This window comes from Ipomoea nil, unplaced genomic scaffold, assembly GCF_001879475.1.
Source record: "Ipomoea nil cultivar Tokyo-kokei standard unplaced genomic scaffold, Asagao_1.1 scaffold2036, whole genome shotgun sequence".
Classification (NCBI taxonomy): domain Eukaryota; kingdom Viridiplantae; phylum Streptophyta; class Magnoliopsida; order Solanales; family Convolvulaceae; genus Ipomoea; species Ipomoea nil.
The window spans coordinates 6,105,889-6,218,019 of NW_017618464.1; the positions used below are offsets into that span (position 1 = coordinate 6,105,889).

At 35.7% G+C, this 112,131-nt stretch overlaps 17 protein-coding genes, 1 long non-coding RNA gene and 1 other non-coding gene across 26 annotated transcripts; 7 read left to right on the forward strand and 12 right to left on the reverse strand.

Annotated features, from left to right (window-relative positions):
* Positions 1 to 1,878: 1,878 nt before the first annotated feature.
* On the forward strand, positions 1,879 to 5,975 carry LOC109147923. The gene is made up of 4 exons (XM_019295594.1): positions 1,879 to 2,569; positions 3,769 to 3,918; positions 4,021 to 4,674; positions 4,780 to 5,975. Exons 1-4 carry the CDS (start codon positions 2,204 to 2,206, stop codon positions 5,800 to 5,802), a joined length of 2,193 nt encoding a protein of 730 aa, XP_019151139.1. The 5' UTR covers positions 1,879 to 2,203; the 3' UTR covers positions 5,803 to 5,975.
* An 88-nt stretch (positions 5,976 to 6,063) lies between these two features.
* Positions 6,064 to 7,155, forward strand: LOC109147937 (mavicyanin-like). Its single transcript, XM_019295612.1, has 2 exons — positions 6,064 to 6,615; positions 6,824 to 7,155. Exons 1-2 carry the CDS (start codon positions 6,438 to 6,440, stop codon positions 7,081 to 7,083), a joined length of 438 nt encoding a protein of 145 aa, XP_019151157.1. The 5' UTR covers positions 6,064 to 6,437; the 3' UTR covers positions 7,084 to 7,155.
* A 365-nt stretch (positions 7,156 to 7,520) lies between these two features.
* On the forward strand, positions 7,521 to 10,032 carry LOC109147932 (probable inositol oxygenase). The gene is made up of 11 exons (XM_019295606.1): positions 7,521 to 7,655; positions 8,029 to 8,095; positions 8,205 to 8,286; positions 8,384 to 8,588; positions 8,695 to 8,754; positions 8,840 to 8,895; positions 9,000 to 9,122; positions 9,213 to 9,282; positions 9,388 to 9,466; positions 9,564 to 9,645; positions 9,753 to 10,032. The coding sequence occupies exons 1-11, from the start codon at positions 7,625 to 7,627 to the stop codon at positions 9,777 to 9,779; spliced, it is 882 nt and encodes a 293-aa protein (XP_019151151.1). The 5' UTR covers positions 7,521 to 7,624; the 3' UTR covers positions 9,780 to 10,032.
* Positions 10,033 to 10,064: 32 nt separating this feature from the next.
* Positions 10,065 to 11,811, reverse strand: LOC109147936 (putative RING-H2 finger protein ATL71). Of its 2 annotated transcripts, none has more exons than XM_019295609.1 (2): positions 11,128 to 11,811; positions 10,065 to 10,160 (listed from the first exon to the last, which is right to left on the reverse strand). In XM_019295609.1, the coding sequence occupies exons 1-2, from the start codon at positions 11,619 to 11,621 to the stop codon at positions 10,145 to 10,147; spliced, it is 510 nt and encodes a 169-aa protein (XP_019151154.1). In that variant the 5' UTR covers positions 11,622 to 11,811; the 3' UTR covers positions 10,065 to 10,144. The 2 variants fall into 2 exon arrangements, with proteins under 2 accessions (XP_019151154.1, XP_019151156.1); XM_019295611.1 differs by having other exon boundaries at positions 10,071 to 10,267.
* A 1,229-nt stretch (positions 11,812 to 13,040) lies between these two features.
* Positions 13,041 to 16,270, reverse strand: LOC109147926 (dnaJ protein homolog). 2 transcript variants are annotated; one of them, XM_019295597.1, is made up of 7 exons: positions 16,161 to 16,270; positions 15,866 to 16,058; positions 14,804 to 14,969; positions 14,541 to 14,682; positions 14,180 to 14,456; positions 13,897 to 14,095; positions 13,041 to 13,680 (listed from the first exon to the last, which is right to left on the reverse strand). In XM_019295597.1, exons 2-7 carry the CDS (start codon positions 16,013 to 16,015, stop codon positions 13,358 to 13,360), a joined length of 1,257 nt encoding a protein of 418 aa, XP_019151142.1. In that variant the 5' UTR covers positions 16,016 to 16,058; positions 16,161 to 16,270; the 3' UTR covers positions 13,041 to 13,357. The 2 variants fall into 2 exon arrangements, with proteins under 2 accessions (XP_019151142.1, XP_019151143.1); XM_019295598.1 differs by having other exon boundaries at positions 15,866 to 16,064; positions 16,161 to 16,261.
* Positions 16,271 to 22,739: 6,469 nt separating this feature from the next.
* LOC109147928 lies at positions 22,740 to 25,286 on the forward strand. 3 transcript variants are annotated; one of them, XM_019295602.1, is made up of 2 exons: positions 22,740 to 24,204; positions 24,933 to 25,286. In XM_019295602.1, the coding sequence occupies exon 1, from the start codon at positions 23,121 to 23,123 to the stop codon at positions 24,192 to 24,194; it is 1,074 nt and encodes a 357-aa protein (XP_019151147.1). In that variant the 5' UTR covers positions 22,740 to 23,120; the 3' UTR covers positions 24,195 to 24,204; positions 24,933 to 25,286. The 3 variants fall into 3 exon arrangements, with proteins under 3 accessions (XP_019151147.1, XP_019151145.1, XP_019151146.1); XM_019295600.1 differs by having other exon boundaries at positions 22,740 to 24,206; positions 24,890 to 25,281; XM_019295601.1 differs by having other exon boundaries at positions 24,893 to 25,281.
* Positions 25,287 to 25,564: 278 nt separating this feature from the next.
* Positions 25,565 to 29,594, reverse strand: LOC109147935 (charged multivesicular body protein 5). Its single transcript, XM_019295608.1, has 7 exons — positions 29,276 to 29,594; positions 28,462 to 28,613; positions 27,491 to 27,584; positions 26,539 to 26,610; positions 26,321 to 26,432; positions 25,917 to 26,053; positions 25,565 to 25,797 (listed from the first exon to the last, which is right to left on the reverse strand). The coding sequence occupies exons 1-7, from the start codon at positions 29,342 to 29,344 to the stop codon at positions 25,744 to 25,746; spliced, it is 690 nt and encodes a 229-aa protein (XP_019151153.1). The 5' UTR covers positions 29,345 to 29,594; the 3' UTR covers positions 25,565 to 25,743.
* A 652-nt stretch (positions 29,595 to 30,246) lies between these two features.
* Positions 30,247 to 32,361, reverse strand: LOC109147927 (apoptosis-inducing factor 2-like). The gene is made up of 4 exons (XM_019295599.1): positions 32,033 to 32,361; positions 31,639 to 31,895; positions 30,715 to 31,160; positions 30,247 to 30,643 (listed from the first exon to the last, which is right to left on the reverse strand). The coding sequence occupies exons 1-4, from the start codon at positions 32,143 to 32,145 to the stop codon at positions 30,374 to 30,376; spliced, it is 1,086 nt and encodes a 361-aa protein (XP_019151144.1). The 5' UTR covers positions 32,146 to 32,361; the 3' UTR covers positions 30,247 to 30,373.
* A 3,881-nt stretch (positions 32,362 to 36,242) lies between these two features.
* LOC109147930 (uricase) lies at positions 36,243 to 40,345 on the forward strand. Its single transcript, XM_019295604.1, has 8 exons — positions 36,243 to 36,529; positions 37,336 to 37,428; positions 37,729 to 37,804; positions 38,723 to 38,832; positions 39,020 to 39,111; positions 39,281 to 39,454; positions 39,595 to 39,688; positions 40,054 to 40,345. Exons 1-8 carry the CDS (start codon positions 36,335 to 36,337, stop codon positions 40,135 to 40,137), a joined length of 918 nt encoding a protein of 305 aa, XP_019151149.1. The 5' UTR covers positions 36,243 to 36,334; the 3' UTR covers positions 40,138 to 40,345.
* A 1,692-nt stretch (positions 40,346 to 42,037) lies between these two features.
* On the forward strand, positions 42,038 to 49,067 carry LOC109147924. 2 transcript variants are annotated; one of them, XM_019295595.1, is made up of 3 exons: positions 42,038 to 43,589; positions 44,614 to 44,621; positions 49,054 to 49,067. In XM_019295595.1, the coding sequence occupies exons 1-3, from the start codon at positions 42,089 to 42,091 to the stop codon at positions 49,057 to 49,059; spliced, it is 1,515 nt and encodes a 504-aa protein (XP_019151140.1). In that variant the 5' UTR covers positions 42,038 to 42,088; the 3' UTR covers positions 49,060 to 49,067. The 2 variants fall into 2 exon arrangements, with proteins under 2 accessions (XP_019151140.1, XP_019151141.1); XM_019295596.1 differs by lacking the exons at positions 44,614 to 44,621; positions 49,054 to 49,067 and having other exon boundaries at positions 42,038 to 44,185.
* LOC109147855 lies at positions 43,442 to 45,017 on the reverse strand. Its single transcript, XM_019295512.1, has 4 exons — positions 44,846 to 45,017; positions 44,684 to 44,730; positions 44,459 to 44,595; positions 43,442 to 43,580 (listed from the first exon to the last, which is right to left on the reverse strand). Exons 1-4 carry the CDS (start codon positions 45,015 to 45,017, stop codon positions 43,442 to 43,444), a joined length of 495 nt encoding a protein of 164 aa, XP_019151057.1.
* On the forward strand, positions 49,056 to 50,269 carry LOC109147929. The gene is made up of 2 exons (XM_019295603.1): positions 49,056 to 50,135; positions 50,256 to 50,269. Exon 1 carries the CDS (start codon positions 49,074 to 49,076, stop codon positions 50,010 to 50,012), a length of 939 nt encoding a protein of 312 aa, XP_019151148.1. The 5' UTR covers positions 49,056 to 49,073; the 3' UTR covers positions 50,013 to 50,135; positions 50,256 to 50,269.
* A 1,094-nt stretch (positions 50,270 to 51,363) lies between these two features.
* Positions 51,364 to 53,967, reverse strand: LOC109147933 (probable inositol oxygenase). The gene is made up of 13 exons (XM_019295607.1): positions 53,921 to 53,967; positions 53,786 to 53,806; positions 53,468 to 53,534; positions 53,265 to 53,346; positions 52,963 to 53,167; positions 52,812 to 52,871; positions 52,680 to 52,732; positions 52,464 to 52,586; positions 51,937 to 52,006; positions 51,782 to 51,860; positions 51,601 to 51,682; positions 51,496 to 51,518; positions 51,364 to 51,403 (listed from the first exon to the last, which is right to left on the reverse strand). The coding sequence occupies exons 1-13, from the start codon at positions 53,949 to 53,951 to the stop codon at positions 51,391 to 51,393; spliced, it is 909 nt and encodes a 302-aa protein (XP_019151152.1). The 5' UTR covers positions 53,952 to 53,967; the 3' UTR covers positions 51,364 to 51,390.
* Positions 53,968 to 55,694: 1,727 nt separating this feature from the next.
* Positions 55,695 to 56,126, reverse strand: LOC109147938. The gene is made up of 3 exons (XR_002048734.1): positions 56,041 to 56,126; positions 55,862 to 55,943; positions 55,695 to 55,754 (listed from the first exon to the last, which is right to left on the reverse strand). It is a non-coding gene; the product is annotated as an uncharacterized LOC109147938 (long non-coding RNA).
* A 714-nt stretch (positions 56,127 to 56,840) lies between these two features.
* On the reverse strand, positions 56,841 to 59,280 carry LOC109147931 (probable inositol oxygenase). The gene is made up of 12 exons (XM_019295605.1): positions 59,221 to 59,280; positions 58,889 to 58,924; positions 58,744 to 58,810; positions 58,549 to 58,630; positions 58,254 to 58,458; positions 58,111 to 58,170; positions 57,955 to 58,007; positions 57,739 to 57,861; positions 57,522 to 57,591; positions 57,364 to 57,442; positions 57,192 to 57,273; positions 56,841 to 57,087 (listed from the first exon to the last, which is right to left on the reverse strand). The coding sequence occupies exons 1-12, from the start codon at positions 59,252 to 59,254 to the stop codon at positions 57,061 to 57,063; spliced, it is 918 nt and encodes a 305-aa protein (XP_019151150.1). The 5' UTR covers positions 59,255 to 59,280; the 3' UTR covers positions 56,841 to 57,060.
* An 18,707-nt stretch (positions 59,281 to 77,987) lies between these two features.
* LOC109148128 (protein SMAX1-LIKE 3-like) lies at positions 77,988 to 81,462 on the reverse strand. Of its 2 annotated transcripts, none has more exons than XM_019295917.1 (3): positions 80,076 to 81,462; positions 79,665 to 79,929; positions 77,988 to 79,435 (listed from the first exon to the last, which is right to left on the reverse strand). In XM_019295917.1, exons 1-3 carry the CDS (start codon positions 81,269 to 81,271, stop codon positions 78,287 to 78,289), a joined length of 2,610 nt encoding a protein of 869 aa, XP_019151462.1. In that variant the 5' UTR covers positions 81,272 to 81,462; the 3' UTR covers positions 77,988 to 78,286. The 2 variants fall into 2 exon arrangements, with proteins under 2 accessions (XP_019151462.1, XP_019151461.1); XM_019295916.1 differs by having other exon boundaries at positions 77,988 to 79,438.
* A 1,285-nt stretch (positions 81,463 to 82,747) lies between these two features.
* Positions 82,748 to 88,946, reverse strand: LOC109148127 (pentatricopeptide repeat-containing protein At5g04810, chloroplastic). The gene is made up of 10 exons (XM_019295915.1): positions 88,002 to 88,946; positions 87,577 to 87,704; positions 87,108 to 87,248; positions 86,726 to 86,812; positions 86,381 to 86,534; positions 85,930 to 85,989; positions 85,332 to 85,760; positions 84,420 to 84,715; positions 84,017 to 84,146; positions 82,748 to 83,510 (listed from the first exon to the last, which is right to left on the reverse strand). The coding sequence occupies exons 1-10, from the start codon at positions 88,890 to 88,892 to the stop codon at positions 83,010 to 83,012; spliced, it is 2,817 nt and encodes a 938-aa protein (XP_019151460.1). The 5' UTR covers positions 88,893 to 88,946; the 3' UTR covers positions 82,748 to 83,009.
* Positions 88,947 to 95,382: 6,436 nt separating this feature from the next.
* LOC109147909 lies at positions 95,383 to 96,718 on the reverse strand. 2 transcript variants are annotated; one of them, XM_019295566.1, is made up of 2 exons: positions 96,324 to 96,718; positions 95,383 to 95,599 (listed from the first exon to the last, which is right to left on the reverse strand). In XM_019295566.1, exon 1 carries the CDS (start codon positions 96,712 to 96,714, stop codon positions 96,325 to 96,327), a length of 390 nt encoding a protein of 129 aa, XP_019151111.1. In that variant the 5' UTR covers positions 96,715 to 96,718; the 3' UTR covers positions 95,383 to 95,599; position 96,324. The 2 variants fall into 2 exon arrangements, with proteins under 2 accessions (XP_019151111.1, XP_019151112.1); XM_019295567.1 differs by having other exon boundaries at positions 95,383 to 95,625; positions 96,317 to 96,718.
* A 3,782-nt stretch (positions 96,719 to 100,500) lies between these two features.
* Positions 100,501 to 100,572, reverse strand: TRNAM-CAU. Its single transcript has one exon. It is a non-coding gene; the product is annotated as a tRNA-Met (tRNA).
* Positions 100,573 to 112,131: the final 11,559 nt, after the last annotated feature.

Genomic DNA, 112,131 nt, shown 5'->3' on the forward strand with positions numbered 1-112,131 from the left:
CTAAAATATATATATATATATATATATATATCTGTATATGTATATGTATATGTATATCCACACAAAGCAAAAAATAACCAACAACAAGAGGATATACCAAATTTTGTTTTTAAAAATTATACAATTTAACTTAATTTTATATAATTAATTTATGATGGATCAGCACGTGTGTAATTTGCTTACGGGCTCGTTACAAGATTTATCGTAGGTTGCATCATTAACGAATGTCGAAAGCTCCAACAACACTACGAAAGTGTCTATTAAGTTCATTTCAAGATCAGTGAATAAAGTCGCTCATGTTCTGACAAGGACAACTCGTTTGAACTCTGATTTTTTAATTTGGCTTGATTCCATTCCATTATGTATTGAACATTTGTTTTAATGATAAAAGTCCTTTAGTTTTCAATATATATATATATATATATATATATGATGGGTCAACTAATTTTATTTAAATAAAAATGGTGCATATATTCACAATATTATATTTTATAAAAGAGTAATTACCCAAAATAGTCACTCGACTATAGCTAAATTCACAAATTGGTCCTCGACTTTCAATTTCAACCAATTAAGTCCTTAACTTTGTAATTTTAACACAATTTGGTCCTCTGTCTATTTGACCGTTTGTTGACTGTGATTTGAGGATATATATGTAATTTCATGGTCAATCGTCCGTTTTTTAAGGTTCTAGTTGCATTTTCAGACCGCACTGTTACATTTAAATCCACCGCCGAAAGCAATCTACCAAATCCGGTCACCTTACTTCATCCTCCCTTTGGATTCAATGTAGTCGATTTCGTACCAGAGCGAAGAAAACGACGTGTTTCCGAACCAGTGCAACGTCATCCTGGAGGCCTCCACGTGCTCCGACGAGAACTGAAGGTTCTTCTGGAGATCGTCGATCACGGTTAACAAACGGTCAAATAGATAGAGGACCAAATCATGTCAAAATTACAAAGTTAAAGACATAATTGGTTGAAATTGAAAGTCGATGACCAATTTGTGAATTTAGCTATAGTCAAGGGACCATTTTAGGTATTTACTCTTTATAAAATTGTATATAAAGAATTAGCATAGATAACATTTCTCATTGCACAATGTTACATTTGAGCCCTCCTATATTTGTTTTGCTCAAATCATTTTTAACATTTTATTTTTTGTATTTCTTTTACATACTGAACTAATATTCGCATTTTCAAAAAAAAAAAAAAAGAACTAATATTCGCAGACCTATTAAAATATTTTTTATATTTTATTATTTTATGAAATCTATTAATACGTAGAAAGAAAAAAAAAGTTCACCAATCTACAAAAAAGTTGTAAAATTTTATTTTTTCAAATAATATTGTCTTGCTTGAGAATAAAGATTAGAAAATAACTTTAAATAATTAAAAAATTATTTAACCACAAATTTCTTCGATCAACCCGTTAAAATTATACACCGAAACGATTAGGACTCTCTTAGTTCTAGACCTATTATAACTCTTCTACTTATGTATATTTGTATTGTATCTTTTAATATTGTCTAATTATTTTCGTATTGAGTGCATAAGTATGACTATTTATTAAGTGAAACGCCCATTATCTCATCCATACTTTAGGGATGATTTTAGATGATAAATTTAACAATTTTTTCCCCTTACAATTTACCTCCCATAAAAGGCGATTTCTTTACTTCAGGGATGATTTTAGATGATAAATTTAACAATTTTTTTTCCTTACAATTACCTCCCATAAAAAGCGAATCTTTAAAGAAATTGACCAAAAAAGGATTGTAAAAGAAAGAGGAGAGAGGATAGAGAGAGAAATAGTAGGCCCGGAAAACCAGGAGTGACAAACATCTTCCTAGTAGAAATAGAGACGTTAAGGTGTTTAGACACTGCCGGCTCTATCTCTCCAAACTCCCTTTCTGGTTTTCTTCCCTCTGTTTCTCCATTCTCTCTTCTCTTTTGTTCCAAAAGCTCGGATTTTTTTTATACCCAGCACCTAATTCCTTCGAAAGCTCTCGTTTCTGTTCTTTGTTTATCTCATTTTATACATATATGTTTAGGTAGAGGGTGAAAGAGGGAGGGAGAGAGGGAGCCTTACTCATATGCACCTGCAATTCATTCAGAAAAGCTGACCCTTTTAACCCTTTTTACTGTATTGTTAGTTTGGTTTGGTTGAAGTTTTTTTTTTTTATTGAACTTGTTAGAACAAGATGGTGGTGAAGATGATGAAGTGGAGGCCGTGGCCTCCGTTATCCTCCAAGAAATTCGAGGCCAAGATTGTTGTTGGCTGCCTAAAGGGTCTGAGCATATCATCTGAAGAAGTGGAGAGCCTTGGGGATTTTCAAGATTTTGAAAGGTTGGTTGTTGAGATCAGGTGGAAGGGGTCAGCAAAGGTGAATCCTTTGGCCTTGAACTCTCTGAGGAGGAGAGTGAGGAGGAATTTCACAAAGGAGGGTTCTTTGATCAAGGAGGATGGGGTTGTTCAGTGGGAAGAGGAGTTTAAGTGTGAATGCAACTTCTCTGCTTACAAAGATGATGATTTTCTTCCTTGGGAGGTTGCCTTTTCTCTATTCAATGTGAGTTTCTAATTCAACTGCCTTTCATCTCTTTTTTACACACAAAAGATGTTTCATCTTTTGTTTGTTCAGCTTTATGGTCTTGCTTTGTTGTTTCTGCTGTTGCATTGTTTTTTATTGCTGTGAAACATGGGAAGATTTTGCCTTTTTGGCTTTCTATCTGATATAACTGAACTAAAATCTGTTAAATTTTTATATGAAATGAACAACAATCTTCAGTAATCCTTACATATTTAGCAATTAAAAGTGGAAAGGGCTTCATAAGTGTTATTTTGCGATTCAGAAAGTACAAATATTCCTGGAAATTTGTGAGTGAGCACAGAACTCCCTTGGATTTTGGCTTTTTCATCTCTGTACCCCAATGTCTTTTTCTGGGAAAATTAGCAGACAAGAAAATATTCAGCTTTCCCAAAGTCAATCCAATGGGTATATTGTCAATTTGTCATAAAGACCTTGAGGATAATAATCCAAGAGCTAGCACTAAACTATTTAACCTGATCTTGATTATCAAGAATGATGGTGAATTTTTGTTACCACAGACCAAAAGATTCACAGTGGCTCTACATGTAGTGATAAAGCAGTTACCATTATAACCCTTTTTGGCTTTTTTACCCAGCATGCCTTTTCTAGTGATTCTGGTGCATATCTTACTTGTAGTTTGATTGTGCTTTAGCATTGGGCAGTACTGTTATTCCCACGTTCTGCTAGTCAAAAGAATTTTAGCTTTCTGGTATGAAATGATTATATTTATGCGATTGGACCCACCTCAGGAGCTTGTGGTCATCAGTAATGGTGATGTAATATTGATAGAGATGACACCTATTCTATCAATTTCATTTGCTCTAACCTCAATAATCGCGGTTCATAGTTTGGAAAATTCCTTCAATGGAATATTCCTCTATATCTCCACTTTATTGGAGCATTTATCTTGTATCTTTTGTTACTTTTTAAGCGAAATAATAAGGGTTGAGGTGATGGCAGCAAGCATATTCTGCAGATACTGGTATCAAATATGGTCTAATTGTGTTCCCGAATTCTGATCCAAAATGAAGAAGAATTAATCCTTTTGTAATTTTTAATTACCTACCATTTAACATATGTAATCTGATTTCTGAAGTTTTTACTTTTATACTTCCATTATTAATTCGGATTAGTGAATAATTATGAGGTAACACTCTTTCACTGTTTATATATCGTAGGGCTTAAGCAAGGGACCGACAAACAAGGTGCCTACTATTGCCACCGGAACATTAAACCTTTCGGACTTTGCTTCAGTATCTAAAGAAAAAGACGTTGAAATCAACATTCCGCTTGATTGGTTCAGCAGTGCAGTCGGTCCTTTACTTTGCGTAAGCACAATAAACACTATCTGTTCTATGTTGGTTATGTTTTCTGTTTAATGTTTATATTGTATATGGTTTATGAATAACGTTGTTTCATACATGCTGCAGTTGTCTCTTAACCTTGTGGAACTGGGAAATGATCGTGAAGGTTTAGAAACGGGTCAGAAGTTTGATATATCACGTCCAATGTATCCTACGTGTGGAGAATTTTTGTCAAAAGACAGAAATGATGGTTCTCCATTGAGAGCGAGTCTTGGTAAAGTTGGGATTTTCAAGGCATTATCTGTTCGAGGGCGCAAGAAGGCGTATCGGGAGGATGAGGGGAGCGATGGAAAGTGCTCGGTTCGAAGTTGTGATACCGAGTACAATTACCCTGTAGACACGGACTCGCTAAGTGACTCGGAAGACGGGGAATCGGAGGAAGGAAAGGAGGGTAGCGTTATGAGGAAGACGGTGAGTTATGAGACGCTGGCTTTTGCGAATCATGCGAGTAGTGAAAATGGGGATTGGATTTACTATAGCCATCGGAAATCGGATGCAGGGTGTGTTTATCTCGAGGATAGAACTGGGTTGGTGGTTGATCAATCTATCCAGCAGAGCTCAAAACGCAAAATTCTTCCCTGGGGGAAGAGGAAGTTGAACTTAAGATCTCCTAAACGCAAAGGAGAACCGTTATTGAAGAAACACTATGGAGAGGAAGGCGGTGATGATATTGATTTTGATCGACGACAGCTTAGTTCCTCTGATGATTCCTCTCATGGGGTATGTTCCTTTATATTGGTTTAACGAACTTCTTGGTAGTTGAGAACATAAATGGCTAGTATAATGTGTCAAACGTTAACGATGTTTTTATTGTTTTTGTTACAGTGGAGAACTGAAGATGGTACGACCATAAGTCGGTCTTCTGTCTCTGAATTCGGGGATGACAACTTTGCTGTGGGTAGCTGGGAGGCTAAAGAGATCATAAGCCGCGATGGACAAATGAAGCTGAGGGCCGAGGTTTTCTTTGCGTCTATTGACCAACGTAGTGAGCGGGCAGCGGGAGAAAGTGCGTGTACATCTCTAGTTGTCGCGATTGCTGATTGGTTTCACTCCAATCGTGACGAGATGCCCATCAAATCCCAACTCGACAGCCTGATTCACGAGGGCTCTCTGGAGTGGAGGAAGCTCTGCGAAAACGAGAGCTATAGGGAACGTTTTCCCGACAAGCATTTCGATCTCGAGACAGTCCTCGAGGCCAAAGTCAGCCCGCTTTCAGTAGCCCCACAAAAGTCCTTCATCGGGTTCTTCCATCCGGAAGGAATCGAAGACGACGGGTTTGATTTCCTCAAAGGGGCTATGTCTTTCGACAACATTTGGGACGAGATCTCTAAACCCACCACTCGTGATGCTTCGATCTACATTGTAAGCTGGAACGACCACTTCTTTGTGCTGAAAGTCGAGCAAGATGCATACTACATCATCGACACATTGGGCGAGAGGCTCTACGAGGGCTGCAACCAAGCCTTTATCCTCAGGTTCGACAGAGACACTACAATTTCACTGGTGGCTAACGAGACTCAACCCCCGACAGAAGACTCATCTGCTAGTGCTAAAACTGAGGATAATATCGTCAACGCCCCCAAGACAAACAACGAAGAATCGACTATGGGGGGCGAGCCTGACAATAACGAGCAAGAATCAATGGTATGCAGAGGCAAAGACTCGTGCAAAGAGTACATTAAAAGTTTCTTGGCAGCAATCCCTATTCGAGAATTACAAGTTGATCTTAAGAAGGGTTTGAGGCCATCGATGCCCCTTCATCAGCGGCTTCAAATCGAATTCCATTATACGAATTACAAACTACTTTCACTCTGTGATGGAGGAGTAGAACCAAGTTCTGATCTCTAGGGAACATTATTGCAGAATTAGGATTAGTACATGAGAGTATATGAGTACATTACTAACCCCCTATCCCCTTTTTCATTCTATTTTTAGTGTTTTTACATATATGATCTTAGACTGGATAAGCCCACTTGTGAGATATAACCTTTTTCTCTAAAGGGCATCTCTTTCTTTCTCCATAGAACATACATAAGAAGCTTCCTTGTTTGGTTGACAATTTTTCCTGTTTGAGATTAAATTTTGGTAAGAGTAAAATCTGGTTTGGCTTTCCATTCTAGTTCTTGTAACTGTACAAACGTTACAACTTCCATATTTCCACTTCCCAAGTGTGGATAAACAGTTACATCCATCCATCCCTTCATTTTCTTTCTCATAAAAGACGAAATTTCCTCGCCCTAGGACTCCCACACCCCGACCTAACAGGATAGTGGATGTGTAAATCACGGTTACTCAACAGCCCAGTGCCCATAAGGGGCCCACCGCGTTCGGTGTAACTCCCACTTCCGTGCGGTTGCCACAATTTACTATCCAGAAACCAACTTAGTTGCCTGTTGCGGGCTCCATTTCTTGATTTTGTGGTTAACCCTACAAATTGCCCACAAAACCCACTTTCAAAATCTACGGATGAGAGCAAAGCAAGAATGGGAATGCAAAGGTGCAAATTTGTGGTTGTAGTTGTAGTGGTGATTGCTTTGAAGTATCAATCATTTGCAGTGCAACACATGGTGGGAGATGACTCTCATTGGACAATTCCACCCAACAATGACTTCTATAGTAATTGGTCATCTTCCCAACTTTTCCAACCTGGAGACACTCTTTGTATATTCTCTCCCTCTCTCTCTCTCTCTCTCAAATTTAAGTGAATTTGTCATTTTCATGATTTATAAGTCCATGACTGAAACTGTTCTTTCTCAACAATAAATTTATATTCGAATCCCATCACTCCATCCTAATCTTTATAGAAACTGAGTATATTTTGGAACGCGTGAAAGGAAATAAGATTTGGTTTTGTTTGTATGGGTTGCAGTGTTTGAGTTTGATGAAGTGTTTTACAATGTGATGCAAGTATCAAAAAGAGAGTATGATGACTGCACAGCCAATCAGCCCTACCAAGCTTTCAAAGATGATGGTCCAGTGACCATTAACCTCAGAGAACCAGGAATCTTTTACTACATTTGCAGTGTCTTGAACTATTGTTCACTAGGCCAGAAACTTAATGTTACTGTCCAGCTGCCCAAGTCTTCGCCGTCGTCACCGGTGCCAGAGACTTCTCCGGCCCGTAGTTAATGCTATGAACTGGTCAAACCTCGTTCACCAACCTATGTCACAATGACAATGAATAAACTCTATTTATATATAATTTCGAAGTTTAGCATTTAGAATCTCCCACTTGTCTAATACTATTTGATTAATCTAGCTTTATAAGTCCATGGATTCTTTCATTTTTCTCTTAAATTTTCAAAGAATTTACTGATGATATGGAAATTTTCAAAGAAAATGAATGGAATAAATAAATAATAGATATTTGATGCATTAAAAAAAATATTGGAAAAATCTTAAAATCTTGATTATAATACTGCCAAGTGCCAAAAGCACCCATAATTAAGCTACTGTTATGGGTTGCTCAATATTCACCTCACATCATTAATAGACATAACATCATTATATTTCATATAAAACCCAACCATCTCAATCTTTGTCTGCACAACATCAAGTCATCTACAATCATTTTTTCCCAAAATAAAGGTTGAATCCCCAAGGGCCCAACCCCAAGGGCGCCATAATCATCATATTAATTAGCAAAGGGTCTTTAATTTGTGCTGCCAAGATGACAATGCCCGTTCAGCAACCTCAGCCTGGTATCTATTTCATTTTCCCAGATTCTTTTAGAAAAATAATTTCTTTTGGCGAATGGATGTGAATACCAACTTTAATTTCCATTGTTCTTTGTTTTAGTTTGAAGGGAATTCAGGAGAAAGGTATAGTGTCTGATTGTAGTGTATGTTTCATATGTTCATGAGTAATTTTGTAAATTTACATGTTTATGTGTTACCATTATCATCACGAAAATATTGTCTTCTTTACTTTATGCATGTCATTGTTATCGTTTATTGTGATCATTAATCTCAACATTGCACCAACGGTTTACTACACCATGCATGCATGCATATATTAGTTTATATATGGTGCAATAATTATTTAGAAACTAAGTGATTTTGGGTGGATTTGCAGTGGCAAAGAAGGTGGAAGATGGTGGCTTCATTGCGCCTGAAAGCAATGCTTTTGGGAACACGTTCAGGTCAGCTATCTTTGGATTGAGATTTCTGAATTCCAAGATGAAATTACCAATATAATGTATGGAATCGAATTGAAGGTTGTTTTATGTTCACTGGATTATTTGCATGCAGGGATTATAGTGCAGACACTGAAAGAAAGGAGAGCGTTAAGGAGGTCTATCGGCAGATGCACATTAACCAAACCTATGATTATGTAAGTAAGATGTTTTTAGTAACATATGCAATCTGGATAAGTTGAAAGAAAATGAGTTTTAATGATTGATTATATGATGAAAATTAATTAAATGTAGGTGAAAGAAATGAGGGAGAAGTATAGGAAGCTGGATCGGGTGGAGATGAGCATATGGGAATGCTGTGAGCTTCTGAATGAGGTTGTGGATGAGAGTGATCCAGATCTTGATGAGCCCCAGATCGAGCATTTGTTGCAAACTGCTGAAGCCATCAGGAAAGACTATCCTAATGAGGATTGGCTCCACTTGACTGCACTTATCCATGGTTTGTTTTCAATTCATAATTTAAACTAATTAATGTGAAGGCTAAAAATCTAAAATATAATGCAGTCTAGCTAGATTTTTAAAAATGTGGTTTTTGATGTGTTTAGATCTTGGGAAAGTTCTGCTGCTACCAAAATTTGGAGGGCTTCCTCAGTGGTCTGTTGTTGGTGAGCTATCTCATCTCATCTCTCAACACAAAAAGTTGGAAGTTTTTATGATTTTCTAATCTAGCTTCAAACATTATATTTTTAGGTGACACATTCCCTCTTGGCTGTGCATTTGATGAGTCCATTATTGTTCATTCAGAGGTTTGTTATTAATGTAACCCGACTTTTCTCGATCTAGCTTTGATTACAGTACGTCCTGAAACTAAACTAAAGTGTTCATGCATATATATAATTTGATATTGCAGTTCTTCAAGGAGAATCCTGATTATAATAACCCTCTTTACAACACCAAGAATGGGGTGTATTCTGAGGGATGTGGGCTGAATAATGTGTTGATGTCTTGGGGACATGATGACTATATGTACTTGGTAAACTCAACTCTTTTTTCCTCATTTTAATTTCCAGAACGGCACGTGCACATATGTTTATGTAATGGATTTGAGTTTTACTTATTGTAGATGGCTAAGGAAAACAAGACCACCCTACCAAATGCTGGGCTGTTTATCATTAGATATCATTCTTTTTATCGTAAGTATTTAATTTTCTCCCGGCCGGTCCCATTCGATCTGTAACATGCATGGTGTTTTGTATTTGTGAGTAGTAATATATATAATGGTGTTTTGTTATATGAAGCTCTGCACAAGTGTGGAGCATACACCCACTTGATGAATGATGAGGACCGTGAGAATCTCAAATGGGTCAACATTTTCAAGTAATTAATTAAATGCTTTCGATTTGCATTATTATATTTTCTTTTTCTTTTTGCCTAGCTGCCTTTAATTAAATGGATTGTTGTTTTGTGTGTGTAGCGAGTATGATCTGTACAGCAAGAGCAAAGAGAGGATTGATGTGGAGAAGGTGAAGCCATACTATGAGTCTCTCATTAAGAAGGTGAATTTTGGAATTGAAACGACATTTTTACTATACTTTCACAATTAATTGCCACTTCACTCTTGAATTGTTTTTACTGAATTGTAAAATTTGTGATTATATTGCAGTACTTCCCAGAGAAGCTCAAGTGGTGAAATTTTGGAGAGTTTGGAAGTTACTGGTAGTTCTGCTTCAACTGGCTTATATATATGCTTGAAAACTCATGGCTTTTTTTAAAAAAAAAAAAAAATTAAAAAAAAATGTGTTCTGTTAATTGTAATTTGGTGTAGTAAAGAATGGAAGTTAAATGTAATTGTTAGATGATTAGAAGCAAAAGCCAATAAAGCCATCCACTTGTCTGTTTTGCCAGCTCAATATAATGCATTCAACATTATCTGAATAATTTAGCCTCATTTTTTTAAGGATAATAATTTAGCCTCATAAGTCTACCATTTCTTGCAAATTTGTCTTCAGGATTTCATTTTCTTCACATGTATATTTCTTCTGGTTGGTAGGCAATTCAAATCACCTCCACCCTGATTGAAGAAAAATGATTGTATGTCCAAATTAAACATACTATGTCAATATTTGATATCACTTCTCCATCATTTTTCTTCTTCCTTGATTACATCAATCAACCGACCTTATCATAAGATATATTGTTACGTTATAGTAAACACGGTATTTTTTATTCTTCAATTTGAATATATATATAGTGACCTTAGCTTAATTAATCCCTTGAATAATATTGATGCCTTTGTTTTTTTTGTTTGACCCTAAAGTGATACTTTTAGCACTCTAAGTTGTATATCACACACAATTAGAGTGAAAAATATCATTAATGCTGGGTAAACCAGGATGTTACCTGTAAAAATTTAAGTTGTAAATTTATTAGTGTACTTCTTTAATAAATATGGACCAAAAACACCACTTTTGTTTTATTTTAGAGATCAAAAGTTCAGTCTTTTTTTTTTTGAAATACTCGTGATTCTTTACAAGGTAGTATCTGTTCTATACTTTTTCAAACATTTTCAACACAGATAATCAATCTATTATACCTTATAATTGAGTAACCAAAATTTTTATTTTTTTCCAAACATTATATGAGTTGATATATCATCATTAAATAATTAGGAGCTGAGGGACAAAGCTAGGATATGATTGTTCCTCGAAGAAACTAATCATTAATATGTTGATTGAATTAGCTGTGTTCTGGCAAAGAATTAATCATCATGCATGACTACTTATCCATGTAGCATCATCATTTTCTGGATGCATTATATTCACAATAATAAACTATCCACATGGTGACAACTGAAGGATTAAACTAATCCAATCTTGAGTATACACACACAATTCCAAAGAAAAAAATATATATATATTTTCTTGAATCCTAATCTACCCACCTACCTACTTGATCATCACCATCAGGAAAGCTAAGCTACTGATAATCACAAACTTACCTTAAACAAATAAAAGAAAAATAGAAACGTCTAATCTTACCTTAGGAGAGGAGAGGGGAGGGGAGAGTTTCGACAAATGGGGCAAGTAGGGCGAAGCCTGAGCCAAGGATCAACGCATTTGGAATGGAAAAGATGGCCACAGTCAGGTAAAAGCCTGAGAATATCAGCATCCTTATAATCTGCTAAGCAGATAGAACACCCTGAAGAAGAAGAAATGGCGGAATCCCCTTCATGCTGTTTCGCCTGCGAATAAACAAGCTTCGGGTAGCTCTCCAGCGTAGCTTCGTCAAGGCCGAGCCGCCGCCTGCTCATCCGCTCATCATCGTCATCCTCCGCTGCCGTGACGGCGCGTCTACTACGCGAGGCGTTTCCCGGGCGAGCTTTAACGCAAACGTAGGAGAAGTAAGTGACGAGTACGAGGATTAAAAGGATTCCTACGGAGAACCCAATGCTGTACCCAAAACCACCGGAACTCCGCTGCTCTCCTAAATCATCCCCGGAATCACCGCCGACCATTGTGTTGTTATCCATCATATATGTCTGTGTTTTGCAGTTTTCTGGGGAAAAAAACAGGGGATGAAGGTGGGGAAACGTGGAGAAAAGATGATGGGTTTTGGAGGTGTGGTGAAAGGGAAATGGATTATATTGAAGTTGATATAATAAAGTAGAAGGGTAGAAGATGATGGTATCAGGGTAGTCATTTAGCTAGGAAGGTAATGTATAGCCGTATAGGGGCCCTGTAGGAGCGTTATTATATATAATAATATTATTATAATTTATAAACAAATCAAAGTATAAAAGTAGAGACAGAAACCTCAAGCAACTCGATCATAAAGAACAAAGAATCTCTAAAGTTGAAACTTGCATTTGTCATTTTCCGAGCAGCTCAACTAGTCATAGAGGTGGAAGTTTAGAAGAATGACTAGAGCTTTAGCCTATGTGGTTCATTTTCAGTTGAGTTACCATAATTTACATCCTCTCAAATGCTATATCGGATCGAGGACCCTTAAAGTTGGGGTTCAGCCTTTTGGAAGAATGGAAGATGAGTAATTCTAGACCTAGTTAAGTTAGTGGAACATGATTTTCATACTTCAAATTAACATTTTCTTAGTTAAGCCCACATTTTCTGGATTAAGTCCGTGCAAAAATCACTGTGATGGGAACATAATTCTCATACTTAACCATCAGGGACTAGTAGTAATTCTTTTTCAACCCAAAAAAAGATGAGTGATTTACTTTAAAATATTTAGTTTAACATGCGCTCGTGGGGGGTATGCCAAGTGGAAACGCATACTCCAAAAGTAGGGAAGATAGAGCTAAACGGCAGAACAAACCAGTGGAGGTAAGATTTGGTGTTAATAGCTAATTAAGCATTTAACTCTGTTGACTTAAACCTAATAAAAATATAATGATGAAAAAACCAATCTAATCAGCACTCGCTCCTTAATTAGATCAGTCAGATGCCCTGTAGATCGGTCCAGTGCAAACGGGGCGCCTCCTATAGTGCTCCTTAATTAGATCGGCCCGATGTAAACAGGGCACCTCCTATAGTGCTCCTTAATTAGACCGGCCCAATGTAAACAGGGTGCCTCCTATAATTAAGATCTGCCCAATAAAAACGGGATGCCTCCTATAGTTAAGGCCTGCTCAGATCATCGTGATCTGACAAAAAAAATGATTTATCCAACCTATTTAAGTACAGCCAATTAGCCATGCTTATTATGTCAACAATTTTGCATCATTAATTTATATATAAATAAATAAAACAGCCTGTGGAAGGTACAAAGGGTCCTGCATTCGGATCTGTGAGACTGACTACCTGAGTTAATACCTTCATCAAAGATCCCAAGGATACATTGAAGATGAAACTTCTAATCCATAAATATTTGACAATTTTCACATTAATTATCTATTATCAATCATGCAAAATCAAAGGGTAAAATAATACTCCACATATGAACTGTCAACATTTCAACAAAATGTGGATAAATAAATAAGTAAATCTGCAGACAACATTGTTGAGGCACACATCAATGCAACTTTTAGGCACTCTTGAAAAAAAATTTTAAAGCAATAAATTTGGCTTCATTATCAGTTTGTGCTGCGGATGAAATTTGCCAAACCATGAAAACTATAAATCTAAATCCTATAGCACATGACAAATTTCTAGAGATCTCCATCAACTCAACTGATCCTATGTGAACCCCCCGAGCAAATGGTGGCACTAGAACACTTATGGACTACGTCTTTCCTATTAAAATATTACCAAATCATTGCTGTGCGCACTGCACCCTCTGCGCCCCACCAGGCATATCTTCGTCTTCATCGTATGCCTCCTGTGCTTGCTGCTGCTGCTTCCTGCGCATCTCTTCTTCAATGTTTACATCATGCAGAGTGGTCTCCTCACACTCATCCAATTCCATATCAGTAATTTGCTTTGAAGGCCTTGGGGGCAGCACAGCCTCAAGAGCTTTGCATTGGTCAGGGGACATTGATTCAGGGAAATCAACAGTGAAGTGGATATAAAGCTTCCCTCTCATAAACGGCTTCTGGTACATCGGCATGCCTTCGTCATTTATTGCCTTAAATTGATCTGCAACATAGATATCAGCACCATCAAAAGACAGTTACAGGAACATAAACTCTAAGAAGGATAAGCAACACAATATAGAGCCCATTGAAATCATACTAAAAAAAATACAACACAGGAAGGCGAAAATCCAGTGGCAACATTTCTTGTTATATAAAGTCGACTTCTTCATAAAACACAGCAATCAGAAACCATTCCTTGCTAGGTAGGAGGACTTACCGGGCTTAACAACCTCTCCAGGTTGTGACTTAATGAGGAGCTGCCTATTATCTAGGTGTGTTAAGATATATTGGAAACCACAAAGGGCCTCAGTTAGGGTCAATGTGTGCTCAAAAAAGAGGTCATCTCCCTTTCGCTTGAACTTTAGGTGCTCCTTCTGTTGCAAGATAAACACTATGTCTCCAGTGATAGTATCAGGCTGAACAAAAAATCCTTTCAGATATCAGTGACAAGTTCTATATTGCAAAAAATAATGAAAATAAAATTATGCAAATGTACTTACAGTTTCATCAGCCTCTCCAGGGAATGTAATCTTTTGACCATTCTGCATTCCCTTCTCCACATGAACTTCCAAAACCTTCTTCTCCTGCACAACCTTCTCTCCCTTGCATTGAGGGCACCTGTCTTTGTCATTAATAGTCTCACCAGTACCCTTACACTCATTGCAAGGGTGCTGCATCTGCTGAATCATAGATGGGCCAAGGTGTCTGATAGAAACTTTCATCCCAGACCCTTGACAACCAGAACATTTCAGTGAAGCACCCGATTTAGACCCTTTCCTGAAAGGACAGAGCCGATCACTAGATAAGATAACTAAATAACATAAACACATATACCTAAACAAGATTGGATGAAACATTTACCCCTTGCACTTTGCACATAGAACATTGCGGGACAGAGAAAGCTTCTTTGATGTCCCATTGTAAAGGTCTTCCAAAGAAACTTTAAGAGGGTGAACAACATCCTCTCCCCTTCGTTGCCTACGGCCTCTGCTGCTCCCACCACCTGGAACCAAAAGAAGTTGGAGGAAATATACATTAGTTTATTCAGATACACTGAATATTGCAGAAAGTGCAAGTAGATCACAAGGCAGTATTAGTGAAATATATTAATATACAGGACATACCACCAAATGGACTGCCTCCGAAGAATGATTGGAAAATGTCAAATGGGTCATGCATACCACCTCCACTGCCCATTCCTTCCTTGAGGGCTTCTTCACCATACTGATCATAAATCTCACGCTTCTCAGGGTCACTCAGAACCTCATAAGCTTGAGCAAGCTCCTTGAACTGCAAGAAACAAGTATAACCACTCAATACTCCACCAATATAAGTTTATAACAATTTTCCATTCAAAATTTTCAGTTTCATTGAGAAGCAAATATAAAGGCTTCTGCCAAAATGATCACAATTTATGCCCACTCATACTCTTCAATAATGCATTTATATGACTAAATTACAGGTAATTGATATGATGATCAAGTAAGACTTACACAACTGACTGACTGAGCTTAAGAAATCATACAGAAGCAACAACATAAATTTTGTATTGGAAACAATAAATAGAGCTCACAACTAGACTGACATTAGGAGAAAGTTCAATTAGACATCAAAGAAGCTGCTTTTAATGAAACATTAGGAATGTGAATTTTAAATTGGTCAGCCACAAAAATGTGAACGTTCCTAACTCACAAAACAATTAAAGCTGTGTAGTCAAGCAGGTCACAATATTGGGGAAAAAAAATTAAACCTTTGTGCTTTCTATCTAGTGAGCTGAAACAAAATGGTGGATTCAGAGATGTAGGAATAGAAAGAAAATTGTAAAAAAAGTATCACCTTGATCTCCTATTTGTCTGCAAACTGACATTTGTTACTTGGTGAGTGGCACCAATATTTCCTGTTTAATGTCTTCCAAGAATTGACAAAATACATAATTTGTGGATATAGTTTCCTAATTTGGGTATGTTCGGGTCAAATTGTAACATTGGACTGCTCCTATTAAGTAGGATTAGCTTAAGGGGTCTACGGAGTAAAGGATAAAACCCAATAAAAACCCCAAAGCATGAAAGTGGATCCATACAAGACACGTAAGCTACAACAAAATTCCAGAACGAGCTGCTCTAGAAAACGAACATAAAAATGACTAATTAAAACAAAAGATTAAAAATCAAACAAAAAATTGATACCTTTTCTGGATCGCCACCCTTATCGGGGTGGTTCTTAATGGCGGCTTTACGGTAGGCCTTCTTGAGATCATCTTGGGAAGCATCCTTAGGAACTCCCAAGATCTCATAGTACTTGGTGCTATCGCTCTTCTTCGGTGCTCTCCCAAACATCTTCCTCTCCTTCTCAGATCGCTTTCACAAAATCAGATAAAATCTGCAACTATAATCAACCAATCAGTTCGATCTATAGCTAAATAATAAACATACGAGTAGAATCGCGCATAAAAATAGTGAGAGAGAAAGCTGAGAAGCTGACCGATGCGAATCGCAGAGGGAATAGGAGAGAGAGGCCTTCGGAGCTTTGCCCTTCAGTGTGAGAACGAAAGAGGGTTAGGGTTAGGACGAAGGCGTGGTTATATGGTGGATAAATCAACGGTCTAGATTGGATGACCACCGACCATATCACACGGCAACAAACGAAGAATCTAGAACCCCTTAAGCTCACGTTTGGTACTCTAATATGGGAGTACGTATGTCACTTGGATAATACTATTTGCCCCTTCTAATTTTTTTTTTTAATAATGTGACTTATATTTATCGCATATAATGAGTTGGTTAAACCAGACATTCTTAATTAAATATTAAATAATTTAATCAAATTGTGTCATATTATGAGAAAATATTTTTTAAGAGCAATACCTCCAATATTATATTCAAATCCTATGAATTCATAATATAAAACTATAAAAGTATTGAGTTATTACATAATTCAAACCAAATAATATGTGATAGAGAATATACCCTGAGTCTACTTACCCTCATGTATTGAGCACCAGACCGGAACTGACTCCCTGCATAGGGAGAGTTGTTTTATGACTAAGTTTGACCTAATCGAAGATACACCTGATCCGACCTGATTACAAAGCTTCTTCGTAGCTTAATGAGTCTATATGTTCGAAGACCCGACTGCTCAGTCGGGGCCCTGAGTTCATGAGATGAGTCTTTAAAGATGGATATAGATAATAGCATTTTGAACTGAGCCGTGTGACTAACTAACTATTGGTTAGTTAGATATTTCATTACATGTGGACGCCATTCCTTAGCCTCCGAGACCGACCGAGTGCATGGAAGATACGTGTCGTACATACCGACTTCCCGGCATGTCTCACCCAAACTCTTATAAATATCACGTTAAATGTTTGTAGGACTTTTCTAAATCTCTCTCTAGAATACTTGCATGTTCAGGAACCTCAAACCCTTGGTATAACTACCCGAGCTACTATACCATATATAACTAATATATAAATTTGTATTCCAATACGTATACCTGAGAATATTTACAGTATCAATATGATATAACAACATCATACTCAAATTACATGCGTAATGTTATATAACTTTAACTAAATACACTATACACATTGCTAAGCACCTTGTGCTCATATGGCACTCGGGTTGGACTCCCATATGGGAGGTTGTAAGTTCAAGCCTCAGTAGAAGAATACAACATTGTAATAGAGTTCGAGATTACCTACAAAATTAGAAGGTATCTCTTACCCTTCACATTAAAATTTGAAAAGAACGTGATTTCTTCACAATTATTGGGCTATATAACATTTTCATGCATATTTACTATTTGTTGTCATTTAATTCTAATTATTATATAAAATATATTTTATATTAGCATATTATATGTATCATATTTAATTATTTTTGTAAATATATATTTTATTTTATTTTTATTATGTCATAGCTTATAAATTAAAGTTATCAAGTTCAAATTCTTAGTTAATTATTTTAAAATTATGTACTTATATATGTTATCATTGTCTTATTTATTTAAATTTCAAAATTTATTAAAATAAATTAAAATATGTTAAGGGTATTAAAAAATAGTTATAACATAAAAAATAACTCCTAAACCAAATATTTTTATACTACATACCCTAATTTTAACTAAATATATAAATCTAATATTTATTAAAGTAATCTAACCTTTCGTAACGCAAATAAAACTACTAAGAGGCGTGCCTAAGTTGTTGCCTGGATAGTAGGGATGTAAACGAATCAAATAATTTGAATTCAATTTGTGATTCGAATTCGAATATCTCGATTCGAATTCGAATTGATAGTCGAATTCGAATCCGAATTCGAATACTTATACTGATTCGAATATTATTCGAATCCGAATACAAATATGAAAATATTCGATTCGAATAATATTCGAATATATTCGAATATATAATTTTATATAATATATAATATTTTATATATTTTATATTAGATTATTAGTACTAAAACTAAAGCAAAACCCTAGCTGTCTAACGCTTATCCCTCCAACTCCAAAAACCGTGGCTACGAGTCCCTACGACTCTCTTCGGCGGAACAACGGAGAAGAACGGAGAACGCCTGCAGTCCTGAACTCCAATCTCCAGATCTGTGAAGGTTCCGCGCCAGAGAAGCTCCAACGCCTCCACTCTTGATCTCTGTGACGGTTCCAGCAGCGATGGACGGCAAGGACACGGTTCCAGCAACGTAGGGCAACAAGGGCGGTGCTTCTCTGTTTCCTCCGGCGTAGGACGACAACTTATGACGACAGCACAACACTCTTCCTTTTGTTTTCTCCGGCAACTTCTCTGGTGCGAGGTGTCCACGGTGCTTCTTCTCCGGCGCAGTAACCAGTAAGTATAAATGTTAATTATTTGTTATTTTTTTATTTGTGTACATGTTATTTTTTTCAACCATTTTTTTGACAAAGAAAGTTAAACTGAACAGCTTGGTTCTGTGTCTCCGAACAACTTTGACAGTGAAAGTTATACAATATATGCACTTGTTTTTTGTTTAATGCTTACTTATCCAATACAGTAATATGAAGTTGTAAAGGAATCTCCTTTCTTACAAATGATTTGGGGGAGTATACAGTATATACACTTGTTTTTTGGGTTCTCAGTGCCACGTAGATTATTCCGTAGTATTAAGAGTAATATCCATATAATTAGGCCTATTCATTTAAATCCATGTTCCATTGGATTATGATGCATTTAGTAATTGTGAATTGAATTTGAAAATTATTTAATTTATATTATTGTAGTACTCAAAAAGTGATTATTGAATTTGTGGGCAGATTTATTTAGGCAGTAGATTATTCTTTGTGACTATGAAATCTTCAAATCTAAATGAGCCATCACAAGGAAATGAGCAAACACAAGCACAAAGAAATGAGCAAGCACAAGGAAATGAGCAAATTCAAGCACAAAGAAATGAGCAAGCACAAGGAAATGAGCAAAAGCAAACACAAGGACATGAAGTTAGAGAATATGAGGTGGATGAGGTAATTATCTAAATTTTCATAGTTTTTCTCAATATATGGTCTTAGAATAAGTAATTGAATAGCTATCATTTTTATTGCCCTTGTACTTGTAGTTGGAATTTGTTTCCTTGTCTAAACTTTAGTGAATGCTTCTAAACTTTTTCAGGAAATCAATTATGTTGATTTTAATGAAGTTAATGATGGAGGGGATAATGTACACGACTTGGATGTTAATGTGGGGGTTAATGATGATGGTGTACAAAATGAAAATATAGATGTTGGAGATGAAAAAGGTGATGATGAGAAAGAATGTGAAAAGAATGATGATCAAGACCAATTTCAAAGGAAGAAAAGAAAGAGGGTATCAAAAGCCTACGTTGATTTTAATGAAGTTACTGCAAAGGATGGAAGTATAAAGCTACAATGTATACATTGTAAAACACTCCTTTCTAAGTCAGCGTCTTCTACAACAACTCATCTTTGGAACCATTTGAATAGGTGTACACAAAAGAAGCTTCATTCAAAAAATCAAAAAACCTTGCAATTTCATAATGCAAAATCCAAGTTTGAGACACCTCTTTTGTCAGATGGTAAATATGATCATATGAAGCAAAGAGAAGTTATTGCTCATTGGATTCTGTTGAACGAGCAACCGTTAAATGTTGTGGAAAATTATGGATTTACTTTTATGTTCAAAGCTAATCTTCCACAATTTGAGAAACTCTCTCGTGCCATGGCAAGGAATGATGTTATTACTGTTTATGAAATAGAGAAGAAAAAGTTACAATTACTGTTAAGAACCATCAATAAGATATCATTGACCACTGATATTTGGAAGTCTAAGGTGCAAAAGATTTCATATATGTGTGTCACTGGACACTTTGTTGATTCAAATTGGCAACTTCAAAAGCGTGTACTTAGTTTCATGCCTATTCCTCCTCCACATACTGGTAATGTTGTTCACTTGTTTGTAAATATATCTATATATTAATTAATTAATTATTACTAATTATTTCTTGACTTTAATCATATTATTGTCATATTTCAGGTGTTGATATCATTGATGGGGTTATGAAGTCCACAAAAGATTGGGGGATAGAGCATAAAATCTTCACTATTTCCGTGGACAATGCTTCAAACAATGATGTTGCAATTAGAATTGCCAAACAAACTTTCTCCAGGAGTCATAAGCTACCTTTGGGTGGTAAGCTATTTCATGTGAGGTGCACTGCTCATATATTGAATCTTGTTGTTCAGGATGGTATTTCTATGATTAAAACCATTGTTGAAGATGTTAGGAATAGTGTGCGATTTATTAATCAGTCCGAGTCTAGGTTGTTGAAGTTCTCTGAAATTGTGCATCATTTGGGAATTTCAGTGAAAAAGTTAATTCTTGATTGTGTTACTCGTTGGAATTCTACATATGAAATGTTAGTTGTAGCCATTAAAGTTAAGGATGCATTTCCAATATTTGCACAAAGAGAGCCTTCATATAAATGTTATCCTAGCTTGGAAGATTGGACTAGAATACAGGATGTTCTTAGCATCTTAGAGCCGTTTTATGAAGCTACTCACGTGATCTCTGGAACTAACTACCCCACTTCTAATGTTTTTCTTGGTGTTGTTTGGAGGGTCAAGCATGTCTTAAATGAAAATGAGTTTCATCATGAAGAGCTGATTAGAAATATGATTGAAAAGATGAAGACAAAATTTGACAAATATTGGGGTGATTGATCTTTTGATGGCTATTGGAGCAATACTTGATCCTAGGTACAAAATGAGGTTGGTTAATTTTGCTTTCAACCAGATATATAATGCAAATGATGCACGTATAAATGTGACGAAGGTCAAGGATGCATTATATGACTTGTTCTATGAATATGTTCAAATTGATAACATGAAAATTCGAAAAGTTAGTTCTTCTGTGGCACATGTGGGGAGTTTGTCTGTTGCTTCTACATGCTCTACTTCTAAAGGAAAAGTAGTCCTTTCTGGTTTGTCTTTGTATGATAAATATTTGGACAGTGTTGAAGATAAAACTCCAAACAAATCAGAGTTAGACATTTACTTGGAGGAAGGGGTTTATAGGTGTCAAGATGGTGAAGTAACTTCTGGATTTGATGCTTTATCTTGGTGGAAATCTCATGAATTGAAGTTCAATATTTTGTTTAAATTAGCACGTGATGTTTTAGCTATTCCAGTTAGCACCGTGGCATCAGAAGCCACATTTAGTGCAGGTACCCGAGTTTTAGATCCTTATCGTGCTAAACTATCTTCTGATATGGTGCAAGTTTTGATTTGTGGAGCAGATTGGGTTCGTCAACTTCATGGGATCGATAAGCCTATTATGACATATGTAAGTTCTACTTTAATAATTTAGTATATTTTATTGATTGAATGATAATAATATTATCTTTATTTTCATTTTTTTTAGGAGGAAGAAGAACCAATTGATGTCATATTGCGAACATGATGATTTGATGATAGTTGAAGTGTAATTTGTTATTGTAGTACTTAATTTATGGATTTTATTGACCTTTTTTTTTTTGGATTCAAGTTAAGCTTAATGCAAACTTAAATTTTTATTTTAGTACTTAATTTATGAATTTGATGATTGATTTTTTGTTGTTATTTTCATGTGATTCTTGATTAGTATATTAATATTAAATTTTATGCTATTTAAATATCAATTTTTATTACATTTTATCTTAATTTATTTGAATAAGTTGTAAAAAATTAAATCTGACTTTTCGAATTCGAATATTCGAGTCGAATCGAATATATTCGAATAAACTGGCCGAATCGAATACGAATCAAATTTGAGATTCGAATATTAAACGAATACGAATACGAATATTCGAATATATAGTCGAATTCGAATCGAATAGTGAGATATTTGACTCGATTCGATTCGTTTACATCCCTAATAACGGTAGATATATTTTTGTTTAAAAAATTGTATATACAACTTTTATTACTGTGTTATAAAAATCGCGTTTAAGCATCGCTCAATCGTGGCGTTTTAGCATCTAGACACACGCCACATAGTCGGCTAGCAAACTAGGCACCTAACTCGATGCTGAATCAACTGAGTTAGTTACGGAGTATATTTTTAAAATTTATTTGTTTGTTTGTTTGCAATCCTAGAGACATGTGTCTTTTTGGTGTTCCATCTAGGCGCTAGGCATGAGACTTTGGCGCCTGACTAGCGCCTATCGTATTTTGTAATATTGCTCTTATGGCTTAATATAAATAAAATTAACAAAAAAAAAGAGACACAAATCATAAATAAATATAATATGTTTTGAAATTTATTATATTTTTAGATTAAATTTGGATATATATTTAAATTTAAAACGTTAAGATAATGTAAACAAAATTTATATTATTAGTTTATTACACACCATTAGTAACAAAGATGCTACACAATATTATCAAACTTTATTTTGGTCAAAATTCCCACGTAAGCATTTTGTAAGTATCGGAAATTCTAATGGCAAGTATTATATATTTATATGTCTGTATTATATGATGGGGATTTTAATGTATTATTTTTAAACCAAAGAAAAAGTCGAATTTTTAGAGCCTAAAATTAGAAGAAAAAGAAAAAGAAAAAAATCCTCCTATTGTATCGTCCCCATTCTCCACCACCATTGTAGCATAATAAGGCCTCCAATCCTCCTCCATTTCGCTCTGCAACTTTCATCGATCATCTTCTTCCCCCCACCCCCCACCCCCCCGCTCTCTAGCCTCTCTCTCCATATATATATATATATATAAAGCCTCCATCCTTTTCATTGTTCATCCCATCTTTATATAAACTGCACATATTCCACGAATTTAACGATTCTTGAAAGCCCTTTCCGTTGTATGTGCAGATGTTCATATAAAAATATTAGGTAGATTGTGTTAAAGATTCGATTTTTATTGGGAATTTGTGGAGTTTTCTTGGATTGATCTGGGAATATGTTTAATACGCCATTTGTACTCTCCTTTGTTCTTCTGTTATCTTGCCCGCTTCTCTTATTGTTTGTGCCGCGGTTTCTGCCGCCCAAACATGTCGAAATCTCTCTCCCCGACGAGCTTGATGACCTCGCGCTCTTCCGCCGCGCCAACCTCGCCGCCGCCCGCGGCGGCGGCGGTGGTGGCGGGGTTAGGGGGGTGGGCTCGGTGTCTCACCTTGGGACGATCAATTCGCGGCCGAAAATAGCGTTTTTGTTTTTGACGAATAGTGATCTCCATTTCGCGCCGCTGTGGGAGAAATTCTTCGCCGGGAACGAAGGGCTGTATAATATTTACGTACACGCGGATCCGTCCGTGGAGATCACGCCGCCTGGCGGGGTATTCCAGGGGCGGTTTATCGCGGCGAAGAGGACGGAGCGGTCGTCCCCGACGCTGATCTCCGCCGGGCGCCGCCTCCTCGCCGCCGCGCTCCTCGACGACTCCCTGAATTCCTATTTCGCCCTAATTTCCCAGCACTGCATCCCTCTGCACTCCTTCACCTTCGCGTACAACTCCCTCTTCGCTCCCCAACTCGCCGAGTCGACTCGGCTCCCGATGTTCCGGAGCTTCATCGAGATATTATCCGATGAGCCCCAATTGCTGGACCGCTACGTCGCCAGGGGGGAGGACGTTATGCTACCGGAAGTCCCATTCCAACGGTTCCGGGTCGGGTCGCAGTTCTTCGTCCTGGCCCGACGCCACGCCTTGATGGTGATCAGGGACCGGAGGCTATGGAGGAAGTTCAGATTGCCGTGTTTCGATAAGGACACGTGTTACCCGGAAGAGCACTATTTCCCGACGCTTTTGTCCATGGAGGATCCCGACGGCTGCACCCATTACGCTCTCACACGTGTCAACTGGACCGGGAGCGTCGGCGGCCACCCGCACACGTACCAACCGCCGGAAATCTCGCCGGAGCTCATTCTCACCCTCCGGCAGTCGAACTCCACTTACTCCTACCTCTTCGCCAGGAAATTCTCCCCCGACTGCCTGAAGCCGCTGCTAGAATTAGCGGACCGGGTGATCTTCAAGGACTAATGCCGGTCAGGTAAGCATTCCAACCACAGCTCCGTTCATTAAGCCATTGATCTCGACCACCGAGTCAACTCGGGCCGGCCGAAATATTTATTATTATTACCTATTTTTATGGCGACGTTTATGTCCGGTTTAACTGTTCCAAAACACATGAAATTATGGCTAAAAATGCGAGTAGTTGCATAATACTAGTTTTCCCAAAGAGACCAAGATTAATAATTCTAACTTAGTTTAAGATTTTTTTTTTTTTTTTTTTGTCACGTTTGGTCCCTCGACTATGATACCATTCCAAATTAGGTAATTAACTATCAAGATTAGGTTAGTTGACGAATTGAACAAGGGAACAAATGTGAAAGCAATTGAATAGTCATGCATTAAAATTGAAAATCTTAATAGTTAGAGACCTGAGGGATCAAAAGTTTTTTTTTTTTTAAAACTCTTATTTGAACTAAAACATTAAATTTATTATTGCCCACCATGTCTTAATTGAATTAGCTAGAGTGTTACACTTTGATAACACAATTTGATATTTGGTAACTGCTAATTAATGTATGTTGCATTAGTTTTGGGTATGTGCAGTTATAGTGCACGTGTTATTAATGCTGCTTAGTTGTCATGTTATAATGTGGAGTTATGTTTTCATGCTTCTGTTTTCGACGTCTAAGATCTGATCTATGTTGATGTTGATTTAAAATTTGCAGGAAGGCCTTATATTTCTTCTTTTCTGGGTACTCAAAGCAGGGTGAAGGTGCCAGCGCAGAGGCCTAATAAATTTTAAAAAGAAGGAATGGTGTATATACGGACGTACAGTGAAGGGAATGATGAGTTCATCTGTGTATTGTTTAAGCTTTTACTTCTTTTTCTTTTTTATAATTTTATTTAGGTGGGAATTTATGTGAGAAAAGGATGGAAGGTGTAATGGTGTGGGCTTTAGAGGGGAATCGGAAGGGGGGAGGGGAAAAGGAAGAAAGCAAAAAGTAGCAAAATGCTCGTTGCATTTCTTCCCCCCCCTTTTTTTTTTTTTTGGAAGTAAAGTTAAGTCTCTGTGCTAATATAATAAACACTAAATGAAAGGTCTCCCATTTGCTCTGCTGACGACTCATTTCAAAATTTTTTTGTTTTGTTTTTGTTTTATCATGTCGTCTTCTGTTAATATACAAGTACCTCGTCGCTATGTCCGCTGAAATTCGTGTTTCATGCTTTGGCCTCTTTTGCACTATGTGTTTGACTATGTTGCTGTTTTAGTTTGAACATTTATTAAAAAAAAAAACATACAAAAATGATCACACATGTTGAGCTTGGTTTAATCTTTGTCCCCCCAAATTATTAAAAAAAAATAAAATTGGGATGGGGTCTGCAGACAAGGTTATAGGTTGGATTAAATACAGTGCATATAGTTGTATATTAATAATCCATTATTACGACACATTAACACCCTGAACTGTAACAAATTCGGAGTATACTGCACAGTATGTTTATGTCAAGCATTTGCCAACCAATATTTGACATTAGGGAAAAATGAAGGAGTCAACTACTGTGGTGCATAGTGTAGCTAACCGCGAAGTGAGGCCCGGGGGACAGCAGGTAAGCCCAGTTCGTCTTCCGCCTGTCAAGGATCATTCACCAAACTTTATAGTTTCAGCACAACTTTTACTTTCCATAAGTATATATATCCAATTTAATAGTGTCTAGAAGCAGCTCCAGAATATCAGAATTCACAAGTACCTGATTTGCTACTGGGGCATGGCCAGTTGGTGCTGCTGGCAAGTTAAGCTCTGAGTAATCGGGCTCCTTGTCTGGTTGAAGGTATGAAGGGACACTGTCACCTTCACTTTCCATGTCCGCTTCCAAAGCATCAAGCTCTGCATGGTGGAGATGACAATAAAGTTTCTGAGATGATAACGGAAAACCATGTTCTAAACTGACTAAAAGGCTATTTTTCTGGATATAGCTCTGCTTTAAAAGGAAATTAAGAAACAGTAACCTCTGAGTCTATGTCATGTTTTACCAAGGGAGAAAAAAGATGTATAAAAAAATTAATTTTGCTATAAAACACAGTTGCTTAATATGGATATCTTTCTCCAAATTCAATATTAAATATCATATCTAAATTTGACATCTAAGCGTACCACCCATGAGTTCTTCTTCATCAATGTCCTCTGGAACACTGTAGCTTCTACCAAGGGTTTCTTGGATTTCATTGCTAACATCCATAAGGTCCATCATTTCATCTTGCAAGTTCTACATCAATTTCCCATTATGAGCTACTCAAATTGTTATGTAAGAACTAAGAATGCAAAAGAGTATGAAATATATAGAAGGATTAGAAGTAGATGTGAACACAAACATCAATGTCTTGAATCTTCACAGTCTTCATCATTCCTTTCAACTCTTTATTAGCCGATTTCAAAGCTGACATCTGGAGAAAAAGAAAGAGTGAGCACCAGAAAATTCAATTATAAACAAATTGAAGTATGAAACTAATGCCCAATTAAGCCTCAAGTACGGTCTACACTCTACAGATAAAATTGAGACTACTTGGGAATTTGCGATACTTAGGACACAAAATCAAGAGATCCCTTCCTCAAAACAAGTTGATTATTGTCCTACATCTAGGGAGGTAGGCAGCAGGTTCCAATCAGGTTGCAGAATAAACGTATCCTTACAAGATATGACCCATGAGCTGTGCCCCATGGGGGAACTATCAAGAAGAAGACATACTTCACTGTGAATTGACCTAGCCCAGAGAGCATGGCACAGTGACTTCTAGAGTTCTAGGTGACCATCAAAATTTTAACATCAAGTTTCATTAATTTAACAGGTACATCCAATGAGCTAAAATTTAATCCTATACTTGATAACTTGAATTAAGCATCTGCTAGACCTCTCTGAAACATAGGTAATCCATGCCCAGGTCCGACCTATTTCAATAAGGTGTATGGGACTTTATAGGTAGGTAGTTCAAGATTGGAAATTTTTGTCAAACTTTAGGTAGTTCAAGATTCAAAGCTTTTGTCAAACTAAAGTACAACATTCGTAAGAATTCAGAGCCTAAAACAATGTTACTCTCCATTGTCTTAAAACATGTTCCAACTGTGGGCAGTCAGGCTATACTTAAGTACTTAACACATGGTTGAAACCCTAAATGGTTCAAGTATGCATTCAGATATTTCAATTTCAAACACAATGGTTCTATTAGAGTATGTTAACACAAGTAGGTTTAGCAATTGATGAAACACAAGTAGACTAAGAAAACAGGTCAAGCCAGGAAAAAAGCATAGGAGGTCCATTAAACATACTGTTTGCTGAGCATCTTTGATCCCCTCAGAAGCAAATGCAACTTGGTCTAGGTTGAATGTCTGATTATAGAGCATATCACGCTGACCTTCATACCTGTTCAGAGTTACATGACAGTTCATATATGGATAAAAACAACAAATACATTTATGATGTGAGGGAATAGAAATCATATTAACATAAATAGAAACAACTGATAAAGCACAACTATGAGAATCCCACTTAAACATCAAACTAAACAGGTATAGAGAAATATTTTTACTCATTAAATTCAATGCCCTAGAATGTGCAATTCTTCTATGAATGCTAGTAGGAGGAATCAATAGAGAAATTACATAATAACCTACAAAATTTTAGTTTTTAGCCAATTGACTACATTCTGAAGCAAAATCTGTTCTGTTCTTATTCAACTACAGAATCTTTTTAAGATCTAAACTCAACTCTGTTTTACAAGATTCTTATAGGAATCCTTATCTGTTTCCATTCACAAACAGATTCAGGGATTGAACATTAAAGTGTAAGGTAAGATCAACATAGATAGTACTGTTATCAACATGTCCAGCTGCACCAAAAGAAGCTGAAGATAAACTGGAAACCACGTTTTTCTAAATTGTGATATTGTGATTCAACAAGTCAACTTAAGCTTTCATCACAATCTCATATTCTTTTCATTGTTTCAGACTTTCAGTACATGAACATCTTGCTGGAAGAGGTTTAAAAAAAAAAAAAACAAATCAAGAAGAAACAAATAAGCCCCTATTGTTTTTCAAAAAAAAAAAAAAAAAAAAAAAAAACCCCTATTGGTGTTTTTGCCTTTTGTTTATATTTTGCAATTATGAATCATGTAAGAGTCTAAATAATTGAAAGCTGAAATGTAAAGTAAAGGCATATGGCAAAACTAACAGGACAAATGTGCTTAACACACTTTAGTGAAGCAATTCATACTCCATAGACAAGTAACAATATAACTCACATTCTCTTTTGCTTGAGAACCCTCATGGCTCGAGCTTTGACGGCCTCTTGAGCTGGACCAGGCCTGGTCTTCTTTATCTGCTCTTTGTATCTTGCAAGTTCAACATCCAGCTTCTTGATTTTATCCTCCACGGTGTCACCTCTTTTATTAATCTGCAAGATTTGATATATATTTGATTAAAGTATCTTCTCAACCAACAACTAACAATAGCACTATCACCAAAACACAGAACCGCAGAGACAAAATACTAAAAAAATACAGCCTTCAATGCCACAGAGAGCCCAGTCAGAGTGTCAGACAACTATCACAGCTATGAACACAGCTAGACAACAATATACAACTTCCCAGCCAATCAACAGTTTCTATTCACCAACACAAGCAGACTCAAATTCAAGCAATAAATACTATTTTCACAGGCTCTCAACTTATAGCTTATAGCTTAAATAAGTTGCAGAAATCAGGACTAATACAAGATCACAAGTAGTAAGCTAGTATGAAGTGTTTAAGACTTATACCTTAACAACTAATTCAAAAGATACACCAAAGCTCTATCAACACAAGACCATTGAAAAACAGATTCCGGCTGGTTTATAGCACAAATTCCACACAAATACTCTAGCATAAAATATCTAGAAACACAAACGCAGCATATAATTTTTAATTTTTTTTTTTTTTAAATCAGCTTCTCTGTTTTGCTAATTGCTGTAAAATTTCTGAACTCCATAGATGTCGACCACATTATAAAACTTTTCAGCTGTGCTAGTTCTTAATAGGCAACAATTGAATCAGATCGCAAACAAGTTTGCCATAATACCCGATCGGAAGCGTCTTGAATAGAGGGAGGAGGCTCTTTGTCTTTCTTAACACCGAAGACTCTCTTCATTTTCCTGTTCTGCGACTTTTGTCGGGTTAGCGTGAGATTGAGGGTCGCGAATTCAAGCTAGAAGCCGGAGATCGAAATCGTGATGATATATGTGTACGGGAGAGAAAATGTCGAACCGGAAAGCGTTGGGAATGTAATGATATGACTTTGAGTCTTCAACCAAAGGGGAAGCTGTGGACGAAGTTTCTAAGCAACGAGAGCTGATTTTCGCGATGACGACGTTAAGAGTTGAATCGAGGAAGGGTTTCCTTGTTTGGCCCGTTTCGTTTGGGGATTTCGGATAAGCGGATCCTTCCCGGATTAGAAAAGTACCCAATTCTTGGTTACCGAGCCAACTCTTATTATTAAATTTGAGATTTGAGAAATAAAACTAATATAGATTATAAGTTATTCATAATTGAATGCTTCAAATTAAAAATGTTAATAAGTCGTTTAATAGTACCACGCTATGGTTGAAGTTGTCTGTAATGACATTTATATTCTGCATATATAGGGAGTATAATTTAGTAAAAGATTTTAGTTTGGGGGAAGAAGTAAGAAGTTTGTCAAAACATCATTAATTTTCATATTTTTTATTATCGCATTTTGACCATAGAGCATCTCCATCAATGCATCTTAGTATGATTTTTGAGAAAACAAGAATTATGTGAAGGAGAGAGAAGTTTTTGGGTCTTTGCAGGAAGAGGTTTTTGGACTGAATATGTAGGACCCGTGTGGAGAAATGACAGCAGTTTATTCGTACGTTCAACGCACCTTGCGCATGCACAACACGCGCTACTCGGCGCGTAAAAGTTTATATTAAGTATACCATCTTTAATACCAATTCCAAGTCGGGTGTTTTGGTCCTGATGTAAGAGGTATATACTTTTACTATTTTATATATAAATATATATATAATAATAAGATGGAAAAAGTAAATTGATATTTAAAATATAACACTAATATACAGCTTGCACTTAACCGAGTATAATTTGCAACATTGTACAGAGAACCAAGAAAGAATTCACAGTAATATGAGTGGCTTGTAAACTAAGAAGCATCTGGGTTTAGGCCAAGTTGCTTCCTGGTCCTGCCAACAAACAGATCACCAGATTTTATCAATCCAGGGAGGCGTCCAACGTAGCTCATAAACATAATTTGAGCCAAAGCTTCTCGTCTCCCCAAAGAAACAATAGCCAATCCTGTACTCGACGGCTTATATGCAGCCAATCTGTCATCGTTTCCTCCGGATATCAACAATTTCAAGTTCTTGGCAACCAAGAATGCATGCTTTTGAGCCAAAGATCCTTGTTTGGTTTCCTGGATGGATGTCATAATTACAGTGAGTATTGAATTATAGAGAGTACAGAAAGTGTTAATATTGAACTTACGTTAGTGTTAGCGATGTCTCCAACAGCGAAGACGTTGTTGTGACGCATGACCCTCAAATTTGAATCAACGAGCAATCTTCCATTGTCATCCAAGCTATCATTCAAGAAAGTCTCCTTTAGCCACGAAGAACCAACCGGCTTACCCATGCAGAGAAAATGGCAGTCAGCAGCTATGGTTTCCCCACCAGTTGTCACATATGCACCATCTATAGAAGATTCCAAGTCAACAGATTGCCCCAGGATGACTTCCACCTTCTTCGAGATTAGCCAGTTCAGTATCTTCGCGCTAGCCTTTTCTCTAAGGAAATCAACCAACCTTGTTCCCTCGTGTACAAGTGTCACCTTCTTGTCTGGAAAATCCACCGTGATTTCAGCAGCCAGTTCTACCCCTGTTGCTCCCCCTCCAATAATCAATACCGAATTAGCAGCTCTTATCCTGTCATGCTCTGAAAACCAGGAAAAAAAAATCATATTATCGAAACACTCAGTGCTTGTTCAGACCTATTACAAATTTTCTATGACCTAGAAAACATAAAACTGGCAGTGCACTTCATTTCTGTTCAATGAACTTGGAAAACAGATAATTGTTTCTATCAAATTTCCCACCTAAAAAATTGTAGATAGATCAGTAAAAACTCATACATGGAAGGAGTTGATGATACGAACCCAAGTCATAACTACAACCCAGACTCTAACACCACTCTAGCCTAGTTATATATTAGCCGGATTCCCATCAGTAGTAGCGGATGTGATCACTTTTAATGTTCATCCATATCTCAAACCCCTACTCATCAGCAGCTACGATTTCAAGTTCAAATTTAACAGTGAGTGCATACTCAAATTTTAAATTCTTCAATGCAATGAAAGCCAAGCATGAATGTTATTCTCAAGAAAAAAACAGTGTTATGCAATCTGAGTTATCACCTGCTTGGTAGTGGCAGATCTTGTCCTGCTTTGTGCAAGGATTATTGTATGTATGGCCTGTGGCAATAACGAGATAATCATATCCAATTAGGCGGGCTTGTGCTGTTAATACTTGAGAGCTCTTGATGTCAACAGCGGAAGACACAATAATGTTAGCTTTCGGAAGGTATTCGTAGTGGTTAATCAATGATCTTTTTGCAAATGCTGGTTCAACAATGGACCTTAAACTTGCCCAGGGAATCTCAAAATATTCCTTCCTGTCATGTTCCACAATCCGGATTAACCACGAGGAATGAACGCATAATCGAAGCAAAATGCTAAAACGATTTGAAATATTGCTTCAATTGATTCACATTTCCACGATGATCTGTGTGGATTGAATTATAAAACTTACGAATCAATGAGGAATACGTCGGCATGGTCCTGAAGGGAATAGGCAACGATAGAGCCGGCAACTCCTCCGCCAACCACCACCACACGTTGCCTCGCCGCCGTTGAGCTCGCCATGCCCGAAAACCGTACCAAAACCAAAATTCGTTTCAATACAAAACAGAAATGGAATAAATGTGTACAATTTTGCTAACACAGATCAAAATACAAATGCCTATTGATAGGAAACCTCCCTGGGCTCTTCTCTATGAGAGAAGAAACGCCAGGGAAAGGTATGAAGCTAATTCGAAAAACGAAGAACAATATCACGTTCGGATTCTGCTGTGTTTTCGTTTTTTTTTTTTACTCTTTTTTTTTTTTCTTTTTTCTCTTTTTGGTTATGGATTTATGAATTGTTAGGAAAATGAAAATGTTATATGGATAAACAAATTTTTATATTAAATTTAAAATTAATTTAATTTGATTAACTCGTAATTAATCAAATTTATTTATTTATTCAATAAATATTTTTTTTTGAGAGGTAAAAATTAATTCATCATATCAGCACTTAGAATGTTTACAAGAAATAAAGGAGGGTGGTCATTCCACTCCTCGCAATCTGGCACAGAAACGGCTTGCCTAGCTATCGCATGAGCAGCGCGATTCGCGGATCGCCTTGCAAAATAGAAAACCACATCATGAAATTGAGATGCGATTTCCTTTACATCAGAAATTATAGAACCAAAAGATGAGAAGAAAGGATCAGAATACAAAGCATAATAAGTTAGTTGAGAGTCAGTCTCAACATCCACAGTACCTATGTTCAGATCCTTAAGCCAACTCAAAGCTTCCCGGATGCTGAAAGCTTCAGCCTCTGCAACCCCAAATAATCCACACACACGAGTCCCTTTGGCTGCTATGAACTGTCCAGAATCGGCTCTTATAATCCAACCCATTCCCATGTAGCCTGAATGAGAGTCGAAAGCAATGTCAGTGTTTAGTTTAAAGCGTCCATGCATCGGCCGTCTCCAAGTTTCCATAGGGATACCAGACGGTTGTGTAGTAAAATCCAAACCATTCACAGACATCCAATTTTCCCAAAAAGATAGGCAGTAGCGTAACATTTGATACAAATTACTCTATCCATCTCCTTTTATGTGCTCAATTCCAATAACAATCATTGACTTAAATTATCAAAGTAAACCAAAATTATGTGATCTAATGGTACCTAGATTGAATTTTCATTTAAAAGATTGTAAGTTCAAGCTTCAGTGGAGACGTTATTGATTTTTTGTGTTACATTATTAATGTCTCGACTCTCGATACAATTTTGTTGGAGTAATTTATTAATGTCTCAACTCTCGATACAATTTTGTTGTTTATAACTTTTATTAATTTTTTAAAAATATTAAAATAATAAATTCTTAAAATTCTTAAAAGTTCATTACTATTAGGATGCTACTCTGTTAAAAATGGCTACAGGCTCATTATTAGGAACTACGAGAATAATAATGATGGTGCTTTTGATAAATAGCTTATCCTATGGAAGCTTAAAATCGACATTTCTATGGAGGACTATAAGTGATATCCTTTTCACTACCAACAGTTTGCTTATAAAGAGAGTAGATATTGATCCGATTTGTGTCATGTGTGGAATCATGCATGAGGACACTATGCACTCATTAGTATTGTGTGGCTAATGGGCTCAATCTAACATTCCACTCCCCAATATTGTGACAAATGTTTTCCATGAATGATTTAGTGCAATCTTGAATGTTTTAGACACTAATGGAATTATGTACGCACCTGCAATTTTATATCATATTTGGAGAGGGCGGAATGGAGTGGTTTGGGACGCCTATCTACCAGTGCCGAAGAAATTGATTGCCGCAGCGGCTGCCACCATGCAGGCATGGCGACGAGTACACCACGCGGCTGTCAGTCGTGCACCAGCCAGAGAAACCGCCGCTGCCAACGCTGCCAACACTGCCAAGCCGACGTTGCTTCCACCGCCACTGCCTACCGTTGCGACTCACACTGCTGCAACACGACCGAAAAGGTGTTATGTCGACGCCGAAGGTGGTTATGTTTCGGCCTACAGCGCTTCCCTCCCGAGTTGTTTCTCCCCACTTATGCCGAAGCATTCGCGTGCAAAGAGGCATTGTCATGGCTTATAGCTCGTGGAGAACAGTCTATAGAGCTATACACGGATTGTCATACACTTCAGTGCTACCTATCTTCGCCAGGAGTTCCGTCTCGATCGTATATTAGTTATGCTATTGATGGTTGCAAGGCTTGCATATCTACGTTTGATTTCTGCTCAATTAATTTTATTCCTAGATTACATAATTATTTAGCTCACACTTTAGCTTTTACAGCTTTTAGACATGGTACGGCTATGTATTGGGACGTTGTCCGGCCTGACTCTATTTCAGTTTATCTCTAAATAAAACCGCACTGGTTAACTTAAAAAAAAAAAGTTCATTACCTATTTTATTTTAATCCACAATGCAATGTTTCACCACTACTAGGTAAATTATGCTGTGGAAAAGTGTTCACCATGCGCATGGTGAACACAGGGGTAGATCCATAATTTCTATGCTGTAGATTCATAATTTTTGTTTTTCATTTGTTGTTAACGACGTTTCTCTCTTCGCAATCACATTATTTCGTCTTCGCAGTACAGATGTTATGAATCTACAGTACAGAAATTATGAATATACAGTATAGAAATTATGAATCTACAATACGATATAGAAATTATGAATCTACAATACGATATAGAAATTATGAATCTACAGTATAGATGTTATGAATCTACAATATATAAATTATGAATCTACAGCTTAGAAATTATAGATATATCCCGTGTTCACCATGCGCATGGTGAACACGGTTCCAAAATATAACTATTGACCACTTCTACTAGTAGGCCCCATCAATCTTAAAAATATACTATATCCATCTCATTTTGTTTGTCTAATTCGGTTAACGAGATTTGATTGAAGTTATTTTTAATTTACTTTTTCATAATATTACAGTATGTACTGACGTTATGTACTGACGCATAAGCTTCATTGGTCAGAATTGTACCATAGGATTTGGATAAGAAACATATACAGTATCTATATTGTCCATGCCTTTACTTTATCATTTGAGGAAGACTTTTGTTTATAAAAATATTACTTCTTAGTCATAAATTGTACTCACTCATTTAAAATTTTGATATTGATATTTCTAATGAAACTTATGGGATGAAGATAATTTATAATTCTTTGTTACATTAGGAATATATATTGAGAGTTCATGCAATAAAATTCTTTTTGTTAATTTTATTTTATTTTTAAACATGAGTGATTCTAGCTTTTTTGGATTAATTTTAAGCTCACAAAATCTCATCTTTAAAATTACTATAAAAATAAATCACGAGTAGCGCCCAAACACCCCCTTTAAACTTATGAATTAGCCTTCAAACATTACCGAATTAATTTTTTAATAAATGTTTTACATAATTTTCAAAAAGGCCAAAATTGTCATATGTTCATAACCATAGGAAACAAAATGCTATTTGAATTAATTTTTATTTAATGTTATACGTGTCAGGTGTCAGTGTTATTTTATATCAATTATTACTTATTAATTGAGTTGATACTCGTTATAAATTAGTTATGGAAAATTACATATTTACCTAATATAATAAAATATGGAAAAAAAATACTACTTGTACTCTTAATTCTATTTCAAACTTTTATTTCATCTTCCAAATTTTAAATGTAGACAATTTCTTATACCCATTAAATGAAAATGTCATATCTATATTTGTCAATGAAGTAGAATTTAAAAGTCCCGTAGCGCAAATTATTTTGTGGATAATATACACAATTTACCTTTTAAAAATAACACACAAGATTAATATATATGTAATTGATTATCTTATTTTGTATTTACAAGTTTATTTCAAATATTATAACTACACAATATTAACAGATTAAGATTTGATGACTTTACATTATTTTCACAAATTTGCTATATTTTAACTTAGAAACACATATATTATAACAGTTCATTTCAATACTAAAAATATACATTTTACACATTGTTTAGGACAAGATGGATCCTGATCTACCACTCACGTAGTATAACTCATAAAATATTTTTGATACGTTTTCAAAAAAAAAATATATTTTTGATACACATCATAAAGTGCATTTCCCAATTTAAAATGGCCCACAGGAAGCTGGAAACCACTAGTTACCGGAAAACGATCAAACTATACATAAAAAAAAAGTTCTATCTTGGTTGTAACATACACTAATTTGGGCTGAAAATGGAGGACGGATTTAAGCTGCAGCAGAGGCACGGGAAGGCCAGGGTGAGAGTTGGCCGGGTATGGAGAGACGGAGACGGTACGCATCACTTTTCCGAATGGAACGTCAGCATAAGCCTCCTCTCCGATTGCCTCCCCGCCTACGTCGCAGGCGACAACTCAGACATCGTCGCCACCGATACCATGAAGAACACCGTATGCCTCTATCTACAACTCTATCTTTCACTGAATCAATGCCGCTGTAGGTAGCGTATTTGCGAGTTTGCGAGTTTGCGATTGCGTGAGATATATTGTATTATTGTCAGGTTGTATGTATGAGATCTTAATTGTTTAAGACTGTTTTTGGCGAATTTTGTGCTCTGTTGTGGAATTTTGATTTGCTTTGTATGATTTTCAGTTACAAGATTGATTTGATCTATTCTGAATGAAATCATGCGTTCATAGATGTTTGAACGGTTTTGATTTTATTTAAGTCAGGAAGGTGCATCTGACTACGATCATCACGGATTCACCGCCATATCTTTTGAAAGTAGTTAGTCATTTATAATCACGATAAGTTCTGTGTCTTTTGATACCAGGTAGTATCTTCTGTTTCATAGACTTAGCTCAGATCAAGGGCGTATAATTATATAAGAAGCTTTGTTATATGCTTGCACCGACATATAATTTAGGAGAAAACTAGTTAATGAACTTGATATGAATTATCATCATGCAGTTTCTAATGTAATTTAGGAGATCCAGGAGAGTGTATATTTCTGGTTCATTGAGGTCCAGCAGATAAAATTTGGGGATTGCTCAATCTTTTTCTAAAAAATATTTATCTCCAACTGTAATTTTTTTTTTTTTTTTTTTTTTTTTTTTTTGCTTTCACTGTAGTTATCCCCATTATAACTGAAAGAAGAAAAATAAATTTTATAGCGTTCAACAATGCTTTCCAGGATCACAAGCCACCTTGTTCTGCTCTATACTCATCTAGTTATATCAATTGGGCCATTGAACAGGTATATGCTAAGGCCAAGGAATGTTCCCAGCGACTCCCAGTGGAGGAATTTGCTATTGAACTTGCCAAGCACTTCACTTCATATTATAAGCAGGTAATTTACACAATTTAAGCCCCTATTATTTATGCCAGTTTCTTACTAAGTTTGTTCTGTTTCTTCATACAGGAAACATATTAGTTTTACGTTAGTTTATGCCTTTATGGCATTAGAAAAGCAAGCCCATTTTTTGTGATTAAAATGTAGTTGATTGTACTTTTTCTAATTGTATGTAAAGCAGTAACGGTTGACTAAATTCAGGTCTTGTTAATGATAGGCTTTATTTTATTTTTCTGCAAAATTTATTCAACACTTTTGACCAATCATGGCTGTTACTTATATTTATTTTCCCCGTAGGTCACTGCTGCAATCATCAGGATAGTAGAAAAGCCATGGGAGCGTGTTAACATAAATGGTCGGCCACATGCACATGGTAAGCTGTTCATATATCTCAAGGACAAGAGTAAAAAGTGATGAAGTACACTTCTCTATTTAATTGTTATCTGAAGATTACCATTTGTTTCCATGCACTTCCCTAATTTTTCATCATCTCCTCGTGTAAATAAAGATATTGTGAGAAGTCATATTATAATCACATGGCATCGATAGGAGTACATGACAATGATTTTCTATTGCAGTAGGATTGCATTTTAAGAGATGATGGTACATCATGTGAAACTTCCTAACTAAAAAGATTTTAAACACTTATCTCATTGCAAGAATTTTGCCTTTGCTGACTTGGTGCAATTAACATTCACAACTGGTTTCATCTTTTCAGTTAGGCAGCAAGCGTTTGAGGTTGAGTCCAAGGGATGGGGTTTTGGACTCAATTGGGCTAGACTTAAAATTTTCAAGTGCTAGTGAAGCTAAAACCCAGAAATAATAAACTCGACATAATTTATGATTGAGGTTGCATTCAACTGAGAGGAAATATTTTTGTCTAAAATCTTTTAGTGCTAGTTCAAATATGTGGTGCTTGCAGTCACAGAACGTTGTTGTCAGTTTATGAAATTTATAAGCTTCCCTGACCCTGGATGTTGTAAAGAGTGTCACTAGATTGGGTCTGTATGTCTAAAATAAAAAAGGGCTGAAAGCTGTCACCATGGTTTTAATTTTTTTTTTTTTTCTATTTTCATTTTCATTATTATTATTAAATTAAAAGTCCCATCTTTCCATCTGTTTGGTAACTGACATACCTCTGACAGATTACTTGTAGCAGTTGGTTCAATTCAATTCTTGTTGAACATCCAATACAAAATATATTACAATGCTGTTGTGTAGTGGAGAAGGAATCATCTCTGTGTCCTTTGTGTGTATTTTTTCTCTGATGTTGTATTTTGTTATTGTAAAGGTTTTAAGCTTGGGTCTGAAAAGCATACTACTGAAGTCTTCCTGGAGAAATCAGGCGTGTTGCAGGTTACCTCTGGTATTGAGGGATTGGCAGTGCTGAAGACAACAAAGGTAACTAGTATCAGTTTTGAGTTTCTCTATAGGCTTTTTCATGTTTCCTCCCCTTTAAGATGTTTTGATATCAGATGAACTAATATTAAACCTCACTATCTCTCTTGCTCTCACTCAATGTTGTGTCCAAACTCCAGACTGCTGAACTGAAATGTGCTTTTACTTTTTGTTGGGTAAACCATTACAGTCAGGTTTTGAAGGGTTCATAAGGGACAAGTACACTATGTTGCCTGAAACACAGGAGAGGATGCTGGCAACAGAGATCACAGCATTATGGAGGTAAGTTGTTGGTAAGGATTTTGTGTCTATTATTCTAAATGTAATATAATATCCAAGTTTGTTCAATTCATTTCCTGTTTGTTAGATATGCAGTATCTATTTGCTGCGCATTTATTAAAGATTTTGGAAACTGAATCTTGTTATGACCAAACATATTGGTTAACAACAGGTATTCCTTCAAATCTCTCTCAAGTGTTCCTATGAAGAACCATTATTTCGCAGAGATGTATATGGATGTGAAAAAGGTTCTGCTGCATACTTTCTTTGGCTGTCCTAAAGAAGGTGTATACAGTCCATCTGTCCAAAGTACACTCTATGACATGGCAAAGGCGGCTCTTGGCAGGTTCTCTCTATATTTTCACTCTAGTTTCAAACAGTATAATGCAAATTGCTTACTACTGTACAAACCTACTCTTAAAGCCACATTAGAGTTTCATATTTCTAGGGTAAAGATATTTTACCTTTTGGTTGTCATGATTTCAGGTTTCCTGACTTAGTATCAATCCAATTAAAGATGCCAAATCTTCATTTTCTACCTGTGAACCTGTCAGGCAAAGACAATCCTGCCATTGTCAAGGTAGGGTTCTTTTTATTCTGCTGATTTTGAGTGATAAATAATAGTGGTATACCCCCTCCTCCCAGCCAAGGTATGCAATCAGTCCTCGGGTAAACTATTGCCAAATCACTTTTGCATGTATATAACATAATAATGGCCAGCCAAGCCTGGATAAGCTTTCGGTTTTACTATGATCATTAGTTGTTTCGATGGGTTCATATATTGTTGACTTGAACCTACTACTAGGCTACCCCACACATCTTAACTACATTAGATAATTTGTTCAGTTTTTTTTTTTTTAGTTTTGTATACATAAACTATTTACAAAGATGGAAAATTTTGCTCTTTTTTTCTGTACTGAAACATCATGTTGTTATACATTACAGTTTGGTGACGATGTGTATTTACCAACGGATGAACCACATGGGTCAATTGAGGCAACTCTGAGCCGCGTCCAGTCGAAGATTTGAATAGGTTATAATCAAAGGTGGCTGCAAGAGTCTGCTAATTTACTTTATAATTATAATACCCTTCCGTGTCCTCTGAAACAATTGCAAGCTGAAATCTGTGTTGACTTGTTTATGACATGATGCACTTGTTAATATGGTGAATAAAGCTGCTGTAATTTGTAGGGTTTTTTTCCCCCCATAATATGGAAGTTGCACTAGTGTTCAGATTGCTACTTCACTGCAAACACGTATATTCATTTTCTTCATTCAGAGTTTAAGAGTAGACTAATAGTTGATATTTGTTCTAAGAAAAATAATGAGCTTTGACATCTGAATGCCTTCGGAGAAGAATTGTTATAAAGAGACATAAACAAAACCAAGTAAAAACTCCATCATATGTTAATATATTAAATAATAATAATAATAATAATAATAATTACACGGTTGCACAGCATAACGCCTCTAGTTATACCTGAGAAGATTTTATAAAAGAGGAAATGAGGTAAAGAAAATGATTGGAACAATATTTTTTTTTTATTTAGTTACTATGGAGTAATTTTATTTATTTTCTACGGGTACGTAGCTTTTAGAATTCACCAATTTTAATTTCACAAGTATTAACAAAATGACAATTTTGATTTACATATTTAATTTTTATTTACTTTTTAGTACTAATTTTTATCCACAATTATTATTTTAGTACCACCATTCATTACGCCGATCACTCTTTCGTTTGAGATATGCTGAAATATAAAATTATTACGAGTATTTTTTTTTTTCAAATTAAGATCTCAATTTGAACATAAATAGAAGGATTTAAACATTACGATCGATTCAATTCGCAGTCATCTCCCTCAAATTATGGTAAGTCGCAGTCATCTCCCTCAAATTATGGTAAGATGAGGAGGAGAACTCCAAATTTAATTTAAATCTGTTTATTCACGCTAAATTGAGATCTTAAGTTGAAAGAGACGAAAATCCTTTTAAAAAATTTAGATTTTAACATGTATTAAAGAAGAGTTTTAAAAATTTTAAATTTTGACATGTATTAAATAGAGGAATGACCTGCTTAATAAACTTTCACACTAAAATAATAATTGTTATTAAAATTAAGGGAAAATGGCACTTTTTCCCCCTAAGTTATATACTTATAGCACTATTTCCCCCTCAATTATTTATGTAAGCCCATTAGCCCTTCAATTATTTTAAAAGTGGTGGTTTTTCCCCCTGATATATTAAATTGACATTTCTACCCTTAAAGTAAATATTTTATTTATTTTACTTCTCCAACAAATTATTGTGTATATGTAGCAACGACCACGGTTCGGTTCGAACTGAACCAGACACTATAGCAATCGAATTAAAAGTTTCCGGTTATGATTCAGATCTAGAATCCAATATTTAGATTTCAATTTATTAAATTTATGAACCAAAAAAACTGGATCATGAACCGTAAACCGGCGGTTCCGGATCCGGTTCGTGATTTTGAACCGTCTTTATTTTAAATTTTATTTTATTTTTTATTTTAAAATAGTCTAAATTCAACAATAATTGTATTTTATTTTTTCAGTTCGGAACATGAACCGGCCATTTCGATTTGTGATTTTAATAAACTCTAAATATCGCGTTTTGATTCTAAATTGTAATTGAAATATTTTGGTTTGGTTGCTATAATATCTGTTTGGTTTGAACCAAATTATAGTAATAATTTATTGGAGAAGAAAAATAAATGAAATATTTATTTTAAGGGTAAATATGTCCATTTAACATTTTAGGAAAAAAAGAGCCACTTAAATAATTCATGAGGAAAAAGTGCTATAAGTATATAACTCAGAGGGAAAAAGTGTCATTTTCCCTAAAATTAATAGGTGGATTGAAACTATCATCTTAGTAATACTCGTAGCACCAAAATTCATATTCGCTAGTTTAATTTCTATCGCGACTTTGAGAGTTAGAGCTGAGCAACTCTACGATGAATACACCAGAAAGCCAAGAGCTTCACCGACCGCCGCCGTCGCCACCATCACCACCGAAGCCTCTGACCTCGAAGCTCTTCAGTTTATTCTCAGTCCTGGTACTCTTGTCAGCAATTTCATACGCCATCATCACTCAAACAAACCACTACAAGATCTCCCTCTTAAGATCCATCCTCTCCCCCCACCCCAACATTTTACAACACCTCCTAAATTTTCTCAAAACAAGCCCCCCCACCATACGAACCCCAAACCAGACCCCTTCAAACACCGCGTCCACACCTTCTCACTGCGTGCTATGGATGGCTCCTTTCTTATCAGGAGGTGGGTACAGCTCAGAATCCTGGTCATACATCTTATCCTTACATGAATACCAGAAATCCCCACGATTTAGGCTCAGAATTGAGCAACACGGCGATCTTGAAAATATTGAATTCTGGGAAGGATTGTCAGTGGAGATGAGAAATTTAGCCATTCAGCTTCATCAGACTCAGTGTAGATTAGATGAGACTATTGTGATTTGTCATAGTGAGCCCGGGGCTTGGTACCCTCCTTTGTTTGAGACCCTTCCATGCCCTCCAATTGGCTATGAGTATTTCAAGGCTGTGATTGGGAGGACCATGTTTGAAACTGATAGGGTTACTGCTGATCATGTGGATAGGTGTAACAATATGGATTATGTTTGGGTTCCTACTGAGTTTCATGTGGAAACATTTATGCGAAGCGGGGTTGATCCTTTGAAGGTTGTTAAGGTTGTTCAGGCTGTGGATGTGGAGTTTTTTGATCCAGTCAAGTATGAGCCTTTGGATATTGGTGCAAGAGGGAGTTTAGTGTTGGGGAAATCGAATTCGGGGGAGAAAGAGTTTGTTTTCTTGAGTGTTTTCAAATGGGAGCATAGAAAGGGATGGGATGTATTGTTGAGGTCTTACTTGAGAGAGTTTGATAAAGATGATGGTGTTGCATTGTTTCTGTTGACTAATCCGTATCATACCGAGAAAGATTTTGGAAACAAGATTGTTGAGTATGTAGAAAGGTCTGATCTTAAAGAACCCCATTGTGGTTGGCCTCCAATTTATGTGATTGATGACCATATAGCTCAGGTTGATATACCAAGGCTTTACAAGGCGGCAAATGCATTTGTTTTGCCATCTCGAGGAGAAGGTTGGGGTAGGCCGATTGTCGAGGCAATGGCAATGTCACTGCCTGTGATTTCCACGAATTGGTCAGGGCCAACCGAGTACATGACAGATGCAAATAGCTACCCGTTATCCGTTGATACATTCAGCAAAGTTGCAGAAGGGCCATTCAAGGGGCACCTGTGGGCCGAGCCATCTGTTGATAAGCTGCAAATGCTAATGAGGCATGTAATGACCAATTACGAAGAGGCCAAAACCAAAGGAGAGCAAGCTCGTGTTGATATGACGAGCAAGTTCTCTCCTCAGCTTGTAGCACGGATTGTTGCTGACCATATACATGGCATCATTGATCTTGCTGATGAGGATATTAAATAAGTTTCGAAGAAAATTGAGTATTGGAGATGCCAATGTATTATGTTTACTGATCGAACCTAGCAGTACTATTTATACTCGCTGCAGATGAGTTTCTCTCGTAAGTGGATGAAATCATGAAAGAAGTGAATGGCTTCCCACTGATTGTGGATAAACTGACCAAACCCAACTAAAAGTTCAAAACTTTTGCTCAATCAGTGAGCACTTATGGGATGAATCTTCTGTTTATAGCTGGAAATAACGTAGAGAAATCAGGGAGAGGCAGAGACCATAGGAAGGAAGGTGCAATTGTGCAAAAGGGGGTGGTATAACTGCAAATTCTTTCATTATATCTGGCAGGTATTGTTAACATAGTAGTATATTCTAATTATTCTTGAGATCCCAAATCTCAGTTATCTTTTTCGCTAACAGAATAAGAAATCAATTTTGGATTCATAGTGACACTAAGTTTGGTTGGTCATTTACTGACATTGCTTCTCAATTCAGATTATGAATTCTCTTAGCTGCCAAAAGATATTATGTGGTTTACGATTAGGATTGCCTTTGTGTTATACTGTTTATGCAAATTGCAGAATCATTTTCTCTCCGTAATCATCTAGTTATCTTCTGTACCAAATGCCTGTGCTCCTGTTAAATGTGTGCAAGAATTGGTGTTCCTGTGTAGCTTGTAGTTCATCAATACCCAACCCGAAATTAAAGCAAATACACAGATTGAAATGAAGTAGCAGAATGAGGGAAAAACCGTGGGTGCCAATGTTCTTGATTGCTCTATCTCTGCATTTCAAATGCTTTAACTTTGCTTCGAAACACAAGATTTATCTGAACAGACATATTCCCTTACATCTAGTCATAGTAATTTACTTGTTTTTGTCAAGCCATTCAAGAATCTTCTGCTCTGATTCAGAAATTTGCTCTTTGTTTTCCAACTTTTGCCTCAGAGTCCCTTCTAACACACCAAAATAGTCTTTGTAGTTGCGCTTATAGTAGCTCTCCAGCCTCTGCATAAAACAAAAATCAGAAAAATGTCCCAAAAAGAAAGACAGAAAATAGTTTCTTGAAAGTGTAAATGAACCCAGAAATGCTGACCTCCTTGTCATTTTTCTCCTTGTTCTCTTCAGATTTCTTTAAAAACTCTGACAAAAAGCGTTTCCAATGTTTTAAAACGTGAGAAAACACGAACCCAAAGGCCAAAGCTAAGAAGTAACGGTGAAACACGAGAATATACACAGAGCAGATAGTTTAGTTTACTGTTAAGAAGCTCGGTTTTGGAGTCACTGATTTCGACAGCTGCTAATGTCGAAAAGAGAAGCTCTCTCCTGCCTTGCGCCTTCACTCTTCCTGTAATGTTTCGTCTTTCTCGGGTGTCTGCTCCCTTTACATATAGTGCTCCTGAAACATAGTTTATAGCAGATATCAGCATGATGAATCTGTCTTTCTTTATTTCTTTCTAAGTCATCAGGGGAGAGTAAATATGGAAAATCCCAATCCTCCTGAGACTCACAGGACTTTTCCCTTCCAAAATCCCCTCCACTTGAAGCTAAAATCTTATCCTTGCAATCTAAGATAACAGCTTGGACATACCAAAATGTTGTGGCCCACTGTGGGGACCATTGTAGTTGTGAAGAAGCAGTTAGTGAAGTTTGGGTTTTATAGGTAACTCAAAATGTTCTTACCCAACAAAGTTGTAAACTTGGAGTCCTTAACAATAATTCATGAGACATGATAATCATCTTTGTCTAATGTATGCATATATGTAGACTTTTGGTTTCAATTGTTTAGTTGTCCATAAATGACATGAAATGAACTTGACTGCCATATATAATTGTGTTTGTTGCCTTATCCATATCATACGAATAGTGATTTTGGAGGGGTAATCTTAGCCAAGTTGGTCTGACAATTGACTTGGTAATCGCAAGATTTCAAGTTCGACCTCCAGTCAGCTATGTGCAACTAGACTGGTTTACTTCCTTGTGTTCCTTTACTGGCTAGGATCACAACACGAACTTTGCACTTTTGGTTAGGGATTATGACACTTGTCATATAAAAACAATTCTACTAGTCACTAGCCATAGGAAATGCACAAAAAGCTAAGAAAAACATAATATGGTTTCAATGGTAAGCACAATAGTAAGCAAGGCAAATAACAATCAAATATAAATTAGGCAATACAAAATCCAAGTTTAATGTTAATTAACTAATTAAGAATTTGGACACGATATCACCTTGCCCTCATGATGTCAATATCAAACACAAGAAGCATCAAACACCTATTTCTCTTATTCTCATGGTGGGAAATGTTGATGATTAATTGATTATGCAACTAGTGACTGGAGTTATTGGTCCGACTCTCAAGGTGACCAATAACTCCTCAAAAATATGTCAATGAATATTGTGCACCAAACATTATATTAACAAAGAGAAAGACACAATTTCTTTATAATATCAAAAAATTCTAAGTTGGACAAAATTTTTATTGTATTTTATTTTATGCAATACTCGATCTGAATTGATTATCACACCCTAACCTTAGCTTTTATGTGAACTACTCATTATCCGTAAGCATAAATAACACAAAAGCACAAATATAAAATGTAAGTTGCATAAAGTCATCTCTATTAATGATTTTTGGTGAAATTTTTGAGACAATAGGTGACGTGGCAGTGTGAGGAGGGAGAGAGAGAAAGGATGCAATCATTATTGTGTGGACCATGGTCCACACAAGTTGTATGGACCATATTTTGTCTACTATAAAATAATGTACATTCAGTACAAAAATAATGTACATTCAATATAAAAATAATGTATATTGTATACAGGGGATATACATTATTTTTGTTCTGAGTGTACATTATATTGTATAATGTACATTCAGTACAAAAATAATGTACATTTAATATATTAAAAATGTACTTTTTGTTATGGTCCACATAACATTGTGTGGACCATGGTCCATACAATAATTTGCCGAAAGGATGGGGTCCTTGCAGGAGACCCAAGTTTTTTGTCTCCTGCAATGGGCCCACAGTATTATTAAAAGGAACAAAAGAAGTCAACTGGTGCGGGTTAGGTTAACGCGCACCAGCAGCGCCTAGTAAGCGCGTGTATTACTACATGGCTCTTAAAATTTTGTGCAAGAATAAAACTATTGAAGATGCCCGGGAGATAAAAGAAATAAGGATTAGGAATATAATTATTAAAAAAAAAAAAAAGACAAAATCTTGAATGTAACTGCAATTCTATATGAGTATCAATTGAGTTGTCCGCTGCGACAAACAGCTTAGATATCAAACTAGAGAAATTAAACAACAAATCACAGATTCATAAAGAAGTTCAAAATACTTAAAAGAAGAACAGATTGTCTGATGGGGGGTTCAAACCCATACATTATTAATTTATTCTTAGGGAAAATGGCATATTTAGTCCCTAAGTTATTATCATAGTGATGACTCAGTCCCTGAGTTATGACCGTATCCATTTTTAGTCCCTCAGTTATGAGTTAAGTGGCGTTTTTGATCCCTACCGTTAATGTTTTGTTGACAGTGTTAATTTAAGGGGTAAAAAAGTAAAATAATAATTAAATAACTTATTACCCATCTTTATTTATTAGAACCCATTCCCCATTTCCCCCCAAAATAAAACATACGGAGTATTTTCCAATTTGACAACATATAGTCAGCGCCCTTCCCCTTCCCCCAAATTTCGAAACCTAATTGCAATGTAAGAAAGAAGAATTCGAAGCTTAAGCAGGGGACGAAAGCGTACTTCGCAGGTTAGAAGGAGAACAAATCCTACACTACAATGACTTCTACAATTTTGTTGGGCACAAATCAACCACCCACTTGTAAGTGTTTTTGTGAAATCAGAGTTTAATAACTTTTGAGCTTTTGTGTTTTTTGATGTGCGAATATGCTGGGTCCATGTTTCAGTTTTTGTATTTATGTGAATGTGTGGTCCATGTGAGGAGGAATGACTATTATTTTACTACTAAAGTGGTTTTTGTCTGTAAAGCCATGTATGTATGTCTGCTAAAACTGTTTTTTTTTTTTTTATTGTTGTGCGAATGTGCTAGGGTCTATGTCTGAGTTAAATTAGCATACTTATTTGAACCCATCCACATAGCTCTTCTATACAATATAATTGCCATTAAAGATGGAGAAGTTAGCCTAATCTGTCAAACATAATAGATAGATTTCAAGATCTTTCCCAAATTCTGTCAATGTAGCATCCTTTCACTCTTTGTCTCATATATGGTTAAGATGTCTAGTTGGCTATGTTATCTAGCAAAATTTATGAGTTAAAGAATCTTAGCAGTTGGTATGAATCTCAAGTGACAAGGATGTGTACCCAAATCCTAAAATAACTCTACTGAACATGCAAAATGTTTGATGTTATTTTCTACCTAGGGATAAATTACAGCTTTAATTTGTATGTATCACTATTAGAATTGATTAAAAATGCAGATGAACTAGTGAAAGGGAGTGAAACTGAGATATCAGCTTCTGTGGGGAAAGAGTGTTCAGAGTCTATGGATGATGGTAGTGATGATGAGCAAAATCTTGATGTTGGCAATTCATCCACACCTAATATTCTTACTGTTGGATTAAATCAAAATCTTGATGTTGGCAATTCATCCACACCTAATATTCTTACTGTTGGATTAAATCAAATTGATCTAGAAGGGGAGAAAGATTGGGTGGAATCAGAAGATGAGCTTAGAAGCATTGGTTCAAGCTCAGATATTGAAGGTGAAAATAATTTGTTGGTTTATAGGGAAGGAGATGAGAAAAAGCATGATTTTAACTACAAAGTTGGCATGATTTTCAGTAGCAATTCTCAATTTAAATGGGTTGTAGAAGTGCATGAAGCAGTGAACAAAAAATCAGTTAAGTTCACCAAGAATGACAAGAGGAGAGTGCAAGCAAAATGTAGAGTAAACCATTGCAATTGGGTCATTTTTGCTTCAAGGAGTAACCCAAGTTGTCCATTTACCATAAAGTCATTTGGTAAACATACTTGTGGAGCACAACAAAAGAACAAAACTATAACTTCAAGGTTTTTGTCTAAGTATTATAAGGAGGAATTTAAAGATAATGAAAATTGGGGTAGGAAGGAATTCCAAAGGAAAGTGAAAAGGACATTTAGATGTAATGTGTCTAAGTATCAATCTTATAGAGCAAGGAGAAATGCCAAGGAATCATTAATTAGAACGCAAGCAGAACAGTTTAACATGTTATGGGATTATTGTGAAGAGCTTAGAAGAAGCAATCCGGGTTCAACTGTTAAGACGAAGTTAGACACAACTGATAGGGAAGGTAGTAGGTGCAGATTCCTCAGATTATATGTCTGTTTTACAGCATGTAAACAAGGGTTTTTGGCTGGATGTAGGCAATTGATAGGAATTGATGGTTGTCATTTGAAGGGGTTCCAAAAAGGAGGACAACTTCTAGCTGCAGTAGGAGTAGATGCTAACAATTGCATGTTTCCAATAGCATTTGCAGTTGTAGAAGGTGAAACAAAAGAGACATGGACATGGTTTCTTCAATTCCTTGCATCTGATTTGGAAATTCATAGTAACCCTTATGGCTGGACATTCATATCTGACAAGCAAAAAGGATTGGTTAAAGCTGTTGAAGAGGTATTACCTAATGTTGCACATAGGAATTGTGTAAGACATCTTCACCAGAATTTCACCAAAGATGGATTTGGGGGTCAGGTATTTAAGAGAGTATTCTGGGCAGCTTGCAAAGCCACTACAGAACCAGAATTTAAGCAGCACATTGAGGCAATGCAAGTGTTAAATCCAAAGGCAGCTGAGTGGGTTAGTGAAAGGTCTCCACACCATTTCTGTCGAGCTTTCTTTGACACATCTACTAAGTCCGACATGTTGTTGAACAATTTGTGTGAGTCCTTCAATTCTTCAATCTTGAATGCTAGAGACAAACACATTATAACCATGGTGGAGTGTTTAAGAATATATCTTATGAAAAGAATGCAACGTAATAGGGATAAGATGAGGAACAATCCTATGAAGATTTGTCCAAAGATTGTAAAAAGCATTGAACAAAACAAGGAGAAAATAGGTGGCTACATTTCTTATAAGTCAAATGACGAATGGTGGCAGGTTGAGGATGATGATTTGAAGTTGTTTTGGGTGCACTTAACCACTTGTTCTTGTTCATGTAGAAGATGGGACTTGACAGGCATTCCTTGTGTACATGCAATTTCTGCAATTTCAGAAAATGGTCAAGATCCTATAGAGTATACAAATTGGTTTTATTCAGTGGAGGCTTATTTGAAGAGTTATGAACCAGCTATTCTGCCCATCTCATCTTCAGATCAATGGATAAAAACAGGAGCACCACCACCCTTGCCTCCCAAATATAAGCCCCAGCCTGGAAGACCTAAAAAGTTATGAAGGAAAGATCCTATTGAGAAGGAACATGTGCCGACTAAACTTGGAAGGATAGGAGAAAAGAAAAAGTGTGGACTTTGTGGCCAACATGGACACAACAAGAGAAGATGCAAGGCATCCAAAGAGGTAATATAAGAATTCACTTTGTTTTTTTCAATATACTGCTAATATTTTTTTTCTAACAATTATTATGTATATTTGTTATAGAATACAACTATATCTACTGTTGAAGGGTTTAACCAGCAGCAGCAACAAGAACAGGTACATTTTTAATACATAATAAGTTTCAAATTGTTTAAGTCGTACACTCGTACTAATTCATCAACTGTGAAAACAGCCTGTAGATATGGACTCCAGTGTGCATCCCTTGAATGTACAAAAAAATATGAATGTGGATTCCGGTGTGCAACAACCGGTAGAAATGGTTAGTTGAGATATGAATAGTACATTAAATACATTAAATATGTCATCTAATATGTCTACTTGATTAAATAGGCTATAAGGACATCTCAAGCTGCCCCACTTGATACTCGGAGCACAGAAAAAGCAAGTACATCAACTACAAAGAAAAGTAGGAAACAACTCCACCCCAAGCAAAAACTGAGAAAGAAGTAGGATGAATTTGTCAGGAATCTGTGATGATCCTCGTTTTGTGGTGTTTTGTGTATCAAACTGAATGGTTGACAGTGATGAACTTCTTTTTGTGGTCTTTTGTATATCAAACTAGGGTGTTGTCATTGCTTTTGTTTGAAATGTCAGTATAACGTGTCAAATATAGTCTAGTGTAGGTATAACATGTGCTGACCATGTTTTGTTGGAAAGGTAAGTTGAACATGTAAAAGATTGATCATTGTAGCTATAACTTGTGCTAAACATCTATTAATATAAATATTTTTGGTATAAATTGGAATTGTCCTACTTCATTTCGCAGTATACATATGTATTATATGTACTGCTTTATCTTTATTCATTTCTACTTTCAATTGAGAGTATATTTTAATTCAACTCGAAAGAAAATTTAATTTAAATCAAACATAACTTGGGGAAAAAGAATTTCAGATTTCAAAATTTAGGGAAGAAGAACACCTTAGATTGTAGAAGAAAGAAGAAATGAATGAGGTTGTATGAGGGTTTGGATATAAGAAATGATTATAATTTGAAATTTCAATTTTACCCTTCAATTATTAATTTACTTGTAAGTTTTCAGTTAAGTGTTGACAGAATTTTAACACCGGGGACTAAACACGCCACTTCGCAAATAACTGAGGGACTAAACTCGGATACGTTCATATCTTAGGGACCAAATCGGAACTTGGTTAAAACTTAGGGACTAGAGGTGCAATTTTCTCTTATTATTATTCTGGAAGTATTAAACTCCCTTTCAATACACCAAATTACCATAACAAAACACACCAAAATGAAACACATAAAGTGGAAAAGCCAGTTGAAGCAGAGCTGATAACTTCCAATCTCTCAAGAATTTCACCACTTGAGCTTCTCTGGGAAGTACTGCCAATCAAACACTTTGCAATTCAGTAAACCAAAAGTGACAAGACAGTACGTGAAAAATCTGCTTGTGATACTAACTCACCTTCTTAATGAGAGATTCATAGTATGGCTTCACTTTCTCGACATCGATCCTCACTTTGCTCTTGCTGTAGAGATCATACTTGCTACACATAGAAACCAGAATTAGGTTAACAATCAAATTAAAGGAGAAAGAAAACCATGTATCAAGAAAAACGAAGAACATGCAGAGAGATCAAATTTACTTGAAAATCTTGAGCCATTTGAGATTCTCGCGGTCCTCATCATTCATCAAGTGTGTGTATGCTCCAGACTTGTGCAGAGCTTCATACCACAAAAACAACATTATTTACAAATACATACATCACATACAGAAATGGGGAGAATTGAAAGTACTTACGATAAAAGGAATGATATCGGACGATAAACAGCCCAGCATTTGGTAGAGTACTCTTGTTTTCCTTAGCCACCTACAAGTAAAAAACCAAATCCATTATATAAAAACTTAAAACATATCGGGACGTACAATCCCAACCAAGTTAGTCAAATTGTTGACTTGTTACTAGTTCAATTCAATTCCTAATCTAAACAGGGCAAAGGACTAGGTCTACCCAGTGCACACTGTTGTACATACTAGCTTGCCCTCTTGATTTGATCAGGTCAATTATGGCCGACTAAGTTGATTTACCACTCATTAATCCTTTACCGACTAGAGTCAAAGGACGGAGTTTACCTAGTACACAAGGTTGGATAACAACTTGCCTTCATCATTTAAGCCAGTTGGTTTACCTCTAAATGGTCCTTTGCTAGCAAGGGTTAAAAGATAGAGTTTACCTAGTGCGCAGTGCACAATTCACAACGTTGAATAGTGACTGTGAGTTTCACTCGTCACTCAAATAGAAAAAGGGAAAAAGTATTAATTTTTACCAAGTACATGTAGTCATCATGTCCCCAAGACATGAGCACATTCTCCAGCCCACACCCCCCAGAATAAACCCCATACTTGGTGTTGTAAGCAGGGTTGTTGTAATCAAGGTTCTCCTTGAAAAACTGCAGTGTCAAATTGTTTACAGACTTTAGTTTCATGACTGTAATCAAGCCATCCATATACTATAAAAGTTGGTTTAACAACAATTAACAAACCTCCGGATGAACATTGGACTCATCAAATGCACAACCAAGAGGAAATGTGTCACCTAAAAATGTTTGAAAAGATTAGAAAATTATAAAAACTTCAACTTTTTTGTTGCATTATATTGTTGACAGATAGCTCACCAACAACAGCCCACTGAGGAAGCCCTCCAAAGCTTGGCAGCAGCAGAACTTTCCCAAGATCTAACACATAAAAATGGCAATTTTAAAAGACTAGATCGAAATCCAGAATGCATATATTTAGCCTAGCTATACATTGGTTTAAATTACAAACCATGGATAAGGGCAGTCAAGTGCAGCCAATCCTCTTGAGGATAGTCTTTCCTGATGGCTTCAGCAGTCTGCAACAAATGCTCGATCTGGGGCTCATCAAGATCGGGATCACTGTCATCCACAACCGAGTTCAGAAGCTCACAACATTCCCATATGCTCATCTCCACCCGATCCAGCTTCCTATACTTCTCCCTCATTTCTTTCACCTACATTTAATTAATTTTCATCATATATATAATCATTAAAACTCATTTTCTTTCAACTTTCTTATCCAGACTGCATATGTTACTAAAAACATCTTACATAATCATAGGTTTGGTTAATGTGGCTCTGCCGATAGAGCTCCTTAACGATCTCCTTTCTTTCAGTGTCTGCACTATAATCCCTGCAAATAAATAAAGTTACCCTAATCAAAATGTGAACATAAAATAACCTTAAATTCCATATATACATGCATTTTAAATTTCTTGTTGGAATACTGAAATCTTAATCAAAGGATAACTGGCCTGAAAGTGTTGCCAAAAGCATTGCTTTCAGGCACAATGAAGCCACCATCTTCCACCTTCTTTGCCACTGCAAATCCACCCAAAATCAGTTAGTTTCAAAATAATTATTGCACCATATATATATAAACTAATATATGCATGCATGGTTGATGTTGAGATTAACGATAACAATGGCATGCATAAAGTAAAGAAGACAATATTTTTGTGATGATAATAACACGTCCTGGTTATAAGCATGATAAACCCTAAACATGTACCTATAAAACAACATACACAACAATTAAAATAAGAATGGCTGGTTACCATCAGACACTATACCTTTCTCCTGAATTCCCAGCTCTGAAAAACAAAAGCAAAAAACAATGGAAATTAAAGTTGGTATTCACATCCATTTGCCCAAAAGAATTTATTTTTCTAAAAATAATCTGGGAAAATGAACTTTGAAATAGATACCAGGCTGAGGTTGCTGAACGAGGATAGTCATCTTGGCAGCACGAACACCCTTTGCTAATACTATATGATGATTGGGTTTAATTTATATACAATAATTATGTTTATCCGAATGCATGTCCATTAATGACGTACGTGAAGTGAATATTGAGTAATCATAACAGTAGGTTAATTATGGATGGGATAATACATTAATTTGGATGACTCAGCTTTGAGCTGTTGGCAGTATTAGGATCAAGATTTTAAGATTTTTCCAATATTTTTGGAATGCATCAAATATCTCTCTTATTATTATTATTATTATTTTTGCATTCATTTTCTTTGAAAATTTCCATACCAGTAAATCTTATTTTTTTTTTTGGTGAGTAAAGAGGAACTTAGCGCTCCAGAGAATTAAGTGATCCTTCTAGTGGCCACGGAATGACTATCCCGCACCAAGAGATTATCTAAACCATTAGGCGGGTTGTCCCAAAGTGTAGTTCCCCAAGTATTATTCTGACCCAGGTTGGCCAGAAAATCTGCACACTGATTCCCTTCCCGTAAGACGTGGTTAAGGCGACACTCCTGGAACACCGTCATCAGATCTTTGCAATCTAAGATTAAGGTGTCGGCTTCCCGACTAGACCCCGAGCAGTTTCATGTGATGGCGAAATTTTTATATGTGCGCATTGGTGGAGTTATATTATATTCAATGGGTCGATTGACATTATTACTATTTTGTTACTTATTACCCATGTGTATATATTTTTTGAAAATTCTAAAATAAACCATATCAAAATATATATAAAATTAGGGTTATTGAGCCATTAAAAACAAATACTTACTTTTTATATAATATTTTTTCTCTATCTTCACAAATTTTAATTGTGATTTAAAAATTATGTATTGACATTATTGTTTATATATCTAATCTAATCTAAGAATCTAATAAGTGTGAATGAAGGTTGATACCCTTCATTTATGTCTGTTTTTCTGTTATCTTTTTTGATACATTAAGCTATAAATGTTGTACTATATAATTTTTTGGATAACAATGCCCCTACTGTTATAACTTCTGTTATCTATTTCCATTGTTGTTACCATGTACTTGCATTCACCATATATTTTCTTACATTCTTTAATTTTTTTTTGAAAAGGACATTCTTTAATTGTTTTAATTGTAATAATATATATATGTAGATATTATATTAGAATATGTAATAAGTAAATTATTAATCATATCATAATTATTAATATACTTTTTAATATATAATATGAATTCTCTACAACTATAAATTTTATGAATTTTTTATAAAAAATTATAAAATTTTATTTTAAAAAAAAATTATAACCATAATTTTAACATTGAATATTAATGTTGGGCACTTAGTTTTGTGCATTGCGCATAGAAAAGACTAGTATATATATATATATATATATATATACCATTTGCAGCCTTCAACATGTTCTTTTAGAGGATCAACGTGATATTCCTCTCTCTAACAAATTTTGTATGTGTCATAATTTTATTTTTTTTAATAGTTTCGAGTTTTCTATCATGATCCCTTTATTCTTTAAAAAAGAAAAAAAAAAATCCTCGAACTTTAAGGAATTGCAAATATTTTAATTTCATTCCACTTAGCACGTGCACAATAATCCATTTCAGCCCAAAATTACATTTCCAACTTCTTTTCAATATACCAAATTACAATTAACAGAATACATTTTTATTTTTATTTTTCAAGAAAAAGCCGTTCAACCAACGAGTTTTCAAGCAGATAAGCCAGTTGAAGAAGCAGAACTACCAGTAACTTCCAAACTCTCCAAAATTTCACCACTTGAGCTTCTCTGGGAAGTACTGCAATATAATCACAAATTTTACAATTCAGTAAAAACAATTCAAGAGTGAAGTGGCAATTAATTGTGAAAGTATAGTAAAAATGTCGTTTCAATTCCAAAATTCACCTTCTTAATGAGAGACTCATAGTATGGCTTCACCTTCTCCACATCAATCCTCTCTTTGCTCTTGCTGTACAGATCATACTCGCTACACACACAAAACAACAATCCATTTAATTAAAGGCAGCTAGGCAAAAAGAAAAAGAAAATATAATAATGCAAATCGAAAGCATTTAATTAATTACTTGAAAATGTTGACCCATTTGAGATTCTCACGGTCCTCATCATTCATCAAGTGGGTGTATGCTCCACACTTGTGCAGAGCTTCATATAACAAAACACCATTATATATATTACTACTCACAAATACAAAACACCATGCATGTTACAGATCGAATGGGACCGGCCGGGAGAAAATTAAATACTTACGATATCTAATAATAACCAGCCCAGCATTTGGTAGGGTGGTCTTGTGGGGCCCTTGGTTATTCAACCTTTTGGAACAATGATTGTTGATGTAGTGCAGAAAAAGATTGAAATGGTTGGGTTTTATATGCAATAATAATGTTTATCTCAATGCATGTCCATTAATGATGTGAGGTGGATCAAGATTTTAAGTTATTTTTTCCAATATTTTTGGAATGCATCAACATATTTTTTATTTATTTATTTTTTTTGAATTCACTTTCTTGAAAAATTTTCATATCATCAGTAAATTCTATCTTTTTTCAAAAGGTAAAATAATAAGTAGATTAAATAAAAAAACTCTATAATGGACACAACTCGAAGGACTGTCCCAAAACAAAGTGTCATCCTACAACATAACGCAACGTTACAAGAATATGCTAACATATGTTAGTATTATATTTGTTTAGAGAAGAACTACAGACAGAAGGATAGTTGGTACCCCTTTTCCTTCAATATGTTCCCTCTTTAACAAATTTTGTATGTGTCATAGTTCTTTTTTTTTTTTAATAGTTTCAAGTTATTCCCCTTCCGATTCCTTTATTATTTAAAAAAGAAAATAAAACTTCCAACTTCAGGAACTGCAAATATTTTAATTTCATTTAACTTAGCACAATAATAATCCATTTCAGCCCAAACTTACAATTTCCAACTCCCTTTCAATACACCAAATTACTATAACAGAACACATTTCACAAAAGAAGAAAGAAAAATAAAAAGCCATCCAACCAACGAGTTTTCAAGCAGATAATAAGACAGTTGAAACAGAACCACCAATAACTTCCAAACTCCCTAGAATTTCACCACTTGAGCTTCTCTGGGAAGTACTGCAATATAATCACAAATTTTGCAATTCAGTAAAAAGAAGTCAAGAGTGAAGTGGCAGTTGTGGAAGTACAGTAAAAATGTAGTTTCCAATAATAAAATTCACCTTCTTAATGAGAGACTCATAGTATGGCTTCACCTTCTCCACATCAATCCTCACTTTGCTCTTGCTGTAAAGATCATAATTGCTACACACACAAAACAACAATCCATTTAAGTTAACAATTAAAGGCAGGCAAAAAACACATCCAGAAAAAGAAAATGCAGAAAGCATTTACTTGAAAATCTTGACCCATTTGAGATTCTCGCGGTCCTCATCATTCATCAAGTAGGTGTATGCTCCAGACTTGTGCAGAGCTTCATACCCCAAAAAACAACATTACTTACAAATACACATATACATCACAGAAATGGGGAGAATTGAAAGTATACTTACGATAAAAGGAATGATATCGGATGATAAACAGCCCAGCATTTGGTAGAGTACTCTTGTTTTCCTTAGCCACCTACAAGTAAAAAGCCAATCCATTATATAAAAAACTATTAAAACGCATAGAGTTTACACAATTCACTACTGACTCTGGGTTTCACTCGGCACTCAAAAAAAAAAAAACTGTTCCCTTCAGAAAAAGGGAAAAAGTAATAAATTTTACCAAGTACATGTAGTCATCATGTCCCCAAGACATGAGCACATTCTCCAGCCCACACCCCTCAGAATAAACCCCATACTTGGTGTTGTAAGCAGGGTTATTGTAATCAGGGTTCTCCTTGAAAAACTGCAGAGTCAAATTGTTTACAGACATTAGTTTCATGACTGTAATCAAACAATCCATATACAATAAATGTTGGTAAAACAACAATTAACAAACCTCTGGATGAACATTGGACTCATCAAATGCACAACCAAGAGGAAATGTGTCACCTAATTTAATAAAAATGTTATTAGAAGATTAAATTAGAAAATCATAAAAACTTCAACTTTTGTGTTGCATTGTTGAATTGACAGATGAGATGAGATAGCTCACCAACAACAGCCCACTGAGGAAGCCCTCCAAAGCTTGGTAGCAGCAGAACTTTCCCAAGATCTAACACATAAAAATGGCATTTTTAAAAGACTAGAAATCCAGAATGCATATATTTAGCCTATACATTGGTTTAAATTACAAACCATGGATAAGGGCAGTCAAGTGCAGCCAATCCTCTTGAGGATAGTCTTTCCTGATGGCTTCAGCAGTCTGCAACAAATGCTCAATCTGGGGTTCATCGAGATCGGGATCGCTGTCATCCACAACCTCGTTCAGAAGCTCACAGCATTCCCATATGCTCATCTCCACTCGATCCAGCTTCCTATACTTCTCCCTCATTTCTTTCACCTACATTATATTTTCAACATATATCATTAAAAAAATTTCTTTGAAATTGCGTTCTTACCCAGATTGCATATGTTACTAAAAACATCTTACAAAATCATAGGTTTGGTTAATGTGGCTCTGCCGATAGAGCTCCTTAACGATCTCCTTTCTTTCAGTGTCTGCACTATAATCCCTGCAAATAACCCAGTGAAAATGTTAACATAAAACAACCTTCAATTCGATTCCATACATTATATTGGTAATTTCATCTTGGAATTCAGAAATCTCAATCCAAAGATAACTGACCTGAACGTGTTTCCAAAAGCATTGCTTTCAGGCACAATGAAGCCACCGTCTTCCACCTTCTTTGGCACTGCAAATCCACACAAAACAGTTAAAATAAAATCGCAGCATAAACTATTATATGTATGGCATAGTAAACTGTCGTTACCATCGGACACTATTCCTTTCTCCTGAATTCCCAAGTCTGAAAAGCAAAAAAAAACAAAAAAAAAAAAAAAAAAAAAAAAAAACGGAATTAGGGTTTGCCCGCATCACTGTTATCTACCATAATAATGAAGGTTTAAACTCCAATTCCCAAACCCCATTCCAATCCAGATTGACATTATGTCGAACAGATACTACTAATATGAAAGGTTCCAGATTCGAGTTTCATCCCATTGGCATTAAAGTTGGTATTCAAATCATCAACCAAAAAAAAAAAAAAAAAACAAATGGAAGTTAAACTAAAAAAGAATTCTGTGAAAAGGTGGGGAAAGATACCTGCAGGTAGGGTTTGCTCAACGAGGATCGTCATCTTGGCAGCACAAAAGCACAAAGACAAGCAACACGAAACTCGTTAAATTTGCTAATAGGATAAAGGGTTTGTAAAGGTAGGGTTTTATATGCAACTGGAGTTGTCCTTTTCCAATAAAGTTTCAAACTTTGGAGTCCTCAAATAAAATTCCTGCTGGGAAACTGAGTCATCGTTACATGAGATGGATATAATTATCTTTATCTGAATGCGTTTCAATAAATGTATGAAGTGAATATTGATCGACGTATAACAGTAGGTTTTTAGGGTAGGATAATAATGCATTAATTTGGATGACTCAGCTTGATCTGTGTGATCAAGATTTAACGGCGCGATTTTTCCAGCCCAAAATTTTTGGAAGAATATATATTTATTTATTATTACATATCAGTATATCCTAAACTTCCTTTTTATTATTCACTACTGTATTATTGACAATTAACAATTAACAATCATCATAATGGCAATATTCTAAATCCAGTATATAAAACTTTATTTGTGAGTGTGTTACTGTGGGTTATAATCTTGATTTTAGTTAGTTTTTTTCCTAAGAAAGTTTTACATTGTTTTAAAAATATTTTCAATTTTACCGTTGTGATAGAATAATGGGACAGGTACTCGACCTGAAATCACCCCAAGAAAAGGCCAACCCTCACGTAACGGAATCATTTACCCGAACACCGGCTTATTCAAGACAAGACATTATGATGAATAATGTTGACTCAGATCCTCATTACTATGGAACTCTAGAAGAACAACATTGGAAGTACTAGTATAAGTAGAAGACTATTTCTTTTCTAATATACTTGTAATCTTATTTACCGTCACTTTCAATCCCTAACTTTATGTCATTATAACACCACTAACTAATATTGCAAAAGCAAAATAAAAAATGTCAAAATAAAAAATGTCAAAATATGAAGTTGACATTATTATTATTATTATTATTATTATTATTATTATTATTCGGTAAATATTTATGTACCGATTTTGTGTCAATTGTTTAAGTAGGTCTATATATCATATGTTAATGTTAATTTCATTTAATTTGTTTTATTGTTAGCATGTATATGACATTTCCTTAATTATGTCAATGTTTGACAAAGGCCGGGGTGATGGAAAAATATTCCATATTATCATTATTTATGAAGAATGATATAGCCAAAGATGAAGGAGTTAACAAGAGAGTAGAGAGGTTTTTTGTTTGTTTGTTTTTTTTTTTTTTTTGTTTTTTTTTTTTGGTTTTAGTGCTACTGACTCTATTACATTGTAGAGAAGTTACTTGATCTTAATGTTAGATTGTTAGTAGAAGTTGTAACTGTAAAGAGGGACCTGGACCTTATATAAAGGTTAATGGATAAGACAAAAGGAACAAAAATATCACTGAATGCTGAGAATAATTTTCTTTTACGTATAATATATCTTTCCCCCCTTTCATTCCATGGCCACGTCAACTCTTATAAATGTATTACTATACGTGGATCTCGATGCTTGCGATTTTTATCGTAATATTTTTCACATTAAATATAATCTTTGTGTCGTGATTATTTATTAATTTCCTAAAAATACTTTATATTACTATTTTTATATATGGAGAAATCAATTTTCTCCATCACGGGCATTAAAAATACCGGTTGAGTTGTTATCCCTACATTTAATATTGAACATGAGATTTTGTGCATATATTGCATGACACTATAGAGGATTATTTGATGTTATTAATTGATTAATATTCCATAATATTTTGTAAAGTAATATTCTAACAATTTAGGAAAAAGTGTCAAATAGGCCCCCGATGTTATTAATTGATTAATATTCCATAATATTTTGTAAAGTAATATTCTAACAATTTAGGAAAAAAGTGTCAAATAGGCCCCCTAAGTTGACTAGATAGTGTAATTGGATCCCTTAACTAAAAAAAAAAGCTCCATTTAGATCCCCTAAACCTGTAAAATTGTTCAATTAAGTGCAAAGTGACTTGTTTAACATGTTAAATCTTCACATGCATGGTCGCCACATGTCTTTTTAAAATATTTGTTATTTTTGTTTTTTATAAATTATATTTATTTATTTATTAAAAATATATTATATATGAAAAAATAAAAAATAAAAAGTTGAAAACATAGCCACCGACGTTCTTCTCCATTGAGCAGCGAAGAATCTATGGTGGATGGGGTGGTTGGAACGAACTAGAACAGAAGATCCGGCGACTTCTTCTCTCGCCGGCGTTAATGGTCAACTCTGGAGGACAACGACGATAGATGGATCAAATCATCGGCGAGCTTCCTCCGGCGTAGATGACGACGGGTTCTCCGACCAGCAGCAGCAGCTCATACCGGCGACCTCCCTCCCTGGCAGTTGATCAGCAACGACGAGTCACCAACAGCAACAGATCGGCGGACTCCTCTCTTCGGGAGAAGGATGGATCGAATCCCCGGCGAGCTTCCTCTAGCGTAGATGGCAACTGCTTCTCCGACCAGCAGCAGCAGCTCCGATCGGCGACCTCCCTCCCCGGCAGCTGAGCAGCAATGGCGAGTCACCAGCAGTAACAGATCGGCGGACTCCTCTCTCGTTTGTTTGTCGATATGCATTACCTGTGTCTGTGTTTTTTATTTTTATTTTTCATTTTTTTATACTCCGTATATAATATATATTTTAATAAATAAATAAATAAAATTTTAAAAAAAAAAACAAAAACTAAAAAATAATTTAAAAAGACACGTGTCAACCATGAGAGACTTAACCTGTAAAATAAGTCGTTTTGGACTTAATTGAACAATTTTACAGGTTTAGAGAATCAGATTAGAGCTTTTTTTAGTTGAGGGACTCAATTGCACTATCCGACTTAGGGGGCCAATTTGACATTTTTTTCAAAAATTTATGAAACACGAAAGATGTTTTAATGGGCCGATGATTATATTTGGGTTTTAATTGATTCAAGATTGGGCTTAAGTGGACTTTTACTTAAAACATATAGTGGGCTTAAAATTGGGTTATTTGAATGTTGTTTGCTTACACTAAGATTGGGCTCCGATATGACCTGAGATAGGGTTTGGACCAGCAATTATAATGTGGACCGCGGTCCACAAAACTTTGTGAATCATGATCCAAAACGACAGACACTATAGTCTATTTAAATTGACACTGTCTCACATATTATTTTTATTATATTATCAAATGAAATTGCAATTGAATTGAAATGAAACTGTAATTGTGTTGAAATGAAACTGCAGTGTATACAAAATGAAACTGAATAACAATTTCATATATTTGAGTGTATATTATCCAGCGAAACTGTAGTTATATCAAAATGATACTATAATTGTGTTGAAATGAAACTGCAATGTATATTTGATGTCTAGGGCACAATGCATTGTGGACCGCTGTCCACTGTATAATTTGCTGGTTTGGACCCATCAATACTAATGAGAATGGTCCACTCTATTCGGTTGATAATGGGTTCGGGTAGCCCCATTTTACCCACATTAGAAAAACTGGCCTTCTCCAAATGCATGGAAAATGCCCAAATTTTTTAGGCCAAAATGTTGAATTCCAAAACAACTTCTGTAACGTTTTGACCAAAGTCAAAATGTCAAAATGAATGATCTACCATTTATCAAATAAGCCTATAATCACACTATAAATTAATTAAATTAAACTACATAAAATGATATACTTAATGAAGTAAATGAATAACACTACACGTCCCAAGTATGATCTTAGTCCTTAATAATTACAAAAATATAAATCAGTCTAAAATACTCGTAATAGACTCCACTCAAGAAGGATAATAATTTTCCCTCTACCTGCCTACTGGGCACATTAATCCATTTTAGGCCCAAAATTACTTTTACTCCTTTATTCACGCATCCCACATTAAAATAAAAAAATATCTGGTACCAATAACTAAGAATATATGATATTGTAGGATAATTACATTGGATATGACGCCCTATATACTATATTTTAGTTTCAAGAAGATTATGATTCATGTCGCTTAGCTCTATGCTCCCATGGCCTGCACATGTCAATGCCGCCTGCGTATTGCGCGAACCCCCCCCCCCACCCCACCCATCCACCCTACCAGTGGGGTGGTGGGGGCACAGAACAATGACAAAACAATCATTGGAAACAGTATCATGATGCCATGCACATACAAAATTTTATTCATCAAAAAATAAGAAAAGAAATTAAAAGAAAAAAACATTCTTGCTCACTTTTATGTTGGCACCTCTTTTTGACTGGGTCGTCTCCCTTAGCTGCACATTTTGAACAAAAAATTAAACCCTAAACATAAAACTGAAACAAAAACCAATATATATGACTATCTTTCTAGGTTGTATCTTTAGTGTCTGCCTTGCGGCCAACTTTATCCTCTTACTTTATGTTTGATGCAGACCGGACCTGGGTGGGTCGGGCCGTGAAGACGTGGTTATACAGTGAACTCAATCCTCGTCAAACATACCTCGAAGCTCGGCCACCAATCTCCCAATCTACACACAATTTAAGTCCTAGATTCAGCAGTGGATAGAGTGTTGATTATATATATTAAGGTTTTGGTTTTCTTGCCCAGAAAATGAAATTTTCTTGCTCCCAGGACCTCAAATAACTCTCGTCTGATAAGATAGCGGAGAGATAAGTTACTGTGACCTGAAGCCCTAAATTAGTGTCTGTGCCCACAAGAAACCCGGACCACCACATTGGGTGTTGTCCTTATATTGCGATTGTCAAGATTCGATCTTGTGTCTTTATCAGGCCACAATCTATGACCTACTGGAATCAACAATAAGGTTTTGGTTTTCTGACAGTACGCGCGCCTTAAACGGGTTTTCGATCTATCATAGTAGAATTGAAACTCACGCCTGTACTGTGTCTGTTTCATAAGTATCAATCAGGCTACCACGCGCCCTGGCAGAGTGGCAGTGGTTCACTTAAAAGGTTGATTATGTGTGTTTTTTGCTACTAAGTGGAATAGTGCGGTTTTTTGGTAATTAAAATGTTTTCATATCATATAATAGTTCTCTATTATTGTTGCTTTCTCCACCATAAGATTTAAACAGTACAAGTCTAGGGCATGTTCCGCATATATTAATGTATTAGTAGTTTCATATATATAAGGGTGAGTTTAACTCAATGATTCAATAGGCAGTATTTGAGAGAAAAAATCAATGTTCGAATCAAGTGGACATTTGACATGACTGCTGAGCCACTGAGTCACAATGATTTACATCCGGAGAAGCTAGTTAATATAACTACTTCATTCGTTTTCAGATAACAAATTATATCAATAATTTATAGGGAAAAGGGTCAAATAGGCCCTCAAACATTAGTTTAAAAGTCAATTAGGCCCCTAAACTTTTTAAATGTGCAATTACACCCATCAACAATTCATTTAAGTGCAATGAAGCCCAAAAACAAGTTAATGACCTGCTATCACAGGTCATTAGGGTTCAGGCCACCTTCCGGCGAATTTTCCGGCAAAAAAAAAAAAGTGACCTGCGAAATTTTCGACAAAAGAAGTGACCGGCGAAATTTTCGACAAATCTGGGTCGGTTGCTGGTCACATTTTTTTTGTCGGAAAATTCGCCGGAAAGTGGCCTGAACGCTAATGACCTGTGATAACAGGTCATTAATTTGTTTTTGGGCTTCATTGCACCTAAATGAATTGTTGATAGGTGTAATTACACCTTTAAAAAATTTAGGGGCCTAATTGACTTTTAAGCTAAAGTTCAAGGGCCTATTTGACCCTTTTCCCTAATTTATATATGGATTGGAGCTGAGTTTGGAATAGCATGAATATATATAAAAATAAAAATATATATCCAGTGGAGTAGAATATAATAAAGTGAGTACAGTCCAGGCTTGCAAGAAGTTGAATCTCATTGATTCATAATTTGAAACTGATTATTGAGGGATCCGAGGCATTCATCATGAGAAGAGAGAAAGTTAAAGCAACAAAGGTGAAAGGGAAGAAAAGAAAAGATTCTAAAACATTGAAATCATTCTCTCATTGTTTGGTTATTAGTATTGGGGGCCGGGGAGAATGAAATTTAAAGAGATAATAGAGAGAGAGAGAGTGAATGAGGCTTCAGATCCAAGGCGGAGAGATAGTTCCCTTACTTTCATGCAAAAATCACTTGCAACAGAAAGAAGGAAGCTTTATTCAGATGGTGACCATAAGTAAAAGAAAGATATATAGATCACCCATTTCCCATTTCCTGCTTTCTCTTTTCCAAAAGAAAAGTCTGCAAAACATCATGCTGTGTGGAAACTTTGTCTCCATTCTACTCTTTTCTACACACATATATACATACATTCATTCTACTATTCATATATACATATGTATATATATATATGCTCAAACTCCAACATCCCACCTTCATCACTATATTCCTTAGCCTTACCTTACTTTAACTTGCATTACCATTATTGCTTAGTGCCAAATACTAGGTCTTTCTTCCATTTATGTACATAGTTGGAGATTGGATATTTCTTTTGAGGCCAGATTAAAATGGCTCTCAAAAAGTCACGAAAGTAGGTGGATCATAAATCTCGTACTTAAAGGTCTTGCCAATCCCCTATCGGTACGTCACACATGGTCTTCAGTGTGTTTTACCTCTCTTATGGTCACGAAACAGGGTTTACTCAGTGCGCGCTACGAATTTTTCTCAGACCTAGTTATACCACATGATCTAAGTCAGATTTTATTGGTTTGAATGGTTGTCGGTAGAGGATGTGAGAACGAAGACATTGTAATCTGGTGACATAAATTTGTAATTTGATGAAGTAAAAATTGAGTTAAAGAAAAAGCAAAGGGAAAGAAAAGTCCAAATTAAAACAAAGGCAATGCTTTAAAGTGAAAAGTTTGAAGTGTGGAAGGTTGTCTTGGTGTTTGTTAGAGGTTGGTGGTAGTACTGGCAATAAGAGATAAAAGTTGCATTGCCTTTCAAAAGTGTGTACATAATGGTTACTTTAGGGTATTAACAAAACCCTAAAAGGACACTTAGTGCCGACTCTCTACTTTTACCATTCCATGCCTTTTGCCCTCTTTTCCTCATTTGTAATCATTTCTAGATTGTGTTCAGATATCATCACATTTCTATAACGGCTACCCCCCTCCATTATTATTATATTTTTGTCTAATCATATGCCTTTAATTAGGGTAGTAACCATCCATTTCCAACTTCGATCAATAATTCATCATTATTGCAATTTTATTTTTGTATATATGTATATGTATGTATATATAATAATATTAAATTTATCATATCAAGTATTACATCCATGATACCTGCTAGCTATCTACTTGCGTGAGATTTTGTATTCATCTCTTCCCTGGATAGCTTGTAGTTGTGAGTACCACATTTTAATGACATGATTTTGAACTCGTCTATTTTAATATAATTGTACGTTAGAATTAAACGCTTATCACTATGTCAAAAGTTATATCTAGTAGCAAAGACACAACTTTATTTTCTTATACTTGTATAACAGTCAGTACCACAATCCGATAGTAGAATGATAAACTTGACCCTCCAAAACTTTGCACAAATCTCTAAGGGTAAATATAAAATTTCTTAATCACGATAACTTATTTAATTTCTTAATCACGATAACTTATTTAATTTTGAGAATACGATAACTTATTTAATAATTTACTTAGTTATAAATTTCAAGATCAAGACATCTCTTATTAACCCACTAAACTAAATTAAAGGTTATTATATTGTTTTTCATGATATATGTAGTTACCTTCAAAAGTGGACAGAGATTTTGGCTAGGGATGACAATTCTACCCGCACTCTATGGGTTCCCCGCATCTCTGTTCCTACGGGTTTTAAAATATCTGCACAATTTGAATAATGGATGTGAGTAGGGGGGAATTTTGTATACCCGCGCGGATATGGGGCAGGTGTGGGGAGAGGTATCCTTGTCCCACACACACACACACACACACACACACACACACACACACACACACACACACACACACATATATATATATATATATATATATATACATATATATATATATATATATATATATATATATATAGAGAGAGAGAGAGAGAGAGAGGAGTGATCACATGTGGCCATGTTATTAGGTGTGGTCATATGGTCAATTATAGACCATTAAATTAGATAGATCTAATGAATCATATTAATTAAGATTTTTTCAGTATTTTCGCGCACATTCTCCTGCCCAGCAAACTGTAAGGGTAAACTTGTCATAAAACACCGGAATAGGGAAAATCACATTGTTGTGTGTTTTATTACACTATTGGTGCATGTTGTCAACACTGTTGGTGTATTCTTGAACCCGACCGCTATAAATGGCCACTGTAATTACCATAACACAGGAATGCACCATTGGTGTGTTTCACTGTGGTGTGTTTTATTACACTATTGGTGTATGTTGTCAACACTGTTGGTGTATTCTGAAACCCGCCCGCTATAAATGGTCACTGTAATTACCATAACACCCCCACTTACTAAAACGCGCGAAAATCCTCAAAATTACCACTGCCTTTAGATTAAACTGATTCAACGACACAGATACGACCACACGACCACACCTAATGACATGACCACATATGAGCATTTTTCTATATATATATATATATATATATATATATATATATACACGTCAGGGAAGGGTTCAGCTGCGGGTGATGCTTCCCGTGCAGTTGGACGCACCTTAAGCATTAACATGGCGCACCTTAAGTATACAAATAACCACGCACCTTAAGCACACAAACAGATCACCTTAAGAACACAAATAACTCACACTAAGTACATAAACTACACACTTTAAGCACAAAACCACGCACTTAATATTTTAAAATGGCTCACATTAAGCATAAACTCACGCACATTAAGAACAAAATCCACGCACATTAAACACAAATGTCACGTTACTCACGTACCTTAAGCACAAAACCCACGCACTTTAAGTTTTACCAACTACTCACATTAAGCACAAAACTCACGCACCTAAAGCACAAAACTCACGCACATTAAGCACAAAACTCACGCACCTTAAGCACAAATCTCATGCACCTTAAGCACAAAACTCACACACTTTAAGTTTTAACAACTACTCAGATTAAGCACAAAACCCACGCACCATAAGCACAAATCTCATGCAAAAATTACCAAATTACCATCGCTTTTTTTTTTTTTTTTTTTAAATTTTGGTAATCCTGAACCTTGATATAAGCAAGATCAATGGCTCAGATTAAACCCCACACCCGCACCTGAGGCGCCTACTCGCACCAGAACCGACTTATATATATATATATATATATATATATATATATATATATACACACACACACACACACACACACACACACACATACACACAATTGTGTTATTAGTATTCATTTATAATATAAATTTATGTATATTTATAATTAAAAATGCATAATGAATTAAACTTCTTTATGGCTAGTGCTTCAGGGATTCAATTGAAATTATCATCTCATTGTCCTAGTTTTTTTGTTTATGAAAATTGAATAGGAACAACACAAATAACATAATGAGTAAACACTTAATACAATTTATACTACCAACACAACTTTAGTTCCAATTAAGATCTAACTTGATTGACTCTTATTAAATTTTAGAGTTATGTTCAAACTTATAAAAAGAATCCATGTGATAATTAGAATTGTAGTATAAATTTATTTGATTTAAGTATAATATTAATAATTAAAGTTGCGAGTTGGCCGCACCTGCAAAATCCCCGCGGGGCGGGTATGGGGTAGGAATTTCATTACCCGCACGGGTGCAGGGAGTGGGTTGGAAATGCGGGTGTGGGGGCAGAGAATATATCCACGCACCCAACCCGCGCCATTGCCATCCCTAATTTAGGCCAAGACCTTGTGGTCTAGTGGCATCAAGTTGTACTCTCATATGAGAGGTTGTGGGTTCGAATTTCAATGGAGGCGGTAGGCGGTATTGACTCTTACTTGAGAAAGTAGTTATGAATAGAAACGATATCTTACTTGAGAAAGTAGTTATGAACAGAAACGATATCTTACTTGAGAAAGTAGTTATGAACATATACGGCTCTTACTTGAGAAAGTAGTTATGAACATAAACGGCGACATCTTACTTGAGAAAGTAGTTATGAATAGATACGACTCTTACTTGAGAAAATAGTTATGAAAAGAAATGACATCTACTTGAAAAAAGTAATTATAAACCGATACAGCATTATAATAGAGTCAATAGCACTCAAAAAAAAAAAAAAAAAAACGCCCACCAAAGACGGTTGATATTTCTGATCGACTTCGTTGGGTGATAAAAAAACTTTCAAATACCAATAATGGGTAGTTAGAAAACTACATAACTTTAGTAAAAAAAAATTAATTTTCCTTCACTTTTATAGTCAGAAATTTTGACCAGTTTTCAAGTTGATAAAAAAAAATTGGCGAGCAACTTGAAATTTCAAAATTTTTATTTTTAATTTTTACTTTTTCTTTATAACAAAGAAAAAAAAAAGAAGAGAGAAAAAAAAAAAAGAGAAGAAAAAAGAAAAGGTCAGGGAAAAAAAAGAGGAGCAAGATTTTTTTTTTTTTTTTTTCTCTGTGTGCATTCACTAGTGCAACTCTATATTAAAAAAAAAAAACAAAAAAAAAAAAACTTACAACTTAATGATGCACAACATCATTAAAATTAAACTCTCATAAACAATATAATTAATCATGTAAATTCAATGTTTTTTCACTATTAATTACTTAATTAAGTTTTTACTTTAGTTAAAGTAAGAATAACTCTTTATTTCTTTTTTAAAGACTACATTACTCTACTACTTAAACATGATCAAGCAAGCCCTACCACTATATATATCGAAAGGTGTTGGCAAAAATAAAACTTTTGACCAGTTAAATACATGAGTTGTGCTCCATTCACTCCGCTCAATACTTATTTAAATAACAACAATGGGATACTATATCTAATCGTGATCATCATTTTAAAAATGAAATAATAATAATATTAATGTTGTGATAAAAAAAAAACATAGAAAAGGAGTTGAACATACTTTTTAAAAACTTTGGCAATGTTTCAACGACATATATAATCGTACATATTTGACGAAATTAATTCGACAATAGATAAGAGAAGCTAGCAAGGAGGAATATATATATATATATATATATGTATATATATATATATATGTATATATATATATACACACACGACAAATATTATTATGTAGTGGTCTGCTCTCCCATGCATATAATGTCGGACTAATATGTATATATAATGTTGAAGAATATAATTCTGATATTGAGTTTTTCCAACTTGTCTGCAAGAATAATGTGTTCCCATTTGATGTTGTACGATATAGCTAGGATATGATCCATATTCCACTTTATCTTATAGGTCAAACTTGGCTAAGCATTATCTACACTACTTCAATATAGTCAAGATTATTCTCAATGGATTTTGAACATCAATTATTTCTACCCAAAAAAAAAAAAAAAAAAAAAAAAAAACTATTAGACAAAGGTAGTGTTTACTCAATACATACCTCCGCTCAATAACGGTGTGTTTTTCTCGTCATCTAAAAGAAATTATAATGGAGTAATTTAACAATAAGAAAAATATAATTAAATTAATACTATTTTTTAATTTATACATATATATTAGAAGAGTAATAAAATTAATAAGACCTTATAGATTTTTTTTTTTAAGAAGTCATCCACTATATTTGGGAGAAGAGGGATATTATGTTCAAAATAGACAGATTCTTTGTGTGCGCACTGACACTTGGCCCTGTCTGCTGAGCCATTGAGTTACCGTGATTTATATCTTTTCAAATACTCTGTCGGACTGAGATTATGAATTCAACTTTTTGGAGAAGAAAAAAAACTAGAAATTTTTATGTAAAGCAACATAATATATACCAATGTAATTATTAAAAAGAAAAAAAAAAACTTGTGGCTTAGTTGCTAGTCCACTCCATATATCAATACATGATAGGAAGTGGGAACGAAGCTCGAGATCATGGCGTCAATATACATGACAAGGACTACCACTGGCTCCGATCCCCATATATGCTTCACCATTGAGGCTATATTATTTATTTAATTTTATTTACACCAAAAAGTTTGGACCACCAATTAAACATGGACGACTCGTATGATATGATTTTGATTATATTACTGATTGATTGTGATGTTATAAGATTAGTGGAGTATAATGTGAAAGCAATTAAGCTAATATGATTTAATTAAATTAAAATTGAAAACATTATCTCACCATATATAAAAAGGAGACATTTCGTGAGCAACCTTATTGTGAAACTCATTTTGTACTCCCTTTTTATGGAATTGACATTGACTAATTTCTTTCTTGTCTGATCTCACCATTATATTCAACTCTTTCACGTTAACAAATTTTTCTTTTCTTTTTTACCAATTAATCAAATGATCAGTGACTGGATAAGCATGCATTCTACCTCATACAAGTCAATGAGCTGAGGGTTGAATGAGTTGGCAATTAGAATTATTTAGAAACTTTTTTTTCTTTTTAATTTAAAATATCATTTTTAGATGATGATATGATGAAAACTCATAGCCACTATTTAAGAGTATGTAATACGTAAGTTATGCTCATGTGTAATAATTCGCAAACCACACATGTGAGGTAAACTGCATTAGGAAGACCTTATGCGATGAGCTCAATTGAGAAGGTATAAGTAAGAATAGAATTTGTGACATTCTATACGAGAATCATTCTCCATCCACTTGATTACCCTTTTAGGGTAAAATGATCAATTTTATACTTCCCATATTCAATATTTTTTTTAATGATGGAACTATAATTATATTGAGAATGAATGAAATTGAAATTTTAAGAAAAAATTTATTAGGAATATTAATTTTATTATTTGATTGGAGGAAAAAAAAAACAATTACTGTGAATTTGATTCTATTGTTTGGTTTGGTTTGAAATTGTTAAGGAATAATGAGTATAAATACTAACATTCTCGTATACCAAATTTATAATAAAGATTAGTTTTTACACACGACTGATTTAATGTTCAATGTTTGTATTTAAATAAGTAATTTAAAGTATATCAATGATGTTATATTGTATTTTTTTAATATACTCTAATATTTATTCATAGTATATGTTCAATAATTATGCCAACTTTGATTAGGATGAGGTTCAAAATTAAGATTTTCTTTATAAAAGTTGATGAGTAAGTTAAGAATAATAAATAGTTAAAGGGAATATTCTATTACTAAAGTTACACTGACAGAATGCATGAGTAATTAGGAAAGGTAAATGATATACTAGAGGATAAAGTAGGAAAAGTAATTTCAAAAAATAATAAAATTAAAATAATATAAACTATTCATTTCAATAAATAATTGGACCAACATTTTTTTTAGTTCCTGTTATAGGCTTAACTTTATTGGCTGATTTAGGAGATGTATCATGGTAATTTTGTCTAACCAAATTGAGTTGTTTTTTCCTCAGAGGTTGTGTTTAAAAAAATAATGCCAAAGAAGGCTAGAGTAGTGAAATCATTTTCCTCAAATTTGAGGAATTCAAACTCTTGGAATAAAATTTTCATCAACTAAATAATGTATAAAATGTTTTTCCTCATATTTAGGAAATTCATTTTCATGAAATTTATTTTCATGTGAACCAAACGCTCACATTTCACTTCAACTCTTTTTTTTTTTTTTTTTTTTTTTGGTATACCCAAGGTTTCCACCGTCAACACAGTCGCAGTCACTCGCTGAATTGTAGGCACCTCTTTTGGATGGGACAACTGACCTGGAGATTTAAAGTTACTCCATACCCAAAGCCAAAGATTGAACCCTTCACCTTTGGTTAAGGATGGATGAGTCCCTTGCACTCAACCACACCCACCAGGTTAACTCTTCTTTTGAATTGACAATTGGTAATCAAGAAAGTTCAAACTTTATTGATACTTTAAAAGAAAAAATTTTTATTACCATTGATCGTTGTCAAAAATAGTGATGAAGTATTGTGAAGAGTTGTCGTTCCGCTGGGGATTGACGCTATGACACGTACTTGTAGTGTAACTATTAACCTTCTAGACGCTAAAGCTTTAAACCCGTAAGAATCCAATCACACTCATAAACATGAGAGAACATATCAAAACTAATTAAAACACTTAAAGTATGAACTAAACACAATAAGAAAAGATAGGGCTCAAGTTACCTTCTAGATGCTACAATAGACTATAGGATTAGGGATGACAAATAATCAAGGAATCAAGAGGGCATGCATGTTAGAATTCAAGATCTTTCAGAATTACAACAAAGAATTGATCCACTTTCGTAACGCCTCAATTTCGAACTCTTAAGCTCATAGGCATTAAGGCCCCCCAAATCCAAGATTGCCAACGCCAATTTGGTAGACTAGCACGATACTTTTGTGATCCAATGCTAGGCCGAATTGGAAGACGAGGATCGTCCTGCTTTCGCGACGCTACAAACCCTCACAATAAAGCTCAAGCAATCTAGATCCCTAAAATTCCCCACTTTCGTAGTGAAACCTAGGAAGAGAGATTGGGTTGTGCAATGAGCGGCTTGAGTTCTCTTCACCCAACTTTCATTGCAGCAAGGAACTCTCCAAAAACATGCTAATGAGTATGGCCATCAAACATTAACAAGATCTAAACACAAATCCTTCACAAACATATGAACCCTATATTCAAGTTTTACCATTTATGCAATAATCACATATATAGTATCAAGATATGCAATACAACCTTATTAATCTAAGCCCACAAACTAACTACTCATATATATCAAAAATAAACATAGCAAAAGCACAAGTAATAAACATAAATATTGAAAAAAATAGATAAAAGAAAAAAAGAACTTCTCTATTGACAATGGAAGATAGAATCTTGAAATCCAAGAGTAGAACCTTCAATACAAGCTGCAAATATGTAAAGAAATAAAAATCTAAGCTTATTCTACCTTAGAAGGATGATAGAAAAATGAAAGGAAACAACCTCAACCGCTTAGGGTTGAGTTGGGGTCCAAAACCGCGTATGAATCTATGAAAACCAGCTTAAATAGTTGTACAAAGGTCAGCGCACGGATGGTGGCACTTCCGTGCGTAAAACAATGCATAATTCCCACATCTGGATCCAACGACTCTACAATGCAACTTCGACTTTTAGGTCAATTTTGACCCCTTTATCGTTAGAATTGGACTATTGTGATCTTCATTGAAAGTTGTAGCCCTTCACATTTTCTTTCCAATGGCACAAGAAGCACTTCATTTGGACATTCCTAGGTTGAGATATGATCCAAATACTGAACAGTGATCAATATGTGTGAGAATTTCAACTTATTGCTCATTTGTTTCACTTTTTGCTTATATTTGTCTAAGTGATAAAGACCATTGAAGGCATCACTCTTTGGCTCCTTAATTTGGAAGTATCTTAACCATCTCCTTAGCTTCTCATTGGCTCCCTTGGACTCCATATGCATCCAAAATGCTCAATTTGACTGCAATGCCCTCCAAAATGCATGAAAATACTTTTTTTTTTTTTTTTGCTTTAGTGAGAGATATTACACCTAAATTCACAAACAAAGCAAATAAGAGCTCTTTTGACATGATATCTACATTTTGGGGCTTGAAAATGGGATTAAATATGGGGAAAAGTGCATGTAAAATGTGTACAAAAATATAGTTATTAGCCATATATGTTTTATATGTGCTTTGATTTGTAAAAGTTTTTTTTATTTTTGGTGTAACTCAGAGTTTTCACTGTCGGACACACTAATTTCCTTGTTGAATTATAGCCACCTTTAAAAGTGAGATATATAGTCGAATAGTTAGCCTGGAGATTTAAGTCTACTCCATACACAAAAATTCGTTGACGTCTGCTGATTTGTAAAAGTTTGGATTAACTAGAAATATAATTTTTGTAGAATAGGAAAGTTAGGGGAACCTGATTCATTGTTTCTAGTAGCTAATTAAGGAGGTGTATTTTTGTCCTTTATCCGTTTATCCCACTTTGTTCCGTTGTTTGACAATAATGGTATATTGAAAAGTTTAGACAAAACAAATGTTTGAAATAATTTTTTAAATAATTTAATTTTTATATTTCTATTGGCATGTCTAGAGCGCTAAGTCCACATTCAGTATCAAAATGTTGCGTTGATTTTTATACAAATATAAAAAAATAAATTTATACTTTTACTACTAGGTATATTTTTTTTGCGCAGTAATAAAATTTTGATCTTTACAATTAGTATGAGTGTAGGTTTAATTACTAGTTATAATATTTAACGTAGTAGTAAGTATTTGGTCATAATAATTTTTAATATAACACCAAATTTTTAACTAATTTTTTCAATCAACAAATTTTCTAGAATAATTATTTCTTGGTTAAAAAAAAAAAGAATAATTATTTCTTCAAAAATTTAATTGACTAGATCGAAAACACTGTATAAAGAATGCTGATGATATGCATGTCACAATGCAACTTTAAACTTGATCGATATGATCTCTCTTTACCTAAAATTTTAATAGCAATATAATATAATACTAAAAAGGGGATTAAGCTTGGCAAGTTTATGTAAAAATATTCCTTAGTTGGATTAGCTAGCGGCGCCAATCCCAATGCCTTTGGCTAAACACTTTATTTGCTTTTGTGATTCTAAAGTTAGTAACAACTTGTTTATGATGGTTCAATTCAAAGATCAGATTCGTTCTTTAATTTGGTCTTGTGAGTTGGTCTCTCTAGGTTTATACTTGCTTTTATTTCATATAAATAAAGCAAATTAACCTATAGTGAAAGCATTCAAAAAAAAAAAAAAAAAAAAAAAAAAAAAACCTATAGTGAAAAAGGAAATAAAACAAAAGGGAGGAAAGAAATACTATAAATAATCAAAAGCACATTCCATTATCTCTTTTTCAAGAGATTTCAAACTAATTTTTCTCTAGAAAGGAGCTTTTTCTTGGACTAACTCTTAAGTAATGAATATCGTATTTTATATTATACGCCATCCAAGTTTTGAGTTCATAAAAAAAAAATGATACTTGAATTGATACTTTATTTTTCATGGCGGGATAGAAATTCTCATTGTTATTGAAGAATTTAATAGAGGTATATCTTTAAAGTCTATTTAACATTCTATACATGAGATGTTTTTAGTGTCGGATAGGATAGAATCTCATCTTCTAGAAAGGAAAATGCCAATCTAGAAAGGAAAATGCCAATCCACATTTGTATAATATCATATTTTATATTATATGCCGGCCAAACTTTGAGTTTATATTTTTTAAATGATACTCGGTACTTTATTTTTTTGTGGCGGGATGGAAATTCTCATTGCGGTTGAGAAATTTAATATATATATATATATATATATATATATATATATATATATATATATAGCAGTATCTTTATGTCTATTTAACATTTTATACATAAGACAAGTCATTTTTATGTTTGGTGCACAAAATTAAATTCTAATATTAGTACTCAATGTTAAAATTATAATTATATTCAATTATTTTTTAAATAATAGTTTATAAGTTTTTTTTTTTAAAAGTCAATGGTAGTTTAACTATGTAATGGTAATTTTATCTGAGAAAAATGATAGTAAACTATTTGTAGCCCAATGTATAACTCAATAAGTGTAGAAATACATACATAAATCATGGGTACTAACTTGGCCAGATTTAGTCTTCTAAGTTTTTAGATATGTAGAGTTTAACACATGCATGCGATTTACATTAACTAAGGCACACATACATATTCATGTTTATATATGTCAATTTCAAAACATCAATTTTATGAGTTTGAGAGTTACGTTGAAATATATGTTTTTCGTATAGGGTCAGGTGTATTCTCCTCATTTGGGAAATCCCCAGCTAAATTAATGTAACTGTTAATTTCGTGATCATAATATCCTTAGTTTGACCGTACTCTTTATAGAAGTTGTTTAACCTTTTCGATTTGAGCCGATTCACTTATCATTTGAATATAATATTTGATTTAGATGAGAACTCTTTAACACGATACACATATAAAAGTGTCAAAATATTTATTATTTTCTCTGTTTTTAGAGTTAATGTTAATCTTTTTCGCTCTAATGGAGCGGATATCGAAATTAAAGAGAAAAAGAAACTAGCTAGCCACTATAATTTTTAATTTGGACAAGAAACACCAAGAAAATTTTCAGTAAAAATATGTTCACGCTCATTCGTAGGTTGTCAAAAACTTGCAATACGTGATTATATCGAACAATCGATAGATTAATGACTAAACTATCAACAATCCTGTTTTGTTCCTATAATCATATATGCGAAACTTGAATCTCCTAAGGATTTAATTCTTGTAAAACATTAAACATGTTAACAACTATACCAACGATTTTTTTTTTTTTTTTAATTCCTGTAAAACATTATTAATTCAATTTTTCCTTGAATTATTGATTCCTTCGCCATGCAAATCATGCAAACTCCCCTCTCCCCACCCCCACACTTAGACAGACAAATGAGTTTGATGAGGAGAATACAAAAAGGGGCATCCTTTGACGTGCATGAACCTGTTGATCCATCGTTTTCATTTTTGTCTGTGTTTGCATGCATGCTTATCCGGCCAGCACCTTCAATTCTGGCCAACTTTTTATTCCCATTAATTAATTAACTCCATTTTCGTTCTCACAAAATCTTTCTTAATTATATTTATAGCAATTAGCAAAGAGAGATTACAGCTTAAAACCATAAAATATATTAAAATTATTGACCGTAAAACACAACAAGAACAAACAAGTGTACGTCAAATGTACATTTCATTTCATTCTACTTCAACTCCACCTAAAATCTATGGGACCTGTCAGATAATCTTAACTTTACCCCTTTCCCCCATTTCTTTTTTTGAAATTTAAACATAAAATTACAAACAAAGAAAAAAAAAAGACTGAAAATAAACAAAAAAAGGAAAATTCTACATAATTTTCTGAGTGCTAGTTTCACATCCGACCCGACAGGATTTGTGATTTCGTGCTCTCACAAGACTTGAATTTTAAACAGGATTTGTTTATCCACAGCTTCCAAAATCCCAGCATTATTGTTCGGAGTTGAACAACGTTCGTCACTATGATCTTCACTTGCAACGTTAAGATCCCAACATGGCTTTTCTTGATCTTTGTTTTCTTGAATGTGTTTTGGCGGGGAAGGAGGAGGAGAGGGGGCTCTCGAGCCGGAGCTTTCGCAGCTGAAAATGACAATGGCGTCCTTCATTCCCACCACCTCGCCGCCGCCGTCGTGCGGCGGCGTAAAGCTCCCGCTTTCAATGAGTTTCTTGATTCCCTTTTGGGAATGGTAATCGGCTTGATCAAGATCCTCCATGAAGAAAACCCGGCTAGGGTTTTCTCGAACCGCGTCCATGAACCGCTCAAGATAGCTTCTTCCTTGCTCATCTCTCGCCCTTTTCTTGCTCACCACTTCTTCCTCGGCGGAGTCGGCCCTCGTCGCCGACGAGGATAAGCTACTAATCCCGATGGGGACAAAATTATCCTCGGAACCAAACACAACTCTAGCCAGCTCCCTTGCAATCCTCTCTTTCCCTTCAGAATCAACTCCCAAGAAGGACATCCATGTCTCTTTCTTTTCTCTGGCTCTATTATTATTCCCTTTCTTCGCCATTCCCGACCTACACTGAAGGACTGTGCTAACTATTTCCGGGATTATGCTATCCTTCTGCCATGGAACTTTCTTCTCCAAAGCTCTGCAAAGAATATTCATGTTCTCTGAATTGACCTCATTGAACCTGTTCAAACACTCCATGGAAAGATGATGATGATTCCCACTCGCTTCACTAGAGGAAGCAGAATTAGGACTCGAATTCGGGTTGGATAATAGGTCTGGCTTGGTATCTGGGATCATGCTATTTGTACCCTCTACTGCAGCTTCATTTTCAGATGCAAAGAATTGGTGTTCTTTAGGTGATTGGTTTGATTCAAAGATGACTGGCCAACTTAGAAGGCTTTGGTGTAACTTGGAGCTTCTTTGATCATTTGAAGATATTGAAGCTGAGGAGCAAGGAGATGGTGAAGAGAAGCTCAAAGTTTTCTCAGGAAAAAGTGTATGCTGCTTGTGAATTGAGCTGCAGATTGAGTTCCACTTCTTGCACAGATCACTAATCTTATCACATTCCTGCTAAAAAGAATAAGAAATATACTGTCAGATCAAACGCTTACCACTAAGCCAGAAATATACTTTATTTTCTTAGTTTCAATGGCAGGATGCTGGACACAACTCTCTAAGTCATAGCCCAACATGTACCGTTATTGATACTCACTATTGAGCATATAATATATAAAATATAAATATGTAATCATCAGTTTAAACTTTTAACTGAGATAGAATATGTTCTTGAACTTACTTGATCATTGGTGGTTTGTCTTGTGGTCTCTTCTTCTTTGCACTTTTGGAGCCATGAAGGCAAGCTTGTGGTGGTGGTGGTTGGCTCAGTCTTAACAACAGGAGTGTGGCTGGCTAGGTTTCTAGCATCCTTGTTGAAGTTTGCCAAGCAATCTGCACAGCAAGTCAGATGTTTCTCAACACTACTATTATGATGTTGTCTGCTAAGTGCCCAGCTTGATCCTTCTTGTACTGCTGCCTTGCTTCCAAATTGACCATTCAGATCACTGAACAAATAAGTAAACCAAAAAAAGTGTAAATACAATTAAAGACTCTTATTAACATCTCATGACCCAGGTCCCATGGTCCCACACTCCAACCTGACAGAATACAAAATAATGCATGATTTAATCAAGAAGAGAGCATACTATACCTCTCAAGCTTGAGGCTAAGAGCCAAGGTGCCAACTGGGATTGTGAGTGGATGAAGAGACCAAAGAGTTTCGAGAGAAGGGTGACCAGTTTTGCACTTGATATAAGTTTGAAAAGTGGCAATTCCCATAAGCCAAAGCCTGCCATTATTTTCCCCTATTCCACCACCACATAAAAGTCTGCTAAGCTCCATTATCATGTGCTCCACAGGAGAGTAGTAGTGGGAGCTTTGGTCTGCATATTTTGACCAAAACTCAGAAACCCATTTAAGATCACCCAAGTACAAAACAACACCTCTGCTTATGTAGCTTTTCACTAAGGTTCTAAGCTCCCCAAGCTTCACCTCAAACTCATCTCTTGACACATTCCTCAGGGTCAAAAGTGGAACACTAATGAACTGCACATGCCTCATGTCCTCCCCAGGGACTTCACCTTTGTTGATCTTTTCTATCACTCCCCTAACTACCCCTTCAGCTGTGGCCAAACACTCCCCAACAATCACACTGTTTTTCCTCTTCTTGCTCATAAGAGCCTCCAAAACACCCATCACATCATCATCCCTGATCACTGCTTGACTAGGGCGATCATAGGATGATGTTTTGCTAAATGATGGCAACCTTAACTGAGAAACATTATTGTTGTTTCCTAGGACTAATGGTTTTGCCCCAGCTTCCTTACTGGAACAAACCTCCAAGGAAACAGCTTGCTCCACATTGGTTTTCACCTGGCTACTCGAAAACCCGGCTTCCCTCATCACTCTACTCACACTGGGGTCATCAAGAATGGATATTACTAGCTGCTCAACCTCCACCTTCAAGGCTAGAATAGGCTGCTGCTGATTCTCTATTGACCCTCTTCTCTGATGAGCCTGAGCACGCTTAAAGGCGGCCACGAGGGCGTTGGAGAGGGAAGGGAGGTGGGAATGGGGGCCTAGAATGGGGTTGGAAGAGGAAGTTGGGAGGCGGTTGAGGGCGACATTAAAGCACAGCTCAAGAGCTTTGCACTGGAGAGGGTGAGAGTGGGAATGGAGGCAAGCTCTTCTGAACAGCCCAGAAGAAGAAGCCAGCATTGCACTAGCTACATGGAGAGGAGTGACATGGGAGTGGCCTCTCCTTCTAGCTAAGCTCATTGCCTGCCTCACAATGCCTGCAGATTCATGTGTTAGTGACTGCTGGAAGGTATAGCCACCAGTCCTCATCTTATATATTAATTCTGAGTTTCAATTCTCTCTTTTGGTTTCAAGAATCAAGAACTGATCTAGTGTGGTGTTTCAAGAAAGAGACCAGATGTTGATGATGATGAGAAGGAGGGGTTTAGGATGATTCTTGAATTTCATAGGGAATTTCAAGAAAGAGACTAGTGATGAGTTCAGATTATGGGTTTGTGGTGTGGTAGTGAAGGGAATTAATAGGAGATGGGGTAGGGGTGGGGGTGGGGGGTGGGGGTGGGGAAGGTTGTGCCTTCCTTGTAGTTGTTGGCTTAGCATGAGAAAGTGGAAAGCATGTGAGGCAAAGCTAAATTGTCTATCTTTTTGGCTCTCATAAGGGGATAATTAAATTAAAGGTAGGTGAAGGATAATTTGCCATTGTTATACCATGTATAGGGTCCACCTGTAGACCTTAATCTAAAAATTTTGTATTGCACTTAAAATAGTGTGTGTCTGTGACAGGTCCTAACTACAGACAAATACATAATCTGAATGTCATTTTGGATTAATTAACTAAGGTTCAAAATACAAGGTGAGCTCTGATACATGATATAATAATTTACCGAATTTGAGGTTTTCTATGTGGTTGGGTTATTATAGGAGAATAACCTAAAAAAAAAAAAAAAAAAAAAAAATACAGCATAACAAGAAAACATCATGGCTAGGTGCTTTATGTTTTATGGCTAGATTTATTATAAATTAGGAATGATGAATAGGCAGCTTTTGGATGGTGATTGGAGAATGGAATTGGTATTGTGTGCAATAGAGATATATCTCTATCAAAGCTTTGGTAAAAAGAGAAAAGTGAAGGAAAAGAGAAAGGAGAGATCTGAAAAGAGAGGGAGGACTGGCTGTCTGTTTGAAGGAATTGGAAACTGTGTATGTTTTTTTTTTGTGGTTCAAGCTTCTCATCATAAATCTCTCTCTACAACAAAGGGGATTAAAGCATTGTTTGGATTGAGAAAAGCACCTATTTTAAGGATGTTTGTGCTAAAGCCCATCCAGCTCATTGCTTTTAGCCCACTGTAAGTTCTGTTATCAGGCCCAGCCTGTACATCAACGGTTGTTATACCGTGGACCATGATCCATAGTGTTATGTGGACCATGGTTGCCAAATGTCTTTTAGTCGAGCGACATAGCTGTGGACCTTCAAATGAGAGGTCTCAGGTTCGAATCTCAGTGTAGGGACATTGACTCTTTGTGCTTCACTAGATTGAGAAAGTATGTTTGAGCAGATACTATATTGTAATATAGTCAATATGTTTGAGCATATACTTTAAAACGATGTCGTTTTGGACTAAAGTCCATCTTACAATGTGGACTAAAGCATGTCATTTTCCCTCATTTCTTTAATTTCTATTTTTTAATCTTAATGGCACATAAAAAAAATGGAGAAAAACACTACCCACAGAATTGATCTCAAACAGGACAACTTCCATCAAAAGAGACTGCCTGCCAGCAACAAAATTAAACCAAAACAATTTCAGGTGAAGTAAATGTCTGTACATGATTATGATTATGATTTATGTCATGTCTCCATTATAAGTTGTCTTTACCTTTGTCTCCCTGCCACTTCAACTCACAAACAGAATCAGAGTTACAAAGGTCAAGTACATAGCATCATGGAATCACAAAAGAAGGGCCCTTCCTCTGTACTAGTTGATCAGAGAAAATTTTCCAAGAAATGAAATCAAATAAATGAAATTATACATACATTGCCTACTAATAATCAGTCAGAAGGGTTTCCATCATTATCGGTATCATAGAAAGTGTCATAGTCGTATTCACAGTTGTCTAACCCTTCCTCGTTGTTATTGATATCAGTACTTGAAATATGAGTTTTATGTGCATTCCAATCGGGAGGGAACGTCTTCTGAAGGGCCTCGGTTATACTGCCACCAGCCCTCTCGATCTTGCGTAAGCACTTGGACCAATAGACGGCAGTGCCCATATCGACTGTCATTCCAGACTCGACCATCTCTTTACTAATGCTTTGGATCCCTGTTAAAACGTAATCTTCAGCCACAGCAGCTCTTGATATCAAAGACGTCATTAAACAATGGTATACAGCTTTGTCGGGCTTTAGTCCAGCTTGCTTCATTTCTTCGAAACATTTCAAAGCCTTCTCCGGGAGAGACGCCCGTGCCCAACCGTGTATGAGTGTTGTATATGTCTTTACATTAGGTTGCACTCCTACTACTTTCATTTCTTCTATTGTTTTCAGTGCTCTCTGAAAATGATATGCCAATGCTGATTCAAACATTCTATCACTTGAAAGAATTACCACCATTTTAGGTGCTCTAACAGAAGCTAAGGAGAATATGCCAATGATGATTGTAACCACTCAATAAAGGAATAAAGGATTGCATTAGAAATGCCTAAAAAATGCTAGGAGAATAATCGAAAGGGTAGACCAAAGTGAGGATTAAGATGACGCTAAAAGTGATTATTTTGATGGTTAATATATATGAAATTGAAACTAGCTTGGTTGGCGTGAGTGGCCGTGCACCATCATCCCTTAAGAGAGGTCGGGAGTTCGAACCCCCTCTCGTATGGAAAAACCAATCTGGCCAGCACTTGCCCCTTAATTGGGCCAGGCCGATGCAAATGGGGATTAGTCTGAATATGGTACGGGCTTAAAGGTACCTCCTACAGTTAGGGCCTGTTCAGGACACCTCATGGTCTGACAAAAATATATATATATGAAATTAAAGTCCTACATAAGTACTAAAATACCTGCATGTCTCCGGCTTTGCAACAAGCATTTATGAAAGATGTATATGTATGAATATCCGGCTGAACCCCTTCTTCTCTCATTTGTTGCATAAGGTCAGCAGCTTCCCAAACATCACCTCTTCGGGCCCATCTTCATTTAAAAAAAAAAAAAAAAAAAAAACAGAACTGAGGAAGCAACCACAATAGGGATAATAAGCAAATCATGAAAGAAAGTGAATCAGAATAGAGGATGTTTTGCTCTTTTTCTGTTCCTAATTTATTCTTGAATGGCCAAAACGTCTTATTTTTTTTCTTTTTGGTATCCCATGACTCATCAAAATACTGGCCTTGTTAGATAGCTCTATTATACATAAATATGGAGAAATTAGTACCAATGATAAGTAATATACTCCTTAGTCCTTACCCATCGACTAATATGTTGTATACAAAGGTGTTCCTGGGAATGTTCTGAGCGTTCATTTCTTTCGTCACTGCTAAAGCACTTTGCATCCTCCCTGATTTGCAACAAGCCTTGAGCAACGCCTCGTATGTATATACATCAACCTCCAGTCCCTCGGCTTTAAGTTTTGTGAAATATTGAAAAGCTTTCCCAATATCACCTAGCGATGCATAACCATGCATAATGGTTGTATATGTGTGTTCAGTAGGACTAATTCCAGCTACCAACATCTCGTCCAAAATATCAACAGCCTTCTCCATCTGTGTTGAGTATGACAGAAACGAGGAAAAAAAACAAACAAACAAAAGACTGGTTCAATGCAAGTACAAGGCATTTGCTTCAAACATCTACCATTGTTTGCCTCAAGAAACTCTGAATGCTTGCAGATATTAAATTGACCCCACTTTGAAGACTCTAACGTGCACAAATGCATTATTCCAGGTAACTTGGTAGAATGCAAACATGTAGATAATGGTTAAACTATGTTATTTCAGTAACCAGCTTGGTTGGCGTGAGTGGCTGTGCACTCTCATCCCTTAAGAGGGGTCGGGAGTTCAAACCCCCTCTCGTATGGAAAAACCAATCTGGCCAGCACTTTGCCCCTTATTTGGGCTGGCCCGGTGCAAATGGGGATTAGTCTGAGTATGGTACGGGCTTAAAGGTGCCTCTTACAGTTAGGGTCTGCTCAGGACACCCCATGGTCTAACCAAAAAGAAATATGTAATTTCAGTAAAGTTAACGTACATCAGGCACATGTTTATGCAGCTATAGATGCCATGCTTAGTGCCCTTTGTTGATAGACACAGAAATATAAAAACCAGTTTTTTACGCTCTATCCATGGAAACATAGGATCTATACTGAAATTTTTTCTTTACCTGGCGCTTTTCAACTAGCCCAAGAATTAAAGCATTAAACATGTGCACAGTTGGTATGCATCCACTCCTCCTCATCATGTCCAAAGTACAGAGGGCTCTATTTACTTCTCCAGTTTTTGCAAAAGCATGAATGATGGGCAGATACGTCCTTGAACTAGGCTTAAGCCTCTGCCTTATCATTTCATCAACTATACAAATGGCACGGTCCATGTTGCCCATTCCACAGAAGGCTCTAATGATGTTATTGTAAAGCACGAGATCTGGTTTTAAGCCATCCTCTATCACATCTTCAAAAATGGCAAAAGCATTCGCCCAATCCTTCAAATTTATGAATCCATTGATCAACATAGAATAAGTCTTCATGTTATGTCTTATTCCTGCCAATTTCATCATTTCGCAGACTTCCAAAGCTTTAGAAGCCTTTCCTAACTGCAATGGTTAACATGGAAATTTTTAAAAAAAAAAAAAAAAAGAAGAAGCACAACCTAAACCAAAAAATCTAGTTATTAACAAAAAATTGTATATCTGGATATTGAATAATGATAAAAATGAACAAGACAATTTTACATAAAATTAATGGGAAATAGGGGAAAAGTACCTTCGTATACAGATTAATGAGACATCCATAACTGATTACTGATGGTGTAAAGCCACATTCCTATAGAAAAAATTACAAATTATAAGCTCAGAACAATTTATATGCCATTGACAGGACATTTTTAACTCCATAGTAGGAATCACAGATAATCTGCCTAAGAAGCTCTGAACATAGAAAGTTCCAAGCCGAGAGTAAAGTTGTGGTGGGTCACTGAGTTGATTGCCAACATACAATTTATCACAACTCTAAGAAATGGACTCTACATACAATGAATTCAAAACTGGATTATATGTGCCCCAAACCAATTAGATTGAAATTACTCCGTAATATTTAGTTGAGTTTGGTAGGAATTACAAAGTGTTTTATGAAAACAAAAATCAGGTCAAAAACAGACAAAACAATTTCAAGATTCAGCATCGATTCTGCATGGTTCTGCTAAAGGCATTCATACCTTAAGTCTATCAAACACAACAAGACATTTTTCCGCATTTCCACTCATTGTATAACCATCCATCATTGTGTGATATATATCAATTGGAGCATCAATACCATCTTCTTCCATCTCTCTGACCAACTCTTCAGCTCGATCCATATTACCTGTTTGGCTGTATTTTCACAAAAAAATTATAACAATAAATAAATTCCAACAGAAAAAGAAAAGCAGCATAGTTACTTTTGCAAAGGCCAACAATTATCAAAATGATCTTATTAATGCAACAGATCCAGGGATAAGGAAATTTACCATTTGGAAAATAAATAAACTTATAAAAGAAACCTCAAATGAAGGATAGCGTACCAATTAGCATAGATTATGCTTCCATATATGATAGCATTTAAAGTCATATGCTTTTCTTTAGCCTCTTGAAACCACCGCTCTGCAGCTCTTCCATGAACAGGATAATGAAACATCAGAGAAGATGGTTGGTTTTCCAAAAAAAAAAAAAAAAGTATCTCACAAATTAGTTCAAAGGTAAGAAATGTGGTGTTGGAGGAATAGAAAATCAGATGCTTCTAGTAGGACAACCCGACATCATTCTAGGTCATTGAGTAAATAGATTAGAAAATCTAAGAGAATTAACATAGCAACTTAACACCTTACAGGACATGCAACTGAAAGTTCTAAATTGTGCAATGATAAAAGGTTGTGTATGACACTTTAAAGTGTGGGAATTACTTACTCAACATTGCCCAATTTAGCAAATCCACTGACAATAATACTGTAAGTCACCAAACTCATTTCGAGTCCTTCATCTTTCATTTTTCTCGCACAACTAAGTGCTTCTTCCATGTCTCTACCCACTGCATAAGCATGAACCAGGCTGCAAAAAAGGGGTTACACTTTATGTTGGAACACATATAACACAAGTATTTAACACTACATATATCTAGCTATCATTTCATGGCTATGGAAGTTGCATAATTGTCAAATGTCTAGAAGAACAAACATTGAGTTCAATGTGATTATGTAAATTAGAAACATGCTCTGGGTATTGCTCCACATGAAAAAATGGTCGAAGAATGCTTACATAGTTACATGAGCATGTATTCAACATTAGTCTATGAACTCAGTCAAGTACCGGCTTAGTAACATTTTTGGAAGTAGGGATAGTATATTAACTGTAGCCACAGTATATCAGTGGAACTAACTTGGTATATACATGAGATGTTGGCTCTATTCCCCTAGCACGCATCTTCTCAAAGGTTTCCCTTGCACGATGCATGTCCCCACGCCTAGCATAATAGTTCACCATCAAACCAAACTCCTTCCTGGATGGCTACAGAGAGTACAATCATTTATACAATTAAAATGACCCAAAATCATATGATCAACAATTCCCGAGAACCAAAATTCACTACTGTTCCATTAACTACAAACCAGTTAAAGGACCCCGAGATCAATTCTTCCCCTTGCAAAAGCACAGCAACATAATATACTGAAATGCACTATGCCTCATATTAAGAAGTAGTTATCAATTGATTCTTCTTTATTCTTTCTTATAAGCATTTGGCATGTTCAATTTCCAGATGACCAAGTAAAGCTAGCAGATAAATAATATAAAGGAGCAGAATACCTTTTTGATTCTCTCAAAAGCTTGTACAACTGCTTGCCAATTATCTGGCTGTGATTCTAAAACCTTCCTGAACTCCCTTCTGGAACCCTCTCTCTCTTCATGCCACTTGGACCTATACTCATCCTCATCTTTCCCTTCCACCCACCTCTTTCTCTCCTCTCTTTTGGCTTTCAATCTCCTTCCATCGTCCAACTTGACAGTCAACACCCTCCCATGAAACTCAATCCCATCGAACTCCACCGCCTTCAATGCCGCCTTCTCAGCCATGGGCCCTCCATATATCACAAATCCAAACCCCATATTTCTGTCAGTTTCATGGTGACCTTTTATCAAAATTACATTTTTGATAGGCCCAAACTGCCGAAAGAACTCCGCAACCTCATTTTTCTTGATCCACAGTGGCAGATTCCCCACAAAGATCTTTCCTTGCTCCCTAATTTCAACTCTGGGCTCCATTTCTTCCGACCCCGAACTTTCTGAATTCTCCAAAACATCATTTTCACCTTCCTCTAGAACTGCTGGCTGAGGCGGCGGCGGGGGTGGGTTGAGTTTACTGGACAACCAGAGCTTGCTTGTCAGGCTCTGAGGCTGCGGTGGAGGAGGCGAAGGAGAGGGGATAGTGGGAGGGGGTGGAGTGGAATTAATGAGATTCTTAAGGGGGTTTTTTGGGAATTTAGAGTCCTTCTGATTGGCGGGGCGGCGCGGCCTGGTGGAGGATGAAGAAGCGATTGAACGGGAATTGTGAGGGGAGTCCGGAGGGAGGTTCAGGGAGAGAATGGGGGCGGAGGTGGTGGTGGTTAGGCTTTTTCCGGGGAGGATGGCGGCTGAGAAGTGTGGCAGTTGAGAAGGTTGTGAGTAATGTGCGGTGGAAGATAGGGAGAAAATATCCATTGATATCACTCCACTCTACTCCGCTCCTCTAACTTCATCAACACTAGCCATGGTGCCTGGATTATTCAGTTGATATGGTTTCGCCTAAATTTTCAATTTTCAGTTTTGAACCTGGTTTTTACTAATAATACAACTTCAGCCCCTGCGCTTTAATACATTTACGGGTTTGCCTCATATTGCCTTCTTCAACATCTACTAGAGTACTAGAACTACTACTCCATATAAAATAGCCTCAAGTTTTAGAAATAAAAAAAAATTGGGAAAAGATACAAAGGAGATAGCAATTAAGTTATCGAATCCAAAAACAAGAGTAATGAGTATTTTTAGTAGGTTAACAACATGTTTGCGTCAATTGGTATGTCATGTTTATATTTTATTTTATATTTTATTTTATATTTTATTATCCAACTAAGCATTTGACTCTCTTCCTGGATGTCATGTTTTTCTTATTTTAATTTTTGACGTGTCGGTTACTGTATTTAAAAATAATTTTTTTAAATTTTATTTTAATAATTTCAAATAAAATATTAATTTGAAATTATAAATTTAAAAAAAAAAAAAAAAAAAAAAACCATCCATGGCTGGCCGGACCATGGCTTTCAAAATAATTATTTTATTTGAAATTATTAAAATAAATTTTAAAAAATTATTTATAAATGCAGTAACTGACATGTCAGGAAATAAAATTAGGAAAACATGACATCCATGGAGAAGGTCAAATGCTTAGTAGGATAATAATAATAATAACAATAATAATAATAATAATAAATATATGCATGGCATCCCAATCAGCGCAAACATATTGTTAACCTGCTAAATATGAGATCCAAAAGCATTTGGAATCAAATGATGGTGGAAGTCCCGGCCCATATCCAATTTACGATAGAAAAGTACTTTAAAGTCAAAGAATAATCCTTCGCATTCAACAAGCAATGATGAAGAGACATCTTAGCATCGAAAATATTCATTTTCTTCTTTATTTTTTGGTGGCCATCAAGGCAATACATACATCCATTTTTATTCAATTCGTTGAACATTTATTTATAAATACTAGTATTTTCACACGGACGTTGCACGGAATAGATTTGTTATAATACTTTAAGAATATTTGGATCGATATACAAATATAAATTATAACAATGAATATTATATAGTGCAGTTGATGAAATGGGTTATATCGATTACGTTTTCTGATGTTATCCTTGCTTGAATTTGAGCAAATAATTGTCAATTTATCCGTGCGATGTGCATGCAATGCACGGAAATCTTTTTTATTATATATTACCAATTAATAGATATTAGTTAATTTTCATATAACATCTTGTTACCAATAAAGCTTTATTCACTGCTGGAAATTATGGAATTTCCGACCACCTGAAAATGATCTTAAATCAAGTCAAAAGTCTTGTTCCGACCACTTTTGGTATCCAGAAAAACCTTTGTTGCTATTTTCAACCACTTTTTACTTTCGACTTGATATAAGGTCACTTTTAGGTGGTCGGAAATTTCATTATTTCCAGCCGTGATTAATTCTTTTACCAATAAATTAATTAATTAATATTAAGAAAAGTTTGAGCGGGAAAGTTGATGAAGAGGATGATTTGCTTTTATTAATAAGTATATGGATTAATTAGGAAGAGGTAAAGATGATGATTTTATTTATTTATTTATTTTTTTTTTGAAAACCAAAATACTGAATAATATTAAATCAAATGTTGAATACAATCGGGAATAGAAATAAGCCAACTAGAGTGACCAGTTTGCGAACTTTCAACCCGTGCTAAAGTATGAGCAGCCTTATTCACTGATATAGGAATATACTTGAAAGACACTGATTCAAAGTGTCTTTGTAAAACTTTTATATCATTCAGCACGCACACAACCCGCACTCGATCCACTATTGAGTTATTGATAGATTTGCACACCATTTGACAATCCGAAAAAACCACGATTTTAGACAATTGCCTATCTTTTGCATGCCCAAGATAATGCCTCTTTTACAGCCATGGATTCACCAAGGTAAACATCATTCAAACACCTAAAGGACCCATTCTTAGCAGCAATAAAACCCCCATGGCAGTCTAAGACAACCACACCATAATAGCCATAATCAGACTCCAGAAAGATCGCTGCATCAACAAAAATTTTCATCACACCCTCCGGAACAGTATGCATAGGAGGCGAAGGGGATAGGATTGATTGGTGTGGAGAGTTCAGTCATAATTACCTGCCAATCAGATACTAAATGTGCAGCCTCAATCTTCACAGTCAACGCATGCCAAGTTTTAGAATTCCAAACCGGCCAATTCATTGCGCCTCCTCCATATACACCAGCACCTCGCCACGCACTGCAGAAATAGAGAAATATTCTCACTTGATAACATCCCTGCCAGCCAAGATGCGAGGTTACCCGTAGAGTCAAACAACGGAAAATTAAGAAGGTCATTCCAAACCTTAGCAACATAAACGCACTCACATAGTAAATGTTGCATGTTACGTCGAGAACAACTCCTCTGGACAGTAGGGCGACCATGGTAGGAACAACATGTGATCTGAGAACCCAAAATTTAATTTTATAAATTCGATTTTGAGAAAATTCAAAATAGTCATTTTTCACCTTACAAAATTTTTGTTATAAAATCGGTGTTTGAATAAATTATTTTGAGCCACTTTTAAATAAATTCAACATCGGGACTTATTTTAAATCTAAAATCCTAAATTTTAGAGTACATCGCATACCAAGTTTTTGATCCAAAAGTCAATCTAAGTGAAATCGGAAAATCTGAGGAACCTAAACTAAGTGGTTGTCTAGAAAATATTTAAACTATGATTCTAGACTATGGTCCATGATGCAAGGTGAACCATAAGCTTTCTCAAAACCTTCTCTGAACTTTTAGAAACCAAGCTAATTTACTCTTTCGCCCTCCACCAATCATTGAGCATCAACCTAGGGTTTTGCACCCTATATAAGCTTCACTATTCGATTGATGATTTCCTGATCTCTTTCTTTGCCTCACTCAAGCCTTTGTTTGCCAAGTAGAAGAAGAACAACACAGTATGTTTTTCAAGCACCATTCTCATCCATTCCCTCATTTCTCTTTCTAGTTTTCCACTCGTTTGCTCCCAATCTCTAAGTTTTCTTTCTCATGCTTTGTTGTGCGGTTTGTTTGGGGAGTTTAGGTGGTGAAGGAAGTGCTAGCTAAGTTGGGAGGAAGAAGAGATCCAAACAAAGAACAAGAAGAAGTTAAGTTATAACCCATGGACTCCCACCTCTCTACATACTCTGTGAAGTCAAGTTTGTTATTGAAAACGTGTTGAAATGCTAGATTATTGATGTGTTTGAGCTATTAAGTGATCTATTGTTGATCTATGATGTGTTGTTGAGGATCTAAGAGTGTTAGATTGCTTGAAATTGCATTGCAGATGAAGAAGGACCCCACTGGTACACAGACAGTGTGCACCAGATGGAGTCACGGAGCCAGCCAATGGTCCTGGGCAAGGATCGTTGGCCAGCCCCGTGGAGGCACGGCTCATGGCATGAGCCGTGTCCCTACGCCGCTGCTTAGCTGAGGCCAAGTGGCGGGGCTTGAGAAGTCCCGCCGCAAGCTCCGCCAGGCTATATCTGTGTAGTGGCTGGGCCCTTGTGGCTCAGCTACGTGTCATTTCGGGCCGAGACTCGCAGGCTCTTGAGGCTCGGATACTCGGGATCGTTACGACGCACGAGTAGAATTTGATTTCATTGGATTTGGAGTAGAAATGAGTAATTTGCAATAGAATTTGTGATGTTTCATGCTATAGAAGTTGTTTGGGAACATTTGCAGAGAATGAAAATGTGAAGTATTTGGTCTTGGCTATTTGTTTGAGAAGCATGACAATTATTTGATTGTTAGATTAAGAAGTACGATCATTATTTGCCAAAGTTTGCTTGATTAGCATGCCTAAGTATCCATTGTGAGAATTTGAGAAGTTTTGCCAAGAAAATGAGATTGTAGCATGTACAAGCTTGCCTTCTATTTACTATAAATAAGTTCATGAAGTACATTTTGAGTTTAAAGAGCATGATCAATGTTTGCTATGTGTTGCCAAGAAGTTTTGCTAAGTATTAAAGTGATGAGCATGAAGTAGTATAACAATTGTTTGACTTATAATCAAAGAGAAATTGAGATATTGTCTTATATATAGTAAAGAGAATGCTTAGCATATCATGAACTAAAGTGCATTAGTGGCTCTAAGTAAGCCTAAGTATTCTTTCAAAACCTATATCTATTTTGGGAAAATCATTATCTAGTTGCATTGAGAAGTTGCATGATATTTGATTTCCAAATTGTGAGAAAAAAAAAGCTATTGAAAAGCTATGTCCATAAGTTTGCATAAGATTGAAATGCATAAGTTATATCTATATGTATTTAGTGTGAGTAATCCGAGGTTTTGGAGGCCCGTTAGGACTTTGTCCTTTCGAAAGAAAAGAGAAAGTAAAGAAAGAAACGGACATTGCGATCCGATGTGAAGTAACAAGATCGATATTCCCGAGTTACTAAGTAGGATACTACCCACCGAGCTTGGAATCCCGGTTAGGGGGTGTGCACACTGACAAGTACGATACCTGATTCCACAGAGTTTGAGAAAAAGAACCAAGAGAGTGGTTCTGTTGGTGAGATGAGTATTAGGCCGGCTAGATGCCGAGCCTAGATAGGTCCATTCACATTATGGTGAAGTTCCTACCTCGCCACGAGTATAAGTAAAGAAAGCGAGTCAACATGGCTCTAAAGAAAGTAAAGAAAAGCGAATCATTGTGACTCTAAGAAACCTCGATTTAACAAGTGTTCCTTGTTGCCAAAGAAGGAGTGTATTTGTATATCTATCTATACTTATATTAAAGCATCATGTTCATCTTATTGCATGATTATAAGAGTTGCATGTATTACATGAATGTATGAGAAGTAGTATGATAGCATGTGATTGCTTATTGAGTTATATGATAGCATGCGAATATGAGATTGTTTATTGAGTTATATGATAGCATGAGATTGCTTATTGAGTTATATGATAGCATGAGATTGTTTATTGAGTTATATGATAACATGAGATTGCTTATTAAGTTATATGATAGCATGAGATTGCTTATTGAGTTATATTTAGCATGAGATTACTTGTTAAGTTATATGATGATATGAGATGGTTGTTAAGATATATTTTAGCTCATTCAACATCACATTACCGAAAACCTAATTAAATAGATAATATAGGGCATAATTGTACTCATCAGATCTTTTGCTGGTTTAGATGTTCTTATTGAAGTTCTTTTTCTTTCTTTCTTTCTTTCAATTTAAAGGCGTAATTAGTAATTAATTAACTATTTTGTTACAATTAAGTGACCATTTTGATATTTTTCCAAAAATAAAATAAAAATAAAAATGATGCATTGATGCAGCCATTAAATGGAAGTTGGGTTCCCCCATTTGGGTGATGTTAATTATGCATTTTAATTTCCTTTTGGAGACACATCTATATATGGTATGAACATACATCAATACATCAGCATAATAAATTCTTACTAAATTACATTATATAGCCCAAATTTCAGCAATTAATTGTTTTTAATCTGGTAATTACGTTACGTTCAAACAATACATTTCAAAATATGTCACAACAGCACATTACTGTAATTTGTAGTTATTCACTTTTAGGGATCATTTGGTTAATGCAATGTCAGATTACTTTAGGGAATGTCAAATTGTTGAGATTATTAGATTCTTTGTAATGTTAGATTTCTGTGTTTAGTTAAAATTAAGATCAGATATGTAATATATAAACATGTTTAGTTGAAGAGTTATTGTTTATGATATAATGGTTATTTTTACTTTAATACAATCAGCATATATCGTGTAAAATGACGTTTTTCCATACGACATTTGTATTCGTATTCATGATATGATGAGGTTAATCTAGTCAAGTCTTAGTTAGTTTCATTCAAAATAAGGAACTGAACGTGCTAGGTATAATTAGTCTATGTTATCAATGCATCATTAGTTACATATCTCGTGATATGAGAGTAATATAGTCAAGTCTCATTGGAACTTGTATATTGTGTCGGATATTCTTATTACACACTTTACTTTTATTGGAAAAATAAATAAAAGTTGTCACTTAAATCAATTCAAACATTCCACATCGGTATAAAATAAAAAAAATTAATAACAAAGAATATAAAGTAGAGTAAATAGAATATTGCTCGAATGCACGAAAGTGCAGTTGTAAAATGCTTTTCCGTCCATTTACATTTTTAGTCCAACAAAATACTATTTGAATGCCAAACACTTAGTGCTCAGATGACATGTAGTAACATCTTCTATGTGGAAAGTTATTGACTCTTTGTGTTTCATTAGATTGTGAAAATATGAAACTGGTTATTTTTTATAAAATAACAGTGATCCCATCAAACCACAAAATAATTGAAAGGGCAGTGATTAATTAAGTAAAAATAAAAAAATAAAAGAAAAGAAACATTATATTAAAGATTAACAGCATAACCCACAATAATGAACAACATGAGGGAGGTTGACAATGTCCTCCACTCCTCCATACTAATATACATATACAGCAACCTTCTGACAACAACAACTAACAATAATAACAATAAAACATAAATTATTTCAATAATCCATTCATGAATGCCTCCCACCATTTGCATCCATGCCATTTCTTCCCTACGCAAACAAACAAATTAATTCACCTGTAAAGTTAAATCATACGTTTAGTGGTCCTGAAAATCACAACGTACCATCAAACAATACATACAGACAAACTAGTACCTAGTACTTGGTGCAATAGAATATACACACATAAGTTTTTTATTTTTTTTTTTTTTTTTTTTTTTGAGAAAAACCAAATCAATTACTTGTTGTAAGAATACAAAGATCAGTGTTCGAATGAGCAGTCTGAGCTAACGTATGAGCCTACCCATTTACTGTTCTACTAACGTGCAAATGCTTGAAAATTAGACAAATTTCTACGACACTCCCTAACTGCAAAATTAGTATATGAACTGGGAAAATGTCGTTTATCAGCCGACACACATAACACTGCTGGAAATTATGGAATTTTCGACCACCTAAAAGTGATCTTAAATCAAGTCCAAAGCAAAAAGTGGTCGGAAATAACAACAAAGGTTTTTCCGAATACTAAAAGTGGTCGGAACAAGACTTTCGACTTGATTTAAGATCACTTTCAAGTGGTCGGAAATTCCATAATTTTCATCAATGTAAGTTTAGTCGTCCTGAAAATCAAAAATTACCATCAAACTATACAGGCAACCTAGTACCTGGTGCAATAGGGTATGTATATCGTAACAACATTGTTAGTCATATGTGCATTCTAGCTAAAAAGATTTGATATTCACATTATATATATTTGTGTATACATACATACGACATTAATTTGGAGGCGGTGAAGCCAATTCTGGAGTCTGGTCGTCCTTTCCATTTCCATGATCATCATCAGAGCCGCCGTCGTCGTCACTCGCCGCCTTCGTCTCCTCGGACGGCATCTCTTCCGCTAGGGGGTCGGCGGCGGGGAGTTCCGGCGTGGCGGCGCGAGGAGGAGAGAAGAGGCCTTCCAGGGTGGAAGTAGGCGACTCTCTGAAATAAAGCTCGCCGAACATCTCAGTAACCAAAGGATGCTCCTCGTCGTCGTCGTCAACCTCCGCCTCCTTCTCCTTCCGCCGCCGGGACTGCTCGTATCGCGATTTCTGGAAACAGGTCTGCTCTTGAATGGATATGATCTCCATGAACTCTTTCATGGTGTACACGTCCCGGGAAGCCATGCTTTTTAATTTAGTTAATTTGCTGCAATCTAAAATATAATCAGAAGAGTTGAAGCTGGCAAATGCCTATTTATAGTGGGGTGGGGGTAGTGGGGTGGGGGAGGGGGTGGTGACTCGACTGAGATGGTAATAATTAATGTCACATTTTTTTACCCACTTATCTATTCATTTTACAAGTAACTATCTCATTTCATAAATGTTAAAAGTTGTGATGCATATCCAGGGTTGCAAAAATCCCGCCTAGGCACAGAGTAATCGGCGCCTCTAGACCGTGGCAATTTTCCCCTTAGGCTCCCGCCTAGGAGACCGGCCGCCTAGGTGCTCGCCTAGCGGCTAACTCGGCCGATTACGCCGAGTTAACTCGTCAATTTCTGTCGAGTTAGCTTAGTTAACCCGGCCGACTCGACCTTGCTAATTTTTTTCATTCATATATATATATATATATATATATATATATATATGTGTGTGTGTGTGTGTGTGTGTGTGTGTGTGTGTATGAATGTATGTATGTATAATATGACATATATGCACCTACACACGTGCACTGTTTTCTATTTTTTCAGTTAGCCGCCTACGCGACCGCCTTGGCCGTCTAGGCGTTAGGCGCTACTCTACCGCCCGACTAACGCCTAGCGCCTATTGCAACCATGTGCATATCACACGTTATAGTTTAATTTTAATGGATTGTTTTTGAAATCTTATCTTAGGATAATTAAATTCAAGGTTGCTCTAGACCAGTGATCACGGCTGGAAATTATAGAATTTTCGATCACCTGAAAATGATCTTAAATCAAGTCGAAAGTCTTGTTCTGACCACTTTTGGTATTCGGAAACACCTTTGTTATTATTTTCGATCACTTTTTGTTTTCGACTTGATATAAGATGATCACTTTCAGGTGGTCGAAAATTCCATAATTTTCAGCGGTGGATTTGGCCCGACCAGGCCGATGAGTTGTACGTTTGTTCATTGGAATGAATAGAATGCACGAGTTGTTGGCTGCTTAATGGCATGGTATCTCATGTGAATTAGAAAAATTAAGTTGTTAAACTAGGCATATTTATCCCGGTAATAATTTCCATAATATTAGCAAATCACATAGTTTAAGAAAACGCTCACAAGAGAAAACTGACGACGACACATCAGAATTTCAGGTGTGACCGTTTGAAACGTATGTAAGTTTAGCCGTCCAAATAAAATTGTTCGATCCGCTTTAAAAGAAATTAAAGAGTAACTAACATTGAAACTAATGTTGGTACTTACTAAATGACCATGCACAACAATTGTTTCATCTATGCCCACTGTTTCTCAGAATATATTAAGTTTATATTCATGTTTATCCTTGAATTGCAATAATCTCAATTAAAAAATAGCATTTTGTTTATAACTTAGATTTTTTGCCTATGAATAATAAATTGAATTAATATAGTTTCGAGACTGAACATTAAATTTTATACTTTTATGCACAAGGACTTCATTCGAAATTCAAACCTATAACATTTATGGTAAGGATTGAACCTCATTCTTGCTGCTAGAAGCATATTTTAATCTAACTACTACATGTCTACACGTGAGAAATTTAAATTTGACCATTTAGTAGGTCCAATCCTGCAGGCCAAGTAATTATACAATATACCCGGAGTACACACACAAAAGAGTAATAACATACTAACATTAATGTTCAGGATTACCATGATTTACATCTTCTCAAATGTTCTGTCGGGTAGGGGTGTGGGGTCCCTTAAGGTTAAGGTTCAGGCTTTTGGAAGTAATAACATACTAACATTAATGGTGTTTTGCACTAATTCTATATCTTCCCAACCCACCCTAGAATTTGCATTGTGACATTCATGACACTCACAAGGAAGCTAACACTTATTAGATGGACTAGTATTTTTTATGCGCGATGTGTAAAAAATAGGTGCCCAATATTAATACATTATATTAAAATTTTAAATTTATTTAGATTTTAGATATTTAAATTATTCTAAATAATAATAATAATGTAAATCATTTTTATAAATTTGATATTTATATTTATGTAATAATTAACATATAACTCACCAAGTGGCTTGTGGTCCACTGGTATCGGATTGCTCCCCTATATGGAAGGTTTAGGTTTTGAGCCTCGTTGTAGGCATAAATTGTATGGGTATCCCCCTTCCTTTGTAATAAAAAAAAAATTAACATATAACTCAAATATTTAATGTGTATATATTATTATTAATGAAGAAGATAAGAAAATATATTGTGGATGCATGTGCATGGTAATAATAGTAGGAAAGATAATGGAAGTTATAACGGTAGGGGTATGTTTGTCCAAAATATTTTAATGTGCAACCTTTATAGCATAATGTACAAAAAAATTAACGGAAAAAACGAACATAAATCAGTGGTATAACTTTCATTCACACTTATTATGTTTTTAGATTTTTAGATTACACATTATTATGATTATCTTATATTATGACCATTGTTTATTTTCTTAATATATGTCATTAGAATAATTTGGTTTAGATTTATGTAGAATTTATTCTTTATTTTCTCCAGACGTTACAAAAATAATTTCAAAATTAACGTTCAGAGACTCAAAATAATTTCAAAACTAACGTCAAAGGATTCACCTCCCACGTCAAAGAAAGATTATAAAGATTACAATTATATTGGCTTAGATTATCCCATCAATATAGGGACTGTAATCCTTGGAAGGGGGAATTGAATGGGGTGGGGAGAGGAGGGGGGTTTGTAATAGCTGGCATTCACGTATCACGGAAATTATGGAATTTTCGACCACCTAAAATTAATCTTAAATCAATTCGAAAGTAAAAAGTGGTCAGAAATAGCAACAAAGATTTTTTCGAATATCAAAAGTGGTCGGACAAAACTTTCGACTTGATTTAAGATCACTTTCAGGTGATTGGAAATTTCATAATTTCCAGTAGTGTATCAATAATCCATATTTGGTGACAGGTAGTATACCATTGCTAATCATCAAGATGCTTAGACAATGAGTCTAATCCTCTGTAACCAAAAAAAAAAATTTTAAAAATGGTTAAGGAATACACTCTACGCACAAATACTATACAGAATCTATTTGCATGGCTTGTGTATACATCCTGGTTATCTTAAATAAACTACATTTATATTCTATAAAAATCTCAGCAATAATGCAATGAGCGAAATATATTTTTGCATGTGGTTAATTGGGAAAGTTCACTTTAAAGCATATATTCTACACAATAGTTACTATTATGCTCGAATAAAAAACATTATTCACTCTTCTACATATTTTTACGATAACTGATACGCCACTTACACTTCGTCATTTACGAAAGATCCTCTAAAGTTTTCAAATTAGGGCTAAACAAAACTAGCAAATTAAACTTGAAAATTACAAAATTATAACAAGACTACCAATGGGAACCCATATTCTAATATAGAAATACATGAATTCGAATTTAAGTAAACAGGCTTCTCATCATAAAGATAACATCCAAGCAATATACATGCATGCAGAACCATTCTCTATATATGCTTATACTGCAATATAATGCAGAAAATACTTAACCAGTCAGCATTATGTACACAAACTTAAAATGTCAAAACCTTAAACCCTAAGCCAAACTATTGCAACATAATTTAACAAAAAAAAAAAGTAATACAAATGAAAATGCAGAAGAGGTAAATTTCTTCTCCGCTTACTGTTCTCGTCTTTCCATCTTTCAGCTAGGAAAAACATAATTATGAAGATGTGAGAGATCAAACCCCGTGCCTACCAAAAACCACTTTATCAGAGCCAGGTTTTGATCCTGGGACCTGTGGGTTATGGGCCCACCACGCTTCCGCTGCGCCACTCTGATTTGGTGTAAATAACTTTGCACTCTTCTCTATTAAGAGGGGTCGGGAGTGCACTTTGCCCCAGTGCAAACATGGATTAGTTGAGCATGGTACAGACGTAAAGGTTCCTCTTACAGTTAAGACAAATATATATATATATATATATATATATATATATATATTGTAGTGGTGAATATTGTTTGTCCCTCCATATATAGGAGGACTATTTAAGTATTTATATATATTTTGAGCTACAAGCCTTATAAGTTATAAGGAATAGAAATCATAGACTCCCTCATATTGGGAGTACTTGTTACATTTGTTGGAATAATAATAATAATTATTATTATTCCATTGCTCATTATTATATTGTGTGGCTCATAAATATTTATTTATAATTTAATAATGATATAATTCTATGATTGGTCAGTTAATGGTAAATAGCAGTTTTAACTGCATCAGATAACCTCTGACGTTGATGGAACCGTGAGATTATGTTTTAACCATTCTGATTCTCTGGTCCTCTACCCAACCTTCAGAAAAAACAAAACAAAAGTCTCTCTCCATCAGAGTTCTTAGAGAAAGGAATGTTGAAGGTCTGGAGGGAGAAACCAAGTTTCTAGTATAAGCAGAGAACTATGGACCCAGGTATGTTCGTTGAACTCTAATTAAATACCGTATGTGAAAAGCATGTGTTCTGAAGATCTTATGTTTTAGGATTAATTTACATGTGGTATCATGTGCCTGGTTGTAGAACATATGTTTTTTCATACATTTATGTTTGCATGTACAATTTTCGTATTGGATGTATAGTTTATATGCTTTTGATGTGTTTAAATATAGGATGGATTACAATACATGCTACAACCACGTGATTAAGCAAGGATTAACACATCATTAATTAATATACATGCTTTGCAAATGCTTTTGTATGAATGTATATCCACCAGTTATGTTATATATATATATATATATATATATATATATATATATATATATATATAGAGTTAATTCCAGCAATGGTCCTCCGACTATATTGATTTTCCAAAATTAGTCCTTGACTTTTAATTTGGACACTTTAGGTCCCTTGACTTTTAATTTCTTTCCAATTGAGGTCCTTTCGTCAGAATATGGTTAATTGAATTTTAAATGAAGGGGTAAACTCGTCATTTCACATGCCTATGTATTATTCTTAGTATTTCTCCATTGTATACGCGATATATATGAAGATAATCTTAGTCGAAACTCTAAAATGTTCCTCGTCGTTCCCCATTTGCTGACTACTTGCGTGTGCCTTCCTTTATTATTGAGATGCTTACAAGGTATAACAGCGAAATACGAAGGGAGAAATACGAAGAATAATACATAGGCAGGTGAAAGGACGAGTTTACCCCTTCATTTAAAGTCTAATAAACCGTATTCTAACGAAAGGACCTCAATTGGAAAGAAATTGAAAGTCAAGGGACCTAAAGTGTCCAAATTAAAAGTCGAGGACTAATTTTGGAAAATTACTATAGTCGGAGGACCATTGTTGGAATTAACTCTATATATATATATATATATATATATATATATAATGTTTATTTTTCGTATGTTACAGTATATATATTTCGTATGGATTGAATATATTTAAAGCTTTGATCACGTGAATGCATGACTACAATTCTACCGATGTTTGTGTTGTTTAATTTTTAGAGATGCAAATTGCTAACAGCATATTATCTACTCATTATTTGGGAAGAATGTTATCATATTAGAATTGTTATTCTATTAGAATTCTTATTATGTTAGAATTAGATTATGTATCTCTTACAAACTGTTGATTTTGTTTTGCATATGTATGTATGCATTGGTCACTATTAGGACTCTATCATCATTAGTGTTCGGGCGCTCGATCCCGGACTATCTTGGCCGTGCGCAGGTGCTTATCGAGGATTTAGCGCTTGCCGGCCGTCCGGTGACGCTAGAGGATCAGAATATGTATATATTCCGAGGCTTGCGGTCCGAATATCGTCCTTTGGTGGCGTCGCTCACAAGGGGTGCTCCGGTGTCTCTGCCCGAGCTATCCGATTTTCTTGTTTCGCAGGCTTTTATATGTGCCGATGAAGCTGGTGATGTTGCTGCTGCTCCGGTCGCCATGGCGGCTCAGCGAGGTGGAGGCCGTTCGGGCGGGCAGCAGCGTGGAGGCGGCAACCGCGGCCGTGGTCGCGGCAAAGGGCGTGGCCGTGGTCGTGGCGGTGCCGGGGCTGTCCAGTGTCAGATCTGCTCCGGCGAGGGCCATTCGGCCGCTTCGTGCTTTCACCGGTACGATGGAGCTCCGGGGCCGAGAGCGCATGTTGCGTATCCTGTGGATGATGCGGCTTCGGTTAGCACTCAGCAATGGTTTCCCGACACTGGTGCGTCGAACCATGCCACCCCAGATCCGTCTTTGATGTCCTCGACGGTCTCTTATAACGGTCCGGATCATCTTCGTGTTGGTGACGGTAAGTGTTTACCTATTGTTGGTACTGGTTCGTCTTCGGTAGCCTCTTCTAAAACACTGTTTCGGTTGTCTGATGTTCTTTTTGTTCCTGGGCTTTCTGCGTCTTTATTATCCGTGCAACGGTTTGCCCGTGATAATAATGTATTCTTTGAATTTCACCCTGATTGTTTCTTTGTGAAAGATCGTTCAACCAGGGAAGTTCTGTATAGAGGGCAGGCTTCGGGGGGTCTCTATTCTTGGCCTGTTTCTCGTTCGAGTCCCGCTGCGTTAGTGGCTTCGCGTGTCTCCTCTGACGTTTGGCATGGTCGGTTGGGTCACCCTCATCCTCGTGTCTTGCGACAGATTTTGAATTCGTGTTCCATTGATTCTAGTTTTAGTAATAGTTCGGTGTCATGTCGTGCTTGTATGCTTGGGAAATCATCTCGGTTTCCCTTGCCTCGTGTCAATACTACTACGTCGCATGTTTTAGAGCTTATTTATACTGATATTTGGGGCCCATCGCCTTTTATTTCTGTTAGTGGTTTTCGTTATTTTGTTTTGTTTGTTGATGACTACACACGCTATGTATGGTTTTATCCTATGCGATTAAAAACTGATGTGTGTGCTATCTTCGAGCAGTTTCGGTCACTAGTTGAGCGTTCATATGGTCGTAAGATTGTCTCTATACAATCTGATTTAGGGGGAGAGTATAAACGGTTGCACCGTACTTTTGTCTCTTTGGGTATCAATCATAGGCAATCTTGTGCCTATACCCATGAGCAGAATGGTAGAGTTGAGCGTCGGCATCGTCACGTTGTGGAAACGGGTCTGGCTCTCTTGGCTCAGGCTTCGGTTCCACAGCGATATTGGGATTATGCCTTTGAGACTGCGGTCTATCTCATCAATAAAATGCCTACTCGAGTTCTAGACAATGTCAGTCCTCATTATCGTTTGCATCATTCTAATCCTTCTTATTCCTTCTTACGTGTGTTTGGCTGTCTCTGTTATCCTCTGTTGCGCCCGTACAATCGTAACAAGTTGCAGTATCGGTCATCCCCATGTGTGTTTCTTGGTTATCTGTCTTCGTTTCGTGGCTATCGTTGTTTAGATCCTGCTACTAACAAGGTATTCATTTGTCGTCATGTACGGTTTGATGAGACCGTATATCCGTTTGCTTCTTCTATGCCTTCTCAGGTCTCTAGCTCTCGCCCGGTTGAGCCGTGGGGTGTTGGTGCCGTTCGGGTTGGTGTTGGCTCCGATGTTTGTCCCACTGGACCTGATCCTCATCCAGAGTTGGACGCGGATTCCGGGGCTGCCGCAGCTGGTTCAGATTCTCGCACCGTGACTGCTACGGCTCCGGAAGGGGCGGTCTCGGGTGCTCCTACTGCGCCCAAGCGAGGCCGCCGTACGGCGAAGCCTGTTCAGCCTCGGTCTCATGTCATGGCAACCCGTTCTCAAGGACCGACGCAGCATGTGGCTCTTATGACTGTTCCTGAACCGACTTGTTATTCTCAGGCAGTTCGGTATCCGGAGTGGCGTGAGGCCATGGATCTTGAGTTTAATGCCTTGCTCCAGAATCACACTTGGCGTCTGGTTAGTCGTACACCTGGCATGAACGTTGTGGGGTGCAAATGGGTGTTCAGAACGAAGCGCAAGGCCGATGGCACGATTGAGTGGCACAAGGCTCGATTGGTCGCAAAGGGTTTCAATCAAGTCGCTGGGCAAGATTTTTTTGAGACTTTCAGTCCTGTTGTCAAACCCACCACCGTACGGCTTCTTCTCTCTTTAGCCGTTTCTCGCGGTTGGGTCATTCGGCAGTTGGATGTTCACAACGCCTTCCTCAATGGTAATCTTGCAGAAACAGTTTACATGAGACAGCCGCCCGGTTATGAAGACCAGTCACGGCTGGATGATGTGTGTTTGTTACAGAGGTCACTCTATGGTCTTAAGCAGGCTCCTCGAGCGTGGTTCAATAGGTTGCATGCTTTCTTGGTGTCGGTTGCTTTTTCACCCTCCAAGACTGATGTTTCTTTATTCATCTATACGCGTGCCTCTATTTGTTTATATTTGCTTGTCTATGTTGATGATATCCTTGTTATGGGGTCTGATGCTTCGTGTGTTACTCGGCTTCTTACTGACTTAGCCTCGGAGTTTAAGATTCGTGACATGGGTGCTCCGTCTTTTTTTCTTGGCATTGAGACGGTCTCCAAGGATGGTGGTTTGTTTCTTTCTCAGCAGCGATACATGCGAGATATTTTGAGCCGTGCAGGTATGGTGGACTGTAAACCGTTGGCTACTCCGGTTCCTGTGTCCCGACCTTCTTCTGATTCTGTGGTTCCCTATGCGGATCCCACGCAGTATCGCAGTCTTGCTGGGGCTCTACAGTATCTTACTGTTACTCGTCCGGATCTCTCTTTTGCCGTGAATCGGGTCTGTCAGCATATGCACTCTCCAACCACTGAGCATTGGGCTATGCTCAAGCGTGTTCTGCGGTATGTAAAAGGAACTCTGCACTTTGGTCTTTTTATTCGTCCTTCCTCCTCTGTTGCGGTTCATGCCTTTTCGGATTCGGACTGGGCTGGTGATCCAGCTGACAGGAAGTCTACTAGTGGTTTTGCGGTTTTTCTTGGTGGCAATCTGATTTCCTGGTCTTGTCGGAAGCAACGCACAGTTGCTCGTTCGTCTACAGAGGCTGAATACAAGGCTCTGGCTGATGTGTCTGCGGAGGTCACCTGGTTGGTTTCTCTGTTGCACGAGCTTGGAGTGTCATTGGCTGCTCCTCCCACTCTCTGGTGTGATAATTTGGGTGCGACTTATCTCTGTTCCAACCCGGTGTTCCATGCTCGTACGAAGCATGTGGAAATTGATTACCACTTTGTTCGTGACAAAGTGGCGAAGAATGAGTTGCAGGTTAGCTTCATTTCCACAAAGGATCAGCTCGCTGATGTGTTCACTAAAGCTCTCCCTGGTCCGCGTTTCTCTACTCTATGTGGCAAGCTCAATGTTGTTGCTAGTCCACCTTGTGCTTGAGGGGGAGTATTAGGACTCTATCATCATTAGTGTTCGTTACCTATTATTATTAGTATTCGTCTTGTAATAGGTTTACTATTCACTACTATATATACTCCTGTACAGACTCATTATTATTCATTCAGATATATCGTATCCTCATCGTCACATCCCGTGGTTCATTACTTGCCTTTTGAGTCAAACCATGCAGCAAACTTATGTAATTTGTTGGATGTTTTCATGTATCTGTTGCTTCCGCCATATTAATGCATGCAGATTAATTTGTATAATAATTAATTGTATGTTAATTAATTATGTGTTAATTATGTATGTAGATTAATTCTGATTCTTTATAACTAGAATCATGGGTTAATTATGGGTTTAAAACCTTGTCTCTTAAACTTGAGGTGAAGGGTTCGATCCCTACCTATGTAAATGGAGCAAATCATTTGGTTTGCTTATTAGTAATGATTATGTATGTGGATATTTTTATGATATTATTTATTATATTATATCCACTTAACTTGGTATCTAATTATGATTGATTTGTTAGTCACCAAAGTGGCCAAATTATAAAGTTTTAATAGATATCAAATTTAAATAAAATTCAATTACCCATGATTATGTGATGCTTATAATGAGATGACATGTTGTCTTGTTGGGTAAATTGAAGTTTTATAATTTTGAAATATTTAAGAGTCACCCAAAGGTTGATCAATTATTTCACAATTATAAACATAATAGTGGTTAATTATTTATATTTGATTGGGTTGTTTAGCATATCCAAAGATAGCAAACAAGTTTAGTCGTATTATACTTAATGACCAATTATATGAATTTTTTAGCATCGTATTATATTTAAAATTATATGTTGTTGGATCACCCAAAGGAGACCTTCAATGTATTTGATTGTTTATGATTATGTTGAGCTTAGCAACAAAATTAAGGTCCATGGAAATTGACGTGAGTGATACTTTCCTTGTACAATTTATTTTAAACTATATGCCTCTCGAGTATGAGACATTCCAAGTGAATTACAATTCTATTAAAGATAAGTGGAATGTGTTCGAATTGCATAAAATGCCAACTCAAGAAGAAACACGGCTTAAAGGACAAAGAATTCACTCAATTAATCTCATGAGTCAGTCAAGGGCTAGTAAGAAGTTTGGAAAGAAGAATCATAAGGGTAAGAAAGGACCAATGAAGAATAATGAGTCATCTTCTCAAATCCACAAAAAGGAACACAAGAATGACAAGTGTCATTTCTGCAAGAAATCTGGACATTTTCATAAAGATTGCCTTAAGCGTAAGGCATGGTTCGAAAGGAAAGGTATACATTATATATCAGTATGTTTCGAATCAAATTTAACTGAAGTTCCTTATAATACTTGGTGGATTGATTCTGGTTTCACTACTCATGTTTCGAATACAATGCAGGGATTCTTTATGACCCAAACCACAAAGCCAAATAAAAAAAAAATTGTGTTCATGGGGAATTGAGCCAAGGCTCCGGTAGAAACCATTGGAACTTATCGTTTTAATTTTAGATACCGGAAATCATTTGGATTTGTTTGAAACTCTTTATGTTCCTTCAGTTTCTAGGAATTTAATTTCTTTGTTAAAACTGGACTCTTATGGTTTTTCCTTTTAATTTGGAAATGGTTGTTTCAGTTTATTCAAGCAAAATCATTTAATTGGTTCTGGTATTCTTTCTGATGGTTTGTACAAACTAAAGCTTGACAATCTATTTGTTGAAACTCTTTTAACCCTGCATCATTGTATTAGAACTAAACGAAGTTTAGTGGATGAAAGATCGACTTACTTGTGGCATAAACGTTTGAGTCACATATCTAAGGAAAGGATTCAAAGACTTGTAAGGAATGAAATCCTTCATGAATTAGATTTTACTAATCTCGGTATTTGTGTGGATTGTATTAAAGGAAAATATTCAAAACACACAAATAAGAATGCAGTCACAAGAAGCACAAAGCTCTTTGAAATTATACACCCTGATATGTGTGGACCTTTTGATGTCCCAACTTTCGGAAAAGAAAAATATTTCATCACATTTATTGAGAATTTTTCACGTTATGGTTATGTCTATTTGTTGCATGAAAAATCTCAATGAATAAATGCCTTAGAGGTATTTGTGGATGAGGTTGAAAGACAATTAGACAAAAAGGTGAAAATTATAATATCTGATATGGATGGTGAATATTATGGAAAGTATACTGAATTGAAAGTGGACCATGCCTAGGTCCATTTGCTCAATTCTTGAAAAAAAAAACGTGGTATTTGTGCTCAATACACAATGCCCGGTACACCACAACAAAATGGTGTTGCAGAAAGGCGTAATTGTACATTAATGGAAATGGTTAGGAGTATGATGAGTTATTCTTCTTTACCCTTATCATTGTAGACATTTGCTTTAAAAACCGCCGCTTATTTATTAAATAGAGTTCCTAGTAAGGCAGTTTCAAAAACACCTTTTGAACTGTGCACAGGAAGGAAACCTAGTTTAAGGCAACTTCATATTTGGGGATGCCTGGCGGAGATACGCATTTATAATCCACATGAAAAGAAACTGGATTCAAGAACAACTAGTGGATTTTTCATTGGCTATCCAGATAAATCTAAAGGGTATAGATTCTTTTGTCCTAGTCATACTACTAGAATCGTTGAAACTGGAAATTCTAAGTTCATTGAGAATGATAACATAAATGGGAGCATTGAACCACGAAAAGTGGAACTTAAAGAAGTTACGGTGCAAGATTCTCCGATATCTTCTTCTAAATTTGTTGTTCCTATGCGCCAAATTACTCTGCCTGGAGTTACTCAAATTGCTCATCCTGCAATGGTTGAACAATTTAGTCACATGCCTGAACAATAAATTAATGATAAAGAGATTAATGATCAATCACTCCATGTTGAAGTTAACAATGAACCCACAAATGATATTCCTACAGAAATAGCATTAAGAAGATCTCAAAGACAAAGGAGATCAGCTATATCTGATGATTATATGGTTTATCTTCAAGAATCAAATTTTGATATTGGAATTGATGAAAGATCTAGTTTCATTTTCACACGCTATAAATAGTTCTAGTTATTCTAAATCGGTTGAAGCCAAGAAAGATGAGTTAAAATCAATGAAACATAATGAAGTATGGGATCTTGTTGAATTGCCTGAAGGATGTAGGCCGGTTGGCTGTAAATGGGTTTTCAAGACCAAACACGACTCAAATGGCAATATTTAACGATACAAGGCCAGACGTGTTGCCAAAGGTTTTACTCAAAAGGATGGTATTGATTTCAATGAAACATTTTCACCTGTTTCAAAGAAAGATTCATTTAGAATAATTATGGCACTAGTAGCTCATTATGACTTAGAGCTACAACATATGGATGTGAAAACTGCCTTTCAGTATGGAAATTTAGAGGAAGAAATTTACATGAAGCATCCTGAGGGATTTTCAATTGAAGGAAAGGAACACATGGTGTGTAAACTTAACAAAATGATATATGGATTTAGACAAGCTTCCCAACAATGGCATCTTAAGTGTAATGATACTGTAACGACCTTTGGATTTAAGGAAAACACTGTTGATCGGTATATATCTAAAGGTCAGTGGGAGCAAGTTTATATTTTTTCTGTATGTCGATGACATTTTGCTTGCTACTGATAATCTTGGTTTAATGCGCGAGACCAAGCAGTTTCTTTCGAAGAATTTTGAAATGAAAGATATGGGTGAGGCATCCTTTGTGATTGGAATTGAAATATTTCGTAATAGATCACAAGGAATGTTAGGATTGTCTCAAAAAGCATATATCAACAAAGTTTTAGAAAGATTTAGAATGTGGAGTTTGTGGCATGTTTTGTGGCCACAAATCATGGATTATGGTTGCGGAATTTTATTTCGGGACTTGGAATTGTCGACAGTATTGCCAAGCCGCTGAAAATTTATTGTGATAATGCCGCAACAGTCTTCTTTTCTAAAAACGACAAGTATACGAGTGGTGCTAAACATATTGATTTAAAGTATCTTGCCGTTAAAGAAGATGTTCGGGAACGAAGAGTATCAATTGAACACGTTAGCACTAGATTAATGATTGTGGACCCATTAACTAAAGCTTTGCCACCAAAGGCATTTAGTGAGCATGTTGAAAGAATGGGCGTTATTGGAAACTGTTAGCATTATGTTAAAGTTTGTGTTTTGATATTTGATACTTAGAGCTCAATATAGCTTCGTTTCTGTATCCAATATCCTGTTTAGTTTTGAAGTATATATACATGAATGTTTATGTTAATATAAACAGGAATTGTCTTTGACAAAGACATTATCGTGGACCATAATAGAAAAGTTCATTATGAATCATATTGAGTTTGAAATTAGTGATGTATTACCGCCATGATTCTTATTAGTTTCAAATTGAATGATGACTTACGTTCTGACCAATATAACAAAGGAATTAGCGTATACTATGCATATTATGTTTCACGTTCATTATTAAATTTATGACTTATGAGCCAAGTGGGAGAATGTTGAAATAATAATAATAATTATTATTATTATTCCATTGCTCATTATTATATTGTGTGGCTCATAAATATTTATTTATAATTTAATAATGATATAATTCTATGATTGGTCAGTTAATGGTAAATAGCAGTTTTAACTGCATCAGATAACCTCTGACGTTGATGGAACCGTGAGATTATGTTTTAACCATTCTGATTCTCTGGTCCTCTACCCAACCTTCAGAAAAAACAAAACAAAAATCTCTATCCATCAGAGTTCTTAGAGAAAGGAATGTTGAAGGTCTGGAGGGAGAAACCAAGTTTCTAGTATAAGCAGAGAACTATGGACCTAGGTATGTTCGTTGAACTCTAATTAAATACCGTATGTGAAAAGCATGTGTTCTGAAGATCTTATGTTTTAGGATTAATTTAAAACATTGAGAATGAGGAGCTCAATCATCTCCCAAAAGGTTGAATCCCCAACCTTAAGGGCCCCTCACACTCCGACTCAACAGAGCATGTGAGAGGATGTAAATCACGGTGACTCAATGGTTTAACATACGGGGCCAAATGCCGTGACGAGCTCAATCTTATTAAACTCTTAAGTTGCTTCGTGCTAGTATCCTTCTTGGACTTTATTGATCCAATTACTTTCTTGGGTCAATCTATATGGTCAGGCCCTTTTGGTTGACTAGTTCGACCGATCAACCCATTATACCATCCATGCATCATGCAAATATATATATATATATATATATATATATATATATATATATATACTGCCAAAATTATCTTTCTACTTGCATGATAATTTAAACTTAAATTGAAAGGGTCTCTTAATGTCATTGCAGATTCAAGATATTGAGTATTGAAAGTTTATAATGCAAAAATTAATAACCTCGTAAGACAATTATGAGACAATTGCTTAGGAGAATTATAAGTATTAGGAGATCAATATGAATGAGAAATAATAAACAAGCTAGAATACTCAAGGAATTGATATGGAGAAAACTTCTTAATCTATGGGGCCACGTCCAAAAAACTATTTCGCTGAAGATCAACCATTATTTTTACAAATACAAAATTCAAACGATTTACTAAACTAGGTCTACCACCTATTCATACATCAACCTTGTATAGCAACTTCATGAAAAAGTTTACAAAGATGCAATTTGTACTAATTTGGCAATTATACAAAAAGCACCTACCTAATCAATTCATGCGAACGATTTGTACTGTATAATTTCTGGAGCTGACTTCTCATCGCAGTACACAGTTAGCAACTTTTGAACGTGGAATCTGAATATTTTTCTGAACTTAAGATAATTTACTTAAACTCCACACTTTTCAACTCAACCAGAATAAAGCCTCTATTCTCTTAAAGTTGGGATTCAACCTTTCGGAAGAATAAAGCCTCTATTTATAGAAAAATTTTCTTATTTTGTGACATTTTCCCATGTATACACGCACAATCCCACGTCTCATGTATATATATGCACAATCCATTTTGTTTCATTCCCATTTCTTCCCACGTATATAGCCCATTTCCGTGTTTTAATGTTCCCATATTTTCCCATGATCAATACACACTAC

Excerpts from the sequence above, each read along its gene's own strand:
- LOC109147923 (XM_019295594.1), top strand. The coding sequence starts at position 2,204 with ATGGTGGTGAAGATGATGAAGTGGAGGCCGTGGCCTCCGTTATCCTCC. Across the intron at positions 2,570-3,768 it reads TTGCCTTTTCTCTATTCAAT|GGCTTAAGCAAGGGACCGAC; the intron begins GTGAGTTTCTAA and ends TATATATCGTAG. Across the intron at positions 3,919-4,020 it reads CAGTCGGTCCTTTACTTTGC|TTGTCTCTTAACCTTGTGGA; the intron begins GTAAGCACAATA and ends TACATGCTGCAG.
- LOC109147937 (XM_019295612.1), top strand. The coding sequence starts at position 6,438 with ATGGGAATGCAAAGGTGCAAATTTGTGGTTGTAGTTGTAGTGGTGATT. Across the intron at positions 6,616-6,823 it reads CCAACCTGGAGACACTCTTT|TGTTTGAGTTTGATGAAGTG; the intron begins GTATATTCTCTC and ends TATGGGTTGCAG.
- LOC109147932 (XM_019295606.1), top strand. The coding sequence starts at position 7,625 with ATGACAATGCCCGTTCAGCAACCTCAGCCTG. Across the intron at positions 9,123-9,212 it reads ATGATGACTATATGTACTTG|ATGGCTAAGGAAAACAAGAC; the intron begins GTAAACTCAACT and ends TACTTATTGTAG. Across the intron at positions 9,467-9,563 it reads AAATGGGTCAACATTTTCAA|CGAGTATGATCTGTACAGCA; the intron begins GTAATTAATTAA and ends TTGTGTGTGTAG.
- LOC109147936 (XM_019295609.1), bottom strand. The coding sequence starts at position 11,621 with ATGATGGATAACAACACAATGGTCGGCGGTGATTCCGGGGATGATTTA.
- LOC109147926 (XM_019295597.1), bottom strand. The coding sequence starts at position 16,015 with ATGTTTGGGAGAGCACCGAAGAAGAGCGATAGCACCAAGTACTATGAG. Across the intron at positions 14,970-15,865 it reads AGGGTGGCGATCCAGAAAAG|TTCAAGGAGCTTGCTCAAGC; the intron begins GTATCAATTTTT and ends TGTTTCTTGCAG. Across the intron at positions 13,681-13,896 it reads TGGAGAGGTTGTTAAGCCCG|ATCAATTTAAGGCAATAAAT; the intron begins GTAAGTCCTCCT and ends TCTATGTTGCAG.
- LOC109147928 (XM_019295602.1), top strand. The coding sequence starts at position 23,121 with ATGTTTAATACGCCATTTGTACTCTCCTTTGTTCTTCTGTTATCTTGC.
- LOC109147935 (XM_019295608.1), bottom strand. The coding sequence starts at position 29,344 with ATGAAGAGAGTCTTCGGTGTTAAGAAAGACAAAGAGCCTCCTCCCTCT. Across the intron at positions 28,614-29,275 it reads TTCAAGACGCTTCCGATCGG|ATTAATAAAAGAGGTGACAC; the intron begins GTATTATGGCAA and ends CAAATCTTGCAG. Across the intron at positions 26,054-26,320 it reads TGAAGAAGAACTCATGGGTG|AGCTTGATGCTTTGGAAGCG; the intron begins GTACGCTTAGAT and ends TCCACCATGCAG.
- LOC109147927 (XM_019295599.1), bottom strand. The coding sequence starts at position 32,145 with ATGGCGAGCTCAACGGCGGCGAGGCAACGTGTGGTGGTGGTTGGCGGA. Across the intron at positions 31,161-31,638 it reads GATCTGCCACTACCAAGCAG|AGCATGACAGGATAAGAGCT; the intron begins GTGATAACTCAG and ends CCTGGTTTTCAG. Across the intron at positions 30,644-30,714 it reads GAGACATCGCTAACACTAAC|GAAACCAAACAAGGATCTTT; the intron begins GTAAGTTCAATA and ends ACATCCATCCAG.
- LOC109147930 (XM_019295604.1), top strand. The coding sequence starts at position 36,335 with ATGGAGGACGGATTTAAGCTGCAGCAGAGGCACGGGAAGGCCAGGGTG. Across the intron at positions 38,833-39,019 it reads CAGTGCTGAAGACAACAAAG|TCAGGTTTTGAAGGGTTCAT; the intron begins GTAACTAGTATC and ends AAACCATTACAG. Across the intron at positions 39,112-39,280 it reads GAGATCACAGCATTATGGAG|GTATTCCTTCAAATCTCTCT; the intron begins GTAAGTTGTTGG and ends GGTTAACAACAG.
- LOC109147924 (XM_019295595.1), top strand. The coding sequence starts at position 42,089 with ATGAATACACCAGAAAGCCAAGAGCTTCACCGACCGCCGCCGTCGCCA.
- LOC109147855 (XM_019295512.1), bottom strand. The coding sequence starts at position 45,017 with ATGCTGATATCTGCTATAAACTATGTTTCAGGAGCACTATATGTAAAG. Across the intron at positions 44,731-44,845 it reads CAAAACCGAGCTTCTTAACA|AGTTTTTAAAGAAATCTGAA; the intron begins GTAAACTAAACT and ends GCTTTTTGTCAG. Across the intron at positions 43,581-44,458 it reads GAATGGCTTGACAAAAACAA|CAAGATCAATGATGCCATGT; the intron begins GTAAATTACTAT and ends TATCCTCATCAG.
- LOC109147929 (XM_019295603.1), top strand. The coding sequence starts at position 49,074 with ATGTTTCCAATAGCATTTGCAGTTGTAGAAGGTGAAACAAAAGAGACA.
- LOC109147933 (XM_019295607.1), bottom strand. The coding sequence starts at position 53,951 with ATGACTATCCTCGTTCAGCAACCTCAGCCTG. Across the intron at positions 51,861-51,936 it reads CCGATATCATTCCTTTTATC|CTCTGCACAAGTCTGGAGCA; the intron begins GTAAGTACTTTC and ends TGTGGTATGAAG. Across the intron at positions 51,519-51,600 it reads ATGAATCTCTCATTAAGAAG|TACTTCCCAGAGAAGCTCAA; the intron begins GTGAGTTAGTAT and ends TTTGATTGGCAG.
- LOC109147931 (XM_019295605.1), bottom strand. The coding sequence starts at position 59,254 with ATGACGATCCTCGTTGAGCAAACCCTACCTGCAG. Across the intron at positions 58,459-58,548 it reads TTAACCAAACCTATGATTTT|GTGAAAGAAATGAGGGAGAA; the intron begins GTAAGATGTTTT and ends AATATAATGTAG. Across the intron at positions 57,274-57,363 it reads AAATGGGTCAAGATTTTCAA|CAATTATGATCTTTACAGCA; the intron begins GTAAATGCTTTC and ends TTGTGTGTGTAG.
- LOC109148128 (XM_019295916.1), bottom strand. The coding sequence starts at position 81,271 with ATGAGGACTGGTGGCTATACCTTCCAGCAGTCACTAACACATGAATCT. Across the intron at positions 79,930-80,075 it reads CTTAGCCTCAAGCTTGAGAG|TGATCTGAATGGTCAATTTG; the intron begins GTATAGTATGCT and ends TTATTTGTTCAG. Across the intron at positions 79,439-79,664 it reads GACAAACCACCAATGATCAA|CAGGAATGTGATAAGATTAG; the intron begins GTAAGTTCAAGA and ends TATTCTTTTTAG.
- LOC109148127 (XM_019295915.1), bottom strand. The coding sequence starts at position 88,892 with ATGGATATTTTCTCCCTATCTTCCACCGCACATTACTCACAACCTTCT. Across the intron at positions 87,249-87,576 it reads ACATCTCATGTATATACCAA|CCTGGTTCATGCTTATGCAG; the intron begins GTTAGTTCCACT and ends CCTTTTTTGCAG. Across the intron at positions 83,511-84,016 it reads GCAAAGCCGGAGACATGCAG|AGAGCACTGAAAACAATAGA; the intron begins GTATTTTAGTAC and ends TATCATTTTCAG.
- LOC109147909 (XM_019295566.1), bottom strand. The coding sequence starts at position 96,714 with ATGGCTTCCCGGGACGTGTACACCATGAAAGAGTTCATGGAGATCATA.